At 47.4% G+C, this 101,559-nt stretch overlaps 2 protein-coding genes across 3 annotated transcripts in view; one reads left to right on the plus strand and one right to left on the minus strand.

The window, feature by feature from the left end:
* The window catches only part of Usp14 (ubiquitin specific protease 14), a 24,987-nt gene extending 14,473 nt beyond the window's left edge, over nucleotides 1-10,514 (minus strand). The window contains exons 1-7 of the mRNA XM_077689834.1: nucleotides 10,140-10,514; nucleotides 8,280-8,425; nucleotides 7,603-7,635; nucleotides 7,059-7,163; nucleotides 6,161-6,264; nucleotides 4,074-4,260; nucleotides 51-199 (exon numbers count right to left, since the gene is read on the minus strand). Coding sequence (XP_077545960.1) covers nucleotides 51-199; nucleotides 4,074-4,260; nucleotides 6,161-6,264; nucleotides 7,059-7,163; nucleotides 7,603-7,635; nucleotides 8,280-8,425; nucleotides 10,140-10,149 — 734 coding nt within the window. The 5' untranslated portion in view covers nucleotides 10,150-10,514. The remainder of the gene's footprint in view (nucleotides 1-50; nucleotides 200-4,073; nucleotides 4,261-6,160; nucleotides 6,265-7,058; nucleotides 7,164-7,602; nucleotides 7,636-8,279; nucleotides 8,426-10,139) is intronic.
* A 15,274-nt stretch (nucleotides 10,515-25,788) lies between these two features.
* Rab23 (RAS oncogene family member Rab23) lies at nucleotides 25,789-94,825 on the plus strand. 2 transcript variants are annotated; one of them, XM_077689838.1, is made up of 7 exons: nucleotides 25,789-26,029; nucleotides 79,044-79,196; nucleotides 80,487-80,853; nucleotides 82,247-82,326; nucleotides 82,905-82,987; nucleotides 88,826-88,912; nucleotides 92,156-94,825. In XM_077689838.1, the coding sequence occupies exons 3-7, from the start codon at nucleotides 80,536-80,538 to the stop codon at nucleotides 92,290-92,292; spliced, it is 705 nt and encodes a 234-aa protein (XP_077545964.1). In that variant the 5' UTR covers nucleotides 25,789-26,029; nucleotides 79,044-79,196; nucleotides 80,487-80,535; the 3' UTR covers nucleotides 92,293-94,825. The 2 variants fall into 2 exon arrangements, with proteins under 2 accessions (XP_077545964.1, XP_077545965.1); XM_077689839.1 differs by lacking the exon at nucleotides 25,789-26,029 and adding an exon at nucleotides 46,071-46,180.
* Nucleotides 94,826-101,559: the final 6,734 nt, after the last annotated feature.

Raw genomic sequence — 101,559 nt, forward strand, 5'->3', positions numbered from 1 at the left:
TGCCTACCGGCCCAGTGGTACCCACCCGACAGTGGGTCGCAAGAGGATACGTGACGTCAAAGACGCCGCCGAAGTACTGGTCGACGAAGTTGGAGTACTTGTGGACCGGCGAGGGTTCGGTCTCGGTCCCCGACTGTTCGATGGGGGGCAGCTTCTGCTGAAGCATGCGCACCACCTCCGTCCAGCATTCGTTGGCATCCTGCCAAGTATAGTTTGTAAGAATACAGCCATCTATCAACTACACGTGCATGCAGGTCTAGCAAAGCTGGCTCATTAGTGTATGCGGGGATGCTGGCAACTGGTGCGAAAAGTATTTAAGGGGGGACGTGGCTTTCAAAATCAACTTTTTTATTTCTTTGTGGATTTTGATGAAAATTGGCACAGCAACTGGAAATGCTTCCGTGATAACACCATAAAAATTTCAAGCTAATATTCTGAAAACTTTTTTATGTATTAAATTTACTTTCTGTTCCGCTTGTACCGAGCTTGAGCGGCTTATAAAACATGATAGAAAATTTGTTCGAAGTGCTTTGCATTCCCAAATGAATGGACGAGGTCGTGACAGTTTTAGAATTTTTTTTTTACAACACAATGTTTTTTAGTTTTAATTTTTTTAGAGGTTAATGTGCAATAGGCATGTTGACTGTGAACGATTATGTGAATAAAAAAATCACAAAAAACAAATCTGGAAAACCAAGAGTGTCACGACCTGAACTGTTCATCAAGGAATGTAATGCATGAAACGGAATCAAAATAGACCCAGCGGTCACAAAGAAATCCCTGGTACAAGCGACACAGGTGGCAAAAAAAACTGTTTTGAGAAAACGGCTTCCAAAGTTGCAACATAGGTTTCACTTATCAAAAGTCGTCACGGTTGTAGCCTTTCATGTCCTTTTGAACATGGGGCTTCTGGAATGCCTTGCCTTGAAATTGGAGTGCCTTTCATAGCCTTTCTCTTTCCAGAAAATATCATTTTCAGCTCCTCTGTGAAGAGTACATACCCCACTTTGCAGATCAAATGAAGGGGGAGATGGGTTTCAATGGGCTTTCAATGCTAAGTAGGTTAGCTGGTTGGCTGTATCGCACTGAACAGCCTCTTTTTGCAGTGTTGTCACCATGGCAACAAGTTAAGCATTTTTTTTACTTAAATTTTAACATTTTTGGCTTTTTTTTATGTTTTATCATCTTGCCTGGCACAGCAACTTAGTACTCATACGTGCAGGTGTTCATTGCCAAAAGTTTGCATACCACAAGGATGAAAATGAGCTACTTTGAAGCTTGGTAGAGTATTCTGCATAACTCCCAACTTCAATGCAAGAGCATATTTTTTTACTACTTTTGACATTCAAGGCATCCAATATTTCTCGCAGCAAAGCCAGTATGCCCTGAGCAATGGAATCAATAATTTCACTAAAAAATCACTGTTAAATGCTGCGACAAACGTACATTTTTAATGCAGAGAACATATTTTTATTCCTATATTACTAACTCAAACCTGTTTGCATGAAAATTACAAGTGCACGGGAAACGTTGCGCAAGAAAGGCGATATGGCTCGCGCGCATCTTAGCGCACGCTTACCGCGACATATCAAACTTTGATTACAGCTGATATGGCTGGTCAGGTCGCTTTTAAGATTAAATCTAACGACGCAGGCATTAATTACAACTACTGGCGTTCAATCGTAACCGGTTGCCCAGTCATGTGCTGCCCCAATGCGCGTCGGCTATGCCGTGCGCGCCGCAGCGTTTGACGCGTCGACCGTTTCTTTCTCAAGGCTAGCGAGCCCACAGTCAAAACACAGCAATAACTAAGCGTGTAAACATCGCGAACCCGACCAAAAGTTCACTTCACAAACCGCTATTGCAAGCGCGCACACCGCGTCACCCTCCGGGGTCTGGCGACGGTAGAGTCACGCGCACCACGAAGCGTTCGATGACCTCCTCCTTTCGAGCCACACAACTTCCCGTAATCTGGCTCGTTATCTCCGGCATTCCCACCGCGATAACGTCCGTGTTGAATGTCATAGATTGAACAGAAACTCGGCCGAGCGAAGCGGCGAAAATGAACTCAACCCGCTCGCTACGCTGCTCAGGCGGCCGCCATCTTGCATTGCGCCCGTGACATCCAATCAGGAGGGTCGGTGTTCCGCGCCCCGACCGAGGACCAATAGCGCTTCAGCATCTATTTCTAGCTTCGTTTGTGCGTCGTTTTTTTTCTGCCGTTTGTGCGTTTGTGAATGAACGAAGATAAAAGAGACGAGCAGAACCGGAAAGACGATCGCTCGGCCGATCTAACCATATCAAAATGGCCGCGCCCGGTGGCACCGGTGCGGAGATAGAGCGCTCCGAAAATTGCCGTTTTTTCGCCCTTTTGCGCTGATAGTTTGTCACCGCGCCTTACAAAAGTATTTTTTTACGCCACTTTGGGACGCTTTTCAGCCTAAAAACTTTGCAGACGCACAGAATAGGAAACATAGAAGCCGAATATGTGGGTTTCAAAAAAACGATGTTTTGGTCATTTTTCCGAAGTTGAAAGCCGCGTCCCCCCTTAAAAGCAAGCAGCTATTTCTAGACCAGTCGGACACATTCAACCTTCTTTTTCCCCCGTTTCTGCCCCCTCAGAATCAGCCTAATCTTTACGTGTGTAAAATGCATGATAAGAGGAGGAACGGAGCTTCACCACACACATCCTCTGATACGTATCTGCAGTGATCCATTTGACAGACGTGCGAGTCGCTACTGTATATGCAGGTCATTGGTTATACATACACGGCGTCTGCTTTATAGACAAACAGCTTCATTCTGAAAACTTCCGCTTTTCACTTTTTACTAGACAGCCCCGTGGTTAAAAGTCCAATAGCGCTCGCATAAACCCATTAAAACACCAGTATGAAGCACACTGGCGTCAGGGGCTGAGAAGCAGCTTTACCTCAACACGACCCGGCTGTAACTAAATGTGAGCTTCTTTGCAATTTATCTTGGCTACATTGTCATCACCATCAAACAATGGTGCCTTCCATTGTAACGGCAGTGATGTGTGATTGTGTGGCATCAGAAGCTGGTCTGCAGGAAAGAGCTACGGCATTACAGCAATGAGTACGTGCGCGTTTGCGATGTTAGCATTGCGCGATCCCAAAGTTTTCGCTGACAAGGAAACCTTGATCTGAGAGAAAGTTGTTCGCTGACAAGGGGCATTTGGGCATTACTTTTTACGGGCAACTGACAGGAAATCAGAAATCCTTCGTTCTAGTGGAAATTTCACTTGAGCACTGCAGTATGGTTTGGCTGTACATGCAGTAAAGTGCACAACTACAGTGGGATGCCAATAATACGATTTTCGAAGGACCACATGGAAGCATTGTGTGAACGGGGGTCGTATGCTTGGAGTACAGGTAAATGCCATCCTATAGACAGTGTCACGCGACAAGTGGGCTAAAAACTTATTTCAATTGCTATATTTAGTACACTCTCACATAATTTGCAATCCCCCAACTAAAACCCCAAGTTCCCGAAAAAAAAAAAAAAAATAAATAAAAGAAAAAAAAAAAAAAAAAAACCTCTTACGGGGGACTCTTCCTAAGCCCTCCGTTGTTGCTTCCTTCCTCACTTCTACAGGCGATAAAATAGGGCTGCTGCAGCAATGAGACGGGTAAAATAAATGATAACAACAAGAAAAGAACCATCCTCCTCATCTCGCTTCACAGCTGACAGGCTAACGCACGGTTTGCACAATGACCGAGACTGTGTATGGTGTAGAAGGGGTACCACATGTCCGACAAACCTCAAAAGGCTTAACAAAATTCGTTGCTGAGCTAGTTGGTACTTACTTAATTAAAAAAAGAGGAAAATGTGCCGCAAACTAGACGTGGACAAACGAGAGAAGACGCGACTGTCTTAGACGAGATAAGATGGTGCCTGTATCTGTCTTGTCTTGTATTCTTCGTCCACGCCTAGTTTGCGCCACGTTTTCTTCTTCCTCAAAAGGCCACATCAAAGATGGATGAATGTCGCCCCTCACCCTCCTTTCACCCATCCTTCCAAATGAGTCCTCACAACTGGCAGGTCACACGTACCTGCTGGACGAAGCCCCCCTGCTCGGTGGCCTTCTCGGCGAAACGGGGGAAAGCCATGTGCAGGACCTGGAGCAGCATGATCGGGGGCACCACGGCCGACCGCTCCATCAGGCCGTACAGGTCCCGTAGCGCGGCCGTAACCGACTGGCCGAGGCTGCCACCCGTCAACGTCAGCTGGCCCTGAAACCTGGGAGAAGAGAGAAGAAAGTTCCTCGGGCACTCAAGTCTGCTTACGGGATTTCAACGCAAAAGCCTAGCGATTATCGAAGACTTTGTTCTCGGAACATTGCAAAAAAAGACGCGAGCAAGACATAAATGAAACACAGTGCAAACAATCATCATCATCATCATCCTACCTACACCCACTGCAGGGCAAAGGCCTCTCCGATTAATCTCCAATTATCCCGGTCCTGTGCTAACTGCGACCAATTTATCCCCGCAAACTTCTTGATCTCATCTGCCCATCTAACTTTCTGCCACCCCCTGCAACGCTTGCCTTCTCTAGGGATCCACTCCGTTACCCTTAATGAACAGCGGTTATCTTGCCTTCGCACTACACGTCTTCGCAAACCATCAACACACGTTTATTGCACAAAAAAATAACTATACAGTCGAGCCCGCTTATAACGAACACATCGGGAAACTGAAATCAGTTTGTTATATCTGCTTTTCGCTATACCTGGACACAAAATCTATGTATACAAATGGTAACAGGAAACGAAGATTTGTTCGTTATAGCCGCCATTTCGTTAAAACTGTGTTTGCTATGGGTGGGCTATACTGTATGCAGAATTTTGTTGCAATCAAGGAGGAAAAGAAAGGATGGGGTAGAAACACATACACTTCAAACTTCACACATTTTGATACGCCACTGCTGCCAATGGTGGTAACCAGATAAATAAGCAACTTCGTTGCACGTTACACTACAGAAGGGTAGCTAGCACACGCGTCTTTGTCGGAATTAATCCTGCAGGCTTCAACAACCTCTCGTGTCAGTTGGTTTTTACTTTTGTGAATTACGGAGCATTTTCGTAGGTCAGAGTAGCAACCAAGGTCTTTACCAACACGTTTTACAAACCAAGAATGTTAACCAACACACCCAAGCTTATACCTTAGTAGCTTATCAAAGATTTCTCTGCTACCACGTCATGTCTGTGTCTCTTTCTTTCGCTTCTTTGTCTTTTCAAGCCAATTACACTGACTGGCCGCAACTCACGCGACAACTTCCACACAGTTAGAGCTCGCCTCCGTGTGCACTTATTCCACATGTGCCAACACGTTCACCTGTCAAATGCAACGACCGCTGCCTTGGATCGAACCCAGGTGCTTGGGCTCAGCAGCAGAGCACCTTAGCCACCAAGCTACCGCGGTGGGTGACTTCCCAATTTCTTAAAGGAGCCATGAAGAGAAAATACGACTTCGTTTAATTTGAAAGAACTAGGATTCAGTATCTCACTCAGCTCCATTACAGCCACAAAAGATGTTTTTTAATGAAAAAAAAAAAGCAAGAAGTATTTAAAAACTTTCAAATCTTGCGCCACAGTGACGTGTTATAAGCAAGAATGACGTCGTACGGGCCGACAATAAAACATAATTTTCAGTGCATTAACTGCACGTTAGCATTCAAGTGGTCAAATGGAACTAGAGGCCCCATTACAGACGTCCAGTCGGGTGTCGTCGCAACAGGTCAGTAGGCGGCCGCCAATCGCACAAACAAGGTTCCGTGACGTCATAGAAAAAGTTGCGGGAAATTGGCTAGGGGGTCGCAACTGCTTCACACGTTTTCTTTAATATCTCCGTTATTTGTTCGAAGATTGTGATGATATTGGTATCATTGTTATCGGGACTAAGCAGTCTTTCTAATAAATCCAACTTGTATTTTGTCTTCATGGCTCTTTTAAGACGTGCATCTAATGACCTGAATGCTTTCTAAGTGGTCACTTCTTCGTGCCTTGCAAAGACAGACGCAAAACAGAGTGGAGAAGTTCGACTCCAAGAACAGAAGGCATTGAAGAGGCATGCTTTACGGGAGGCCAGCTCCTCTGAGACTGCTAGCATGAGGTGCAAAGACCAAGAGGAGGACTGACTTCTTGAGCGCTTCCTTGAGCTCAGGTACCGTCAGGAGGCACTGGACTGTGGCATTCATGTAGCAGGTGTTTCCCAGGTTGGTCAGACCGGCAGGCAGCTCCAACTGCGGCGGCGGAAAAACTTTGTTTAAAAAGAAACCGATTGAAGAAGCAGGCATTCCTAACGTAGCCGCTCTGTTTAAAGGCGATCCCGTTGCTGTGGCTGCTGTTTCAACACGATTCTACTGCAGCACAGCATGAACATTGTTGCTGTGATAGGTCACCATTTGAAATCTGTGGCCGGGAATTAACTGGCAGAACAACAGACAAAAGCTTCCAGAGCACATGTGCACTCCACTGATGGATGACATAGCAATTTCACCCACAACTTTCAACGAGCTACTAAATTGACTTTTTCGGTGAGCAGAAACAATAATTTATGCTTTTCAGCACGCTTACATCACACTGAAAAATGTCACCCAACTTTTCCTTCACCACACAAAGCGAAGAAGGCTATACAGTCTATACAGTTCAGAAGGCTATACAGAAGGGTATACAGTTCAACGATTAGAAACGTCACAGCTCCACCCCCAAACCCTCCCTTCTCAGGCAAACCCATCCAATCCAATCCAATCCAACGTGATCCAATTGCCCCCCCCCCCCCCCCCCTCCCCAGCAGTGGCCAGCTCGTGATTAGACAAGTCACAGCTCCCCCCAAAGCCCCCCACCCCCCTTCTCAGACAAACCCATCCCATCCAATCCAATCCAACGTAATCCAATTGCCCCCCCCCCCCCACCACCGTGGCCAGCTCGTGATTAGACAAGTCATAGCTCCCCCCAAAACCCTCCCTTCTCAGGCAAGCCCATCCAATCCAATCCAATCCAATCCAACGTAATTCAATTGCCCGCTCCCCCTTACCGCCGTAGCCAGCTCGTGGTCGGTCATGTCCTCCATGAAGACGGGCTTCTCGGCAGGCTCCGCGGGCAGGGCCTCCTTGGTGCCCATCAGCAGCACCACAGAGCCCTGAGAGGAAGGGAGAGGAGGCGGAAATAGATAAATAAGTACATGCAACTTATTTATCTATTTATGCCTCAATCTCCATTACGTGTTTAATTGTGGTGGTACGAAAACGACGGTTACAAACACATAAATGTGGTCAACGAACTAGTCATTGTGCAACACTCGATGAGAACAAGGACGGAAGTGGTTTAATAAGCCCTTTAAGAGCCAGGTCGTTCTAAATCAACTACTCTTGTTCCTTATTCCGTTGTCCTTATCTTTTAAGGGCAAGGAGTAAAGAGTCCTGTTCCTTATCCTGCTATTCTGCGGCTATTACTTTCGTTTAACAGACATTACGACGGTAAGGGGAATTTCTGAAACGCAAAATCCCTTCATGCGTAAAGACTGCATAGTTAAAAGAGCAAATGCATGGAATGGCTATTGAAAAAATGAGGCTACTCACATCTTTCAGCTGGACGTTGCCCCACTCATGGTCCTGTTAGTGTGGGAAACGGTAAAAAAAATGGCAGCGCCAGTCAAACACATTTCACAAGCCACAAGTTCGTTGTATGCAGCCAGAACAGTTGCGGCCGTAGAATGGTGGCTGCACACTGGAACTGAGCCCATTTACACATTTAAAAAAGAAACTGGTGGAAAAGCTCATCTATGGCACCAAGGGCGTTTAAGATGAATTTATTTCTTCCTAAGAATTACCAGGTTGTCATAAAGCAGCATTTCAGTAAAATAGCGTGCTAGGTTTGTGGTATTTTACACAGGTCGAATCAGGGGAGGGAGAGAGAGAGAGAGAGAGAGAGAGAGAGAGAGAGAGAGAGAGAGAGAGAGAGAGAGAGAGAGAGAGAGAGAGAGAGAGAGAACTGATCCAATTTGTGCAACCTTAACACAAAGATGTCAAGTCGGATGAAGGCTCGTTATCCTTAGCAGCCAATGCAGGCACGCTATAGCTTGACACACGCAAAGGAACCACACAGACAGGATACCACAACCGCAGAAATGCATGCGGCGACTGCCAATACAGCAATAAATGGGAATTCTTCGACTCCAACAACCGCTCCCGTCCTAGACAGATGCTGCATCCTCTTTCCCACTAGATGAGGCAAGATGTAGGTAGAAGAGTCTTACCTTGAGGGCTGCCCCCTTGACGAGCACTTTCTGCCTGTCGGGCTCGACACCCGTGAGGGCGAAGAGCTGCGCCTTGAACACAATGGGCTCCTCTCGGGTGTCCACCTCCACGTTCTGGTACGTCTCCTTGCCCCATTTCACCTTCACTGCACATCATAGGAGGGGGAGGGAACGGTTGGAAAAGGAACACGAGGAGCGGATTTCTCGAGATCTTGGTCTCCTCTCCCAGCCCCTCGTCAATGTAAGAGGTCCACCTAAGAGAAGCAGGATTCTCCCAAGTGCTATCTTCCAGGCTTCAGAAGCACGGAAGCTGTATCAGCCATAAGCATGGTTGATGTAGCGGCGGGCACGGGCAAGCAACCGGGTAATGTCACAATGAAAACCAACACGGACCACAAACCTTTGTAGCTGCTGTGGTAATGTAGAGGACAGTGGCACGTGATGGACGGAACGATAGTGGCGGCCACACAGTTTCTTCTCCCGCAACAAGTCGCTAGCTTGACCTAGAACAAGCCCATGTGACGTTATCCAGCCGCACTAGGAGGCTACATCTATCTTCATCTTGTTCTTGCTCCGTGGCCGTAACCGTATGCAGGGTAACCTATGCAGGGTAACCTTTCACATAAAAATTATTGAGCATTCTGCAAAGTATTTTTAGAGTGTTTGTATCTGAGGTGACCCCTTGCTTTATGCGAAATATTTTTCTGCAACGGTCTCGCTAGGTTTCTTAAAAAGGCAAGCCTTGGAGCGAAGTTGCTGGGGATGACTCCTACAAGGCTGATGAGCTCAGATAAAATAGTTGATTAGAACGATTCATCAGGAACATTTTTTAGGACTAAAATTATCCTATAGACTTCTCCAACATGCCCATGACTACAGGCTTTTTTTCTAATGGCACTGCAAGCCTTTGAAATAAAAAATGTTGAAGTGTAGCTTTTTAGTGTACACATTTATGTAATGGCTACACTGCATGTTACAAACACCATCCTCTATGGGGACAGATGCTCTTTTACTCCAATAATAATAAAAAGAAACAACATCCCCAGTTCTGAAACTACGTTCATCCAGTGGTGCTGAGTCATTGCTTAGAGGGTAAAGTGGGCATTGTATCTTGACTGGGGTGCCATCCCCATATCAAGCAAGGCATAACCACTAAGAATCGGCACTCCACAGTAAGAGGCTGCATGAGCAGTGGATTATTTCACAGGCGTCTCTCCCTTTTTTTTTTCTTTTGACATTGAGGAGACGTAACAAGTCCCTTACTCAAAGTCACGTGATAAATCAGTCTCTAAGTACACCTTGTGCTGTCATAAAATCATGGGCGAAACCAATAATCATGAGCTGAGCACAGTCGAAATCGGGCCGTGTTTCAGAGGCTAGTGTGATGTTGCTACAAATTATGGGAGAATCTATATCGTTCGCAACATTTTCCATGCATTTCAGTTAGGTAACTGAAAAGTTGAGACAAACATACGCGAAGTTTTAAAACACAACGCTCAGTTATACCTGCCCGGCGGTCACTCAGAGCCCACTCGTTAGATGAACGAAGCAAGGGAACATTATCTTCTAGTGTTTCTCTCGTAGGGGCGGTTCGTCAGTGCTTGATTTTACTATGGCCAGAAAAGCCCGGTTCAGCTCGCAACTAAACCAGCGCACAGGTAGTTGTCAAAGATCAGACAAGGTTTAGTATCACGCATTTGCATCAATACTGAGGCCATAGCGACAGGCATGATAAGTTACAGGGGATCAAACCTGTATGGCGACCGTTAATTCACCAAAGCACGCCGGTGAAAATGTCACCGGCTTCCACGAGCTCCACTGTGAAGTAAAAGAGATCTCGCTTTACAACAGTTTACTCGCCTTTGTGCATCGTCGATGGCGCTGTTGAGCCTTGAGTACGGCGTTCTTGAGCTCGAAATGCCTGCTGTTAGGGTGGCGGTAGTTCTCGAAGCAGCCGAAAAACTACCCACTCATGTATGTTGCAGCAATGCCGTTACTCGTCGAAATACCGGCACGCCGATCGCTGTTCTCCCCGTTTAGTTGAAAGCACACAATTACTGGAACATATAAGTAACGTTCTACAAGCACTGCCGCTTAGTTCTCCGCGACTTGTGAAACCGCAGAAAGAAGGCGGCACGAGAAATTCGGAATCTGCAAAAATCACACCGTCACCCTGCACAAACCGAGTAACGAGCTATCAAACGTGAGTGACCGTCGAAACAGCCGCGCCGCAAGCAGCCGCAAGCACCGTAAAGAGCCATCATGCCAGATACAGTAACAACAAAAATTGAGTGCAAGTGGTATTTTACAGTCTGAAATTTTGTGAGTTTAAAATGTAAGTCATAAGAAGCTCAACAAGCGGCACATTAGTTGGAAACTTTATTTGTTTATGTAGAGCTGACGTAGGCAAAACGTTTAAACGAGCCAACACAAGTCGAATCTAGTAGGCTAGTCTTGGTGTGATGATGATGATGATGTTAAAAAAAAAACTTTAGATTCGATTTTGGTTCACGCGCTGCACTCATTCAGGTAGTACAGCACTCGCTTCTTCGATTTTCGAGTGCAGCGTGCGGCGCCTGCACTTTTCTCTTCGATTTACCGACGGTGCAGAGAGTGCGGGATGAGCCGGGATGAGTTCATGGCTTTCCCTGCACCATAGAGTTTAATACTATGCCCTGCACCTCCCAGGGAGGAGGTGCAGAAGCAGACGACAAAAGTGCAGGACTGGTTCCGCAGTGGCGGCGCCTGCCCTCAACTGGCTGTACTCATTCTGAACTCGTGCAGAAAGTGCAGGCCAAATCGAAGAGACGTCTACGGCTGCTACGGGTCCGTTTGATTCACCTGCAGCATATGCACCAGTTCAAGCCGTACAAGCGGCGCAGCACTTCGCCATTCGTTTCAGTAGGGCAGTTCGCGGCACCTGAACTGCTTCTTTCGACTCACCGGTGGTGCAGACGGGTGCAATAAATAAAATCCTTTATTTAGTGAGGCTAGGAGGAGCAGAGGAAACAAAAACAAATTACAGCCCTTCCACTCTGTGAAGATGGAAGCCAGCGAAGCTCTAACTATGTTGGGGCCAACTTGCGCGTTCCAAGTGGGTAAGTTGTTCTTCATCCGGGAGGGATTCGCAGCTAATCGACTAGGTGGAACTTAAGGCGCCAACGGCGGCGGCTGCATGTTATGCGGCAACGGATTCCAGTTGTTTTCATGACATTGGCGCTTCTGTACGCGCCGGCGCTCCCTCATTCCTCCGAGCGAACGACACGCGCCCGTCCGTCCTTCCCATAGAGAGCTGAAAGTTCAACTTCTGATAACGGTGCTAGCACCATTATCAGCCGATTGGAATTGTGAGAGAGGCGGTGGCGAGGGGTCTAAAGGCCATTCATCATCCGTCATGACCCATGTGCTAAGGCACTTAATATACATAAACTGATATATATCCACCGCTAAAAATTGTTGCTCTACGTCCTCAGAGAGGATCTGCTGGATTCTGGCCATTGCCATTGCGTATACAGCTTCGCCCTAAAAGAAGTGCAGGACTGGTTCCGTTGTTCGTGCAGGATGGCGGAACCCACCCCAAATTGCTCTGACCTGGGGCGGTATTCTCGTGTTTTGTCGCTTTTCTGTCCCTTTTGAGCGAGCCCTGATTGGCTAAAAACAAACAACCGGATGTGGCGTAACGCAAGCGCGGCGGACCTACTCTTTACCGCGGCTTCTTCGAACAGCTGCGATTTGAATTTCGACGGTTTTTGGAAGCAGCCATGAATGCGCTGATTATCGCCTTGTTGTTGGCTCGCCGGCAGAACAAGCGGTCGAGAAGCAATGTAAACGCGTTCGATATGCCCCGAGAAGCATTCTGCCAGAATTTCCACCTCTCAAAGAGGACCGTGCGCTGGCTGTGCTACGAGCTCCGGGACGAACTTGGTCGGCCGGCGCGCGGGCTCAGCGTCGAGGTGCAAGTGTTATTATGCGCCCTTCGTTTCTTCGCTATCGGTGACTCTCGGTCAGCGGTCGGTAACGAAGGAACGATATCGCTGTCGCAGCCCTCCGTGAGCCTGTGCATCTACGCCGCCGCCATCACACAGTGAAATAAACGATTGTCTGCGAGCTAGCTAACGGTCAGCAGGTGCAATGGAATAAGCGATCGTCTGCGAGCTTGATAGCTGTCGAGCAGACGACCAAAATTACACAAGCACTCCGGATGACATTTAGAACCTTTTATTGGTACTTTACGCATACACATACTATAAGCTTAACGTTCGTAGACTCCTCGCGCAACAGGTACGTCGTTAAGAAATGAAAACCCCCCCTCTTACACATTTTTTCACTCGTAGAGCACCACAAAAATGTATACGACGTAAAGCACCATTCCAGATCCTTGGAAAAGCCCGCGTCAGCATGCCACAAGTGCGTCGATGCCAAAATACGTTACTGGATGGTTATAACTTGATGCACGGGCATTGTCACCGACCTCAAAACGGAGTCCAACCGCGAAAAACAGAGTAGCCGCACCATTGTTTACAATTCACTATCACAAGGAAACAGCTGACTGCAGCTGCCTTCTTTGGACGTTCCTCCCCTTGCGCTGAAAACTTTCAACGTCGTAACAAAAAAAAAAAAAATTCATCGCGTTTAGTTTTTCAAAATACCTTCAAATAAACACATAAAAGATACTTTGATACGGTTTTAGTTCTTTAAAATGCGTTTGCAAGAGCAGTTACGGTATTTGAATCAAAGGCCCACTGCTTAACCGGAAGTACGTCACGATGAAAGGGACGCAAAAGGGGCAAAACACGAGAATACCGCCCCTGGTTCGAGGGCTGCAGGCTCAATCGAACGCACCCTAAGAAAGGGAGTGCGGGAAGTGGGAGATCCCAGGAACACTTGCAGCCCCAAACTGTGGCCCGTGGCCCTTGAGCACGGGTGGCATCCGAGGCTGCTTGGGCGCAGAGCCTGCTCTGGTTCGGAGCTCAGTAGGTATGTCTCCCATGGCTCAAAGGTGGAAGATCTCGACATGTGATTGAACCAGAAGCCTTCACGTAGTTTCTATTTCGCTTAGCAATTTTGTAACCACAGTTACGGTGAACTGGTTCTTCCAGATCCTTCTACCACGTACGGTTTAAAAACTTCTCAAAAGGGTAGTTTGAGAATTTAAGATCGGTTAAACGGTTGCCGCGCAGTGGTTCAAGACAAGCATCAACAGGATCAAAGGCAATTTTCGAATGACGTATTCTGCATGCGTGGGTAAAGTTGTTACCTAAGGTCACGTGCAGACCAATACAGACAGCTCTAGGAAATTTGGCATTATTAAAACCATCTTCTCGCGACTGGCTGATGGTGCATCCATTTGCACACAGCCATTTACAAAAGTATTTTTAAATGGCCCCAGATTCTCGAGAATCGCACCAGAGAATTCTCTGGATTGTTGCGCACGTCGACACTACCTTACCACCACGTCCTGCCTCGTATTACCAAAAATTTAAATTTCCCTTTAACCTCCCATTTCAGCATGATGCACCCCTGCCTTGTAGTTTTCGCGAAAGTTGGAATAGAAGCTGCTTCTTTCTACCATGTATTTTCGCCTTCGACAGCGTTTGGTTAATGCAGCAAACTGAAAATTTCTCAAGAGTTTGTCCTCATTAAATATCGCCGTTCTGGATTACCTGGTCATCTGAAAAGTTCCCGGGTGCCATCAGAGGTCATAAAAGGTCCATTCGTCAACGATCAGGAACTTCTCAGGATATTTGACGTCGCCCTAAATAGACATTCGTGGTTTTCTGGCGACAAACACAGCTAGATAATTTTTTTCAATGGAGTGAAAATAAAAATGTAGCACACGTTTATTCAGGCGCATTCGTGAACGGTTAGTGAACGGTTAGTAATGACCTATTGCTTGTGTTTATTTTTTGTTTGAAGCTCGCCCTTAACTTATGGCATTCAATGCAAGTTTCCACCGCAGGCGTTGCTTCCGACTCCTTCGACCTCGAAATCTAAGTTTTTTAGTTATTTGGGCTTGATCTCTGACCACACTGCGTGAATTCCAGTCACTGAGCGGTAGCGGTTTGGTTAATGGGGTAAAGATAAAAACGGGGCTACTCTCATGCGTGAGTTGTGAAACAGGCGGGACATGATTGCTGGGATAACAGCAGATTGGCGCATGCGCAGTGAGCAGCGCGGGTAAGATCGAGTACGAGAAACCTCTCCTTTAAAGTCGTTCATCAATTTGAAAAAGGCCCAGTGAAAAAAAAGGGCCCATCTCCCCGCGAGTGGGACTCGAGTAAATGCGTCGCATAGGGGGTGGGTGTATTGCGTTAACGTTTAGTGTTTGTGGAGTTGGTGGTAGTGAATGCGTTGTATCAGCAGCTTCTTGACGTAGTTTGAATGAGTCAAGGATATAAGGCGCGTTCGTAGCCTTTCATTCTGTGTCGGTTTTGTGGCGCAGTGGGAAGAGCACCATGTACCAATTGCGTTCCGCCCACAGGTAGTGAATGCGTTGTATCAGCAGCTTCTTGACGTAGTTTGAATGAGTCAAGGATATAAGGCGCGTTCGTAGCCTTTCATTCTGTGTCGGTTTTGTGGCGCAGTGGGAAGAGCACCATGTACCAATTGCGTTCCGCCCACAGGTAGTGAATGCGTTGTATCAGCAGCTTCTTGACGTAGTTTGAATGAGTCAAGGATATAAGGCGCGTTCGTAGCCTTTCATTCTGTGTCGGTTTTGTGGCGCAGTGGGAAGAGCACCATGTACCAATTGCGTTCCGCCCACAGGTAGTGAATGCGTTGTATCAGCAGCTTCTTGACGTAGTTTGAATGAGTCAAGGATATAAGGCGCGTTCGTAGCCTTCCATTCTGTGTCGGCTTTGTGGCGCAGTGGGTAGAGCACCATGTACCTTGCGTTCCGCCCGCAGGGTCGTGGGATCGAAACCAGGCGCCGGTAAGTATTATTTTTTTATATGGTGTAGGGGGAGGGGTGCGGAACTGTTGTTGAGAGCGAGGAGGGTAGCGTGATGCGGGAGAGGAGGAGTGGGGGAGAGGGCGCACCTGGAACGGCTGTTGCGGACGCCGAGGCACGCCAACGCCGGGTGACATCGTGAGTTATACAAATGCTCTGCATTAAAAAAAAAGAAACACGCGCGCGAAAATTTTGGCTCCTAAATTCCCAGTGAATGCTACGCGTTCCATAACGCGCGAAGAAAAAGAGCGCGCCGCGTGCTTCAGAAATAAAACACTATCAGAATGCGCGCGTGCTGCTAGGCAACGCCTGGACATGCGCAGAGCCACGTCACCGTCGAGCCAGTGCGCACTGAGTTTATTTTGGAAAGTGGATTTGCAATAATTTTGTTTTCATGTATATTCTGTATGCTTTTATTGGCGATTCACTAATCAGCCGAGGCTGTTTCGTCGAAATTCAACTCCTTTTCTTCTATCATTCTTGATGTATGCTTTTTTTCTTTCCAACCACCACTGTCAATGTCAATGTTCGACCTTATCAGTGATGAACGATTATCATCGCATTGTGTGCGCGCTTTCTATGTCCAATTGGTTTGCGTATGAATCTGCGTTATATTTCTGCTTAGTTATTCTGACTGCCCATTTTTTACCTCATCTAATGCACTTCCTAACAAGAAGTCCCCCCTCAGTGACAAACTATGGGAGCGCTTTCTGTATTTCTTACAAATTGACGCACTGTATTTGCAAGCTTAAATTTCTAATAAACTTCGAACTGCGCAGAGGAGCAACGATCTCTCCTGAACGAACCAACGACAATCCACCACAACGCCTGCACAACGGTTGCCTCAAGACAGAAACGTTGTCACATGCTGTTAACCACTATACAATCCGACAAAATCGATATTTATACTGATGCCAGCCGGAAACCACCAAATGTCGATATTTCTTGGGTTTCCCCGGATGACCAAACCATTATGAGAGCCCGGTGCTCCAAAATTACTGTTTTCTACTTCTTGTATGACCATCATCAACCCATACGAAAAAAGGTCAGAATATTAAGCGATTTCTACCAAGTATTTCAAGAACTTCAACGACCATGTCCTACGAACCATTCAGTAAACCAAATTATCAGGCAAACAATGGCCCTGAAATTCTATGGCATTCAAGTGCGCATAGACTGGATTCGGGAATCGTTTACAGAATAAGTACCGCATGATAGTAGAACGTTATCGCTTGTCGTAGAGAAGCATTGCTTTACAAGAATTGCAATGGTTGCTGGCTAGTTGGTAAATGGTTTTTCAAAAACCATTTCCTGCGTGGCTGAAGGACGCGAGACAGGAGGGTGCCCGAAACCTGTACTCAGTTTCACAACTGGATGCTGCGGTCGGTTTACAAGCTGCCACCTCCGCTTGAAAAATCATGCACTACTCCGTCTAACGACGATGATGGTTTATCGCAAAGCTTTCTGGTGTGTGTCCTTGGTTGCCTTCTTGATTTAAACTTTGGCTAGTCGAGCATTGAATCTGACCAGCACGCAGTTTGGTCTTTTGGATCGCAGGGCCTTTGACTTTGTTTGACCTATTCCCATTCGATTTCGAAACAAAGAAAGCTTTGCGTTCAACCATCGTAATCATTAGACGGAGGGCTAGATTATTTTGCTGTTTAATTTATAACTTCCATGCACCCCTCTCCAAGCCTAAACTTTTTCCAGCGTGTCGGAAATGTGTCTGTGCCGGAGGACTCGGGCTGATGCACCCATATTTGAGGCAACTAATCGCGCGTTTTTGGTGTCTTCACAAGGCATTACGCGATTTTTCAGGTACTCTGTAAAGTATACTTCAGCAATAAAGAACACCGGCTGACGTTAACACTGCCACATTTTTAAACTATCGGTTGCAGCCTTTGTTCCACGCAGGTGGTAAAACGGGAAGGCGAGGAGGGATGGTTTGTAGCTTGGGCTGTTGGGTCGGTTAATAACTGGCTCTTGATAAAATGACCACCACAAACGTGGGAGTTCCACTTCGGCTTTCAGGCTCCCATGCTATCACATTGTCTCTCACCAAAACCGAAGGCACAAAGCTCAGGGTTACAGAAAGAAAGTGCAAACTGCCGCAACATTTCTACGGCTACACGATAATCCATCTCGCACCCAAGTGCCTTTCTCTTCAAAGCACACGTATCGAGGTATCCCAGCGCTAAAGCTGGCGTGGAAACCGTAGTCATTGAAACCAGTGAAGATAATTTAAAGTGGTAGAAATGAATTCTAACATTCCTAACAGTTTTATTCCTACTCAGATCGCGCGGAGCCATGCGCAGAGCACTGCAAAAGCGCTCATTCCCAAACTTAGAAGTGTCAAACCAGTTTATGTAGTGTTACGAATCGGCCAGCGCCGCAGTACTTCCCCGCATCACTCCTAGGCTGTGCAGCGAAGCCACTCGTGCGCCTTTGAAAACACGCGCCACCATGTTGGCAACAAGTTGCGACAAGCCGCGTCAGACGCTTTGCTCTCGCGCATTTCAAAACTTCGGCGGCTGCCTGCGAGGCTCGTCTCCACGCTCTTCAAGGACACAGAGGCCCCGACGATCGCAACGGAGTCCTCCTCTCTCCCCTCTCTCGGACTCAACGTGCGCGGAGGCTACCGACGACTAACGAACACTGGAAAGAGTGTTGTGTGTGTCTGTGACGTTCATGGCGTGTTCCCGCATGTTGCGTTTGACCGTCATCGCTTTTGGGTATAAATAGAGCTGCCCAAGCGTTGTAACTCATTCCTGCCTGTTAGAGCAGCGAATCGATGTTGTCGCTCTGCTCGAGTCCTGTATTGTAACCTCGCCCGTCGGGGCATTGTTCTTTGGCTTCGGCTCACCGTTAGCCTACGGCTTCTGGACTTCTTCACGGCTGCAACAGCGGCTGGCCATTCGCATCATACACGCTACCACTCGTATGTCGGAGGCCACGGAGCTCGGATCGGGTGCCCCCGCCCGGTCGCAACAGTAGCCATTAGTACATTTAAGAAGAAAGAATAGTAATAATAGTACTTTTATTCGTACTCAGAACGGGTGGAGCCAATCGTAGATCGCTGCAAAAAGCGCTCATGCCATTGTAGCCGATACCCAAATTTAGAAGCGTCCGACAAGTTTACGTAGCCGTTACTGCATCTAAGAATCCAACACATCTGTCTAGACTTCGTTTCATCTCACATGTCCGCTCACAGCACCACCAAAACATTCAAAGCACCGAAGCAAACACAACAAAAATGACGGTAGGCTGTGTAGTCCAATGCACCGGCTCATTCCACTAACGAGGGGAGCGCCGAGCGGTGGCGCCACCCGTCCAGCTGCCCGGTCCCTACACAGTCCGCCACTAAGAGCGGTCTAGCGCCAGTTGTGGCCTACACCAGTGAATACAGTCAAAACCGGTTATAGCGAACTGCAATATGCGCCACGATTAGTTCGATGTATCCAATAGTTCGATGTAACCGAACCCGCCTATAACGAGTTTATTGTTACGAGTTCGCAATACCCGGGAACGCCCCCCCCCCTCCCCCGCCATCCCCGTATGCAGAAACGAACAAAATAAAGTACCGCATTACCATACACAACACAATCCGTTTATTGCAAATAATAAAAATACTTTCGGACTTAACTGCCCACTTGCAAAAAACGCGGTGATTTTTGCTTTCCCTTTCGTTTTGGCAGCGTCAACTAGCACAGCATTCTTTATACGTAACATTGTTTGCACCAGTTCGAGTCCGTGTCCTTCAATATCGAAGAAATATTGCCGGAGGACATCGACAGCCGAAAGCACTTTAGTAAGCGTCGGACGGCTTTCACTCGCGACATCCTCGCCCTCCTCGGTGCTTTTCATCAGCATTACGACGGTACTGCTGACGGGGCCCGCGTCCGAGGGGCTCACAGTGACGGCAACGTCGTCGTCGACACTCAGGAAATTTTCGAAGGATACTCCGTTGCCGAGCTCTTCCCACAGTTCACCGATGCTGATGTCTTGACACTTGGTCCGGACTCGCTGAACGGGCGAGTTCCGTCGTGAGTCCCGCGCGTCGAAAACAGTTACGGAAAGTGTCGAGGCGCAATGTCTCAGTCGTGGCCTTTGCTCAGTGGTCGCGGCCAATCAACATCTCAATCGCCGCTCCGAGACCATGAATTTTGGCGGCCATTCTGGGCACGCCGAGTTCGATACATCAGATGTGAAGTTCGTTTAAGGAATATGTTTCACGTGTATTTCCGTAACTTATTTGTTTTTGTTTTTTATATATAGCATAATTCGCTCTATCCGGGTTATAGTCGGGTTTGACTATAGAACATTTAGTTCTGAACAACTCCCCTGTGAAAAACTCATGCCGCCTCCAACCATGAACTGACGACATACGAGCCCCTTTAATCGATAAATCTTCCGCACTTTCCTCCCTCTCCCAACTCCGGCCTTCCCTTTTCTGAATAAAAGATTTTAACAACAACGCACTGCGCGGCGTTCCGCTGGTGGTGGTATACGCCACACAGTTCCACTAGTACCACTGGTGGTTTTTGAAAGGCCTGGAGCGCCCAATAATAATGAATGAATGAATGAATGAATGAATGAATGAATGAATGTTTGTTATTGTGCCCAGGAACAGCCAGGGGGGGGGGGGGGGGCGCTTTGTGCTGGCGCACAAAACAAAAACAAAAGGAAACTGGCGACGCAAGGTATGCGCATCTCTCACAAAATATCATTTCTTACGTTGAACAAAAATTACACGCTCTGACACACACACACACACATACTATATATATATATATATATATATATATATATATATATATATATATATATATATATATATATATATATATACAGAAACAAAGATTGGCAGTCAATAATGCCAAGGAAAGCGAAGGGGAGGAGGCGGTAGGTCATTGAAACCGATAAAGAATTTTGTAAGAAAGAAAGTGGAGAAAAATGCCCGCCAGGTGGGATCCGAACCCACGACCTCCCGAATACGCACCTGGTGCGATGACCACTACGCTACCGGCGGGGCTGTTTTCCCTCTCCACTTTCTCGGGTATTTATGTTAAGGGATTTGTTGTCTACTCTTAAGGGTAATAGCCAGCGCCACTCGGACTACTCGGGGTGAAGGGGACGTTCTTTTTTACCCCTGAGCCGTGACTCGAGCATCTACGACATGTCGAGAGTGGTCGACCACTCTCGACATGTCGTAGACGCTCGAGTCACGGCTCAGGGGTAAAAAAAGAACGTCCCCTTCACCCCGAGTAGTCCGAGTGGCGCTGGCTATTCGACCACTCTCGACATGTCGTAGACGCTCGAGTCACGGCCCGGAGGTAAAAAAGAAGGTCCCGTTCACCCCGAGTAATCCGAGTGGCGCTGGCTATTACCCTTAAAGGAGCCATGAAGAGAAAATACAACTTTGTTTAATTTGAAAGAACGAGGATTCAGTATCTCACTCAGCTCCATTAGAGCCACAAAAGATGTTTTTTTAACGAAAAAAAAGCAAGAAGTATTTAAAAACTTTCAAATTTTGCGCCACAGTGACGTGTTATGAGCAAGAATGACGTCATACGGGCCAACAATAAAACATAATTTTCAGTGCGTTAACTGCACGTTAGCATTCAAGTGATGCGGTAAAATGGAACTAGAGGCCCCATTACAGACGTCCAGTCATGTGTCGTCGCGACAGGTCTCTTAGGCGGCCGCCAATCGCACAAACAAGGTTCCGTGACGTCATAGAAAAGTTGCGGGAAATTGGCTAGGGGGTCGCGACTGCTTCAAACATTTTCTTTAATGTATCCGTTATTTGTTCGAAGATTGCGATGATATTGGTATCATTGTTATCGGGACTAAGCAGTCTTTCTAATAAACCCAACTTGTATTTTGTCTTCATGGCTCCTTTAAGCGTGGAGAGGAAATACAGCCCCGCCGGTAGCGTAGTGGCCATCGCACCAGGCGCGTATTCTGGAGGTCGTGGGTTCGGATTCCACCTGCCGGGCACTTTTTCTCCACTTTTTTTCTTTCTTCCAAAATTCTATTTCTCTTTCAATGACCTACCGCCTCCTCCCCTTCGCTTTCCTTGTCATTTTAGACTGCCAATACTTATTTCTGTATTATTTCAACGAGCCCCTCATTATGATTCGCTATATATATATATATATATATATATATATACAGTCAAACCCGATTATAACGAACCCGGATAGAGCGAATTATGCTATATATCGACAAAAAGAAATTCTGTTACGAAAATGCATGCGAAACATATTCTTTATAACGATGTTCACATCGGATATACCAAACTCGGTGCGCCTACAATTGCCACCTAAATGCATGGCCTAGGAGAGGCGATTGAGATGCTGATTGGCCACGATTGAGATGTTGAGCCTCGCATGGAGTGACGTGACGCCTGACACCTTCCGTAACTGTTTCCGACGCGCGGGATTCACGACGGAGCACATGCAATCAGCAAGTCCGGACCAAGACGGCACCACCGGCGATCTGCGTGAAGAGCTCGTCTACGTTCCAGATGCTGTGCCGAAAGGAGTGTCCTTTGACGATTTCCTGAGTGTCAACGACGACTTTGCCGTCACTGTGAACCCCTCAGGCACAGACAGCGTCACTGATGTCATGGAAGCTGGTGCTGCTGAAAGTACCGAAGAGACTGAAAATGTCACAAGGGACATTCTCAGCCTCTTCGGTGCTTTCATGAAGGTTAATGAAGCGCTTTCGCCAGTTCATGTGCTCGGCCAATATTACTTTGATATTGAACGACACGGACTTGAACTGGCGCAAACGACGTCTCCGCCAAAACGAAAGTGAAAACAAAAATCACCGCTCTTTTGTGAAATGGGCAGTTAAGGCGGAACGAAGCGTTATTCCATGCCATAAATGGATTGTTTTGTGTAAGGTAATGACATAATTCATGGGTTTGTTTCTCTACGTGGGAATGACAGGGAGAATGCCGCGTATTGCGAACTCGTAATAAAAAAAATTGTTATAGACGGGTTCGGCTATATCGAAATATTGTATATATCTAACTAATCACGGTGCATATTACAGTTCGCTATAACAGGGTTTGACTGTATAGTCAAACCCGGCTATAACGAACCCGGATAGAGCGAATTATGCTATATATCGAACAAAAATAATTCAGTTACGAAAATACATGGGAAACATATTCCCTATAACGAAGTTCACATCCGATATATCGAACTCTTGGCGCCTAGAATGGCCGCCGAAATGCATAATCTCGAGCGGCGATTGAGATCTGGATTGGCCGCGACCATGGAGCAAGAGCCGCGACTTAGACAATGCGCCTCGCACGGAGCGACGTGACGCCCAGTACTTTCCGTAACTGTTTCCGATGCGCGGGACTCGCGACGAAACCCGCCCTGTCAGCGAGTCCGCACCAAGACAGCAGCATCGGTGAACTGTGGGAAGAGCTCGCCAACGTTCCCGATGATGTCGCGAGTGAAATCCGTCCGACGCTTATAATAAAGCGCTTTCGGCAGTCGATGTGCTCCGCCAATGCTTCTTAGATTTTTGAGGATGAGGACTCGAACTGGTGCAAAAAATGTTTCGTGTAGAGAATGCTATGCTAGTTGAAGCCGCCAAAACGAAAGGGAAAACAAAAATCACCGTTTTTTTTGCAACGTGGGCAGCTAAGGCGGAAAGTAGCTTTATTACTTGAATAAATGGATTATTTTGGTATGGTAATGGCTACTGTACTGTGTTCGTTTCTGCATACGCGGATGGCGGAGTTGGGGAGGGGGCGGGGGGCTCCTGTGGATTACGAACTCGTAACAATAGGCTCGTTATAGGCGGATTCGGCTATATGGAACTATTGGATATATCGAACTAATCGCGGTGCATATTGCAGTTCGCTATAAACGGGTTTGACTGTATATATACAGTAAAAGAGAAGACTAAAGGGTAACGAACGAACATGTATTAACGTTTCGGCTTGGGGCAAGCCTTGGGGCATGTATATATATATATATATATATATATATATATATATATATATATATATATATATATATATATACCTCCAGACCGGTATTCTGGAGGTCGTGGGTTCGGATCCCACCTGGCGGGCATTTTTTCTTCACTTTCTTTCTTTCTTTCCAAATTCTTAATCTGTTTCAATGATCTACCACATCCTCCCCTTTGCTTTCCGAGGTTTTCTCGACTGCCAACCCTTATTTCTATATATATATATATATATATATATATATATATATATATATATATATATATATATATATATATATATATATATATATATATATATATATATATATATATATATATATATATAGGTAAGTAGAGACAGCGACACACGAGAAAAAACATTAAAAAAGTTCGCTAATAATAATAATAATAGCAATTTTATTGTTAATAATTGAGTCTACAATCTACAAACAATACGGGCCTGCCTAAGCCACAAAGTGCGCTTGTTGGCCCGGCAGGTGAGGAATCTCCAGGAAACAAAAGGCAATAGCGCTGATTGATTGATTGTGGGGGTTTAACGCGCCGACGCAACGCAGGCGATGAGGCGCGCCGTAGTGGAGGGCTCCGGATTAATTTTGACCACCTGGGGATCTTTAACGTGCGCCGAAATCTCGTACACACGGGCGTTTTTGCTTTTCGCCTCCATCAGAAAAGCGGCCGCCGCGGCCGGGAATCGAACCCGCGACCTCGTGCTCAGCAGCGCAACGCCTTAGCCACTGAGCCACCACGGCGGGTAAAAGGCAATAGCGCGCGCTCGCACACGCACACACACACACACACACACACACACACACACACACGCACACACACACACACACACACACACACACACACACACACACACACACACACACACACACACACACACACACACACACAAAGAATGATAAGAGGAAGGGAGAAAAAAATAATTTAGGTAAGCATCTGGAGAAGCTGCGACTTAAAGGGACCCCGAAAAGCTTTGTGAAGGTGGCAATCAAATGCATTCAGGTGGTAGAACACATAACGGGGGATTTTTGAGCCAAGTGTGAGCCCCATACGTTGTACAGATAATTTGTAAACAATTTTTGAAGATCGCCTTTCTCAGCCGATGAACGCGACGCCGCAGCGAGCCGACCGCGGCTGACGCAACGGCGACCGCGGGTGACGCAACGGCGAAGGCGCCCCCTGATTCGCCCAATCGCCGGCAAGGTCGGCCGCCGGCGGCGTCACTGCCATTGGCTTCCGGCTGCTCTTCCTCCTTCCTGCGCGATCCCGAGGCAAAGGCGGCAAAGGCGGGTCCGCAGTGATTGACGCGAGCCTAGGCGCAGGAATGTAGCTAGCTGCTTTGAAGGAGGCAGAGAGGGAGGAGGAGTCGATCGGCAAGTGGGGAGAGGTGCATTTAATTGCTTCTGGCGCAGCTAATACTGAATGTAGATCAATAATTTCAACGGCATTGCATCGCTATATTGGTGCTACGCGACAATACAGGCCTTTTGTAACTTTTACAGAAGGCTTTTCTGGGTCCCTTTAATTTGCTTGCGGGTAATGTAAGAAAAAAAGACATCAGGCAACTCGTCCAAAGTACGCGGGCCATAGACGGAACGAGCGTGTACCCCAAAATGAGTGCGAACACGCGGTATAACAAAACGATCACGTGGACGCAGGGCACGAGCAGAGGAGTATGTGTGACAGAATTCCTGCGTGTACAGATAATTCAGAACAGCAGCCTCCCTACACAATGAATCAAATGAGTGCATTCGCGAACAGGCAAAGACACTTTGGTTTTCGTCCATTGGCATACCATATGAAGGGTTCCTTTCAACATACCAATAATCTTGTTACGCCAGAAAGCAGTACAACAATAAAAACAACATATGCCGTAACGGAGTAGACTGTATTATGCCACGGCATGCGCAATTAACATTGATCGGACACAGAACTTCGAGGGAATAAAGCAAGTAAGATACTTTGCGGAGATTCACATGTTCCAGGACATCTTTGAGTCAAAGAGAGCACCTAAATATTTAACACTTGGCTGGTATTTAATCGGAGGGCAGGTACAGTTGCGAAAACATTGAGGAAAATGCAGATAAAACAGAATGAAGGCAGCTCGGGCGTACGATTATAATAGAGCGCTATGGCCTGGCGTTGTTTCTCGCGTACACGGCCGAGGGCAAGAAAAAGCCCAAATTTGTCTGAATTTGGGCGGGATATTTCTATCCATCGCGCTCTGGGGCTACGTCTGCACAAAGTTAGAATCGAAACTGAACTCTTGACGCGCCACGGTTTGGACAAAATATGGCGGTATTTATGTAGAAAAAAGTTGTCGCTGCTCTTCAGAAAAGCACTTCTGGGATATTTATATCCATCGCGCTCTGGGGTTACGTCTGCACAAAGTTAGAATCGAAACTGAACTCAGGACGCGCCGCGGTTTGGACAAAATATGGCGGCATTTATGCAGAAAAAAGTTGTCGCTGCTCTTCAGAAAAACACCACTAGCGCCATCCTTTAGCCGACCTGGGCTCCACGCGTACGGCGGCGCGGCTGTGAGTGGAAGCGCGGTAGTGAGCGAGCGCGCAGAGTGGTTTGACGGGCATCCCGAGGCGGTGGCCATAGGCGGCCCACGACCGCGCAGAGTACTCGTGTGGCGTGGGGCGGTGCGAATCGTTTTCCTTGCTGGTGATCGTACGGGTGAACTCTGCGTCGTCCAAGCCAACACTACCGCCGCAAACTGCCTTCACAAGTCATCGCGGATCGGAATATTACACCATCTTCAACCGCATCTCCAAGACTGCACACCACGGTACGTACGATCTCGACCGGCAATCGCTTCCGAGGCGTCGCCAACGGCCAGCGGACGGGTGGTAAAGGCAGTGGTAAAAGACCCGTAGTACACGCACACCACAGCAGAATTCAGGAAAGGAAACAAACAGGGTGAAAGAGAAAGCTTTGGTGCTGGAGTGTCAGTTGCTGTTTTAGCATAGAATCGTTTGCGACGTGATCGCGGGCATTTGAATGAATTGAAGAAGGATTCATCAAATAAAGTTGGCACCGACAACTGTAAGTTGATAGCCTGGCGGCGAAACCTTGCAAGTTATGAGTACAAACTACCAAAGTAGTTTGATAAAGTTAGAGCCCATCCAGCATCGTCTCCAATCGTACACTCCTGCTGTTGCTTCTTGATCGGCTCCGGAAAAAAAAAAAAAATTACCTTAGCGTTTACGGCAAAGAAGAAGCAGTAATTGCGGCAGTATTTAGCGAGGTATTGTGGTCAACAACAGTTTACAAGAAAATAGGACGAAAAAAAAGTAACAGGCAAATTAACTCTAGTACGGTCGAGAAAGCCACCGGTCGTGTGTCAGCGACCGTCGGATCCTCCAAGCGTGCGCGCGTGCGTCGCTGCTGGCTTTTCTTCAGCGCTGCTCAAAGCTGGGACTGTTTGGAAACATTTGTTTACGTTTCTTTCATGGTTTCATCTGTTTTTTTTTTTTCTCGGACGCCTTCGCTTGTCTCAACACGGCCGGCTCGGTCCGGCGGGGGCTCAAAGAAGCGTGAAACGAAATGTCGTCCTAGCCACCCCCTCCTTTCCCAGCCTTGCAGGTCTTTTTTTTTATTTATTTAATTGCGTCGAGTTTTCTTTTAGAACCACCTCCGTGGACGCGAGTGACCGCGCCGGGCCAGCCCGCGCAGTTAGAAAGTGAGCAGTGAAAAAGTTATCTTGCGTTCTTTTTACCCGACGGACGTGAGCGGGATGGTCAAGTAAGCAGGTTTTTGTGTGTCCAAATTCCGCAGCAGTCGCGAGAGCAGCGAGTTTTTGTTCCGGATTTTTTGCTGCCTTCAAACCCTGAACGCTTATAAACGTGTTTTTTGCCGCTCGCAATTTGGTATTTTGTTTGCTGTGTGTACGTTTCCGGAGGTGCGGAAATCAGCGTATACATCTTTTCCGGACCGTAACAAAATTTCGCGGGAATAATTGCAGAAGAAGTGGCAGCGGGGCTGTGGTGTACGTGTAAAAAGAGAGGGAAGGTGGGCTGTTTAGACGCGTTTGACCGTTTAATAGTAGCCCTTTTCGTGCGACTTGTTTCCAGATTGTAGCAGACGGCGTAGCAGACGACACATGTGCGCTTTCGCGTAGCAGACGACTTTTATTGTCGCGTCGCACTGCGCTGCATTCCGTAGTAGTAGTTGTAATTGGTATGTCATGTGCGTGGTTTCGTGATAGTTCTTCTCCAAGAGTCCTAACGCATCGCGCTTACAATAATTAATGTTTATTTGTATGTAGTAGGTGTGTAACAACGTTCGTTTTCCGACTTTCAGCAGAAAAATTGACGAAAAGAAAAGAAAAAAAAGTCGTCTTGCAGTAGAAAGTCAAAATAATTAGTATTGCTTCATTCGAAAGAAGTAGCGATCAACATCAACGGAAATTCAGAAAAAGTGTAACACGCATGGAGCAGTGCTTACTCTTCATGTAGTTTTTGTTCCATAACGCCTACGCTTGCTTAAACGATATGCAAGCAAACAAACAAACAGAAAAAAAAAAACATTTGTTTCTGTTATGAGACTGTTTCCACAAAGCATCATTCCCTGTTTATTTTTCTAAACTTGTACCCGAAATTGACTCATCCTCTGCGCTTGACAGACAGAGATGCGAAGACTTTCTGCTGCGGGTTCTGTTGCCAGAGGCTCGTGCAACTTTGAAGTGTAGCTCCGACGTTGAGTAATTGCTACTGCCAGTATTTGGTGCTATTGCTTGTTGTGCTTTTATTTTCTTCTCTTTGGCCTTACTGTTCCCGAGATCAATATCAAGGAAATGGAAAGTTTTTTTTTGTTTTTAATGGAACGATCCGTTGGCAGTCGGCCTTCAGGTGTGGGAGTGTCTTTTCTTTTCTTCGTGTTTTTTTTACTTTACTTCACCTTGAGGCATCATTAGCTGGGAATCAACATTATTGCTTGTTTTTTGTATTATTGCGGAGCAATGCAAAGCGAGCACAAGGCGTTCCGACCGAGGCGGTGTGTTGTTCAAAAGTGTAGGAAAAAAAAAAAACAGCTGGCTGGCTCTAGAGGCCAAGTAATCACCGTTTTATACAGTATGCATACGATCCATTGTTTATCAGAAAACGAAACAAAACACCGGGGCCGATTGTTCGCCAGCCGTATTCATTCGCTTCTTGAAGGACATGCCACGGCGTGTTTGGCTCTGGCCGGCAGACTGGCGGGACGTGCTTTCTTATATTTCACTCAACGCCAGCAGAACGGTGTTGTTTACAAATAATTGTAGCCGACCGCAGACAGGACCAAACATACTCAAGACGTCCTGAAATGGCAAGAACATCCTCAATTATCCATCGACGCCCTCAGGATGTCCTCAGTACGTTTCCTGCCGAACGTACTCCAACGGGAATTTAGAAAGTACTACAGCGTTGGCCATTTCCACGACCGTGCAGGAACAACGCCAGTTTTTTGCACATGCACATGGGGGGCACTTAAGGTTTTTGCCTTAAAAACTAAAAGGAGTAGCGATAGCGAGGTGCAGTTTGTTGGCACTTTCCGAGTCAGGCTTCGGGCATGGCGAATGAAGCATTCGAGTGGCCGTTTACATTTTTAGCAGAGGAAAGGGAGTGGATGCTCGTGTTACAAGGTAACGCACGAAATCGTCTGCTTTCCCGACACGACGAGAGGAAACCGCGTTTAGCAGACGAAAGTGCTGCCGCAGCAGGGAAAACGGAACGGCACCCGCGCATTTCTTTTGTTTTTCGTCGACACCCCGGCCAGATTCTAGCACCGAGAGAGGAAATGTCGTGCCGAAGCCGTAGACAGGCCTAAGTGTGACGGCACGGCACGCCATGCCGGACCCCTCGTGAGGCGTACGCGAAAAGCGTGGGGTCGTCTGCTCACCTGCGTGGCTTCGTTCCGCGTGCCTGTCGGCACGAGTCTTCGCAGACGACAACGCGTACGCCGAACGAACGGAGAAAGCGAGAAGTTGTCCGAACGGGGCCGCAATTGGAGGGTGGTATTACAGATGCTGGCGTGATCAGTATGGTTTATCCAACTATACATTCGCTGAAACAAAAGGGGGTGACTAGAAAGCGAATGCTGGCGGGAGACAAAAAGAGAGAGAGAGAGAAAAAAAAACAAAGTCTGAACCTTACAATTAGTACAGCCGCTTTGCCAACGTGTTTTAATTGGAGATGTAATTACTTTTGGCTTTCTTTTCGAGTTCTCGTGGGGAATTAAACGCTCTTCCTTGAGTTGAGTATGCATGTCTTACTCGGCTGCGGAGATAACGAAAAGTTGAATGCGCTTTGGCATATTTCATCTGGAGAAATGTATGGGAGTGATATAACGTTGCATGAGATTAATGTATGATTCTCATTCATATTGCACCTCATGCAGCCATCGTGAGGCCTGATATAGGATATCTGATATAAGATCTTATATCACGACCTCATATAAGATCTCAAGATCTCTCACGCCTCAGTCATACTGTTTGTCATCTCAGTGAAAATGTACGTGCCATATCCCATGCCTCAACTTTGGTGTATAAACTATTACGGAAAATCTATGAACTCCTTTTTTCCTTTTTAGTTAGTTTAGCTGAAGCCGCTACCGACAGGAGCGCCACGATTCTCTATTAACGTCATGCTAGGAAAGATAAACAAAGGAAGAACATTTAGTTTATGCCGAAGGGCGTACTTGCGCAATAAAAACAAAGCTTTAGACATCAAAGCTTTAGGCATCCGAGAGCCTGCAGTAGTGAAAACGCCGAGCCTTTATACCCCTGCTACACAAGCGTCCAAATGTCATTTGAACCAAATGTCATTTGACTCAAATGCCAGGTTGGGCTGCCACACTAGGTTTTGAAATGCCATTCGGCTCAAATGTCATTCGAGCCAAATGAGCACCGAGAGAGACATTTGGGCATTTGAGATTTCAAATGCCATTGCGTCGTAGGTGATTTCGTCATCTCTCATCTATCTCAGCACTCCCGTCTACGTCTTCTAGAATATTACAATAGAGCATGGCTACATGGCATCGTCCCCTCTGGTTGGAAACTGGCGAAAATCACTGCTGTCTTAAAACCTGGAAAACCACCGACAAGCTACAACTCCTTTCGACCGATAGCCTTGCTCAGCTGTGTTGGAAAATTAATGTAAAAAAAAAAAGATTTTTAAGAGGGTCACTTGGTACATGGAAACCAAAAAACTTTATCTACCTCAAATGAATGGATTTCGGCAAAACAGATCGGCTATTGACAACATCATTGCCCTTGTATCGTCTGTTGAAGATGAACTACATTCTGGACATATACCCGTTGCAGTGTTTCTTGACGTTAAATCAGCATTCGACTCCGTTTATCACGATGCCATACTATCATCCCTTATTGCACTTGGACTAGGCGGGAGATTATACGTATGGATTTCAAGTTACCTTGAAGGACGAAAACTCTTCATGTGCACGGCAGAAGGCCCAACATCATATCATGAAATAAAAAGAGGAGTACCTCAAGGAGCTGTATTAAGCCCTTTACTTTTTAATCTCACGCTCATCCACCTGAAGCGTGTTCTCCCCCGTGGCGTCAAGATCACTCTCTATGCGGACGACATCGGTATTTGGAGTGCATCAAAATCCCGGAGGGTAACGCAAAACAAACTTCAGAAGGCGCTTGCAAAGTACCTAGTGCCTAAAGGACTCCATCTTTCCTCAGAAAAAAGCGTCGCCATGGCATTCACTCGCAAATGCATGGATAGATATCCCTTAATCCTGGGTGGTCGGCCTCTGCATTACAGACGGACCCAAAGATATCTTGGTATTCTCTTAGACAGAAACCTCTCCTGGGCCCCTGAAGTGCAGAGGCTACGGAAGCGAATATCAACAGCATCGCAAATTATTGGGTATCTTGCTGGCAGCCACTGGGGTAGCGATTGCCGCTCCATGGTTTTGCTGTTCAAGGCGTATGCGGATGGCCTTTTGCGCTATAGCCTTCCTCTCCTGCAGCAACTGACACCTACAAGCAAAAGAAGGTGGAGGCGGAGAGTAATAACTGCCTCAGAAAATGCCTCGGACTTCCAAAAGGCTCGTCATGTTCTGGGACAACTGCTGAAGCAGGTTGCCTCCCCTTGAACGTGCTACGGCTCCAAGAAACGCTCCGCGTTCATTTGAGGCATACGCTACATGCACGAACCCATTTCCTGTCCCGTATTGCGGTTCAAAATCCGAATTCTAGCTTTGGACAAACAATAAAAAGTATTAATGCCCCAATTCCAACTCAAGCACCGCCGACCATGCCACGGAACTTCCTGCCCTGGAATCTGACGCCTCTCCGGATAAAATCATTCATACCCGGATTTGATTAAAAAAACATATACCTCAAATTGGCCTGCTGCAGATGACGCTTGCACACATTAACAGATTTTACTCGGCAACTACTCACATTTATACCGATGGATCGGCAACACCTGAGTGCAGCTCAACGGGAATTTTCATTCCATCAAGTGAAAAAGCATTTTCATATCGGCTTGAGCGACCGACTTCGTTTGCGTCGGCGGAGCTCTACGGGATTAAAGAAGCACTTCGATATATACTACGCCAGCCGCCGACATGTTGGACAGTTTTCTCTGATTTGAGGGCAGCACTTCAAAGTTTACAACGCGCTAGCTGTTTCAGCCTTCACGAACATATGTCCAGCGCGACGTAAAGTATTTGCACCATCTGGCATACGTCGCTGGACATCGCGTTACCTTCCAATGGCTTCCAGGCCACAGCGGCATCAAGGAAAATGAGAAAGCGGAGGAGGCTGCCCGCAGGGGCCTATAAATAAGAAAAAGAAAGAAGATTTTCTTCACGAAGCATGATGCCGCCACAATGACGAAGGCACTAGCTCTGTCGGAAAGGAACCGTATGGTCCTTGCAGCAGCGTCATTACGGCTTTTTGTATTCCATAGACCCATGTGTCAGAATGCGGCTGCCAGAGCGTCTACCCCGCCACTTGGAGACGTTGCTGCATAGATTCGTCTTAATGCAGCACTAACAAATTCCTATCTGCATCGGATCGGCCAGAGATCAAGCCCATATTGCGACAATTGTGGTTCACTTGAAACTGTTGAACACATATTACTGGAATGCTCTGCCGCCGTTTACAACATAAAATTGATTGCCTCCACCCTGGACCATTGACATTAAGATTGGTACTTGGACCATGGCCCTCTCCCTCCGCTCAGCGCAAAATCTTGTCCGCGCTATTCGAATTCCTCCAGGACATTGGTGTGTCCACGAAATTGTAGTCGTTCCTCCATCTCAAGAGCCTTTGAATTCAATGCCCTGAAGAAGGATCATATTTTTTTCACTACTACTACTCTCCTTTTCTTCACTACACCTACTACCTTTTTCCCTCTCCTCCTTTCCTCGCAGAGTAGCATGGTGGTGGCATGCCGGCAGTGGCGGTCCCAAGGGGGGGGGGGGCGAAGGGGGCGATCGCCCCCCCCCCAAACAGGTCATCAGCTTCCTATTTTTTTGTTTGTTAAGCATTCCACTTGAGCGAGGTTAAATCCCGCTTGTGCGCGGCCGCAAACATGTTGCGATTATCAGAAATGCGGGCTCGAGCCAGCCGTTGCACCGCCTAGCGGGCGCTAGAAAGCACTGTGTCGCCATGTGATTTGTGCGCAAGTGGGTTACACCGCATACGCGCACGTGGCTGCATGTTTATCACTTCCTCCGCAGAATTTGCGCAAAAAAGGACCGCCCCCCCCCCCAAAAAAAAAAAAAAACATTCGCCCCCCCTAAAACCATTCTCTGGGACCGCTACTGCATGCCAGCGAACTGATGTCGGCAAACTTCTCTGCATTTCCTCTTTAATGACGAGTTTCTCTCTCCCCCCCCTCTCCCCCCCCTCTCTCTCTCTCTCTCTCTCTCTCTCTCTCTCTCTCTCTCTCTCAAATGCCATTTCTAGCACTCTCGCACGCAGCATCTTCGATCGGCAATAAAAATTATAATACTTCCGTACGTAAACCAAACAAAATATTGTTGTTTGTGGAACTTTGTTCACTGTTAATTTGCTTAAAATATGAAATCAACATATTTAATTTTCATACTCTCAAAACCAGTGTGTCAGTTGCAGAAAAAAAATTAAACTACGCAAACAACCACCACATTAGAGTCGAAACTGGCGTCACTTCTAATTTGATATCATTTTACTGCCTTAGACTGCTCCTAAATTTGATTGTTGTTCTTGTACGAAAACGGAACGGGGCGACAACAGCGCCACTACAGCACGACGAGTAATTGTGAAAGCTTTCAAATGCCATCGAAATTTTAGTGTAGCACGGCGGCTTCTGAATGGCATTCGAAGCATCCCATTTGAGTCAAATTACATTTGGTTTAAATGACATTCGGATCCTAGTGTAGCCGGGGTATTAGACAGCGTAATTAATCCTTTAACAGTCGTCTGAAATCGCACGACGCAAAAGTATCGTTATATGATGCTTCTGTTTTGTTTTTATGGCCATTTTAAGCAGTGTAACTGCTGCCGTTACCGACCGCAGTGCACCACAATTTTGTAATGTCGCGCGGCGAAGTAGGGCGTGAACCCCGTTGATCTATTAACATTGGCAATGGAACCGCGCCTGTCCTCGACAAGGGGCCTGACCGTCAAACTTTTCGAAGCTTCTCACCTTGTATGCTTGAAGAGCGAAACTTGAACAAATACTGTTGCTCAAGGCTTACTGTTGCCAGCACAAAAATCGTGTACGGCCTCCAATTAGCCACCATTAAAGGGGTAAATTTAAACGATACTATGGAACCAACTTCTGCTTTGCAAGCTTGGGTGAAGAGGACACGTCATTGTTGATTACTCTTTGCAAGTAATTCGTAAGAACATCGAATATCATGTCAGTGATGAATTTGTTCTTATATGCACGCACACGCAGGATGAAGTCATAAAATTTGGTACGAACCCGTACGGTTCGTACCAATTTAGGTCGCTGATAATATGGTGCTGCAGACGAGAAAAAAAAGTGTAGCTGGACCGGAAATATGATGGCCCGCTACAGGTGGACAACTAGAGTACAGTCAACTAGAATACAGATATTATAGTTCACTTTAGCTCGAGCAACAATGGGTATACCATGTGGACGGAATGAGGAGTAGGCGCGTGGTTGGAGAGGGCAAGGAAATTCGAGGGCGGGTAATGGTTCCGATGATTCAGGTTAGGAGAGGTTGGGAGTCCATCGTGCAGTGAACACAAACAGGCTGCTGATGCCGCTGATGATGATGATGATGATGATGATGATGATGGGGAATGGGGAATGGATCTTATGAGATGTAGCGCTCCGCAGTTAGGTACAGGCTGATTAAGAGACTTCCTCGTCATCACATCAGTATATCACAGACGACTTCAATGATGTGGAGTTCCCGGAGAGCTCGCGGAGTCAAAAATAGCTCCTCGCTTTAGGAAGCCGTCAGGAAGCAGGCATAGGTTTTCTACTACGTACGAAGCACGCGCGGGGGCCCAACGGGATCGTTCCTGTCCCGTCCGCACTTCCCAGCCCCCGCCCACTCTACGAGGAACACACACACAGGGAGAGATCGAGCCGGCGTGCGAATATGGTCGCCTGCCGTGCGCGTGACCGTGCGAACTGGCTTCTGTAAGTGGCACGCGAGTACGCTTCACGGTGTCCGCTAGCGTCCTTTCGATATCCTCAGCGGGCGTGTGCGCAAACTAGACGGGTGGCAAGGCGCTCCTCGGACGTCGCGTGAAACGGGTCGTGTGCGCGCTGCGGGGATCACTTTGACAATGGAGTCTTGCGAACGTAGTTTGCGATCTCTATTTGTACGGATGTACGTCCTGCTCGAAGCGTGTGATGGCCTCCTCCTCCCCCAGTCATTTTCTGTTGTTTCTTTTCGGGGAAGGGCGATGTGAGATGGAATGGGCATTCATGAATGAGGAAGACTCCGATTCGTTTGATGGTATATCGCCTGAAAATTCTCGTTTGTATCGCCGCCAGTCGTAACCTAAGCCTTCGTCCGCTCCTGCCACTCCGTCCACGAACTAGTGCATCATACACACAGAAATGGTTGTTGCTCTTCCTGTTTTTTATGTACTGTCATGCACCGTGAATTCCTCAGTTCGGCTCTTCTTTGGCCAACCAGAAAAGGAGACGAATGAAAAGGCGGAACGGCTAAACCGCCTCGTTGAGGAGGATCGGCTTTGTGGATGCGGCGTGTTTATTTTTTTTTTTCATTTTCCCCCAGCCTCCAGCTTTCTTTTCAGGCGGGACCGCAATTTCGGCGGTGTTCAGCCAAGCGCGGAGCATAGCTGCGCGCCAGGCGGCTGGCAGACGTGTTGTGTCGTTGCCTATCTTGTTGCTGCTTTCGCTAGTTGCGTATTCGTCCGGCGGCCCGGTACCCAAGCATCCTCCCGCCGTGACCCCTCCCGTAGCCTTCGCGTGAAGCCGGGCTCGGTTTCCGATGGAGAGGGCGAAATATAAAGAAGGGTCATCGGTGGGGCTCTCGCTTGCGGACGTGGCTTGCGAAGGTCGTGGGAGCCAGGCAGCGGCCGACAGCCCGCGTCGTCTGCTACGCTCGGCCCTCGTCCGTCGTCTGCGAGGAGCCCTATCCGAGCCGCGCCGAGGTTGCGTATCTGGGTCAGCGAGGCGCCTGACGTGCTTGTTGTGTGCGTTAGCGTCCGCGCCTTCTTACCTATTACAGTTGCGTTATTTTGCTCTTTTCTGTTTCTTTATTATTCAAGCCGGGGAAACACCTTTCTAGGAGAGCGGCTGGTGGCCCCGTCGTGCGTAGGGGTGGGCGAAGAGAGCAGACTGGCGCCTCATTTTGCAAGTGTGCTTGCTGGCCCCTGTTTTCTTTAAATGTCGTCGTCTTTGTTTTGTGTGGTTCTTTGCCCAGCCTCTGCATCGCTTCCAAAATTAAAACACATATCGCGCAGGCTGTAATAGGGCCGCAAACAGGCTGTTCTGTGCTCCCACGCCGATGTGTAGCGTCTGTTGTTGGATGTAGCACGAAGCGAAAGGTGAAAATGTCGGCCTGGAACAATAAGCGCTAACGCAAAGCCAAAACAATGCCAAACACTACCATCGAAACGCGCAGAACTATCTGCAACCAAAGGGCTTGCTCGCTGGCGCAGTATTTCGCACAGACGTCTCGTTGGTTACCTTCCTTATTTGTTTTTAGAGAAACAAAATGACTAGAATGGAATACAGACCATTCAATCGCAAGGAAAAGTGGCATAGACGATATGTTGTGAAGTGAAGAAAAAAAAAGAAATTAGAAATTTACTGTCGCGTTATTTTAATATTTTTGTTTGTTTGTTATTCAAAGGGGGAAACACCTTTCCAGGAGAGCGACTGGGAATGGGGTCTTTGGAGATACGCTACACAAGAAGCTAGGTCCTGCATATATCGTTAAAGGACTCCTATATTGACCCTATAAAAATGTATTGCCAACAATACATTTGTTCACAATAGAGAAGCCAACCTTCAAGAGGCTAGATGTATAAAGCTTTATAGAGGTGCAAGGGTTTTTTTTGTAGGTAACTAATAAAATGCCTTTGTATACCTTGGTATCAGGCTTCTTACGTGGCACTTGATAAAGTGTCTTCCCAGCAACTTATCGAAAAGAAATGCACAAGCCGCTTTGCTGTACACCAAACCCCTTTAAAGTTAGCTTCCTTACTACATTTAGATAAATTGCTGCTGAGGCATTTTATCTGACACCATCTGAGATCCGATACCAAAGTGGGAGTGAACGAAGCCTTTTATTAAGTACCTCCAGTTCCTCCACAAGACTTCAGGTATCCCTATGAAGTGCCATGCACCGGGTTACCTTAAAGCCGGCTTCACTACTTTGAGAAAACGCATTGTTGGGGGGAAGACTTTTTTGCAGAGGCAACATAAGGAGTCCAATATAAAGCTGTGAAGGCTCTAGCAATGACCCCGTGTATCCCTAGGAAGCGCTAGTCCAAGCCCCTGTAATGTAGGCTTCACCGGTATCACAAATGCATTGCCGGGAGTACATTTTAGGGCCTAAAGCGCCGCATTCTGTGAAAACCCGATGTTGCTGTTGTTGTCTGGTACAGAAAACGGCTGCCGTAGTAAAGAGCAAGTAAAACCCGTATTCAATTCGCATGGGGTTTGAACCTGGGTCTCCCGGGCAGGAGCCGAACTTGAAGGATAATGTGCATTTAACAGGCTGAAAATATTTTTTTTCATGGCTGGCCAATGTGACGCCATTCCTGTCCATGTCACTGTGGCGGGAAATTTGAAACTCTGATTGCAGAGAAGCTGTGGCGTGAATTGATTCGTACCAAAAGACGAATAATAATATACAGGAGCAAAGAGCAAAACTTAAGCGCAATGATGCAGAGTAATTCCTTCCAAAAGACGAAGAAACAGAAAACCAAGAGATGAGACACTATGTAGCAGCAAGGAAAGAAATCTTTGAATAGTATCACTAGGCTTTCGCTTGCAAAGCAGCCTTGAGGGGTGGTGGGGGTGCAAAATGTTCGGTATTGAGCTTAAAGGGGCCGTGAAAACAACATACTAATTTGGGTCCTTAGGTAGGTTGCGTTGTCCCAGTAACAATGATACTGTTTTTATCGCAAACGTCGAACAAATAATGGCGATTTTGAAGAAGACAGATGAAACGGTGGCGACGCCCTAGCCACTTTCCGGCAACTTTTCTGTGACGTCACAGAATCTTGTTTGCGCGATTGGCGGCCACTGAGCTAACCCATCGCTCGGACACATGGCAGCACATTGTAAGGGGTCCCCCAGTTTTCGTTGATCGTACCTGTTGGAGGCTAATGCGCAGTTAACACCTTGAAAATTGTGTTTTTAGTGCTGGCCAATGCGACGTAATTCCTGCCCACGTGGCGCGAAATTTGAAAGTCTCTCAAAAACAACGTCTTTCCTGGCTAGAATGGAGCTGAGTAAGGTATTAAAGGCTGGTTCTTTCAAATTAAACAATGTTGTATTTTGTTTTCATGGCCCCGTTAAGGGGAAGGGAAAGGGGTGTGGTGAGCCTCCTGTAATCCAGAGGAGTTTTTTCAGGAGTAATGTAAGCGGTCTTGTATCAAAGTGAAAAAGCTCAGCGCCTTGTATTAAATTTCTTCATAGACCCCATGTTAGCCTTTGGAGCGGCGTACACCAAGCCCCTTAGAGTCGGCTTCACTGCTACGACGAACGAATGGCTGAAAAGACTTCTTTCAGGAGCAACTTAAGGAGTTTGATGTCAGAGTACGATGGCCCAGGGGCCTTTTATTAATAGCACGATAGTGCGACGCATCAAGAAAAATACAGAACGGCAGACAGATTTCCCCGTAGAGTCCACAAAGGAAGCCTTTACGCCTTAGGAAACTGAAGGAGGTTAGTATCACCTGCTCCAAATTCCACTGTGTGCTCATGAACGTGTACTCCACCTCCAATGCGTACGCCTCCCCTCACTGGAATCGGCCACTGGCGATTACAGCTGCCGTCAGAGATGCGTATGCAGCTGGAAGGAAATGTGTAACTGCAAAATACAATAAGAGATGCAAAAAGGCGAAGTTTGCTTTGGGGTGTGGAGGTACCGCTTTGGGCTTTCGTGATGATGACCCGGCTTCGAGTATAACTCCCCCTTGTACAAAACGTCGTGTCTTTGACGAGATTGTTACTCGCCTGTGCACGCTCTCCGGGTCTGAACATGCCTATCACAGAAAAAAAAAAACAGCAACGATAAAAAACATTCTTACGGGTTATTAAGGCGAAATTTTTATGTATATGTCTCATTGGAAGGTTACATAGAATGATCCGGCGTCGACACAAAACGCGAGTGAACCGGCAACCAAAGCATACCAGGGGTGTGCAAAAGGTGATTAATGATTACTAAAGTAATTAATTATGGTTCAGTGATTTATAGCAATTAATGATGATGATGATGGTTGCTATTGGTTTCCCCTTTGAAGCGGGGTGATGACATGTCATCTTACCAAAAAGGACTAATATAACCATCTTTTACACTCTTGGTTTAATACTAGCGCTGCTTAGGGCAGGCACTAAAGCTTATTAGGCCCGAAATACTTCCTTTTCCCTGGTACAGGTGGTAACTGTCCTAGGCAATATTCCCCTCTCTGCTTTTCGTCCACCAGCATTCTAATCTTCTTTTCGTCCCCTCGACAGCTTTGAAGTTTACTTCTCTGTGATACCCTTAAATCCTGGGGCTTCTGGAAGCCCAATATTCCCTTCATGTAGATTTGGATGGATACCCTCACATTCTAACACTATGTGCCGCATAGTTGCTGTTTCTTTTCCGCAGACCACGCATACCCCATCATTTTGTGAATACTTCCCCACAAAACTCTTAGTTCGCAGGCAACCTGCTCTAGCCTCAAAAAGCAAAGCACTGCCCTGGGAATTATCGTAGAAGTTTTCCTTTCTGATGTTCAATTTCTCCGCACTGTACATCTCTAACGACGTTTTAGCTTCCATTTTGCCCTCCATTTATTCGTTTCAATCTGCCTCGCCTCTTTTTTGGTTACCTTGGCTGTTTTGGATTCTCCACTGTTCTTTCCGTATTTCGTCGTTAGCCTTCTAGTCTTCCTTAGCCACTGCGTGTCCACGCTTTTCAAGTATAGGTACCTAAAAACCTTAGTTGCCCACCTTCGTTGATCCATTGCCCTCAACCTCATCTCAAAGCATATTTTACTCTGAGCTTCTCTAACTTCAAACGACGCCCAGCCCATATCTCCCTGAACTGAATGTATAGGCTGGATAAAAATGATTAATAACTGTGCTGCACGAGCATTTGAAAGGACATTTCTGTCAAATGGCCTTAGAAGTTTCAAATGCCATTCGAAGTGGAAGGAGTTCCGCCGATCTACAGCGCAATTCTCAAAGGCACTTGAAAGTTTCTGCATTCGTCCGCCATGTTTGGTGTCTCCACTGCTGTCTTGTTTAGTTTTTGACAATAATTTAATCCTAGAGCTAAAATGGGCAAAAAACAATTATTAGTGATCAAATTGATATGTACAAGCGCGCACAAACACGCACAAAACAGCCAGTATTTTTTTTTCTTTTTTCGGGCCACCGGTGTTGATAGTACCAAGTTACCTTGTAATCGTAGAGCGGGTGATAGAGAACAAGCACAAGTGAAAAACAACAGAGATCTTGCACTTTAAACACCAAGTTTTACTCGTAAATAGTTGTTTTTGTAATTATGGCTTGCAGAAACTGCGCCAGGGAGCAAGACCGTTCGCGTTTCAAAGGCCTTTGAGAACATCAAAGGTCGATGGTGGTGCTCCTTCGACTCAAATGACATTTCAGCCAAAGGCCTTTGAAAAACGTCCTGTAGCAGCTCAAAGGTGTCATTTGAGTCAAATGACATTCGACTCAAAGGCCTTCGAAACGCTCGTGCTGCATGGGTATACGAAGATTAAGGTGGATTATTTTACCTTGAAACTTTCATATACTAGAAATAACTTTATAGTGAATTTTCTGGGAATAAGTTGCTCAAGACCATTTGACAAGCCCTAAAATCCATTAACAGAGGCAGCAGAAGGGTGGAGGCCAAAAGAATAAGAAAAAAAGGACACAGAAATCTTTTCCATAAAAATAATAAGAAAAGACAGAAAGAGAAAAGAACTTCCCATAAAAAATTAAAAAAAAATGAAAGGGCACTGAGAGAGAGGGATATTGAATTCGATTTCAAAAGCACGAAGGCTCAAACTGTATTCCGAGAGTGTTAAAGGTAGCGATAAGCAGAAATCAAAATTATAGGAGCAATACAGTACCAAGGCGATGGATAATATTATGAAGATAAGATTAATGAGATTAATTAAGTATCTAAAAGGAGTTTAAAATGAGTTAAGTAGAATTTAAACAAATTGCTCCAATTAGGGTACACTTAAAGTGGATTATGTTTTATAAATGTAGATCAAGACGGATTAATATGAACTAGGATGGATTAAGAAGAATTAAGGCTAATTGAGTGGGATTCAAGTGTATTGAGATGCCTTAAAGGCCATCATACGTGTGGCGGCTGTGTCTACGGGTGGGCGTTTACATAATATCTACCCGTTATAATAGTACGCCAAGTTTTCGCCTTCAAAATACGCAAGCGCACTTAAGTGCCCCAAGGAATTTTTTGGCCACTACCATAAATGGGACGCTTCGTGGTGGAACCCGGCGGCCGTTAAGAATGATGCAAGTGCAGATGTAATGCTCGCAGATGCCTCGCCCCTGAAATTTGTTAAGGGACAGTGGCGGGATCTGCGGGCAAAGATGGCAGTCATTGTTGCGGGCTTTGCATGCCGCCAAACTGTACAGTTGTCGTTGTTGGGGGAATTTTGCGGAGGCCCAAGAAATGCAAGAACGGCGTTGTAGGCGCCAGTAGGCCGTCAGTTTTTTTTTACAGGGGTAGCTGTAATATCCATAATATGACATTATAATGAGGTGTATAATACGACGCCATAAATTGCACACGCGAAGCCAAGCCATGAATATGTGCCGTTGTCTCTGTAGCTAGGGCACTCCAAGCGCAATGAAAGGATCATGCACAGCATAAGTGACATTTTACAAATGTGGTTGCGCAATGTACGCGGTCACCGCGAAACAAGTAGACGAGTCGGGTAATTGCGGGAATATGCCGGATTGTAAGATCCCCCAACATTTCCCCAAAACAGGTAGCAGCGGCAGCGGCAGCAGTAGTAGTACATTGAATACAAAAAATTGCCGCGTATCTGCTCCTTTCGTTGCAAATGTCGACGGAAGGCGATAGTCGACTGGCGCCCTTGGCAAGTAAATGCCTCCCTTCGGTTTCCCGCTCACCTCTCGTGCTGTTCCTCTGCCGTCTCGTTCCTCCTAAGACTTCACGCTAGAGGTTTGCTCAAGTAAATTTATATTTAGCGCGTTTTACTGATCCAGGCCGGGTGCCGCGATACCAGCGCTGCCGTACACGGTGGAGTAGCGCGTGATTCGAGACACCCTACTATAATGTTTATAGAACCACGTTGCCATGCTCCACGTGCGTTCCAAGCGGAACGTGGCACTCATCTATTTATAGTGGAACCTTTCATTACTGTTGCCATTTGATTTCTTAAAATTCCGCCAGGAGCTGTAGTGGCGCTGGCAACAGCAGGTGACGGTTTTCTGAAGTGTAGTATTTCATTTGATATCGAAAAACCAAGCATCCATGAATTTTTTTTTAACAAAGGAACACTGCAACTATCACTTATGTATTGATCTCCTGCGTTATATTTCCGTAATGCCTTGTTTTTGTTCAACAATGTTGACAAGTAGGAACACTGCCACCAGACTTCGACGTTTAGACCTGGCTAGGGGTATGTAAGAATATTGCGCAGATTGAGTCTCATTTTGACCGGGTGGCTGAATAGAGTCACAGACAGACCCGGTTTATTGAGGTTTCGAACAAAAGGGTTATTAATCATGCCAGTTTTCCAGACCTGTGTCCTTAGGGATTGTCGTTGCAACAAGTGATTTTGGTGTTAGAATTGTGTGTTAGTGCGGTACAGTACCCGTTGTGACATAAAACCAACCCTGTTTTGTATATTGCTGCATTCTTGAAGCGAATGTTTTTGTATCATGGTTTTCCTCGCATGTTAATCTTTTGGTTGTAAGCAACTCTAAATTGTTTGTATGTTAATCTTTTGTCTACAGTCAACTTGAAACTGTTTGTGTTTCTGTAAGTGTCTGTAACTGGCAGCTTTCGCGCTCTATTAGTTTTGTAGCGACAGGCGCTGCACTTGTTTAATTGTTTCTGGTTGTTACGTTGTATCATTGATACCAGGATTTTTTGATAATAAATTTATCCTTTCAAGACAGACAGACGGACAGACAGACAGACCAAAATTTCTGCGTTTAAGTAGCCCATCGTCTTTAAAAAGAAGAACCCGTGGTCCAAGTAAGGGAACGCGTGATTAGGAGAGGGAGAGATATAAACACAGCGTATTGGGAAGAAAGTACGAGCTTCTTCAGAGAGAGTTTTTCATGGGCACTGTAAAGCGGCCTTTTTCAGCCACATGGTTCAATCTTGGACAGTGTTGTGCCGACCGAGCGGTCGTACCGACGGACACGATGTTAACCCAGCCTTCCGCTTTTTAGCGAATAAAATGGCTATTTTATAAAGTGCATAAATATATACTTGAGGAGGATTTATGTGCGAATGATTTCCATCTTCGTTATTTAGATGAAAAATCCCGGGCCATCTCCACTAACGTGAAACCTGGGCAGGGGCGAAGCGTACAGTGTATAGGTGTATTCTTGGCGCCTTAACGCTTTTACCAACGGAGATGAAACCGCTAGACAATAGAGGTATACAGCTTTGCTGTATACCTCTTTGTTTTTGAAGCACGAAGCACTCCAGCGCGAGGCGTAAACGAGTGTCCTGGTGTTATTTTAGCACGCGTTATGTTCCAGCGCTAGTCGTAAAGAAGTTTCCCAGTGTTTTCGTACCGGGGCTACATGAGACGAATGACGATTACAACGACGACAACGACGACAGGAGACGCCAACAGCCCCAGCCCCTAAGGGGCTTGGCCCTTAAAGGCCCAAGCAGAACAAGTTTAGGTGATATGATGAGGTGTGGAAGGTGTGCAGGTAAGACAATAAGACAGCGTGGAGGAAGGAGGGAGAAGTGCTTCTGGTGTACAGGCTGTTTTGGTGAATACTTTAGTGAAGAATATTTCGCCAAATCGAGGAAGTGGAGGTCGGTCTACGGGGTGGCCCATGGGAATCACTGTCTTCAAGCGGTCTTTTTACAGCCAGATAGGTCTGGTAGTTAGTGGCAAATGCAGGAAAAATTGGCAGTGGTGGTGTTAAGGCTTGTGCTGCGTAGATGTCGAGTACAGATTCAGGACGACTGGCTTGCAATGGTTGAATGCGGCGCTCACGCGGGGTGACGTTAATGGGGGGGAATGGGTTTCCCCAATATAAGAAAATTAAGGAAGTCGGCCTCTTGCCAGGCTGTCGCCCCAGGAACACGCGCGCGTGCAGCGTGTTGTCGCTGCCGCGCGACACCGCTTTATCTGCTCTTAATTGTCCGTACCCTCAAGTGGACCGTCCATCATAATGAGCGCAGATGATTTTCTAACCAGTCAACATGCCTTCCAACGCCACGAAAACGATTTGGGACTGAAATAAACTGGCTTGAAGCCCAACTTCCCTATGCAGGTGCCACTATTCTTGTTCCCGTTGAAATATTACAGAAATGTTCTTATCGGTGGATCTCAAGATAGGGTAACTGCCGCGCGGCGACCATTTTTTTTTTGCGTAGGATGCGGCGCTGCTTCGACCAAGAAGACCGCCCACCCCCTCAGCGCTTCTTGCCCCGGGGGTGCGGTCGGCCAAAATCAAGGACGCGCTGGGTGCCGGATAAAACGTTTGGTTGAACAGGGCAGAGCGATGGCTTGTATGCACGCTAGCGTGTGTTTTCGAATCGTTAAACGGCAGTGGACCCACCTCTTATGCACACACCGCATTGAATCAGATTCTTATCCCTGCACATTTCTTTCAACGGTGGTGGAGAGAACGAAAAGGAAAGAGAAAGAAATGCAGAGAAGCCCAACTCTTGCAGTGTAAACATCAAAAGTTCCGACCCCCGCTTAGAGATTCTCCAAGTACGCGTGCCCGCGCCCGCTTGCGGCTAACGACCGTTGCAGTCGGCGTTTCCGCGATGATAAAGATGACCGGTCTCCTGGACCGAACGAGCCGATGGAGTCCTCCGGCATCGATCGTCGCTCGCTGATGAAGCGTGCCTTCGCAAGCTCACTCGGCCACGCGCTCGCCTGTTGCCGCCCGAGGCACTCCTTTGAAGGGCAGTGCGCTTCGTTCACCTCCAAGACCCCGAAGCCACCAAACGTCCACGTCTTTCCTCCGGTCCCTGCTTAAGGCTCGTTCATAGCTTCCAGAAACGATACACATCCCCGTCACTAATGTCTGCAGGACAGAATCCTGTTTAAAATCCAGCTGAGAATAAACGGAGCTTTTACAAGCTCTCCTTCGCCTGTGTGGTGACGGTGGGAGTCGTTAACCTGCGTTGCTGGAGCCGGCCGCCGTCCATCTGCAAGTCCTGGTAGAGCGGCCGTGGCGGCGGCGGCGGCGGCGCGCCTCTGATGGTCAGACCCCGCCGCTTGGCTTCTCCTGTGTGTATCCGCGCAACAATAATCGCATCAGCGACCCACATACTGAGCGCACGCCCGGCTTTCTCGGTCGCCGAAATACGGCAGTGTGCATCCGCTAGCTAAGTCCAGCTCCGCGGCCTTGCTGTTGCTGCCTTTGCTGCTGCTGCTGCTGTTGCTTCGGCGGCGTTATTAGCGCCCGTGCGATACCTACTTCGTTACTATTGTAGCCTTATTTCGCTTCCTCCTCTCGACGAAGCGAGAAAGGCAGAGGGAGAGAAGAGCGCATGGAGGAGATTCCTTTACTTGTTGACACTTTTCACTCAGCGCTCCTCTTCTGAGTTGAGTTGGGCAAGCGGGTTGACAAACCGGCGTGGTGAGACGGGGGCTGTTATCTGACCTACATCTTTGTTGAATAAATTGAAGGTCCTTGTTTGCGAAGTGTCGCCAGCGTCGCCATTAATAATTTTTTTTTTCTATGTAAAGGGAAGGGTCCTTCAGCTCAATTATTTCTCCTCAAAGGACGTCGATCGGCATGTGGACGTGCTGCGTAGTTGGCGGACAGCAAAATAGCGCCGACAGTGGTTTAAACTGTTCGCTGATTGTGGAAAGTAGAGTAGGGTAAACGTTTCTAAAGAAAAAGGGACTCCGGATGCGCAGTAGCCCAGAAAAATTGTGGGCCCACGCGCAGAGCCGGGCTGATTAGAAAGCAGGGGCGGAAATCGCTCAAGGCCAGTCGACAAGCCCTCTTTGCTACCCTCTTCTAGTTCACTGCGCTATCGTTGAGGCATCGTTGAACCTTCGCCCTGTCGACGCGCCATTCTTCTTCCAAAGGTAATTTTAGAACCACTCCCGCGATCACGGCGATGGGTGGTGCGCCCAGCAGAGCTGATCCAATGGTCTACCTGAAGTGCTTAGCTGGATTCAGCGAGGCCTTGCCTTGCCGGAACGCGATGAATAGCTTAAACTACATACTTTTTGGGCGGTTGTCTCACCCCTCGGGTGCCCAGTCTGTTGTGGAAGATGCCTTTGTAACCGCTGTTGTTCGGCACCTTGGCTAATGAATGGCTAATGTATCCATGTATGTACAGCTTATGTATCATTTCAAAGACCAATTTGTGCAGTTTCAGTTAACACCAAGCAATATTTTTCACCGTTCATTGCATCTGGGAAGATCAGAAGGTTCGGACGTGAAAACTCGTTTCTTTACTTAGGCCTGCATTTGTGAAGAATTACAGAAAAAAAACATTGTTCGTCATATACAGATGAGGTTTGATGCGCGCTTGTAAGACTCGCGAGTTGACTGCGCGAAGGAAAGAAATTGGTTTTAGAAATTCACGAAGAGATGACATCTACAAGGCTCAGTACATAGGAATACGTTCTTTTTCATACCACTAAAATTTGGCTGTATTTTGGCGAGAACTTTTTAGTTACTGAGTTTTAAAGATTATAACAGCGAAATAGATAGATAGATAGATAGATAGATAGATAGAGAGAGAGAGAGAGAGAGAGAGAGAGAGAGAGAGAGAGAGAGAGAGAGAGAGAGAGAGAGAGAGAGAGAGAGAGAGAGAGAGAGAGAGAGAGAGAGAGAGAGAGAGAGAGAGACCGGCAGACAGACAAAAAGACGGACGTGCGGGCGAGTAGACAGACAGACATACAAACAAACAGACAGATAGGAACGGGGTGCAGTTTAGAATGTGGGACCGTGTCTGGGTTCATATTGCGGATTGGACACAGGCGTGCCCATGAACTGGCGAGGGAGGCATCATTGTCTTACCGTCAGTAAAGGAGCCGCCCTCCGAAGACCGCCAGTTGGGTCTTTGACGGGGAGCGTGTACGCATCGGCACGAAGACCGTCGCATCGCTCGACGAAGCGAGGAGGCGACACATTAGATCTCCTACCGCACGGCATATATCGAGGGCGGCAAGAGCTTTCCTGCACCGTGCGCGCTCCGTTGCTGCCGTCGCCGCCGACGCCGTCTCGCGCTGACAGCAATGCCGGGACTAGTGTTCCACGGTTGTCCTGCAGGAGCGTCCGCGGCACACAAGCAAATACGGGCAGTGGAGCTGACATTATCGTACTTCAAATACCGAGAACCCCTTTCCCTGGATCCCCGGGTACAGAGCACGACTCTGCTTGCACTGCGTCCTATATTATAGTGCTCCATAGGGCTGCGAAAGGAGATGCGACGTTAGGCCGCGTTGAGGCGGAGTCGTAAAGGGTTCCAGCCTATTGCAGGATCTTTGTCAGTAAAGCCTTTTCCAATCCAATCCAATCCAATCCAATCCAATCCAATCCTAAACGCGCAGTGAGGAAAGACGTTCCCTACATCCTGTGGTCGTGCCCGGGCCCTCAGCGAGGTCGTGCCGAGCATAGCCCGTCATGCGTTATATCCCATTAGGAATTTGGTCGACCTACCAGTCGGCATCGAATCAGTTTAATCTTGCTGTGGGCACTCGGGTCACAGGCTCACATGGAGGGGCATTATTAATCCATTTCACCCTTACCCCAGCGCGTCCTCGAGCCATCCTAACAATGAAGTTTATTAGACTTGATTCGCCGTAACTATAACCGCATATGACCTCGAGTTGTTTTGTAAAGAAACTCACGGCAAAGCGTGGTGGCTCGTCACTATAGATGGAGCTAGGATATCGGGCTTATGGTGTACGGCGAGCTGCGCATCGAGGCCATTGTGCGTGCAACCGTATCCGATTAGCCATTAAGCACAGCAGCGGGCGTATATGTGTCTGCCGCGCCTCTCGGCGAGATCTCTATAACGAGATAATAGGAGGGTAATTGAAGTGCGGCAGCGCCAGCGCTGCGTTGAGAAGAATGCCTTACATCTGCCGCTTTATCCCCGCCGCGCGATTGCCTAAATGCGCCCTTCCGAGGCCTTCCCCCGGTGACGTTTTATGACGCTTTTCGAACTCGGCCAATCACGTTATTAGCTAGCCTCAATGAGTGATGATTCTGCGAGAAGGCCTTGTTCTCTGTGGGGGATGTTGACCGCGCGGTGGAAGGAAGAATGGATGATTAGCCCTGTGGGCTGGCGCAAGCGGTGCGCATGCGCTAAACGCGGAAAACAATGCAGGCGTTTCGCTGGGAGTCTCGGCGAGTCTGTATACGTCGCCGCGAGGCATCTTACTTTTCAACGTTTTGTCTTTGTTTCGTTGTTAGCGGTCTGCGGTGAGGATTCGTGACTGCGGCGAAGGATGTTCTCGAGACAATGCGGCGGGCACATTCCTCACTTTCTGGGATGCCGTACTTGTACACCGCTAATGAGTTTCGGCGTGGCGTTGCCGTTATGGCGCACGCCAGACGTGTTTGCGTATACGTTCAACGATAGCGGCAGTACGATAACGCTGTGCGCTGAACATGTTTTGGAGGTACCCGGCATAGACGGCTGTGGTTGGGAAGTTGTTAATTTCAAACAAAGAAAAGAATCATGCGCTGCCGAGGTTGCCGAAAGCATTAGTCGTGACGGGAATGGGGTCGAGGTGTACAAGATGCGCGTAATGTTTCAAGGTGGACGTAATCAAGTATGGCGTAAAGCAAGGTCTTCTTGATTAATGTCGGCAGCGTACGTATTACGATCCAGCTGAATGGACAGGCTTGCGTTATGAGACTGGTAGTTGCTTTTAGGAATATCTCTGCCCCAAAATATGTCACACAGAACAAGCGAGGCGAACCATGGTAGATTGCGGAGCGATGTATTTACGATTTACGTGATGTTGGCCATAATATATATATATATATATATATATATATATATATATATATATATATATATATATATATATATATATATATATATATATATATATATATATATATATATATATATATATATATATATATATATATATATATATATATATATATAGGAAATGAGGGACTCGTAGAAATAACACAGAAATAAGGGTTAGCAGTCAAGAACACCTCAGGTCGTGGGTTCGGATCCCACCTGGCGGGCATTTTTTCTTCGCTTTCTTTCTTTCTTTCCAAATTCTTTATCTGTTTCAATGAGCTAACACAACCTCCCCTTTCCGAGGTGTTCTTGACTGCTAACCCTTATTTCTATATATATATATATATATATATATATATATATATATATATATATATATATATATATATATATATATATATATATATATATATATATATATATATATATATATACAGAAATAAGGGTTGATGTGGTATCCGAACCCACGACCTCCAGAATACCGGTCTGGTGCGATAACCACCACGCTACCGGCGGGGCGATTTTCCCATTCACTTTCTGGGGTATTTATGTTAGGTATGTTTGTTTCCTGTGCTTGGGGGTGGTAGCCAGCGCCATTCGGACTAATCGGGGTGAAGGGGACCTTTTTTTTAACCCCCGGGTCGTGACTCGAGTGTCTACGACATGTCCAGAGTGGTCGACCAGCTTTGAACCCTCTTAAGCTCCCTTTGGCAACAAGACTGCCAGAACAGAGGCCCTCGCTATGCATGTAGCGAATCAGAATAGGAAATGAGGGGCTCGTTGACAATAACACAGAAATAAGGGTTGGCAGTCGAGAAAACCTCGGAAAGCAAAGGGGAGGATGTGGTAGATCATTGAAACAGATTAAGAATTTGGAAAGAAAGAAAGAAAGTGAAGAAAAAATGCCCGCCAGGTGGGATCCGAACCCACGATCTCCAGAATACCGGTCTGGTGCGATAACCACTACGCTACCGGCGGGGCGATTTTCCCATTCACTTTCTGGGGTATTTATGTTATATATATACATATATATATATATATATATATATATACATATATATATATAGTATGGAAACAAAAAACTCACACAGAGCGCGACAAAATAAGGGAAGTAGAGGCAGAGACACACGAGAAAGACATTAAAAATAAAAAAAAAAGTTTACTGACGTTTCCGGAAGAGGACTTCCTTTCTTCAGATACCTTAACATAAATAGCCGAGAAGGTGGCGGGGAAACAGCCCCGCCGGTAGCGTAGTGTTCATCGATCGCACCGGACGTGTATTCTGGAGGTCGTGGGTTCGGATCCCACCCGGCGGGCATTTTTTCTCCAGTTTCTTTCGTCTTTCGGTATTCTTCATCTGTTTCAATGACCTACCACATTCTCCCCTTTACTTTCCGAGGTTTTCTTGACTGCCAACCCTTCTTTCTGTCTGAATTCAACAACCCCCTCATTTTCCGTTTCTGATTCGGTTTATATATATATATATATATATATATATATATATATATATATATATATATATATATATATATATATAAAGAGAGAGAGAGAGAGAGAGAGAGAGCCCGCGCAAGCTACGGGCCACAACACAGCTGCTTCTTCAGAGATGAGTGTGCAGGGTGGTGCGTGCTACTGTACACTTATCGTGACACATCCCCTTCGTGTCCGACGATTCAAAATCCTTCTGACGAAACGACAATGAATTCGGTGCTGATTGATTGACTTGGAAAACAATATTATTATATTACAATAAGAAAACGTTAAATGGCCGTCATCGTTAGCCATTGTCCTCATTACCAATTTTCTGCTCTGTCTATAGCTTGCCACTGAGATAGAAATTCCTTTGCCCTCTTCATAGCCAAAAACGGAGCGATCTCTGTGCCTCGATAACCAATCTTCTCGATCTTTCCGAAGGGCCTCAGGAATCTTCTGCCGCCTGGAAGTGAACGCTGCTTCTGCAACATCCGCCACCACGGTCGATGTGACGCCTAACCTTTGAAAGCACCCGAATACAGCGAATAAATACTTATCGCATTTGAAAGAAGTTGATCTTTGCCAACTCGCTGAACTCCATTCCGGCACCGATGGCCGGATTTTTTTTTACCACGTAAGAGATCTTAAGTATTGAGAAAAATTGAAATTTCCCGCTACATATGTCCTCGGTGAGGGGTCGAAAACCGACTACTCAGTGAGGCTTTTCGATGATTAGTCCAGGACTCGCACGGACTGTTGTATAAGTAGCCCGGTATTCCTTTGCTCGGACCCGCCAGGTGGCGACGTAGGAGCCTAAACCACTTTGGATGCACTGGCCGTCGGATGCCATCCACTTCGGAGGAAGCACTGCACTTGCGATCTTGGCGTGCAGACCAAGAGCGGCCAAAGTGGAGCTGTACGCCCCTTGAAGGCATGGAAAGCGTTTTGTAGGTGTGAGCAACCCAATAAAACGGGTTCTGTGGCGTTGTGTATAGCTTTGTTACGTGGTAAACGTGCTCAAGGTATCATTGAGCTCTTTAATATTAGGCATTCATTAATGAGGCTGTTCAGTGCTCTCCGACGTGCACGAGACGTTGACATGCTATTCGTCATATTGTTCTTCTGCAACAGTTGAAGTGTGCGTGTGCCTGTCTACTTGGCAGTCTTCCATGCACTGGCGCTGCAGTCGTAGACAAACACGAGGCCTGCGGCTGGCGATATTCCGTTCTGAGAAATGAAGGTACAGGCCCGACGCTTCAGATGCGATGCAGAACGGTAATTAAAAGTGTTTTATCTGCTGCGCCCCGCCCCTCAACCGTCCTGAAACGTACGAAACCACCCGGACTTACTAAAGCAATGCGTGAAATTGAGCTACAAATGTATTTTAAACTAAGAAAAATCATGGGTGTAATAAATAATTTACCGTCCCTATCCTAGAGAAAGTTGAGAGAAGCGGTGAAGCTATAAGCGGCGCTCGGATTCGAGCCCATGATCAGTCTGCCCGCAACGGGACGTGTGAAACGCTTTGCCAACTCGAGCCATGAAGTCATGCCCCGGACAGCTGTAAGAACGCACCTTGTGTCCTTCCCTATAACGTCTCCATTGAGATGGTGCTGACGTCTAGGAGAGGTGAAGCGAAGTAGTGCGTCATGCCTCTAATGAGCGGCGATAGTTGGCTCCTCGATAAGGCAGCGTATAGCAGCGGAAGCTGCAGTGTTTACCCATCCGCCGCCTATGTGGAACGCCGCCGCCGCTCTCCACAAGCTGAGTTCGACGCAACGCAAGCGTCTGGCGTACACGACATGTGCACAGAGCAGGACCAATGTGGTCGCACCTTGGCCGGCAGGATGTCGCTCGCCAAGCACACCCACAAGACTACTGTGGACCTGCAAACCATGCTCCTTTTACTGCAGCGTACTGTGACTTCACCAAACGATTCGCTGACAACCCGTTCGGTTTCGTTCGCACGGTTTGCGAGCGCCTGGGGTTTCAATCGGGTTTACGCAATGCTCCGGCGCGTTTAATCGAGTGTCTAATGTTGATGCATCTATTGGTGCCATACCGACGAAATATAGGTTAGAGATGGGAAAATTCATATCGATGCACAATAAACATTCAAATGCTCCTGCGAAGGCACATTTCACTTTCGTGTTTTACCGATTCCTATTAAAGAGGCATCAACCACAATTTTTTTTTGTAGTTACCGTCGCTCGTTCTTTTCTCACTCCTCAAGCTCCACTCAGTCTTTTTATATACATTTTCTTTCTCTTTAAATCCCCCATTTTCTACTCTTCTGTGGTTAACCTCCCTGTCCTTCGTGTACTGTCTCATATTTCATTCTTCCCTCCGTACCTACGTGCCATCCATGGGTTCAGTCATATTTTTGTTGCTTATGTAGTTCCGTTGAGAGTACGCGTGGAAAAGTAAACGCGAAGATGGTTTGTGGCGCACTGTAATTTTTGCAGTTTCAGGCTCGAGTTATGGGTCACGATGTCCTCCCGAAAAACAGCGGCGTCATAAAACTCTTTAGAAAAATGGCGGCCATGCACTCCATACAGGTGGTTAACCAGCACCGGATGTATAACGTGCGGCCGGTGTTTAAGGTGTGTCGTGCGGGGTAAAAACCAATGGAAAGCGCGGGTTCCTTTTGAGATGAAAAAATTGTGTGGAGCAGCAGGCGTCCCCAAGAGAACGCCTGTTGCAGCCAGCGCCACCTATAAGTTTTTAAATCAAACTAAACAGTTATTTGACGGGTTTTATAAAACTTTATATCATAAAATAAAGAAATAAGTCAATTTAGGGCAATAAATGAGGAATAATTTAACAAACAAAATTTCTGAAACCAACTGGAAAGCAGCGGCCGCCAGGGGCGCTGCTTACAACAGGAGTTCCTCAGCAGACATTTTCATCGGCTCCAAACGACACACCTCTCCCTTGTAGTACACTGTACCCGAGTGTTTGGCTTCCTCCGTAGCGCCATTCCCACTTGCTCGTGTCGGTACATGGAAGAGTGTAGCTACGCCACCTCTAAACCCAGCCAATCTCTCTGTCTCCCCTTACTTCTAACTCTTCTCCAACCTGTTTCTTTATTCGCGCATGCGCGTAGGGTTACGCCGGAGGTGCTTTGTGCGCACACGGGACCGCCGGGTGTTGCTTTCGTCTACCCATATATTGCTTCCACTTAAAACAAATTAGGTCAGTGGGACCCGAAGCGCCGGGTTCTCCGTTCGCCTAGACATATAAAGCTTCGCTTTAAAACAAATTTGGCCAGTTTTTCTACCACTTGGACCCGAATACAGACGAAACTAGATCCGTACGCTCACATGGAATGAAACCACGTTGGTGGTTTATTTCGGGGAGTCGGATTGGAGACCGCCGTTTTTTTTGCGGCCAACTGTTAATCCCAGCTTCGCAGACAATGCCAACAAACACGCACATACAGCGAAAAAAAAAAAAAAAGAGTCCGGCCTTGAAGCAGTCGGAGAAGAGAAATAAGCAAACGAAACCTCGAAAGATAAGAAACTAGAACATAGTTTCGTGTTACGGCGCGCGTATACCGGCCTTATTTTCGTGACAAGCGGTGTTTTCTGCCAACGTAAGAGGCCCGCCTGCATGCTCTCGAAGTCTTCCAACGCGCTTTTAAACACGCTTACCCTCTCTCTCTCACACACACAATGATGAATCTCCGCTGGCGCTGCGCGACGCATTATCTCCAGGCTTCCTCGAAATTCCCTCCCCACGGTCATGGGCGGCAACAGGCGTCGGGAAGACGACGTGGCCGCGAGAGGATTTGAAAAAGAAAACAAAACAAAAAAAGAGCGGGAAAAAGGAATTCACGGCTGCCCGCAGAAAAACGGCGGGGGGAAATTGAAGCTGTGTGCGTCGGCGTCGTGTAGCCTGTGTTTACCTCGTTCTCTTGGAAACCTCGGAGCGGACAAGGAGAACACATTTCCAGGGGCTTCCGCATCCATCGTCTGCTAGCTAAGCCTCGCCGACCGATTGTGGCTACTGAGATCTTCTCGTATACGTGCCGTGGCGAAGAACGCACCCAGTGCGCTCTTCCTTCGCACGCGTGTATTATACGTCCTACGCGCGGATAATTCCCACTCAGCAAACGGGACGCAATTGGACGCGGTCGAATCACAGTAATTTTGGGCGCAGGCGCGTCTTGTCGTGACTAGACATGGAGGCCCGGAGGCCCTTTTTTTCCTTCGCCTCTACTTTTGCTTCTGTCGCCTGTGCTTGCGAGTTTCTATTTACCTGTTGTCTGCTCGAGATCGCCGAAGAAGGCGCACGTGGGTGCATGTCCCGAGGCATCCGCTCGGGACAGGTCCCAAGGGGCGCCTTTCTGGTTTCTGTGTCCTGGGCTGTGTATGCCGGTGACCCGCTTCGAATCATCTTCGATGGGTCATAAACAGGAATAGCGCTTCAAAGGGACATTAATCGGCTCTTTGCGAATCTGGTACAGGAGTCTGAAATTTGAAATGTGGGTCAGTTGAGATTTTTGGACGGTTACAGGGGAGTCGTCGAAAGCTTCGCCATCTGTCTTTTAGGGTCCACCGCGGGCAAGGGTCGGGCTACTTCAATCAATCAATCAATCAATCAATCAATCAATCAATCAATCAATCAATCAATCAATCAATCAATCAATCAATCAATCAATCAATCAATCAATCAATCAATCAATCAATCAATCAATCAATCAATCAATCAATCAATCAAGCTATACCACGCCGAACGCAAAGCAATGCCTCGACTCCAATGTGAGTGCGATTAATAACACCCCGGTTGACACGTGCACCGTTGAGAATCGAGTTGAAACGGAGCAGACGACGCACACCGGTCAGTCAGTCAGTCAGTCAGTGCAAACTTTATTACACACCAGTCAAAGAGGGAGCGTTAGATGCCCCCTTCCCCCATCAGTCGGCCGGTATCCCTTGGGACTTGGCGGCTTTTAGGGCGAGACCGATGATCTTGCGCTGGGCTTCGGAGGCTCGGCTGAGGAGTAGTGCCTCCCAGGATGCTACGTTTCGGTGCGGTTTCTGGTACGAAGGACAAGTCCACACCATGTGGACAAGGTCCGCTCGACTCTTACATTTCTTACAACTTGGATCGACGACTTTGGGATGCCATTTACTATATAGGACTAGGTTCTGGAAAACTCCCGTCTGCATACGTCTCCAGTAAATCTCTTCTTTTCTACTTAGCTGCGGATCCGCAGGATGTAGTGTCTTCCTCTCCAGTCTATAATATTGCGTGATTTCGCTGTAGTCACTCGGCCCTTCGTTCTCCGTCATTTGGGAAGGAGGTTCGGCATGCAAGGCTGAGGCCAATGACTGGACATCAGCAGCGGCGACGTTGGCGGCGATCGTCCGGACTGTAAGACCTCGGGCGGTCGCATGTGCTTTCTCATTCTCAATGAGTCCCCGATGAGCCGGTGTCCACACTAACGTTACCTCATCGGTTGCAAAGTTTTTTACGTTTGCGAGGATACTCCAAGCGGCGCTGGAGATCCTCCCTCGGTCGAAATTTTTGATGGCCGATTTAGAGTCGCTCACTATCGTTCTAATTTCCGGCCGGGTCATTGCTAAGGCAATGGCTACTTCCTCGGCCTCCGTCGCGTCCCTACTCGGTAACGTGCAACACGAGACTGGGACCCCGCTTTCCGTAACCGCTACTGCTGCGTAAGCTCTTTTACTCTGGTATGCCGCTGCGTCGGTGTAAAGGACGTCCGTCTGTCCACCGTATCTGGTTTGCAGGGCTTTGGCTCTGCTCTTTCGTCTAGCTTCGTGATACGCGGAATGCATGTTTCTGGGCATGGGTGTTACCTTAATTTTCTCCCTGATCGGCTTTGGTATTTCGCGTGTATCTTTGGCTAGTTCACTGGTCTGGTATCCCAGACGTTCGAGTATTTTGCGACCCGTCCTGCTGCCCAATTTGTTCATTGAAATGCTGCGATTCTGCGGTCGAGATATGAACTGCTTATGTGGACCGCCATTTGATTGAAGATGAATAGGATCCCGGATGTTATGGCGGCTGCGTGCACGCGCAGGAAAATGCTATGTGGGAAAGCCAGCTTCCAAAGACCAAGCCTATCGCCAAAGCAAACGCATGTCGCCGCTCGCGTCGGAGCTATGTGCCTCTGTGAAGATATAACGTAGTGCGTGGCGTAGTTTAGGCCTGGTAAGTCGTCCAAGCGTGCGGCGCTGGAAAACGAACCGCTAAAGTCGCAAGCCGTCCAAAACGTGATTTGGACCGGAAGCTTGTTTCTCAAGATTGCCAGCCCCAGTTCGTCCGTCATTGCGAGCTGTGCTTCGGCATGTCTTGTGTTACTGCCCACAGCACACAACTCAACGCGAGGGACAAAGGCTCTGTTAACTTTCTTGTATCACTCGGGATTAATCAGTTTTTTTTATCCTAGTGTTGTAAATTATCTGTACGTTCCTAACTGATTTTATTTCCTTCTCCCTATTATTCATTGGTGCTGCGCACTTCTTCCCCTTTTCTTTTCTTTTTTGCCTCACTATGTTCACCCCCATCTGAAGTAGCAAACCCCGCCGCTTGTGGGGCTAGCCTCTTCAGTGTTCATTAAAGCTCCCTCTCTCTCCGTCTTTCTCGGGTAGCCTGGTTATCATCATTTCCCGGCATGCTGCACTGAAACAAAACGAAACTACAGGGCTAACCATGCCGACCACGCAAGACGCACTTGGCGCAACTTCGCCGTTCCCACGATCAGCGCTAACGAGATGACGTGACCGCATGGAGGGGTATACATTCAGGTCTTCGTGAGGCGGTGGAGAGCGAAAGGGAGACTGGAAAGTGGTAAGGGTCAGGGGTCGGTGTCAGCGCGGCGTAAAAGTGTTACAGCCGCGCTGACAGCGGCGGCTCGACTTCCTTTATACAGTAATCGCCGGGCGCATCCACCGCTCACGAACTTTCGGGTCGACGACGACGCGGCGGTGTGCCAGGCAAACGAGATGATGCCATCGCGCTGAGAGTTCCTGTCCCATCTTGCGGGGCCGGCCAGTAGGCAAGAACGGTCCTCGACGAGCTTTGGGAAGGCCGCGCGCTCGTCAGACTCGGAAACGAGCGTTGCCCTTACATAGCGTCAGAAATGGGGACGGGTCAAAGGGCGCCGTATTATGTCGCACGCGCGGCACGAAAAGAGCCGAAACCACTTTCTCATTGTGATGTGTATACACGCGGCGCTGTATGAGAGCTGCAGAATACGGCCGAGCTTTTGTGTTGATATACCGGGCGGCTTTTGCGAGGGCGTTTAGATATAAGTGGGCTATCAACCCCGTAGCCACAGCGGGTAGGTGGCGCCACTACCAACCTGCCTGGGCACCTTCCTGCGTCCGACATCGATGATTATCTTCAGGTTGAACCCATCTCTCTTCCATATCTTTCATCGCATTCCAAACTGGGCAGTGTGTGGGAAAATGCCGCGACACAGGCGTTGCCACGAGTTGTGGTAGCGTTCAGCGTCACAAGAGATGCTTGTTTCGCAAGGCTAGCCAGTCGAATATGCACAACGGTCTGTGATTATACAACGCCTTCTATGATGCCACGTTTGTTTAGCGCGAGTAGTGTATACCGGGCGGAACTCGTGGGAAAGTGAGGAGTCAAAAACCATCCTTACGAGGAGTCAACATTTTTGTAAATTTCCAAGTCATCATTCATTTTGCCGCAACGAAGCCGTTATTCGTGCAGTGGACTGTAACACCACTCGTAAACTTACCTGAAGCAGTTCATAAGCGCTTCAAAAATGTGATTGCCTCCTCTCAAAGAACTCTCTTGCGCAAGTTCTGCTTTTTGGCACAACCTCAGGCTCACTGGAAAGACGTCTAATTGTGATCAAAATACCATTCCATGCCTCAACTCTCCCCCTGGCCTGCTCTGCTGCCATAAAACGAATTAAGAGCTGTCGCTGATGCCTCTTGAAGCCTTGAAGAGGCTTGAAGCCTTGAAGCTTTGAAGCCTCTCCAAATGATTCGGGGTGTCATCAAGGCAGACTGCATTATCGTTAGCGATAATGCTCTCGCTGTGCATCGATTAAAGGCTGAGATCAGATGCTGCAACGAAGAACTCGGGAACAAGGGAAATCGTGCCGCGAACTTGATAGTGTCGGCCATCTTGGCTGCTCCGCTAACTGTTCCAAGACTACGCCGCGAGGTCGGAGCTGCGAAGCTGATGCAGCGGCCTTGACTCCTTTGCGAAAGCCAAGAGGGAAGTGTGGCCCACATAACAGTCACAGAGACGGCCTGCCAATCCTAGTCGCCGATCGTAGCTCACGATGTGTTCCATGCGCTGTCTTCCGCGCGCTGTTTCATAGGCCTATAGCTGCCGGAATTGAGGCCTGCATGTCCACAGCCTGCATAAGTGAAGGTGTTGTTCTGGAGTGTTTTTGGCGCAGTCCAAAGCTGAGCTTCAGAATGCACATGTACCAACTCCATTTTCCCGGGCTGCCTGGTGTTGTTGCGCTATAAAAAAACTGTAGTTGATTCCTCTGTCAGGGGAATCGGTAAAACACGAAAGTGAAATAAATGTGCAGCGAAATCTGCAGCTGAGCATGATTTTCGGGTCGGCGGCTGTCTTGTGGGTGTGCTTGGCGAGCGACGTCCTGCTGGCGGGTCGCTTCGGCAGTGGTGCATGGCGTCATTTCCGTGACGGATATGACGTCAGCGAAATCTTGGTGTATCCCGGCATAAAACACTTCCGTGTTAAAATAAGACAATGGAAAGGTACCTATATGTATACTGGAAGCAACGCAGATAACGCTTACTTATATGCATGAACATTATGCAGATCATGTGTGCACATATAAATTGATGGATAGTCTACAGCCATCTCTTCGTCATCAGCGTAAACACAGCACCAGGCCTCGGCATTGATGAAACGCCCAAACTTTCCCACCCCCCAAACCTTGCAGTCACATTCGTCGCTATACAACTTTGCCCACTTAATAGACCGTCTTCACCGATTCAAAGAAACAATCTTCCTGCAAGGCGCACCTGTGACGTGCTTAGAAGAGGAAGGAGGAGCACACGGCGAATAATATTTCAGTAAATTTTTGGGCACGTTGTAATACCTGGAAATTCGCGAGCCGACCAACCTGCTGCTACAGCTCAGTTCAGGCTGGACGTCTATCACCGTTCCCTATACGAGGGTAGATGCTACGGCTTATTTGAGGCGACTCAAACCTCACGTTGCTCTGAAAATGCAGTTAACGGGCAAATATTGCGCATCGCTATTTTACGTAGAGGACCCGCCCTTTCATGATTGCAATATCCATGTCATCTCAGTAGTTCAGTATATAGACCTTTTATTATACCGCCTTTGTCTTGACGTCACGTACACCGAGAAATTCCTTCACCGCGCTCAATCCACTCGCGACACCGGCTGCACTCGTAGACATGAGGCCGAAGATTTGAGTCATCTACTACTTGAATGCCCTTTTTTTTTTCGCGCTGTCCTCCTAACTTACAAACCGAGGTCAGAAAGGCCCGAGGGGGTGAAATTATGCTTTGCACGCCGAGAAGCTAGAAATACGCAGATAAGGCGCTATTGCAACCGAACGTAGTACCACTAGCCATAGCACCGCAGCGAGGTGGGATCGGACGTCTTATCTGTGACGTCAAGATCGAAGCGCCGACCTCTCCGGTGCTTGCTTTCGTGGCCAACAGGGAAGGACAGCTAGCTAAATGAATCAACACAACGGGTTATGTGCTTACTTGTGTTTATTGGAAGTTTTAGATGCAAAGCATCTTTTGCTCGGGGATACGTCCGTTGTCTATTGTACGTTTTCCGTTGGCGTCCGCACCTCTCCTCCTCATCCCCCTTTCCACGCCAGCTTTGCGATAATGCGCTTCTCACTCCGTCCTCCTCTCCACGCCAGCTGCGCGATAGCGCGCTCATGCGCGCCTCTCCCTCCGTCCTCCTCTCCACGCCAGCGCTATATACAACCACGTGCACGCGCCGCTGCCTCAGTTGCTTCGTCGGATGAGTCTCGCTCTGGCGTCTGATGAGTACCGACAGTCCTGCTAGAGGATTGGCTGACACAAGTTCAGCCAGCATCAGCCAACCAGATAACAGAGCCGTTTGTCAGAGGGGAACCCTGAGGTGATGCGAAGCATCGCGGAGTTTCCAACAACGTTCACCCGATGTGGGTAACCAACGCAAGTGAAAATAAAGGGAACTTCGCGATGCTTCGCGTCACCTCAGGGTTCCCCTCGGGAAGATGGTGTAATTTTTTTCCTCGGTAGTTGTATCTGGCAGAATCACAAGACTTTCACACATTTTTAATCCATTGCCCTGCTTGGTTTATCTTTTTGACGCTTTGCCTGCAGCAAAGCTCTTCGCTGCGCGCAAGTGACCGTTTTATCCCTTAGCGATCTTTTTGTGCGTGACGCTGCGCTGCCGTGCCATTGTTATTGGCAGGCTCGGAAAGACATGAGATTGCTAACCAGGTAAGCGTTAATTTTACTGCGCAGCACTTACACGTCCGCTAATGTGGCTTGGCGGCTTCGTCGGCCTCGAAGCCGAGCGAACGAAGGAAACACCGAAGACAAAAGGAAAACGGAGGAGGAAAGTGTGGCGAAAGTGTGAGGGGGAGGGCCGTATGCCGAGGGTAACGTTGGCAGCGCCACAGAAGCCGAGCACGCGCTGCGTGATGCACGTACATATCTCCTTCGGCGCCCTCCTCGTTGCTCTTTTCTCTTTCAATAACGCAACTCTCTCTCTCCTTGTTGCGCGGATCATCCGAACTACGTGACATTTGCGCGGGAGGTTCAAACACGATTTACAACATTCTCGGCGGCGGCGACGTGCTGCGAGATAAAGGCAGAGTAGCGGGCTCCGCCGTGCGTTCGCTGATCGCGCGACCACTTTCTGAGACGCAGCAGCTATGTGTGACCGAGAAAACTAGTTCGCGCGGCGCTCAAATTTCGCATTGGGGTATAGTATTCGTCAGCCATTTTTTTGAAGTGCAGAGCTCTGTAGGGGCTCACCTTGACGTCGTAGCTCGCTCGCTGGACCAAAGTAGAGCCACACGGCGTTCCGTCATAGCGGTTGTCGTCGAGGCGTCCCGCAGAGGATTCGAAAGCCAAGTGCTTTATGTAGTCATAAGCGTTCGAAACTCGTGAACCGCTGGCGCTTGTCATACATCTCCCCGTTGTTTAGCGCAAAGAAAACTGCAGGTACATTTTAGGCAAAATATACGTAATTAACCGGCAGCGCCCGCGTTTATTTAGTTACGATTCTCGCTCGTTGGGTTCGTTTTTACGATGGTAAGCGAAAAAAAGTGGCGGTGCAATGCTTCACGCAAGCCCAAAAAGAATGGAACTCACGCTGGCGCAGTTTCAGGCAGGAGGCGCGCGAGCACTACAAAAGCGGGAAATTTGAAATGCGTTGAAATTTGAAATTTGAAACCCCCGTTGAGTTCATCAGGGACGGTATTCTCGAGTTTTGTCCCTTTTGCGTCCCTTTCAAAAGTGTCCCTTTTGGCGAGCCCTGATTGGCTAAAAGCAAACAACCGGAAGTGACGTAACGCAAGCTCAAAAACCTACTGCCAACGCTTAGTGCTTAACCGGAAGTACGTTACGATGAAAGGGACTCAAAAGGGACGTTTTCAAAAGGGACAGTTACGAGAATACTGCCCCAGGAGAGGAATGAGACAGGGCGGCGAAGAGCGTGATGGGTGGTAAGAGTGAGCGGATTACGGCGCCACAGCCCATTATGGCGAATCACTGCTCTGCACTTCAGACAGCTTTCACATTGAGTGGAACGGAGGAGGAGGAGGGGGAATAAACTTTATTTCTATATTAGTTCAGGAGTAGCGGCAATGGGGGGTTTTCTCAGTCCAGAAGTCCCTGGGCGGCCGCTGCCAGGCGGGCCCTTCAACCAGCCGAAGCTGATCGCCGGGGTCCGGGATGGCTAGCATGCCTTCCCACGCTTTAATTTTTTCTTCTTTCACTTCACTCACGATCATTCATCATCATCGTCAGAGAAAGTTGGCTTTCATAAAGGGCGTTTTCGCGTTACAGACGCCATCGATGATAACACTTAAGCTTCGCTTTTAAAGGACTGTACGAATACTACTATGACAATGTCGCTTTACTTTACCGTTGCCTGTCTCCTTGAAGCATAACGGTGTGATTTTCTTGCTTTTCGAAATCGCAACACGATTAAGTTACATTATGCGGGTATAGGCGCCGGACAGCGCCTAGAGGGTGACGCGGAGCCCGCGACACCCAGCGCCCCCTTCGCGGCAGATCACTGAGTCGGTCCCGGGAAGTCGGTACGCTGCTGGCTCGGGGGCGCTCTTCTTTTTGCAGCGCGGATGAAGCATATTAGTCGCCCCTTTTGAGCTTAAAATGAAGTAAGAGACTGTAAAGTAATCCTTCCACATAGTGCATGTGAATGAATGAGGATTTATTCGGTTGAACTCGCATATAGGAAGGCATATATGGCCGCATAGGAGTGATGCCCAGAAGAGAAACGCTTGTACAGCCTGCCTGCGGGGCAAACCTTTCTCAAGATCAGCATGTTTCACTTCAAAAGAAAACGTAATTTATATTATTCAATCCACAAAAGAGGCGGCTTTGTCTGCAAATATATCAGACGTTGCGCGATGTTTCCGCGCTGGGTATTCCATCAATGTGAGTGCACTTGCATGCGACTGCATAACCGCATAACTACTAAGTAGACCACATGGGAGTTACATATAGGTCTTTGATCCGAATGTGATTCTCCATACATGTAACAGTATGAAATTCACGTTTGTTGGGGTATAGCTAAAGTGCGGACGTTAATAAGTGCCCGCTTCACCGAGAAATTTTTGGGCTTCCAGTTGTAGCCCAGTACGGTAGTTGCATACATGTATGCAACTGTACGGTAGTTGCATACATACATACAAAAGAAACTCTTCACGAGAAGGCTATCACAAGAAATTCCTTTGGGCAGGGATGGGATGGGGGGAGGAGTAAGCAGAACATCTAATCGGCGTATCGTGATAAATTACGGAATATTCGTACTCGGGTATTTTTTTTTCTCTTCACGCCAACGGTTTCGGCAGGAGACCCCCTTAGGAAGGAATAGTAGCGCTTTTATTACAGTCAACACCTTTGCACAAAAAAAAAGAAAAAGCAACGGGAGAAAAATTTAGTTCCCTGAGTACACCCCTCACTGGTCCAGAGTGACCGCAATCCCAACGGATGGGATAAATAAAGTTTGTCCTCCTCGTCCTCATGCTCCTCCGCGAACGTGAAAATTCTTTTCCTGTGTACATATTGTTCCAACTTTTATTGCGGCACGTCTCAGCTCTATTTTTCTTTGCTTTTCAGGGGCTTAGACAACAACTTCATTGTTTCTTTTGCAAGAAGAGGCGGTGATTTTATGCTATCCAGGAGCTCGCGAAACATTTGGCAACGTTAAAGGGGCACTGACACAAAATTTTGAAGGCGAGATAACTTCGGAGATAGATTGGTGGGAACACATATACATCATCTGCAAAATATTAGCGGCGAATACAGCCTAGAGCATATTTACAATCAATTTTAAAGTGCGCGAAACGCAACCGAGCAGACAGCAGAGGACAACGCGCAATCGACATCCCGAGGATATTGTGTAAATAAACAACGTCCAAACACGTCACGAGTTTGTGTTTGCCGCTTCCGCACTGCCGGCGTTTTTCGCCGGCTCGCCCGGCTCGCCGCTCCAATCGGAGGGCCGGAGGGCGGAGCTTCTGCTCTCGAGAACGAACGACCCGATCGTTGGCGGCGGTGGTGGAGGCGCCGTGATTTCGTCAGCTCATCGGGCAGCTGGCCGCGACCAAAGTTCTACAGCGATTCCAGGCACTCTGTTTCTATTACTGTTTATTACCATTGGATGCGAAAACGCGCCGGAGGCACGAAAAGCCCACTGAGCTAGCCGCACGGTCGCTGTGCAGGCGGCGGCCACGGCCGCGAAGTGGCCCAGGCCGGCGCAGGTAGCTCGAGTGATAGCTTGTTACCGCTGCACGAAATTGTCCCCAAGTCCCGACCATGGTGGCTGACATGAGAAAGGAGTTAATGATGCGATGGTGGGTTGCATTAAAAATTGTCATCTGCACCGCTTACGAGAGCGGCACTCGAATATCCGCCGCAGTGCTAAGCCGAACACATCTGTAGGCGGACCTGTAGGCAGACCGGCCGGCTGCTCCCAGCGCGCGTCTTGCCACCCACCGTCTCGAGCGTTGCACGTCGTTCTTTAGACGCGGTAGCATTTGCACTCGCAGCGCCTGCGTCACATCCACGGTCGCTTTTTAATTAAGCGCTTCACGAGATCAGTACGTGGGGGCATTCGCAGAAACTGCCGTCGATGCGGATTCGACAGTGCTACGGCGGCTCTGCTCTGTGATATCCCTCCGACGGTCACGTGGTCAGCTTTGTTCACACAAAATCCACAAAATCCATCGTTTCGCGGCACTCGCTGAAACCGAAACTGCGACTGGCCGCATTGAAAATGCCTCTAATTAAACAACCGTCGCACGCTGAAGCAAATGAGGTTTCTACAGGTTATAAGTAGATCACTAGCTACTTATCGCAACAAAAAAAACAAGATGCAAAATTTTTGTGTCAGTGCCCCTTTAACGCCTATAAGTGTCTGCGTCCCATATGTGGTTATATGTATTTAATACGGCGGTATAAGCACGTGGAATATTAGATGAAGCAGAGTAGAACCGCTGGGCGATAAAACTGCAATGCTATAACTGTGCTTCGGGCCCTCTTTGTTACCAAATTTAGAGCGCACTTATGCGTATTGACCGCCTGCTAACCAGACTACTAACAAGCTGATCGTACACCATGGCAGCATCTAATCCGCTCGCTTAATGTGGGCCTTTCAAGGTTCGGCAACCATTCTTGGTATCTGCGAAAAAAAAAAACAGAGAAGAAGAATCCGCGGGAGAATGCAAAGCCTTGAACACAGGCTTCCCAGTTGTGTTAGCCTACGCCTCGTCAGCGAGGCGACAGCATTTTATCAGCGACCCGTTTTATTTGGAGGCTTCCCCCGACTATATAACATTTTGCATGACTTTGTTACACTATCTGGTACATATACGCGCAAATAACTTTATAACACACGTTTTTTTCGCAGTTGCGTTCACTGGCGCTGAAGGCGGTCGGCTTGGCGGGACCCACCCAGAGCTGCGCGTGTCTGTCGCGGCTGGCGCTGCGCTCGCGCGGCAAACTTCGCTGTCCGGAGCCTATAGTAGCGTGAAGCCAATACTAAACTGCACAGAGGGTAGCATTTGACTAGTCAGGCTCACCCTAAGTTTGGGAATTCGTGGTTTCTTGTCTGTTTCGTCACTTCGCTAGTTCCAACGCACTTATGTTAATTTGGACAACACGAAGAAACGCTTCGTTTACGCACAGGTGGCGTCAAAAGCAATTGGAACATCGTCTCCAAAATAACAAAACTTTCTTCTTCCGGAAACTGCCTGGCTGCATGGGTGTGCGTTCAAAGGAGTTTTCTTCCTGTAAACCAGCAATGGCAGTCATAAAAACAGTAAAACAAATATTTTGTGATATCCACCAATCCTTGTTCCAATTACTCATGACGGCACTACATCGTGCGAAATTTGCACAAATGCTTGCTACCGTCTCTCGCTTCGCTTCCCTGCGTGCCATTGAGAGCGTACCGCCTGACGGCTTCGCAGGCCTAATCTTGGCCCGTCGGCTCGATTCGATATCCGTCGACATTGTCTTGCCGCTTCGCGTTTGTTCCTTTTGAAGACCTCCAGGGCGGGCCGTCCCAACGTGCGCGGGTTTCTTGCTGCCTCGATTGTTTGGATGCCCGCCTCTATTTGAACGCCCGCAGCCTTCGCGCCGCCTCCCAAACGACGTTCACTTTCGTCGTTTCCACGTCGCCGGTCCTCAAGGCATACGGCCTCTCCGGCGTGAGCCTTGCAGCAGCGTCCATCACGTCAAGTCGTGACCGGCACCGCTCTCCATTGTGTGCGGCGGACGGGGATGGGCGCTTGGCGAGTAATCAGACTCGCTGATTGCGTCGCGCGGACACCGTTCCGGTCGGAGTCTCCCCGCTTTCTTTGTTGTCCTCTGGGAGGACGAGGCTGGCTGGGCAGATCGACGCGTCCGTGCTGCAAGAACAAAGCCGTAAGCGGTGCTTTCGCCAGATCTGAGCCTGGAGTCTTATTTTTTTAAAAGCGAACTTTAGTGTCCTCACTCATGCCGTTGTACGCTATCAACACCCTTTAGGAAAGCCAACTTTCTTTGACGATGATGATGAGTGATCGTGGGGGAAGTGAAAGGAAAAATGGCTGTGGTTTAGCTCAGCTAACCTTGTATATGCAAAGCAAAAGCTTGGCTTAGTCTGGTTAAGTCTGGGTTCCGCTTTGTTAACCTGAAATGTAGCTATGTTGCCGACCACGGCTCAACGCCGTTCGGGCCCGTGCAGCGCTCACAGAAAGAGGCCCGCCTCGCTGGATCATTCGCGGCGAACGCGGCGTGCCACTTCGCTGGGTGCAAGACGAGTCACGTAGCCCGAGACGACCCTGCGACGCATGCGTGGGAAGCGGCGGGGTTGGTCGGCTGCCGGTCAGCTGATCGGCCGCAACCGCTATCTGAGCAGAACGACTGAAAACGGACCCTTGTGTGCAGCGCCGAAAGCGGGCCCGGCGAACCACGCGATGTGCTTCAAGCGGAGTGTCGCAGGAGGTGTGTCAGCGGTCAAAAAGGTGAACTTGCGCATCCGCGGCGCAACCACTGGACGAAAGTAGTTAAGCTGTGCTTTAAAAATGCTTCCCGTGGCCGGAATCGAACCGGAGTCCTTCGGGTTTTGAAGCTGGCGTCTATCCGATTGCTCCATTTCGACATGATCGAAGCGAACGCCAAGCAGGTGGTACCGATTCGCGCCGTACACCCCAAACCCAAACGTTAGGCCTGCGGAGTGCACACCGGGGAGTTACCGTGGGGGTTCTAGAAAAGTGGTGCGTACCTTCGGAGTATACACATACTCGCAGGGTGTGATTGGCCAACCAAAGAATCCATCACGAGAAAGCATCGCGTTCAACCATCGTTGTCGTTAGACGGAGGGTTGCATGATTTTGTTTTTGCCCCAAAGCGTATATAACGGACAACAGTGCTTACGCGGAACTCCTCCACCCTTGGGCCTGCTTTTTGCGTTACCTTGTTCCAGACAGTTCACGGACGGCTAGTGGAAAGGCGCCTATCACGCATGGAGGGCCATAGCAATGTGCATACCTTGCATGCTGTAGCGTATAGTGTGGTCCGCGGTTACTGCGGGACCAATAATTGTAGATACTCTTCGTGTCAGCTGGGACGATCGAGAGAGGCTGTACGCCTCATCGGACATTTCTAAACCGCCTAAATATTGAAGACGAAGCCGCAACGAAGAGAGAGCGTTGTGAGTATGTCACCCATGAAAGGAAAAATGAAGGAAGCTCACACTGACGCGTAAGACTTGAAAGTAGCGAAGATGTACGCAACCTTAACGCGACCATCACGAAGGTTTAAGTCCACGATTTCAAACGATTTGCTTCTTCTTCACTGCCGCAACGACCTTTATTCCATCATTGTTTCTATAAGTGTAAGCTTGCATATTTTGAAAGTGATAATCATTGGACATCACTCTGAAAGGGCGTACGCTATGACGTGTCTTCTTCGTTGCGAGCAAGTGTTACCACGATTACGGTGAACGCTGTAATTATTTTTTGTCAATCTTGGCCAAAGTCTCTAACTGGATACGCTTGGTTTGACGAACGTGCGTCGGGGACGATAGGCGGTCGCCGCGAGGCACGTACAAACGAGCACTGAACATTTTCTTGGTTTTTTTATCAGCCGGGTGTTCGCCGCAATCTTGGCCAATCTCCCTAAGCGAGTATGCTTGGCTTGACGAACGTGCGTAGGGGACGCTGGGCGGTTGTCGCGAGGCACGCACACATAAGCGCTAAACATTTTTTTTGTTTTGTTAACTTCCGACCGGGCGCCGGCAATTTTTTGGTATTTTAACTGCGGACACAAACACAAACAATACGATTTGCTAAACACCTTCTCTGTTAAAAGTTTGCTCTTAGATCGATCGGGTAACGTAGTAAGGAATGGGTTACCCCGTGCAGTCATGCAGAAAGCGTGAGTGGTGACGAGGAAAACGTGTGGGCAGCCTCACCAACACGGCGAACTTGGGTTTCAAATTGGTTCAATAGAAAAAAAAAATGTTGCGGGAGTCACCTATACAGTGGTGGAGTTTACAGTGTTGCACAGACAGAACGCTGACCACGCCACGGGAGCCCTGACTTCGCAAGTTTTTGGCCAGAAGCAGATGGCGTCATGTTGATGCCGATGTCGAAAGGGTATTCGTTCTGAGCTTTCTCGTGCGCGGAAAGATTAAAATTGATTTAAAATATGTTGCATACTGGATGGTTACTCTTGAAACTTGCTGGGAGATATGTCCGTATACAAAAACAAAGCCTTTGACATAGTTATTTCAACTTTGAAATTTTGTGCCAGTACTCCTTTTATAGAAACATACGAAGGTACGCGGGTGGTCGAAACTGCATGTAATAAAACCCCAGACAAAGGGACCTAGAAGGGGGCACACTCAAGGCAAACACCAACAGTCGCTTTGCACACTTCATTTCGTTGCATCAACTTTTTCGTTGAAGCACTCTTGGAGGGATCATAGGTGCCCCGTTCTCGGGGGCGCCTCTGCGGTGGTCTTCCTTTATAAGGGTAGGCCAGTTTCCTCCTCGGCGGACGTATAATTACCAGTTTATTTTTTTTGTTGGTTTCGTAAGGCTAACTAGACGAAGGAAAAGTTTTGAGAAATCACCTTGAAGAGCTGCCTTTGACCTCGGTCGACTGCAGGGTAGGTAATCCTCTTAGTGACCTTCTCTCCCAAGCGGCGAGGGAAGCCGGGTTGTGGAAATGTGAAAGGTGAAGAGGATAGGGCGAACTTTACGCCGGCCTTTAGCGAGTGTTGCGGTTGGCTATTTTTTGACAGAAAAAAAATGGAAGTAACTGTCACGGTATTTTTGGTTACAGTTACAGTGTAAAAGTAACTGTTACAGTTACAAGTTCCTCTAACCTAAAAGTAACCAGTTACAGTTACAAGTTACTGAAAAAAGTAACTAGTTGCCGGTAACGCGTTACCAGTAACTAGTTACTGCCCAAGACTGCACGAGGGCACTGCGTACGTCTCCCGCTGTCACCTCTTTCCCAACTACCACACCCCTAGAACAACCAGACGTATTTTGTATTTTCAAGGCCCCAACGGTGGATATGCATACGTGCCTCAGGAGTGCTCAATACCTTTCACGTCTTGCTCTTAAAGGGGCCCTGAAAGGCATTTTGAGCACACTAAATGAACTAGCGCAATCGCTAGATTGGGTCGCCAACGTCACCTGTGCCAAGTATTACTCTTTTACGCGCAGCGGAAAGCTCACACTTTTGTTGCAAAGTTTGTCGCTTTTTTCTCACCCTTTCCTTCGTGTTTTTGGACGCCGCCATCTTCACATGTCTACATCATCGATTCCCAGATGTTCGTCATGAGCTAGACATCCTGCTATTGGGCGGCTTTTGCACGCACTTCCGGCAAAGAGATGAGTCGTCTGCTCAGCGTCGGCTCGCCGGCTGATCTGCCAGCGGAGTGCCGGAGTGCTTTGACATTTTACGACAAACGAAACAAGTGTAAACAAACGTTTAACCGTTTGTATTGAATGCAACACGGCCATAACACGACGTGGATTTTATCTTACGTGAGTACGTACCATAAAGAAAGTCCCGTGGCACTTCTTTGGTGCAATCGCAGAGAACGCCTTGAGCCGAATGCCCGGGTTTGACGCGTACATTTTATTCAACTTCAAAACAATCCAGAGATGCGTTTCGAACGAACGCAACGTCACAACATGCGTTGCAAGTCTGAACCGCGATTGACAGACGATGAGTTGCCTCCTCCTGCCCGTCGTAAATTCGGCACTCACCTCACACCCGGTTTGCGGGGACGAGCAGCAAGTCACAACTCTGGCGCGCAAGCGAGAAGGCTTTTAGCCAGGCACACTGCACATACCCCATGCGAGGTTGAGTGGTACGTCGTTCGAGAAAGATAATCCAGACCATGGGAAGCACTATCCACCCGCAGAAGTACAATGTCGCATTTCATCGCGAAACGAACGCGTCCACAACACACAGGAGGCGATGCACACACACACACACACAGCTTCGGTCGCTGCATTGGCTTAGCTGCAAGCTTCGTTCGGACAATCAGCGATGCTACGACGATACAGAGCTGCGTGAGGACGACGTGCTTACCACTTCACGTATTTAAAAACACAGGGGCAAAGAACTAGGTTCATCGGAAGCAAAAAATCTTTCCTCCATTATAGTGCCTGAAATATACTGGCTAGTGTGCCGAGGGCGGGCTCCAGGCGGGCGCCGGGAGCGATGTACGCGGCCGTCTGCCGCTTGGGGCGCTGCCGTGCGGGAGTGTGCGCGTTCATCCGGCCCGAGCAGATCGCGCGGTTACCTCCCAGCTGCGTAGCAGACGGCAGCGGCAGAACTTTCCATTCCCGCTTGCGACGAAAGCGAGCGAAAGCGACGGGAATTCTGTCGCGCAACCAAAATTTGTCCCGACCATTCGACAAAAACGATCGTCGCGCGACAAAGCGACGGAATTCCTGCCGCTCTCACTCGCTTTCGTCGCAAGTGCGAAGGGGCCTTTATGCGCAATCTCCGCCCCACATAAAACAAGCTCTTGCTTGTCGCCTGAGCATACGGTTGATAGCTAACTAGGTTACACTGTGCTTGCCAGTGTATTTAAACGATGTCACTAGGTTTGAAACGTACGCGCTCGGCGTGCAGCTTTGTAAACGCAAGCGGTTTCACATACGCACGCTATTTTGCTGCTAATAGAGTTTTAGTACAGCGTTTGTGGCCTTTGCATACGCTAAACGCTAAATTTTTGCGTCCCGCTACGTGACACCGCGATGGGAGTTTTAGTAGAGCGTCGCATCAGTTTTGCGTAGCGACACACTAATGCATACGGCGCCATCTGTCAAATGTTTTCCGAAATGTCTCGCCGGCTGATCTGCTAGCGGAGTGCCGGAGTGTTTGGACATTTTACGACTATCCAAACAAGTGCAAACAAACGCTTTCCCGTGAGTGTTGAATGCAACACACGGGTGCAGCTTGTCAGAACACGGGTTCTCGCTGATCGAGTGCAGCGTTGGTTTGCTCTTCGCCTTCACGTTCATCGCCGCTGATAAAGCGATCCGATCCGGCGCGTTTTGTGCACGGGTTCTGTGTCGGTTGAAAATGTCTTTTTTCACATGCCGCCGGTAGTAGGAATTACAACCACCGCAAAATAGCACCCGGCACCAGCGGGGCCACATCTGAGACCGCGCTTTTTGGATAAACAGTGCGCGGTGCACCAAAGGGAACGAGCGCACGATTCTCCCCACGCGGCCTGCGAGTTCGCCGCCGATACCAACCGCACCTACGTACACCGCGAAAGGGCAAGGCCAGGCCGCACACATGCGGCCAGGTCATTCGTTCGCTTTTCCAGCCTCTGTCCATGGTGTCTACAGAGATGAAAAAGCCGAAAGAGCTGGCCCGTAGCAGACAGCAGTCTGTGGGAGCGCAATAGCGGAAGGACGTCACCGCTGAGGAGCGGAGCATCATGGGAGGGGAGGCCAACAGCGAAGAAACAGTTGAAAGGAGGAGGAAATACGGCGCGACGATAATTCGCGGTTTTTGATTTACGATTTCTCAGCTAATACTCATCGCTTTAACAAAATTCTTGCAGGAGGAGATTGCTAATACATTGCTTTATTAGGTTACATGTACATGCATGCATCGGCGGAAGGCATTTCAGGACCCCTTTAAATTTGGTTTTATACGTTTATACCTTCACGTGCCGTCATCGTTTTAGTCCTCGATATAACTCTTATAGCGCTTTATCGGATCGGCAGTGTCGCTGCAAAATAGTAACTTAGACGATATGCTACGTCGCAAGTTGGATACATTACGCGAGGAACAGGAACGCTCGGTATGCTGGCGTTAGGCTTAGGTTGGTTACTTAGGTAGGGTTACTTGAGCGGCAAGCTTTATTAGGTCGCACCGCATGCTCCAGGGGCGCGATTCTGAGTTCTGTCCGCTTTGAAAATGTCCATTTCGTGTTCACTTCAGTCGTGACTTAGTTGCTCTTGCGAGGCCACTGACCAATGGATGCGCTGCGTCACATCCGGCCGTCTGCTTTCAGCCAATCGGGGCTCACTTGAAACGGACATGAAATTGACAAAAGTGATAATTCCGCCGCAGGCGTCGCTTCTCCTCACTGATTGCATTTTGTTACCCACATAAAACCGCGCTCTACGCAAAGCGCCATCCACAGCAGAAGCGATGTTGCCAATTAGGGCGACGATAAACGAAGGAACGGACGAAAACAAAAGCCGGCTTCCGCCTTACGTACCTGGAATTCTCATACACCCTGTTCGTGTTGAGCCGACGTTGCGCCATCACCGCCACTCCTAGACTTTTATTTGCCCTTCTCGCTGGTTGGCAGCTAGTAACGTGCGCGTACAAGCCCGCAGCGTGCCTCCGAATACGGCCACTCACAAGGGCGCGCTGTCGGAGGTAATTACCGCACGTTGCACCCCCTGTACGCGGCCCTTCTGCTGCCTCCGCCAGACGGCGCCACCCGCGTGCGCCATCTTACGGTGCGCGCGAGGGCTATTCGTCGCTTTTATTTCGCTCGCACGCAAGGCGACGGGCGAGCGACGGAAATTATGACGCCGTAAAACGAGCGCACGAGCGTGTGAAAGCGGCTGCTGCAGCGTCCGGTGTCAGCGGTGACGTGAGCTGCTCCCGCGCCGTCGTGCAGCGCGGCTGTTATTTGCATGAGGGGAGACGTGGCCGCGAGGGGAAGTGGCATAATTGCGCGGTAGCCCCCGCAACCCCGGCTTAATTCTTTCAGCGTCTCGTCACTTTCCGCTGTACAGTCGTCAATAGTGTTAGCAACAACAAAGAAGGGGGCACCAGACATTGCACATTGCACTCAGTGGTAGCTTAAGATAGTGCCTTGGCTCTGCGGCAAGGGTATGCGCATTTGCTGAAGCAGTTTGGTGAGCACGTGATCATCAGTCTCCGAAGATGCGTTGATGCCTATCGTCAGCTGTCGCTCTGTGCATAGGCTCACGCCACTTTCTGTGTTGTTTTTAACATTTTTGACGACTGTACAAAGTGTACACGTTCACCATTCGAAATTTATCTGCCAGGACATTCGTCATTGGAACTGGCGAACAACGTTGCACCATTGCTGATGAACTGCGTCTACAAGGAGATCAAAATACACGGAGCGTTTCATCGATATCCCGCATGATCGAGTACGCCGACCTGGAAAAAAAAAAAGAATTCCTCGGAGCCCTTAGTTCTGCTTACGTGTGTTCAGTGCGAAAACTTCATGACTTCGTTGTCGGCATTTATGAAAGACATGTGTACTCATACATCGTGTTTGCGTACGCGAGTTGGGAGACGACACCCTTGGAGTAGCACCAAGTTCCTTGCGTTTGGCTCGCCACGCTGCATTGCACGCCTCTCTGCGTTTCGTCCTCTTTCGAAATTTAAAATTCAAGTCGTTACCGTGTGGTGGCCGCCCAGTGGCTAAAGCGTTGTGCTGATGAGCCCGAGTGTGCGATGGGTGCTTTTCTGGTGAAGGCAAAAAATGAAAACGCCCGTGTGCGCAAATTGTGGTCGAAATTAATCCGGAGCCCTCTACAACGGCGCGCCTCGCAGCCAGGTGCAGCCTCGGCGCGTTAAACCCCGCAATCAACCGTTCCACCTATAAGAGCACATTCCTGGAAGAACCCGAAAAAACATGGACGCAGACTTTTAAATAAGCGAGATGCGGCTCCGGTAATTACATGTTTTACCAGCGTGCGCTTGAAATTCCAACCGGCCGTATTCGATTTGTTTCCGGCTTATCGTGTCCCCGCAGTGCAATCACGGAGGTGTCAACTTGACACCACCAGCACGACGAACAGGTAAACGTGGTCGACAACGAAGTTAGCCACTTGGGATAGCACGGAAACCGCGCGCGAGGTGTTTTAAATGCGCTCCTTGTGCACCGTGCCATCTGCCGAATTATTAGTTGTTTCAATCCAAGGCGTTTCTACGTCCCGCCACGTACAACCGTCTCGAAACGGCAGTAGCTAAGCGTACGTAGCCCGTCATGGTATAGTCCGTGACGCCCTTGGTGGGCCTATTTTGTATCTAAGCGAGGTTGCAGGCGGGGTATCCTTTCGCGTTAGTCCGATGATTGATCTGACGCCTGGGTAGATCGATGGGGGTGTACGTACGGAAGGGAGTCTGCGTGAGCTAATGGCGTGAGTGCTTTCTCAATCTAGCTATAACAAACCCTCTGCATTGAACGTGCTTCTATTCAGTATAGAATATGAAGGCGCGGCCTGCTCGGGCCGACCACGTGCGGGGGGCGGGAACCAGAGCTAGGATTGATCTTCGTAAACTCTCACACGTTTTTTCTGTCGCGGTGCCTTACAAAAGGCAGTAGACAGTTTTGGTTTCACGTAGGCAGAAGCACCACGTACGTGGAACTTTCACGGGTGACCGGTGCACATGCTCAGAACCCAAAGGGCCTACGTGAGTCTTACGGACGTACGTGAGATTCAAATTTTTACGTTGCGGTGTTCACATTACTTCCGTACGTAGAGTTGACCAACACGGCAGCGCCTTGCCCTTCCGCTTCACAGCGATACCAGCTTCGTCGCTAATCCCTCGTTGCCATATCGTGTTCTAAGATGTCGATTTCGCCTTCAGTTTGCACATTCTTACTCTCACGTAAAGTTGGAATTGACAAAGAGCTTTTGTTTTTCAGATAGAAGAGCGATTTTTCAGCTGTTAATCCTGACGAAGTAGCGTTTGTTGTCGTAATAGCAACGGGCTCGCGAGATCACGAATGGCTACAGCTGTATCTCTCTCTATCTGTTAGTAGATGGCCCTGGGAATAATGCGTGACTGTGGGCAGAGAGCGCGTGTATCCAAACGCCCTACGCGCGGAATGCGTCTCGTACGAGTAACTAAAAGGGTTTCAAGCTACACGCGCGTAAGCTACGTATACCTTTCACGTTTGTGTACGTGAACTCTCTACGCACGTGCAACCAAAACTGTGTAGTTCTAGTTTCACGTGCGTACCGAGTTCACGTACGCAAACGTGAGAAGTATACGTAGTTCACGTGCTTGTAGTTTGAAACTCTTATAGTTTCAAACTCTTACGGGGTGCATGGGGATGGGCAGTGCTTGCATTTTGGAGAGTACTGTGCAGGATAATGAAGGCGTGTGCCATGGGGAAAGGTGTTGGTTGGCAGCCGTCGTAAGATGCACTCGTCGGTCTTGGGAAGGTTAGGATGGGGTGGAGAGAAGTGCTGGCGTTGTCGGCGTAGATGGGCTAGGATGTCAGCATCATCATCACCTTTGTGTACACTGCTGGACGAAAGCCACTGCCATGTTCCTTCAGTATGGCGATGCCTTAGTTCATTTTTTCCCTCCAAATTTCCCGATTTCATCCGTCCGTTGAGTTAATGGACTTCATCTACTTCTAGTTCCGTGCGCTACCCAACCATTAAAACAGAACGCTTCGTGTGTGCATGCTTTGATCTGGAAATAATGCGTGCGGTGGAGCTATGACATCTGGCTGGATTAAATGACTTGTTTCTACATCTCTGTTGACGCGTTCGCATGAACGCACACGCATAATGTTCCTTAGCTTTAAAGTGCAATCGTTAGCTTGGGTCACGCTAGACTTTTAAGGGTAAGACTTTTGAGGGCAGACTTTTAAGGGTTGGAAGGGTCCATATTCGGGGTTGGAAGAAACAATGTTAAAAATGCATATACTTAGAGACATTGGTACTGAATGGAGTGCCTTCTATCAATATTTCAGGGTTTCCTGCCGTCACATCTACCGCACGTGTGATTTTCGTTTGCACCCGGAGCAGGCAAGACGACCACATTCACGCCATTGCCTGCGCGCTATCAGGCTTCAGCCTGTCGTCACCCGAACCTGATCAGTTTTAGTACAGTGTCGGAAATTAGCCGAATTGGTTTCAGTAAACAGCGTTACTGTTCAGCCTACATGAACGTTTACTTTGCCAGCATTGGAATTCTAACAGCGTAATCAAAGAGACTCAGTCGTGAGTGTATGCTGATGGTAATGAGTTGACCAATATTTGCCTAGGAATGTCGTCTCCTCCGAACTGTTGCCATAGTGGAACGCGCTATACACGGAAATAAATGTGAGAACACGTATACTTTCCCTGCCCGTGCATCGCTACTATGGATGTGCATCGAGACACCACAAAGTGAATCCACGCGCTCGTCCGATGCTTTCACGCATCTGCCAAGTGTGCGTGTAATGTTGGAGTTAGGGGCGTGTGCAACTTTCCTGCTTCCCGTCTCCTTCTTCCTTTCTTCGGCGTGTACGGCACACCTGGCGTGATGCCGTTGATCTGGGAACTGGGCGACGACGAACGAAGAGGGGAAGACAGAACACCCGCGGCGCGCGCTATATGACCCTCTTATTTGCACGCCCACACGCTTTCTTCGAGGCGGCGTGCGAGTGAGAGCCGTGCCTGATTAATTATTCATCAGCGGTCGACTGCGGCTCGGCGCGCACGTTATGGGCGCTTGCGCGGGCGGTCCATACCGCGTCAGCTGAGGAAAGTCGAGGTGACAAGGCCGAACCTATGCAGCCGCCGTCCATCTGTGCCTGTTTATAGACATTAACTTTTCGCGCCGACAGCAGCCATCTTGTCCGCACACTGTGTTATCGGCGCCTATAATTGGCGCAGCCGACAGGACCGATCCGACTCAACACAGTGCAGGGCCTCTTATCGAGACTTCACGAGACTTCGCGAGACTTTCCAAGGCGTGCAAGTGCTTGCACGCATATACACCGCTGCGGGATACGAAATGTCCCCGATTCGATTCGTATAGTTTGCATGCGCGTCTCCAATCGCGCTTTTCGTAACGTCACTGTATTTGAATGTGCCGCTTTTAGCGCCCGCAGCCGCTGCACGCGTGCGCTGCCCGACTAATTAACGTAATTATAATAAACGCCCAACGGTGCGGGAAGCGGGACGGGAAAAACGGCGCCTCGTTAGAAGTAGGGTAAAGCGGCGTGCTTAAAACAAGTTCGCAGGTTGTCCTGCATCGTAGGTGTATGGACGGGGGCACTTTTGAAGGCGATAGTCTTTCTTGGGCTACTTAAAACCGAAAAATCTTGGTGTCTGCCTGTCTGCCGGTGCCTCGATTAAGCCACGTACCTGGCCGAAAGATTAAAACAAATTCTGAAACGAGAAGTTTATGCAGGCAAAAACTTTCTAAACCCCTAAATCTAGAACGATAGTTTGTACTTGTGAACATTGGTGCGCAAAAAGAAAATATTGTGGAGGCAAAACGTCAATAGATGATTGGTGATAGGCAATGCTATTTTAATTAAAAATACATGGCTGCTTGATTCTCGCGGTAGGGAATGAAAAACGCTCTAAAAGCAATGTTTTGACCCCAAAAGTACAAAAAGCGCTCGAGTTTGAGTCTAGAGGTCGCGGCGACATTCCAAGAAGTACAACATTAACGAAAGGTTCGAGTAGGTGGCGCGCGAGCAGTGTAACGCGGCAAAATTGAATTGACTTGAACAAACCTCCACCAAGTTTTTCGTGGCAGGAGCGAGACGGGAGGGCAAGGGCGTTAGAGGTGGGCGGGAACAAGACGAGAGGCATGTGTGTGGCAGGGACGATAGAAGACTATCGTCTTGTGACGACATTTGCTGCGAAGTGAGCATACGCGTGACCATTTTTTTTCTGTAAGTCGTTCTTCACCACTGGCTTGTTCGCGCTGTTTATTGCCTGTTTTTGGTAGTCAAGGCAAGTTACGATACGTGTTGACTGAGAGCATTCTTTGCTGTGAGTCGCATATTTTCGCTGGCTGGTGGGCGCTGTGGAATTTCAGTCATACGTTCCTGGCACTGCCTTGGATCGCTTGTTTGTGGCGAATTCTTTCATCTACATGTAATGTGTTCACTTATTGATAATACAGCACAGCATGCAAAAGTGACAAAACTGACTTATCACTTAACAATGAACACTTTCAAAAATGTGAAAATGCGAATGCGAACGAGCGGGTACAAACGGAATTCAGAAAAAAAAACCTTCACCGATGTTGCGCGGAAACACAAGGAAATCCTATTGAAATGTATCGAAGTGTTTTATTTCAAGAATATTGTACGTTGTTTAGAGAGAGTACGACGAGACTCGCGCTGCATATTTCTGCGTCAATCAAAGACACATGATTTGCAACATAACTCGCTTTTCTTGGCCATGTCGTTCTTGAATTGGGCTACTGATGTGAAGGTCGCGTTTTTTTACACGATCCATGTTTTATTTTCAACAGGGTTCCACGGCTGGCGCGATGCACACGGTTTGGCAGTGGTCGAGGCACTGGAACCACAACCTCCGGCGGCAGGCCTCCTAGCCATGATCGAACTGCATCGCAGCTCGCATTGAGAACGAGGAGAACAGCGTTGTTTTTTGCACACATTTTTTGGTAAGTTCTGGGCATCGTAATTCATTGCACTTTCGGCGCTCGAGTTTTTTTAAAATCTCACACTGAGAAATTTAAAGGGCCCTGCAACACTTTTATTAACCTTTATATCAATCCTAACTGCTTTCAGAACGTAGTCAACAAACACAGCCTCTACTGAGGATAGGGGGTCACAACGTCCCTAAGCCAGAAATTACTGCCCTACGCCCATAAAGTAACTTAGAAACTAGCACAAAAGTTTTGATCTCTTTACCAGTCATGGCGTTCTTTACGCACTCAAATTACGTCATTACATCAATTCGAAAGCCAGCTTCCTTTCGAATGCAGCAAAAACACTTTCAATAGCCACATAAAAATGACACAAAAGCAAAGCAGGATTGGAAGGCGGATCTGCTGCGACGAGCTAATCAGCCAGTGCCACTCCGTGATGGCGATAACTATAGCTTTCACAATAACTCGAGACGAGAAGGAAAGAGTGAACACGTTTATCTAAAGGGTGGCAGAGTCCCTTTAAGAACCAATAACGATATGTTTGGTATAAAGGTCCTTATACGGCAACGTGTGCTTGTGCCATTACTTAATTTCTCCACTGTGAGTGAAATTTATGCATTGATAACAAGATTACTCAGAGATCGATACACACTTCAGCGTAAGACAATACTGCGATGGTTACTGGAGCCGCATCATTACATACTACCATTCACCGTTTGTTATATGATGCGCTATAAGTGGGTACTGACAAAATGGTATCTTCAAGTCGTTATTTCGAATTGCTTACATCGTGCTCAATTTAAGGCTTCCAGAAATATACCTGTACGCGAACAAATATAGTTGCGGGCGGTGCTGCGCGCTGGCCGTGCATTGAGACAAAATGCACCACGGTAACAGAGTTGCTATCGGGAGAGTGCACTAGAAGAAGGGGAAGGCCATTAACTCGATGGAAGAAAGATATAAGGAAATTCGGAGGCAATGCATGGGCTTGGCAGCGCAGGACAGGAGTGGTTGGAGGTCAATGGGAGATATTCTTCGCTCTGAAGCTGGTTGATGATGGCAATGGCGCTGCGGTTGTGGAAAAGTGCGGTCGCGCCGTTGCATCGCCCCGCGAATCGAATTCCGTAAGTGCAGATTCCGTTATCGTGCTTTACTTGTCTCCTCATATCAAAAATGCAGTGGTCGCACCAGCCCAGAAGCCAGACATGCCCCCGACCGACATTTCCAAACCCTCCCACCAAAAGTTCGGTAATATATAACTATGAGCCAGCGCTAAGAGTACATTCTGGTCGTCCTTCGCAGGTGCACGAGAGTCGCGCGTCGTTCGCGCGCTGTAGGAGCAGGCGCAAACATGCGGGAGGACGATTTCGAGGTTGCCCTGAAAGTGGTGGTTGTGGGCAACGGCGCCGTGGGCAAGTCCAGCCTGATCCAGCGCTACTGCAAGGGCGTCTTCACGGCCGAGTACAAGAAGACGATCGGCGTGGACTTTCTGGAGCGGCAGCTGAGCCTGCGGGGCGAGGACGTGCGCCTCATGCTCTGGGACACGGCGGGACAGGAGGAGTTCGATGCCATCACCAAGGCCTACTACCGAGGTGCCCAGGGGTGCGTGTTGGCCTTCTCCACCACGGACAGGGAGTCCTTCAGGGCCATCGAGTCCTGGCGAAAGAAGGTACGCAACGGTGACACGATGGCGGTAGTTGCGGCACTGTTGGCACTTCTGCGCTGGCTCTGTTTGTGAACAGTACGGGTGTGCGTTTATTTGCATTATATTTTGTTCCTACTCCAGTGATAGCCATATTGGCTGGGAGTATGGAAAAATAATTACAGTAAAATAAAATAGGCACGAATTTCAGACATTCAATGAATTTCGTCTTTTCCCTCCCCCAATGGTGCCAGGTACGAAAGCACATGTGAATATTTAGTGAACCCTTTTGGTACATTGTATTGGCAATTTGTTTTCTTCTTGTCACGACAGGCAGTTTGGGTTGCAGCATCTAAAAATAAGAGAATTGAAATAAAATAAAATGCATAGCAATTTTGCACATAGAATGTAGTTAATTTTTCTCCTAACAATACGGTGGCAGGTATGTGCGCACATGTGAATAAGCTGCAGATGTCAAAAACTGCATTTTAATTGTGGCATTGATTTGTCTACGTGCACCACACTGCACCAAAACTCAAAGGTTTTCGTGTATTCAAGCTTCAAGCAAACCCAACGACGACTCGTGTCATTCGCGTTCCACAACTGTGATCAGAAAGCTCACATATGCACCAAATTGTCCAATTCATTATTTACACTTCGTCGGTGGCCGAAATTTAATAGCACTTGAGCATTACCTTTGTACATGTACAGCGGTCAGATTTGTGTGCATCTGTTACCTGCTTGAGTAGCTCTGCAACACTTCGCTTCATCATCATCATCAGCCTATCTACATTTCACCTATGCCCTTCCAAGCTAAATAACGTATTAACAGCCTGCATTCAATGTGGCTGGGTGTTGTATTATTTAAAGCTATTTTTCCAAAACTGGCTGCTGGCTATGTGTTTTTTCGCTGGGCTGTAACCGAGGAGAATTGAGCTGGCTGTGTTGAGAAATGATGAATTAGTTATTCAATAACAGTTAGGTTTTCTGTACTTGTTGATCTCCTTCCGTGAAAAGGCTGCATTTGTGTACTTGCATTTGTTTTCATTGCGCTTTGTTTACAACCGCTTTCGCTAGGTCTCTCGTGGCTTGGAGACACTCCAGACATTTTTTATACGTTCGTACTTGTTTGCAATATCTGTGACAAAAAACAGTGTTCAGGCTTTGTTACTTGGTGTCATTTTAATTTTTTTCTATGAATATCAACAATAAAATGGTGTGGGCTATGTGCAAATGCCATTTAGAACGCAAAGAAAACGTCACCTACCTTGTTTTTCTCTTGTCATGTTTTGGTCAACTCTATTGTTGGTGGTCCGCTGAGCATCATTGCAACGTGGTGCTACATGCCTGCTGCTGCTTTTATGAAATATTCTGGCTCGTTGCCTACGAATAGCAGCCCAGACGTGACCGTTCTTCCCAGGTTGAACATGAGTGCGGCTCCATCCCCATGGTGCTGGTGCAGAACAAGATTGATCTCATGGATAGGGCAACAGTATCCAAGTGAGTGATGTTTGATTTTGTTTTAGAAGCCCAAGGATATTCATCATTCATTTTCTAATCATTGCGTGCTTTATCGTCGCACCTATAGCAATGCTTACGTGGTTCCCAACGAGCTGCGACAGCGCTAAATTCGAATGTTCATTTCCGCGCATGTGCTTGGCGCATAATGCTTTCTGTTTTTACACGCCCAGATTGAGAAAGCAAAATAGCTTTATGCAGTGTCACTAAGCACTGTTTACTGAGTGGCAAAAGGGACACGTGTTTGACAGAAGATAAATAGGCGCACGCCATTATGATTTTAAGAAGATCTCGTTTAAATAAAGCCCTCGTTTGTTGCACTGCATAGAATAATTGGTGATATGATGTTGAGAAACTTTTCTTGGCACTTGTGAAACCAAGGCAACATTTCTGCTTTGTTATTTTCTGGTGCGCTTTCGCGCAAAGATTACTTTTGTGTGTGTCACTGGACATTTTTCTGCACTACCCTTGAGGCTGCTTAGTATGTTAATTTTCATTACTTAAACATCGTTTCCAGTGAGCCTTGTGTTACATCAATGTTCCTAATTTTTTTCGAGCAGGGAGGAAACAGAGGAACTGGCGAGGAGAATGCAGCTGCGGCTGTACAGAACTTCTGTCAAGGAGGACTTCAACGTTAACGAAGGTGGGTAACTTCAAGTGACCTCCTAACTACATCGTTAGTGCCTTAAATTCTAGTCATGCTATGTACCTGTACAACAGTATAAAGCTTCAGGTGACAGGAGAGGTTTTTTTATTGGTGACGTCTTGTAAATCCACGAATGACAGAAAATAGCATGCACGTAATGAGGCAAAAATGGAGGGGTGTTGAGTTTTTGTATTTTTGTAGTTATTTTGAGATGGCAGTTAGCTTTCCTCGTGAATTCGTCTCAGAGCTTAGAGCAAAATTACGCGGCAAATACTTATACTCGGCCAACTTTTCCCTTTTTATGGCTTTGTAATGACTCCAACATATTCGTAGTCAAATTCTAGACTGATCCCTTGAGGCCGAATATTTAGGCATTGAAAAGCGTCTTTTAGCCGGCAAGAACAGGCAGGCAATACGATGTTTTAGGCCTCCAACGGCGTAAACATGGGCACCATAGGTTTTTACATAAATGCACATAGTTTCAAACGAAGACGTATGCTACCTGTATCTATGACAGGAAAAGCAAAGGTGTTATTGTTCATGATGGCACAAAGGCGCCAGCAGTTGAACATAGCCGTTAAATTCTCCCATACAACAGCTGGACTAATGGCGATTCATTGGCTTAATTTAACAGCGCACTACTCACATTCATGTTAAATTGCCACTGTCGCTTGCTCGAGGTCCGCATATAGTGGAACAGGCATGAACAAGAATACCTGAAATCTGGGAATACTGATTAAGAAGGTGCACTTGATGTCTGCGTGAAGAAGTGTAATTACTAAACAACAAAAACAGATGCAAATAATAAACGCAAGAGAAACAACGATTTATCAAGAGATTAACATGCTTTTACATGGTTGTCCCTGCTAGGTACAACTCTAGCAATTTTCTTATAAACTATGATATTGTCCGAATTGTTCAGTTAAGATGTTGCAACACTGCCAAATTTACTTTCGCACATTTCATAAGCATTTTTGAAAGGTATTTAGCAGCCGAACCGATTTTTGATAGAAAAACGTCTTCTAGAGCCCGTCGGCAGTGTGAATATTAAGGGGCAAGAAAATGCAGCTACACAATGATGCTTTGTCGTTGGCTCTTCAATGTAGGAATAAAAGGCTTAGAAAGGCGTGTTCGATGCTCAACCGTTGCGTTAAAAATAGATTTGCATTTGAATATCCTTGTAGAAACCGGGATGCCACTGCACATGTTTGAATAAATTTGTTTGGAGAGCACGCGGAACGTAGACTGAAAATCACTGTGAGAATTATGGATACAATAGCAAACGACTAGCACCTCTATATTTCTGTATTTAGATTGTGCCCTTGTCACTGAGAAGGAGCGTTCTATTCCAGTGCTAGCGGTTGTTTTCCGGAAGTTGGTTGAACTAGAGGACTAGGGTGAACCCAATAGAGTTCTGAATAGTCAATGCTAGCTGCCCGGTAACACGAATAACGGTCTCAAACTGCACTTGAAAGCGCATCCTGAGGCTAAATAGTGTTCATATAGGCGCCGATGTTGAAAATAGGCATTTATAGTCATTTAGGTACAAAAGCCAAAATAGGTATTTATAGGAACTATAAAAACACCAATAAAGTCTTTGTTAACCTCCAATTTGTGTTCAGATACCAAAAGAGGGCGTTAGGAGGACAAGGAACAAAATAGTCATTCGCCTAAAATTCAATCTCTACTTATCGCTATTTCCAGAGAATTAGCAGCCACACAAAACTTGACAGCAACTTTCCTGATCTTCCAGTGAAGAAGAATTTCACATAAGTTTCAGGAATGGGCCTAATTTCTCCCGAACCTGACGATGACATATTAAGGTTCCTTGCTCACTTGTTTTTCTTTACTAGGCTATGCTAAGAAATAAAACTCTGGGTTCAGAAAAGAATTACTCCACCACACCTCTGCAATTTATCTGAGGAGGACCAAATATTCTTGCATAAAAATTACGATTTGGCTAATTAAAGCGACAGCAAATGAGGATGAGGAAAAGTTTGGAAATGTCATCTTACTTCAAACCTGGCAAGCCCGTACAGATAAACAGTCTTAGGCGAGTATCGGTCACCTCCAACGCAGCCAAAGTGTTCCAACGTATGTATCCTTATAGGATTCGAAAGAATTTGTTTGCATACCGTATTCTGGCATTGTATTTATACTCAGCATGACTGGATACCGCGGCGAAATCTTCGAACAGGATACATTATTCATTATATATAAAGACCCGAATAAAAAGATGAACTCGGCACAACTTAAAATCGTACTAGTGGTCGACATTAAAACTCCTTGAAGAGAGCGTGATACCACGCTCTAAGAACTCATCAGAACGAAATGTGGAGTAAGCCTTTCAACTAATCGCGTTTGTTTCTCAGCGCTAGAAAGCTTACAATAAGCATAGAAGACTAAAAGTCGAGGGTCATTCTCCACCCATAACGAAGAGTCCCACTGTAGGTCTGCATTGTCTCTTTCTGTGCCCAACTTGCAACGCGGGACTTAATAATTTGTGACCGACGGGCTTAAAAGGCATCGTGTACAGATCGTGTATGCATAGCATCGTGTACAAAAATGTTTACAGATACATGAAACGGCCTGGTTTGTTTCTTTTAGAAATGTATGATTCCTTTACTAGAATAAAAATTAAACAAAAAACACATTTTGGTTTATCCAGCTTTCACTAGATGGCGCTAGCTGTATAGCAAACAGGAGTTTTGTTAATTTATTTTAATAAAAAAGTGGCATATTTACAAAATAGGTAAATAGGCCGTTTCGAGCACTTGTATAACTTTTCCTGCTGGTGCACGATGGTTTATAAGCCCGTGGGTCATGCAGTAGTAAATACCAAGGGAATGTTAACAGGTGAGTCCCCCTTAACATAGAGCTTTAATGATGATGGCTGGCATTAGGCATGCACCATATGTAGATGACATAACAATCTGGGCCGAAAGTGGTGGCCAAGACATACACAGGACTCTGTACAACAAGCACTACAAGCTGTAAAAATGCCAGCTGGGGTAATGCGGTCGGGGAGCTCTGTTGAAAACAGGAAGAGACAGAAAACATTTTAATAATCGAGCTCGGAAGCGAGAGTGGAACCCTAACCCATTAATATGCTACTACTGCGCACAGCCAATGCATGGAAGTACTGTGAACCCAATTACATATGCAAGAAAGAGCACACCATAAAATACAGTCAACAAATGAAAGTTCTTGGCCTCTTACCCGCCGCGGTGGCTTAGTGGCTAAGGCGCTGCGCTGCTGAGCACGAGGTCGCGGGTTCGATTCCCGGCCGCGGCAGCCGCTTTTCTGATGGAGGCGAAGCAAACACGCCCGTGTGCACGAGATTTCGGCGCAGGTAAAGACTCCCAGCTGGTCAAAATTAATCCGTAGCCCTCCACTACGGCGCGCCTCATCGCCTGCGTTGCGTCGGTGCGAATTAAACCCTACAATCATCATCATCATCCTTGGCCTCTTCATAATTGTGACGGCAGTAGACATGGAGCTACCAATATCATCTTAAGGTAAAATCAGGAAATCCTACTCATACGTCGAACAGTTACTAACGAAACAAAGCGCTTTTCGAGACAGACCTGTTACGCCTCACAGATGCCCTGGTCGGATCCAAAAATTAGATGAAAATTCGACAGAATTCTAAACAAGATACAAGAGAACATGCGTAATGTAGTACTGATTAAGGCCACCTGATAGCGCGAGATGTCCTTGCTAATACTAGCACCCAGTTACTCCTGGATACTGGTATGGTACACACAAGGAAAGAGACCGTTGCCAATCGCCAACGCAATTAAATAAATAGATTTCATGGGATAACTCCCACCAGAGCCCGATTACAGGCGGTGAGTAAACAAGCGGGAAGACCAAACACAACTTAGCGCCGGCGCCCCCCAATATGAACAAAGACCTCACAACTTCAAAGCGCTAAGTAACAGCTGCATACTGGGCAAGAGAGGTAGCAATTCGGAACATGTACCCATTGAAACATCTCCAGTGACGATGTTGAACGAAACAATAAATGTGCCATAGCTTACGTTAGCCGTACAGGAACGGAGACAACTAAGCAGAGTATTTCTACAGAAGAGCCAAAATCTCTAGCAGTCACATGGGCTGCCATGCACATACCAAATTCTGCCAAAGTAAAAACAATATGTGCGAGAACACGCGTGTGCCAGATAGTAAAACAATGGTACACACATCCGCCTTACCGCTGCTTCACAACCTAGAGGTATCGATGCAAGTACAAGAGTTTCTTGGTACACCAGATTGGCGTGACATGAAGGAGTTATTCTGCTCACCCACGTGACTGTCCACTGGTCTCCAGCTACGTTACTAACCCCAGCAACGTGATTTAGCAGCCAGAAGTATCCCGGAACACTATGTAGAAGTGAGTCTACGACTAGCAACTCCTCAAAGAACCTTACCAAAGCGGAACAAATCATAACACGCTAAGCTCAAACAGACACCTTAATTACCCCAACACAAGAAAATAAATTTAAAGACACTTAAATGATCCACTCCACAGCGCCCTAGTTGCCATGAACGACTGAATAGAGGACACATTTTAATATCGCAAAGAAAATAATTGTCAGCAGAACGTACGGAGGGTGTAGTTGACTGAGCCGGCAATTCTACAACAGGCCCTGATCTATGCTGATCAAGAACGTGACCAACAGCTCCCTGGAATAGGAACGTCTGAGTTCAGTGGGACATACAAAAGTTTTAGCCTTTCTGTCTGACAACCTTGTATAAATTCAGTACATTTTGTGCTAAACGAGGGAAGCGTAGAGCAATAACAGACATTTTGATGGGAAAGCAAAAATGTGATGTCATGTGCTGTGGGTGAGCAGAGGAAACCGGTTTTGTAGCTTTAATCAACCGGTACATTGAAATAAACAAAAAGTAACTATGTAGCACTAAAAACTTGGCACCCCGAGTTGACTTTCTAGCTGATTGGCTGAGTGAGAGGTAGAGTAGAGCACTAAGTTATGCACGAGACATGCACATGCATGAGAGCTCTGGAAGCGTCTTCTAAATTTACTTTTGTTAGATAATATTCGCTCGAAAATTCTCTTAAGATTTCAAACAGAGATAGTATTAACAACCCTTTTCGAGCCCGAGCGACGATTTCTGTTGATTGTGTTTGTGCTCCTTCTTCATTTTTTCGCTTCAAACCGTGTCATATACTGTGTGTTGAACTGCAGCGCTCATTTCCGTGGTGGGCTTTTTGTATCTGCTGTTCATTTGTAGTTGCTAATGATTTGTGCCACTACGATTGTGTCTCCCCAAACCGTGTAAAGGATTATGCCTACGTCACGTAACATTCCGAGTGTATTCACACACTTGTTATTGTTCACTTGTAGTTGCTAATTATTTGTGCCACCACTGCAATTGTATCTCCCCAAAATGCGTGAAGTACGTAGTCTGCCTGTGTTATGTAACATTCCGATTGCATTCACACATTTGCGTGCCTTTTTTTACGCGGACGGTTGTTTGCTGTTTTCTCTGTTCTTGCACTACGACCTTTTTAAGATTCAAACATTTGTATTTCTGCCCTTCACGTAATGTCTCTTTGAGGGACCCTTGGGAAAAATAAAATAAAAATAAAATAATTTAAAATATGCTCTAATGGTTTCTAGACTTATGGCCACACCTGAATTGCTATTGAAGGATATTAGATTGTTAGGCAGCTACACAGCAGCGGATGTTGTTCACACCTTGTGGGACACTGTCCCCACTGTTTTTTAGTTTCTCTGTCAATTCTGAAATATGTTGGGCCTCTTGTATTACGTGCGAAATGATGTGGTGTGTTTTGGCTGTGTGCAGTGTTCCGATATCTGGCTGAGCGGTACTTGGACCAGATGAACAGCCCTGTGGATGAGTATGTTCGTGGCCCTCATCCAAAAGGATTACGTGAGTACTTTTAACAGTTGCAAAATTTTGAAATTGGTGACAGTCGGGCTATTTTGTTTGGCTTATTTTGGATACAGCACAAAAGGACATGGACGTTCTTGAAAAAAACACACATCAAAACACTGCTGTCTCGTTCCTCTTCTATACAACGCCCGTGTCTTCTTGCAGGGCGTCTACTACCTAGAAAAGGCATTGACAAAGGGGATGCGACCATGCCATTTTTAACAGTGTGGCTGTACAGCAACGCAGTAAGACTATAGTGCCTTGGCGGCTTGAGAACAATAGGATGCGCGTATACCATCCCTCTCAGAGTGGATTCAGGCAAAGGATGGCCTGTCTATTCTGGCTGATGATGTTTCACCTCATAGCCACCTTGTGCGGGCTGTGGTGGCTATCGACATATCCAAGGCTTATGGCAACGTGGGCCACAGGAAGACGCTCAGAAACATAGCATCTTGGGGTTTCCACTTCGTGTAACCAAAATGGTACCCTCCTTTCTGTGCTGAAGGACGTTTTCAGTACAAGCGGACGGGAAGCCTGTTGGCATATTTACATCGAATCATGATGCACCGCAAGTTTCCGTGCTAGCGCCTCTACTGTTCAACATTGCGTTTTCACCCTTGGCTGGGAAGCTACAAGACGTTCATTTTGGGAAATTTCTCATCTATGCGGGCGATGTCACGCCGTGGCTTACCGAGACCTCGGTTAGCAGTGTCGTTACCTCGAGCAAATCCTACATGTTTTTCATGCCTTCGCGCAATCAACTGGTTTGGAAATTTCAGCAGAGAAGTCTTGCTGTGCACACGTGGTTAACAAGGCAGGAAGGAAATTATGGCTAACTTTCAACTTAAAATGGGTGAGTCGTCATACCAGACAAGGAAGAGCTGCGGGTGCTCGGCCTTCAGATCCACCTGTCGGGTTCGGGTATCTATTGGCTCCAAAAGGCACGGAAGGACTCCTCGACAATCTTGCACTTGATCTTGTCGGATTCCTTAGCGGAGTGGAGGAGCGCGCACGGATGTGGCTCGATGGTTTGCACGCGCTGTTCTCCGGCCGCGCCTACTATACCAGGTACAGTTTCACAGACTCACCGGGCAACAATGGGCGAAACTTGAGACCATTCACAGAGAGCCCATGTGTACCATCACGGCCCTTCCTCCTCTCACCCCGGTTCCATCTTACAGGAACACTCCCAGCTCAGTACTATCACTGAGCTTCTAAACGAGTGTGAAGAAGCAAGAAAGCTCAAGCGTTTTTATACACCAATGGTCGTAGTTCTTCATTCACGTTTTTGTAATCCGTCAGTTCAACTTTTAACTACCTTCACAATGGCGGTATAGTACTACAATGACAACCAATGGGACAACGAAGCTTCGTCGCCGTGACCAGCCACTGCCATTCTCCGATGCCACAGTCCCTGAAGACCACTGCGTATTGTTTACAGATGGAGCTCTTCAGTACCACACACTTGGCACTTAAGGCTCGCGCTGTTACTCCACCGACAGTCGAAAGCCACTGCTACTGGAGCTCCAGGCCGTACATGACGTAATAAAAGCTGCAAGCACACATCAGGGAGGCGCATACCTACATAGACTCCCAGTGCTGTGAAGCACCTGAAGCAAGTGAAGAAGACACCTCTGATCTGCCACCAGATTCACAGTCTCCACAAGACATCACAGCTAACGATACATATACACTAGATACAAGGTCATGGTCAAATATCCTGAACCGATTAGCAGACCAACTTTCCCACTCTATTTCCCCAACTGAATCCTCCCCTAGCCCCCTTCCTTGTGATTCGCGCCCCCATATTTTAGCCCAGAAGTCTTTTCTGAGAAGGGACACGCGTGCCAAAATTCCCTCTTGTGTCTGGTCCCTCTCCCTGCAATCTTTCCCGGGTGGAGGGAGTTTCTCTCAGTCTGGGGTGCGATTTGAGTCACGTACTTGGGGGCCTTCACCAGAAGACCCAGGAACTTGTCCCAAGTTTCCGGCTGCGGCGACTGAAGCTGATGCCAAGCATCTTATGTGGATGTGCACGGGAACAAGAGCACCTCGGGATGACATGCTCGGAGGGGCTGATCTCTGGCGGGATAAACTGGATGACTACAACCGCTGGCGGGACGAAGATAGATACCACAGGTTACTAATGAACTTTGTGCACGTAGCTGGAGTACATTCTTACCGGTGGATTCGACCCTTATTGTCGGTTTCCTGACTGTCACTGATTTTTGTACCCTCTCTCCATCTTTTTTACTTTCGTCTCTTTGTCTTGTTTTTCTACTTTCTTCTCTCTAGCCACGTTTAGACTCCTCTCATATGCCGCGTTGCAAAACACGGAGCGAACAAAAAGAAAAGTTGCTATCCATGTGTCGCCTCCAGATCAAGGCCACAACCAGTTAACCAGGAATACCGAGTAGCGTATGGCTATTATATTTTTCAGAACTTTGAAGCTTTTTTGTTCTTAGTCTACCATTATAAACTGCCTAACTTTTAAAGCTTTTCTACTATAGTTGAGCTTACCCGAATGGGAAACAACCTCAGTTCGGCCTATGCCTTCTGGGCATTTCAGGCTGGCTTTGCGGCATGCTTATTAGAACTTCAGGAAAGGGGGAATAATGTTGTCACTAGCAACAACTCGGTGTGATTAAGAGAATTATAACAGTGCAGAGACCCCTTTGGATAAGCCGGAGTTTGCTTATATAATTGTATGTAGTCATGTGAAACGTTTGCACTTTTGCAATGCATTTGGTTTGATAACCGAAAAAGATAATTGTCTGCAGTAGCGTTGCTAAAACAAACAAGTGATGTCTTGTGCTAATGGGGTCAGAATTACAGGTTTATAAGGGATGAGACAGCTGGCTTCAATGGGAGATAAAATACATTGAATTACTAAAATTTAATTGCCACAGACTGGTGTAGTCATTCAGTCTCATGTTTCATTAGTGCAACTTTCAGAGCATAACATCTGGTGTCATTTGTTAAAACAGACAGAGAGGAAGACATGAAAAGCCAGTCATATTATGTCCTATGATTTGAAATCTTGTTTGAGGCCCATCTGCAGAATATATTTAAAAATGAGCATGTACAAGTACAAGTCCAGAGTATGAACGGTGTAAGAATGTCGTTCCTGACAGTGAATATATCAAGACTATGATGAGAAAGTTTTGTATATCACAGTGAAGAGTCCTTAAATGTGAAGCAATGTCCGACATTTATCACCATCATTTCACTTTGCCCTTGCAGACCCGATAACCAATAACCTTCGCAACGGCCACCTGTTGAAGCCACTGCCGGGGCACAGGGATACTACCACCATCAGCCTGCACCGAAGGCTCCGGCCATCCAGGAAATCTCTTCGCCGCAGTTGCTCTCTGCTCTGACGTATCGCCTGTATCGTAAACAGGCCAGACCTAGTTGTAAAAGAAGAAGCTTTGGAAGCCTAGATTCACAAAGGATTCATTATATTTCAATTGCAGTGTGTTCACACCAGCGTGCGTGGCTTGGTCTGTGGAACTACACAGATTGTAGGTGGCATGTGCGGGGATATCTACAGTGGCACAATAATGCTTGCGCCTAATTATGAAAACTATTTTGTAGCTTGCCTCCATTTTGGTATCCCATTTCCCAAGTGGGGGCCGAAAGACAGATGCCTTTTCAGAATGAAATTACCATGATGAATGCGGCATTCAATGCCCTTGGGGGCTGTAGCTAGAATGTTGATTTGTATGAAATTTCACTGTTATGTCTAAGCCCGATATATTTTTATCTGAAAGGAGGGCTGATTCAGGCACGGGAGGCCTCCCATGAGCAGTGTCGAAAAAAGAAACAATACTCGAGTGACATGAAATCTTGCTACAACCTTTTTGCTAGCGCTTGGAAATACATTTAACGGACCAGAAAGGTGCACAGTGCCTTATCTTGTTGGATGTATGTTGCGCAAGGTGGTGTGCCCTGACAGGGCACTCTGTGACAAAGCAGCCGTTATCAAAGTTGCTTCCATTGTAGAATGTAAGCCCCCTCAGCTCGCGGTAAGGGCCACATAATCACTTTTTAGTGTTCCGTGTTGCCCATCCCAGCGAAAAAAAAAAGAATTTGGAGAAGCCATGACGGGTGCTTGTGCGAATGATTGTACGTGCGGCAGCTGTGAAGTCCAAGTGCTTCAATAGCCTGCTACGTAAGCATACTCTTCTTTTGGTTTGGCACAGGCCTATCAGGCTCCAAAATAGCATGCACTGTCGTTTGTTTTCTTCAATTAGGATGGATATCTATCAGACCGACAGCGATATCTTTCCTGAAGGCTCAGTCGAAACGTCTTTATGATATGGGCTTCTATGCTACTAAATCAGCTATCTTCCAAGATTGTGTATACAGACTTTTAAAATAGGTTTTGAAAGACGCACAGACACGGAAAAAACGCGTAATGATAATCCAGGTACAACAAACACAGGTCTGTACGATCTCTCGCGAACAAGGCCAAAGTTACGATGGAGCCGAATTAGATCTTGTGATAGAGTAAGCGGCTGCGGAAGTAGGTGCAGGGAGCTTTGCAGGATGCTTGAACTCAGCCTCAAGGAAAGCCAAAACAGTCTCACACTTTTCCGTCCATTACAATGCCTTTGAGAAGTTTTTAACATAATGTCCCATAAAGATGTAACCGGATGGTATTGAGGTTGACAGGGTATACTGAATCTTGATGAGGGTCTTGGCGCAGCTCCCCTGAATTCTTATACACAGGAAGCTGTGCCCAGTGCCTTTACCGCTAATTGCTAATACAACGAAGAGCTAAAGAACAGCATCTTTAAATATTTGTCATTCTTTCAGTTTTCGATACAGTGTTATAATGTATGCCTGGATGTTTAATTCATTTCATGATGCAACACGGTGTTCTGCTGATCAATTGTGTGTTACGTAGGGTGTGTGAAGTAATCTGTACTATATAATAAACTTAGGAATCTAGGTTATCAGCAGTAAAGGAATCAACAATCATTCAGGATGGCGCAGTCTTTTTTACTGCACTTTTATGACTTGTTTAGTAAAAATGAAGTAAAATTTTTAACGAGTGAATTCTTCTGAAAGTTCTCAGTCAACACGCTGTTAAGACACCAGAAAGGATGAATGCAGTGGCTTCCGCAACAATTACTATTAGTGCAGGCAGTTTTATTGACGCGCTAAAGACGAGCGAATTTCAACCGGCTGGCTCATGGAGCGTGCCACCGAAGCCTCGCAAGGCTTTGCACGCTTTGACATCATCGAGTTGAGAAATGTGCGCCACCACCATTTTATTCGGGGGCTCTTGTAGCCACAGTTTCGTCCTGCACCTACTGATTCTTTCTGTGTTTCATTCAAACACCACAGTGTAGCTTTTCCAGCTGAAGGAGTTCTCTGGGCAACATTCCTAGCAGGTATGTTCTTGGACGCTTTACAAAAAGAAATTTTCGACTACATTCACTTTTTACAAACTGAATATTTATTGAAAGTAATTCTTGAATAATCAGTATGCAAAATATCTGAAAGTACGCGCCCCCAAATGATTGTCAAATACTTAGTGCTGGATAATCACACGTTTCATGACTTTAATCTTTGGCCCACGTTAAGTGGCACAGGCTTATAATAAGACAATTCCTTTCTTTCCAAGTAATATGGAGCAGTTTGCAATAGAATCGTTATTCTTGTATAACTTTTTAATACAGAGCTGAGGTTACGCTCACTGCGAAATGCAGTGTGTCATAGTCCAGAAAAGGCGAACTGTTCATAAGTACGCAGTGAAGATGTCCATATTGCAAAGCTGAAAACTTGTTCGCATTCATTAACCGGTGAGATGAACTGGACGTACGGTTTTCCCATGTTAGAGCATCCGTTCTATTTTGTTAATCTTGTGGAGTGTAAAAAGTTTGAAAAATAAAAGTTGTAAACACTTCACTCTTGTTGCCTTGTGCTTCCGGTTACTGCGTGTGTACATTACATGCGGCAATTTTAAGACGCATTACAAGAAAACTGGTTGGTGCATTGGAAATAAATGTTACCCACATACGTTAGTTAGAGCAGATATGCACATGTACAGCACTGTGCATGCCTGCTCACCGCTTCCATGATCTAGTTACTATTACGAGATTAGATGAATGATACAAACTAAGTGCAAACTACACTACCTTGTGTATTCATGCCTTGAGAAAGCTGTATGGAATATGTATATACTTTCGGCAAGCAGCTTTCGTCCGCGATTGACCGCCAGCTCAAGTTGGGCTGCGAATGAGTGTCACTCAATTCATGCGTCACTTTCTACTTATCGAAGGCCCAGTGACGGACATAACATAGTGTACTGTACTTCGTTGCCACCATTCTGTGTGAGTGATATTTGACAACAAAATTTCTCGTATAATTGGTTACCAACATATTAAATCTGTTACCAATAATATACAGGGCGCTACATCGATAAATAGAACACTTGAAAATTTTTTTCTGAGCAAACTGATGCTCCGTTCGCCCTCAAACTTCCCACGATGGTCGCATTTTGTGGTACATTTGGTTTGACACCGGATAAAACCACGGTACTTACTTGGTTATTCTGAAAATAAATAAATGTATCTTCGCCTATGGGCAAATGGCGGACAATTTGGACGTGCCAGCATATCTTGGAGCGACGGCGCCACCTGGAATATGCAAAACGGTACGCCCGATGGCGATTCACGGCAGGAAGGAGCCAAATGAGGTAGCAGTCGATCAGAAAACCTCTTTTGTAGATAGTTTATGATGGCCACAAACCGTCACATAAGAGCTCATACGAATCATAGCAAAGTATTCCCGCTCTTGATCGTTGTCAATACCAGTGGTTTGCTTTCAGATCGCCTGTCGCCTGCGGTGCCAAGTTACCCCGCTTTCCGAAATAAGGCTCACTGTTATTTGTTCACGTTTGTTGCTCTGTTCTCACTTTACTTTTATTATTCTGTGCGTGCGTGTCTGCGCGTGTGATATGGCGACATGAGATCATCCACAGTAGGCGGACAGGCTGCCTTTTCGTCTATGGTCATTGATCTAATGACGCCATGTCATAAGCGTAGACACGCACACACAGAATAATAATTTTTTTCTGATTTAGTCCCTCCATCGAGCTATTGGCTTTCCCCTTATTCTATACCCGTCCACCGGTATCCACTCTGTCACCTTGATAGTCCACCGGTTATCGTTTCGCACAACTGCATGGCCAGCGCAGGTCCATGCCTTTTTCTTTATTTGAACTAGGATATGATCTACTCTAGTTTATTCCCTGATCCAGGAGGCTCGTTTCCTGTCCCTAAGTGTTACTCGTTTCATTATTCGTTCAATGACGCGTTGAGCTGACCTAAGTTTACTTTCCAGTTGTTTAGTAAGGCGCCAAGTTTCCGCTCCATATGTCATCATCGGGAGGATGACTTGGCTTTACATTCTTCTTTTGAGCAGTAGAGGTAGCTTACTTTTCATTATTTGTGAATGTCTGCCGAGGGAACGGAAGCCCATACCTATTCTGCGACGAATTTCTCTTTCGTGGTTGGGGTTAACACTGACAATCTGTCCGAGGTATCTCTCCGACTTGTTCTAGCGTTTCGTCGCATATGCTTAAAAGGACACCTTCGGCATGCTTATTCCTGATTACTTTAGCTTTATTCATATTTATGTTTACCCTCACGGCCATGCTTCAGATTTTCAGTTCCTCAAGCATTTTTTGCTAATGTTGTGCAGACTCACTTAGCAAGGCTGTGTCGTCTGCAAATATCAAATGGCTCAAGTATTCTCAGTTTATTCGTTATTCACGCCCTATCTTGCCCATAAAACAACGGAGAAGGCCAGATTGAATACTATAATTCGACAGGCTTACAAGAACGCCTTAGGACTACCATCAAAGACATCAACGAAAAGGTTGCTCCAACTGGGAATACATAATACTTGGGAGGAGATAGAGGAAGCACACCGAACCTCTCGGCTTGAACGACTAAAGCTAACTCATACGGGAAGGACGACTTTAAGACAGCTAGGATATGCGACGCCACCCATGCAAGACCTGTACAAGACACGTGTCCCATTAGAGATTCGACATCTCATTCTAGTTCTACCTATACCAAGAAACATGCACCCCATTCATAACAAGGCACTTCGCATCGCTAGAGCTAAAGCCGTGAGTGCCAAGTATGGAAATAACCCAACAACAAGATTCAGCGACGCAGCCATATATCCAAATCAACCAGCACACGTCACGTGCGTTGTTAACGCGGCCGGTCAGGAAATGACTGCTATGACTGTACGTACAACCTCAACAGAAGCTGCAGAGGAAGTTGCGATTGCAACGACCACCAAGGACTTCATAACTATACTAACTTACTCACAAGCGGCATGTCGAAGTTATCAGCGGGTGCGCATCTCTACACCAGCACTGACCATTCTGAAAACCATTGCAGAGCTACCTGAGATGGAAATCATCTGGGTTCCTGGGCATGAATCTATGGATGGTAATGAGGCGGCTCACACCGCTGACCACGCGTACATACACAGGGCCATTACCCGAGATGGGATTTTCTCCGCTGACACCAAAACGGACCCACTTTTTCTCCGGTATTCAAACGTCCTGGAACATTATAGGCTCGGCAGAAGAAAATTCCCACCACCTCATCCTCGGTTAACCAGAGAAGAAGCCACCACTTTTCGGCGATTGCAGACAAATTCTTATCCCCACAGCACCCTCCTCCATTCCATCTACCAACTCAGTATCCCTCCCTTCGCAATTTCTGTCCAACGCCGGGCACGTTGTACCACCAAGTATGGGAGTGCCAACAAACTCGAAACCTACCATTAATCCCCTTTCCAATATTCGAGCAGCGGATGGCTCTTCTGGTCGATCTGGACCTTGGACACCAGCAAGAACTGGCCAAGAGGGCCTGGACGGCAAGTCGCAACCTGGGTATCCCGGAATAAGGATGCCCTCCACCGAGCGAGTGCCTTGCCATCAGCACTTACGCTCAATAAATGTTTATTCTCCTCCTCTGTGTTTTCCCAGTCAAGCCTCCTGAATACCCAATTCACACATGCTGTGAACACTTTTGGCGAGGTGGTACCTCCTTGTCGTGCGTCCTTTCGGATCTGGAATTCGTCGCTTTGCTTGTGAAGGATTATTTTGCCCGCACGGCCCTTATATATGTCGTATAAAAGACTTATGTAAGTCCCTTCTTCTCCACGGTCTTGTAATATTTCCACCACTGCAGCGCGGTGTGCACTGAGGCAAACGCTTTTCAGTCTATAAATGTCATATAAAGGGGTGTATTGTATGCTGCGTGTTTGTTATCATATGATTGACGGCATGGATGGGATCTATTGGTGAGTATTCTTTTCTATACCCAGCCCGCTCTCTGGGTTCTTGGGAATCTAGGCTGTCACTTATGCGGGCAACTACTACTTTGCTAAAGAGCTTGTTTACAACCGAGAGTAGGCTGACGGGTCTGGAATTTTAAGGTGTTTGGAATCTCCCTGCTTTTGTGAATCAGAATTATGTCAGCGTTTTCCCAGGATATGGGCACATGCCGTGTCCATTTCGTGTCAATACGCCTGCCTGTTCGATGCAGGAAATCTTGCTCATAAAACCGCCCTTAGCGGATTGTTTCGAAGCAAACTGTAGCGCTGTTTTTTATACATTTGTTTGGTTTGGGCCCTGGCGCGCACGAGGGTGTAACAGGTAACCAGTCAGTGAACATGACTAGGGACACAAAAGTATCGCCAAGCAAGGGTCGCCAGTCATCAACGCTTTCATATACGTGTTACCTCCAGACCTGAAACACCTCCACAGAAAAGAATCTTTTGCAAATAAGGTAAACTCTGCTAGTTCAAGAGCCAGTATGGCTGTAGATCCCAGCGGAAGATAGGCACAGCTCGTCTAAAAAAGGGCCCATCTCCCCGCGAGGGGGACTCGAGTAAATGCGTCGCATAGGGGGTGGGTGTATTGCGTTAACGTTTAGTGTTTGGGGAGTTGGTGGTAGTGAATGCGTTGTATCAGCAGCTTCTTGACGTAGTTTGAATGAGTCAAGGATATAAGGCGCGTTCGTAGCCTTTCATTCTGTGTCGGTTTTGTGGCGCAGTGGGAAGAGCACCATGTACCTCGCGTTCCGCCCACAGGTAGTGAATGCGTTGTATCAGCAGCTTCTTGACGTAGTTTGAATGAGTCAAGGATATAAGGCGCGTTCGTAGCCTTCCATTCTGTGTCGGCTTTGTGGCGCAGTGGGTAGAGCACCATGTACCTTGCATCCCGCCCGCAGGGTCGTGGGATCGAAACCAGGCGCCGGTAAGTATTATTTTTTTATATAGTGTAGGGGGAGGGGTGCGGACCTGTTGTTGAGAGCGAGGAGGGTAGCGTGATGCGGGAGAGGAGGAGTGGGGGAGAGGGCGCACCTGGAACGGCTGTTGCGGACGCCGAGGCACGCCAACGGCGGGCGACATCGTGTGTTAAAGAAATGCTCTGCATTTAAAACCAGCCCATTTCGTTCCGGGGGAAAGGCGCCTAAATACATTCACATTGCATTCCTTCAAACGATGTGACCACGGGATGTGACTATTCCATTCCCATTCTATTCCGGCATCACAAAAGGTGGAATGAATCCGGAGTCATTCCAATTCCTGAGTGGTAACTCCGCAACACTGGTACATTTTGTTTTTACCGATTGCTAGCTTCCTGTTAGTTGCTTTTAGGCCTTCTCCAATTTCCACCCGCCGAGGTGGCTCAGTGGCTAAGGCGCTGCGCTGCTGAGAACAATGTCGCGGGTTCGATTCCCGGCAGCGGCGGCCGCTTTTCCGATGGAGGGGAAAAGCAAAAACGCCCGTTTGTACGAGATTTCGGCGCACGTTAAAGATACCCAGGCGGTTAAACTTCATCCGGAGCCCTCCACTATGGCGCACCTCATTGCCTGATTTGCCTCGGCGCGTTAAACCCTACAATCAATCAATCAATCAATCAATCAATCAATCAATCAATCAATCAATCAATCAATCAATCAACCAATCAATCAATAAATAAATCAATCAATCAATCAATCAATCAATCAATCAATCAATCAATCAATCAATCAATCAATCAATCAATCAATCAATCAATCAATCAATCAATCAATCAATTTCCAGCGTTTCCTCAATTATTCTTCACTTGTACGCAAGAATGTCATTCGTTTCACTTCTAGTAATCAATTTCGACAGCTCTAGCTGATAAGTCAATTCGGTCCGCCGTACTCGACAATTTTATGTTCTTCCGTTTCACGGTCAGTTCCTTTGTTTGCTCGGTTAGTTTTCCATTTTGTTTTCTGCCTGCTTTTTCTCCCACAGTCGCTGCTGATTCTGCGATTGCCATTGTTAGGTTGTCATTTGGCTTGCCTACACTAGTCCGGTTCTCCTCGTTTAACAGAGAAAGTTTGTCTCGAAGGGTTAATTAAAATTCCTGCGTCTTGGCTTTAACTGACTTCACGCTCGGTTTCTTGCTTTTCACGAGTTTCCCTCTTTATCCTCCGAGATTCAGCCTTACTTTGCACCTAATCAACCGATAATCGCTGCTCTGAATTTTGCTAACACCTCCAGGTTCGTCACAATACGTGTGTTGTCACATCAAGTCAATTTCATTTTTTTGTGCAACCATCGGGACTTTTCCGTTTCCATTTCCTATTCTGGCATTTGCAAAAGAATGTGTTCATTACCCTCAGGTTATCTCTCTCTGCAAATCCCACCAGTGTATCTCCTCGACTGTGGCGACAGCCTATTCCAAAGTTTCCCACGGACTTTCCTCACAGTTGCTTCTCACCTACCATTGCGTTAAAATCTCCCATCACAACCATGAGCTGAGTTGTTCCCTTCGTCATTGCTTATTCTACGTCCTCGTAGAAACATCGTAGCTAGCTGCTGGCAGCTGGCACATAGGTCTGTACTATGTTTAGCCTGTATCGCCTGTTTAGCTTGACTATGACTTCGATTGTTTCGTTATGACTATGGCTTCGATTCTTTCGATGTTTCTACGTCCTCGTAGAAACATCGTAGCTAGCTGCTGGCAGCTGGCACATAGGTCTGTACTATCTTTAGCCTGTATCGCCTGTTTAGCTTGACTATGACTTCGATTCTTTCGTTAACACTAAAGAATTCATCTACGTTCCCTGCTATTTCTGTGTGGCTAAAAAATCTCCTCCGTCTTTTCTTGAGGTGCCCTGGAGCACCGAATATGCCCACTAGTCAGCTTCATGAAACTTTCTCCGGTATTTCCCACCATTGCCTAACCATATAATATCCCACTTAGTGTGTGAGAGCTCCCCTAAGAGTGCAGCTAAGTTTCCTTCGCCAGACAGGGTTCGTGTGTTGAACGTTGCCAGGTTCAAGTGGAACTTGATTCGACTTTGGACTGGAATATCTTCAAAATTCTGACGAACCACTGTTCAAGCGAATGTGGAAGACCGAATTTCCCCTTCAGCTTGAAAGAAATGCAACTGTTGTGAATAAATTACCTTACATCAAAGCAGGAGGAGACGATAAATGGGTAAAACGTTACTCCAGCTAACGGCCTCTTCTGAATAATCTACGCCAGCGGACATTGCTGGCTTTACTGTAAAATTGGCTTTGCATCAAGGCGTTTTCTCGTGGTAGGGCACGTTTGCCTTCGA

This window comes from Haemaphysalis longicornis, unplaced genomic scaffold (genome assembly GCF_048455015.1).
Source record: "Haemaphysalis longicornis isolate Haplotype H1 unplaced genomic scaffold, Haemaphysalis longicornis Haplotype H1 scaffold_10, whole genome shotgun sequence".
NCBI classification, from domain to species: domain Eukaryota; kingdom Metazoa; phylum Arthropoda; class Arachnida; order Ixodida; family Ixodidae; genus Haemaphysalis; species Haemaphysalis longicornis.

Bases quoted from the DNA above. Each gene is read 5' to 3' on its own strand.
- Rab23 (XM_077689838.1), top strand. From the start codon at position 80,536: ATGCGGGAGGACGATTTCGAGGTTGCCCTGAAAGTGGTGGTTGTGGGC. The intron at 80,854-82,246 runs GTACGCAACGGT...CGTTCTTCCCAG, and splicing joins TCGAGTCCTGGCGAAAGAAG to GTTGAACATGAGTGCGGCTC. The intron at 82,988-88,825 runs GTGGGTAACTTC...GGCTGTGTGCAG, and splicing joins GGACTTCAACGTTAACGAAG to TGTTCCGATATCTGGCTGAG.